Source organism: Labrus mixtus, chromosome 14 (genome assembly GCF_963584025.1).
Source record: "Labrus mixtus chromosome 14, fLabMix1.1, whole genome shotgun sequence".
Classification (NCBI taxonomy): Eukaryota; Metazoa; Chordata; class Actinopteri; order Labriformes; family Labridae; genus Labrus; species Labrus mixtus.
In genome coordinates, this window is record NC_083625.1 from 28781501 (window position 1) to 28915779 (window position 134279).

The 134279-nt window shown below is 38.8% G+C and overlaps 9 protein-coding genes and 2 non-coding genes across 18 annotated transcripts; 3 read left to right on the forward strand and 8 right to left on the reverse strand.

The window, feature by feature from the left end:
* Window positions 1–3801: 3801 nt before the first annotated feature.
* lim2.1 (lens intrinsic membrane protein 2.1) lies at window positions 3802–9977 on the forward strand. The gene is made up of 5 exons (XM_061056351.1): window positions 3802–3958; window positions 4988–5169; window positions 7531–7680; window positions 8248–8382; window positions 9745–9977. Exons 2-5 carry the CDS (start codon window positions 4995–4997, stop codon window positions 9804–9806), a joined length of 522 nt encoding a protein of 173 aa, XP_060912334.1. The 5' UTR covers window positions 3802–3958; window positions 4988–4994; the 3' UTR covers window positions 9807–9977.
* A 2611-nt stretch (window positions 9978–12588) lies between these two features.
* On the forward strand, window positions 12589–15770 carry bsx (brain-specific homeobox). Of its 2 annotated transcripts, none has more exons than XM_061056353.1 (3): window positions 12589–12964; window positions 13439–13647; window positions 14230–15770. In XM_061056353.1, the coding sequence occupies exons 1-3, from the start codon at window positions 12592–12594 to the stop codon at window positions 14485–14487; spliced, it is 840 nt and encodes a 279-aa protein (XP_060912336.1). In that variant the 5' UTR covers window positions 12589–12591; the 3' UTR covers window positions 14488–15770. The 2 variants fall into 2 exon arrangements, with proteins under 2 accessions (XP_060912336.1, XP_060912337.1); XM_061056354.1 differs by having other exon boundaries at window positions 13457–13647.
* A 3968-nt stretch (window positions 15771–19738) lies between these two features.
* jhy (junctional cadherin complex regulator) lies at window positions 19739–45399 on the reverse strand. The gene is made up of 8 exons (XM_061056322.1): window positions 45048–45399; window positions 39923–40640; window positions 35502–35597; window positions 33303–33748; window positions 31773–32067; window positions 23241–23326; window positions 21579–21708; window positions 19739–20377 (listed from the first exon to the last, which is right to left on the reverse strand). The coding sequence occupies exons 1-8, from the start codon at window positions 45377–45379 to the stop codon at window positions 20177–20179; spliced, it is 2304 nt and encodes a 767-aa protein (XP_060912305.1). The 5' UTR covers window positions 45380–45399; the 3' UTR covers window positions 19739–20176.
* A 2637-nt stretch (window positions 45400–48036) lies between these two features.
* hspa8 (heat shock protein 8) lies at window positions 48037–52567 on the reverse strand. Of its 2 annotated transcripts, none has more exons than XM_061056044.1 (9): window positions 52408–52567; window positions 51014–51223; window positions 50507–50712; window positions 50266–50418; window positions 49594–50149; window positions 49272–49474; window positions 48866–49064; window positions 48553–48785; window positions 48037–48475 (listed from the first exon to the last, which is right to left on the reverse strand). In XM_061056044.1, the coding sequence occupies exons 2-9, from the start codon at window positions 51216–51218 to the stop codon at window positions 48275–48277; spliced, it is 1956 nt and encodes a 651-aa protein (XP_060912027.1). In that variant the 5' UTR covers window positions 51219–51223; window positions 52408–52567; the 3' UTR covers window positions 48037–48274. The 2 variants fall into 2 exon arrangements, with proteins under 2 accessions (XP_060912027.1, XP_060912026.1); XM_061056043.1 differs by having other exon boundaries at window positions 49594–50161.
* On the reverse strand, window positions 49133–49225 carry LOC132988911 (small nucleolar RNA SNORD14). Its single transcript, XR_009675881.1, has one exon. It is a non-coding gene; the product is annotated as a small nucleolar RNA SNORD14 (small nucleolar RNA).
* LOC132988925 (small nucleolar RNA SNORD14) lies at window positions 50788–50880 on the reverse strand. Its single transcript, XR_009675895.1, has one exon. It is a non-coding gene; the product is annotated as a small nucleolar RNA SNORD14 (small nucleolar RNA).
* Window positions 52568–53222: 655 nt separating the features above from the next.
* On the reverse strand, window positions 53223–74352 carry LOC132988581 (cytotoxic and regulatory T-cell molecule). 6 transcript variants are annotated; one of them, XM_061056049.1, is made up of 12 exons: window positions 74226–74352; window positions 73506–73635; window positions 59027–59176; window positions 58750–58902; window positions 57676–57795; window positions 57138–57293; window positions 56490–56687; window positions 55206–55277; window positions 54958–55026; window positions 54633–54782; window positions 54300–54401; window positions 53223–53619 (listed from the first exon to the last, which is right to left on the reverse strand). In XM_061056049.1, the coding sequence occupies exons 2-12, from the start codon at window positions 73510–73512 to the stop codon at window positions 53444–53446; spliced, it is 1353 nt and encodes a 450-aa protein (XP_060912032.1). In that variant the 5' UTR covers window positions 73513–73635; window positions 74226–74352; the 3' UTR covers window positions 53223–53443. The 6 variants fall into 6 exon arrangements, with proteins under 6 accessions (XP_060912032.1, XP_060912030.1, XP_060912029.1 ...); XM_061056047.1 differs by lacking the exons at window positions 73506–73635; window positions 74226–74352 and adding an exon at window positions 61477–61567 and having other exon boundaries at window positions 59036–59176; XM_061056046.1 differs by lacking the exons at window positions 73506–73635; window positions 74226–74352 and adding an exon at window positions 61477–61567 and having other exon boundaries at window positions 56490–56684.
* Window positions 67867–68720, reverse strand: LOC132988583 (histone H2A). Its single transcript, XM_061056053.1, has one exon. The coding sequence runs from the start codon at window positions 68607–68609 to the stop codon at window positions 68223–68225; it is 387 nt and encodes a 128-aa protein (XP_060912036.1). The 5' UTR covers window positions 68610–68720; the 3' UTR covers window positions 67867–68222.
* si:ch73-261i21.5 (zona pellucida-like domain-containing protein 1) lies at window positions 73601–83626 on the forward strand. Its single transcript, XM_061056051.1, has 11 exons — window positions 73601–73740; window positions 75705–75808; window positions 77111–77337; window positions 77419–77603; window positions 78423–78495; window positions 78629–78726; window positions 78926–79006; window positions 80037–80202; window positions 80381–80498; window positions 80607–80627; window positions 83176–83626. Exons 2-11 carry the CDS (start codon window positions 75715–75717, stop codon window positions 83325–83327), a joined length of 1215 nt encoding a protein of 404 aa, XP_060912034.1. The 5' UTR covers window positions 73601–73740; window positions 75705–75714; the 3' UTR covers window positions 83328–83626.
* Window positions 83627–84192: 566 nt separating this feature from the next.
* Window positions 84193–114620, reverse strand: hyou1 (hypoxia up-regulated 1). Its single transcript, XM_061056054.1, has 24 exons — window positions 114441–114620; window positions 113383–113458; window positions 112767–112860; window positions 111610–111688; window positions 111295–111449; window positions 110799–110875; window positions 110514–110695; window positions 109321–109436; window positions 101453–101639; window positions 101092–101226; window positions 100154–100236; window positions 95779–95911; window positions 95371–95555; window positions 94134–94272; window positions 93615–93672; window positions 91910–91986; window positions 91058–91231; window positions 90782–90948; window positions 90606–90693; window positions 88806–89062; window positions 88631–88715; window positions 87112–87373; window positions 86904–87008; window positions 84193–85827 (listed from the first exon to the last, which is right to left on the reverse strand). Exons 2-24 carry the CDS (start codon window positions 113450–113452, stop codon window positions 85790–85792), a joined length of 2946 nt encoding a protein of 981 aa, XP_060912037.1. The 5' UTR covers window positions 113453–113458; window positions 114441–114620; the 3' UTR covers window positions 84193–85789.
* A 1176-nt stretch (window positions 114621–115796) lies between these two features.
* On the reverse strand, window positions 115797–133172 carry vps11 (VPS11 core subunit of CORVET and HOPS complexes). The gene is made up of 16 exons (XM_061056055.1): window positions 132971–133172; window positions 130791–130935; window positions 130576–130711; window positions 130298–130461; window positions 128804–129051; window positions 128326–128527; window positions 128090–128241; window positions 120454–120640; window positions 120154–120297; window positions 118651–118848; window positions 118392–118553; window positions 118071–118204; window positions 117378–117580; window positions 117077–117248; window positions 116629–116851; window positions 115797–116391 (listed from the first exon to the last, which is right to left on the reverse strand). Exons 1-16 carry the CDS (start codon window positions 133114–133116, stop codon window positions 116227–116229), a joined length of 2781 nt encoding a protein of 926 aa, XP_060912038.1. The 5' UTR covers window positions 133117–133172; the 3' UTR covers window positions 115797–116226.
* Window positions 133173–134279: the final 1107 nt, after the last annotated feature.

Here is a 134279-nt window from a genome sequence, read left to right on the forward strand (position 1 = left end):
TATTTGCATCTTTTGGGTACTTTAAACATTTTTAGCATCCAAAAGGTTTTTTTTATTTTTTATTTATTTACAGGGTTAAGAAAGAGTTCAGCATCAAACTGTATATTAATATCATACCCTGGATAGTCTCACTCAATGTTCATGCTGTTGGTCTTGTTTGCTTTTTTAACTGAGATCTCAGTGTTTCATAAACAACTAAAACTCCTCACAGGAGCTTTAAACAGCTGCTGATTTGTGTCTATAATGAAAGGTCATCTGATGCTCAGCCAATCGATCACTTGTGTGGATCGAAGCCTCTGATTGGTACTATTGGATCTCTTAATGAAGAGAAACAGTGTAGTTATATTTTAAGCAGGAAAAATTAAATATACACCATTTATATACAACATCCATAATTATATATTTATAGTTAATTATAGAAACGGAAAATCAGGATATCCGATAAATAAAACGTTCCGACTCTGTCGACACTGTTCCTTCATGTTTCCTGCTGTCTGACTGTAAATAAGTGGACACTTTGAGATAGCTTGAGCTGAGTACTTCAGAACACATTTTAAATAAAAAATAAATACTTCCAGTATTCAAACAAAGCCGTGCAGTCCAATGTTTGTATTGCCATGAATGCTGATATTTTTATGTATCTGTTGACAAGAAATAATGCAGCTTACAAGTTTTTGGGTTTTTTTTTTTTTTAAATGAACCTTTGCTATTATACAAAGAAGGTTTAAACAAAGAAAATTACAAATAAAAAATAGCGTGGTGTGGCATAAGCTTGGCCGCACAGCGTTATACAACTTCATCATTTAAGTGTCCTCATGGTGGCGCTGCACAACACCTACCTGAGGAGGAATAATCAAATACTGAAAACAATACCTGAAAACACCTGATTTGCTGCAGGGACACGTCAAGTGTTGTAAACATCATGATATGTTTAGATATGTGGTCATGATGGATAGGCCGGATCTTTGTAACATAACAATAAGTAAGGTCTTTTACCTGCTTCTTGTAAAGTGTCTCGAGATAACACTTGTTATGAGTTGACGCTATACAAATAAAAATTGATTGATTGATTATGGTATTAACATGTGTTAACATGTCAACAAAGGTGCTACATAAATTAAATTTCAAGCAAATCAAAACAAATTGTGAGAGAAATGTCTTATTTATGTTCCAACATGAATTAGAGTTTGGGAACCATGCAGGGTAATACACTTCAAAACCATAATTTTGCTGACCCATCATACAGTAATAATCCTGAATCTGTAAGCATAAAATCAAGTTTTAAACATTTAACAATATGCAGACAAAGTGTGAGATCTGTTTAGCCTTGACAGCAGGTGCTCATGAACGAGCACATGTGCTGCAGGGTTTCTGACGTCCCTAAGCTTATAGTGACTTCACCACAATAATGTGCGGCTGCCAGCCACACACTCTGTGTAATTATTCCTGTCGCATTACCTCCTGAGTGCTGCATGAGCTCCTTACGCACCCATGATACCACATAAATGTAGACTTTCCAAAACAAAATTAATCTCTCAAAAGCTGGATGGATTCGAGAAGAACATGGATTTGCTCTGCTGTCACACAGGCATATTGTCCACTTTGATGGTGCCCTCCTGGCTGCCACACTCCCCATGGAAGAAAATAGGCTGTGGTCTATAAAAATGAAGTTAGATGTAAGTACAGCACTCAAATCTCAGGCAGAAAAAAAATGCTTTTTCTGGGGCATTTTGTTGTTGTCAATTGGTCTGAGCAACTTGCTGTAATGCAGGTAATGGAGCTACTCTTCTCCTTTCATCTTCAGGGTTTGTGCATGTGTGTGTGTGTGTGTGTGTGTGTGTGTGTGTGTGTGTGTGTGTGTGTGTGTGTGTGTGTGTGTGTGTGTGTGTGTGTGTGTCAAAGCAACAGGAGGCTTGGCTGGATGTGGGAAAACAGGAGCAAACACAGTGAGCTGATGGTCAGAAAATAGGAAACATAAAGTGAGAGCAGAGAGAGGCGATCTGTCATGGTGGGAGCTGCTTCTTCAAACATCTGCTGCCTCCATTTACCTTCAGGGCTGCACATTTTCAGTAAAAGTTTTTCACATTTTCAAGTAAAAGTTCAATCAAATATTAAATATTTCAGACTGAAAACATGCTTATTTAGCAATGTTGCAAATTGATCAGCAAGAGTGATCTTTAATTCGCTTGAAAAACTATATCAACCTCCTTTTTCTACAACTATCCATTGGCATTTCTTGCCTTAACCCTTTAACATGCCAATTAGTCATTGTATCATCGTAACATTTATTGTTTATGTCTGTGCTGTGTCTTAGTATCTCTTTGTCATTGTCTTTTATGTCATGTTATATCATCACCAATAAATTAAAACAAAGTTTATTGACTGTTAATAAAAATGTACTTAAGTTTCTTTACCATGTTAGTTCTTTTAAGGCAGGGATGGTCAACTTTGGTGACAGCAAGGGCCACATTCATTTAATTCTGACTGCCAGAGAGCCAAATTGTAGGATACAAAAACAATTACAGTCAATTATGTCTCAAATTTAACTCAACATATACCAGTGATCAAATATCATTCTGAACATATTTCTGGTTTTCATGATTTCATGGCAGATTTAGTCATGTTTTCTTCATGTTTCCAATTAATTGATATGTAAAAATTGACCTGAGGGCCACGTTGAGGGTTGATGGGGGCCGCATGTGGCCCACCCCTGTTTTAAGCCATAAGTGACCATATTTGAATGAACATGTGAACATATATTGTATGCATCAAACATGGTCAGCACTTTTGGATGTAACATGAATCAAACCAATCAGAGTGTCAGCTCTGTTTCCCTGTAAGAGTCAGAGTATATTATTAGAAAGACCTTACTCCAGCTGACTAATTTAACTTCTCTACCCCCGATCACACAAAACATACACAGGGCATTTTGGAATATGTTGATGGAGGAGAATGGTAGGGGGGACCAGGTTTGGATTTGTGCAGTTACCATCTTGGTTTCATTAAACCAGACTTTGTTTGAAATATGAATCAGTAATTTGTTGCCTAAAACTGTAAAACTGTAAAAAGAAAAACCAGGCTCTATAGAACATGTAAACTGATCTGATGAATATTCATCTTTAATTAAAACAGAAAAAGCTTTTAGGTGGCCATGGTTGGGAACAGATATTCAACATAATTGATGCTATGTGTTTATACAAGAAGAAATAACCACTCTCACATAAAGAGAATTCAGGTTGACGTCTCATTGTTAACATGAAAATCAGGCTTAAAAAAGATATGAAGTGGTGCTTTAAAAATGTATGGAGATTTCAATGTGTGTGCTGGATATGGGACTAAAACGAGACTAAAATTAAACAAAATAGTCCCAGGATAAAATAAAACACTGTACCTGGTTTTGTGGTATAAATGAAAACATTTAGTGTACCTATATTAAGATGTGCACACAGTGTAAAGGGTAGTCGATTCATGTAATTTAAATAACAACAAATATACAAATAAAATTAAATGTTTTATTATTAAATGTTAGCAGGTGTATATATATATATATATATATAGTCTTTATAGAGTTTTAAACTCTGCTTTTAGAATTTGACATAGATCCGCCTGGTGTGTGCCTGCTGTGCTCGGCCCTCTCTAAAGCCAGTTCAGCCCTCCACTTTCAATCAAAACCATGCAGTCATCAGTATTACTTCAGCTTGCCAAGCTTTGGACATTTCTGTTTTTTCAGCAGATTCCCAAACCACAGCACCCCTGGGTGCTGATTGGCCACTGGTCAGCCTGGCCTTTTGTAATAGCAGTGTGTTTGTTGTAGCCCCAGCTTCTCCCTATTCACCCGATCAAGCGTTAGTGCTGTTAGCCTGCTGCAACACTGCTGCTCCTGTCATTACAGGATCTTTTTGTATGTTGTCAGGTCGCCCTGTCTGCATTACCGTCTTCATTAAAAGGGTGAATTAAGGTAAGGTAAAACTGCATTGACTGTTTGTGTACATTTAGATATTTGTGATTTAGTTGTTTATTTCTGTGCTTTATTTCTCCCATGAGGCACAGCTCCGACTCTGAGAGATGCTGTCAGAGGAAATCTATAAGACAGACGCAAAGGTTTTGACTCTCTTCATTTGAAAGTCTTAAAATTGAATATTCACATAAGTCCATGGAGATAAACATTTACTCTCTGCAGGTTATGGTTTTGGAGGATTTCTTGACATTTATAGTAATGTTGAGTGATGTGATTGAGAGGAAACAGAGTAAGTCAAGGCCTCTCTCTGAGTGAAAAGAAAATTAACCGCTTGTTTGTGTTTTTGCAAGAAAATAACTCCATCTAAAAAATATTCAATCCAATTGGCCAAAATAAAAAAGATTGTAATTTTCAATGCAGCATAAAACTTCACCACTATTTTCATTTGTTTGATGTGCTGCGGATCAATCAGAATTAAAGGCGCCCGGGTTTTAGATTGACACAGCTGCTGGAACTTAGAAGAGAGGATACTCAGAGGGGAAATGTGATCCAGAGCTCTTCAATGGATACACAAAGCTCTTCAACGAGCATCACGTTCAGCTTTCAGACATAACAAGATATATCATTCTAAAATCCTCTCCCTATGAAAAAAAAATCCACGACAGCTCTCCATGAAAAAGAGACAGTGGGTGCAGGATATTGCATCCAGGTGGAACAATGAGCAATAGATGTATCAAGTATCAAAGCATCACTGGACTCGTGTGTGTGTATGTGTGTCCATGCAGGGGGGGGGGGGGGGGTATGTAAAGCCCATCTTCAAGGACTGATCTCCCAGAGAACAAAGTGGAGCATACACACACCCGCAACCCCAAAGCTCAATCCTGTGGAAATAATATGTTCATTACAACGCAATTACTGACACTTAGAGGCCCTCTCCCTGAAGTGTGTGTGTTTGAGGTGGAGAGGGGGGGGTCGCCACTGACCACTGATGCTAAGTGACCTTATGTCTATGTGTGTGTGTGTCTCCAGGTGCAGGATGTACAGCTTTATGGGTGGAGGGCTGTTCTGTGCAGGCGTGGGGAACATCCTCCTGATCGTTTCCACAGCAACCGATTACTGGATGCAATATCGTCAGTCCAGCAACTACATGCACCAGGGCCTGTGGCGCTACTGCATGCCGGGGAAATGCTTCCCGCACAGTGACAGCATAGGTAAGTGAAGCACAGGGAAACATTTTGAAGGTTGAAGGCGGCAGAAGTTCAGCAGGTCCAGCTGTTCAAATGATGACGCTGTAGGTTCAATCAGTTCAATCTCTGGATGGATAATTTTTTTTAAAAAGCATGGAGCCATGAAACCAGTAAAACCAGGGTTGAATGTTTGAGTAAAAATTGCTGTTTCTACACATGCAATCCTGAAAATTTCAAGAAACATTTCAGGACAGCATGCCCCTGAAATCCCTCACGTGCCGCGTGATGTTACTGGAAAAAAAGAATAAAGCTGCTTTATGGAGTGGACAATGATGTTGTGGTATATAAACATCATCACCACCTCCCGTCACCCGCTGTGAATCTTCCAGAACATTTACTGTAGTGTTCACACATAAGCTCCCTGATAGGACATGAAATGTTACAGGGCTGGTAGGTGCATTCAGGTAAAGTCAGGCTGCATTCACACATGAAGCTCACCCTGAAAATTGAGTGAATTTTTAAAAAATGTTTTTGAAAGTTTTATTCATGAGTGTCCACACCATAATAGACTTCTTGTAAAAGTAAGCTCAAATAATGTAAATCCATTTTGCAACATTATTTTTGTTGCTTATGTAAATTACATAATGATCACACCATATCCAACCATTACTTAACTATTTGTCTAGCTTTAAAGCAAAATACTAAACATTTCTTTACTTAACTGCAGTAATTATTAAAGCTGCATAAACCTGACCCCATCATGTAATTTCACTTAGTCATTGTTTCACTTCCAGAGATAAAATCAAATGTTATTCTACAGTCAACGTGAAATGTAAATTCTTACATGTTTCCTTGTTAACTGTTGCTACCCTGTCTTTGTTGGCTTGACGTTGCATTATTGCTATTGTTGACTTGATCGCTGATCCCTGTACTAGAAAAAAAAGGTTCTTCATACACTACACAAACCTCAAAGGAACAGATGTTGACTAAATGTTTTAATGACAAACATAGTAGGGACAAACTAACAGCACATGGGAGAAACATTTAGAATCAAATCTGTCCTATAATCGCATTTTCCCATACGGGGGGCTGGAGCCAATCCAAGCTGTAAACCCTGGGCTTACATATATACAGACCGATAACCAGCCACACTTACATTCACAGCTACAGGCAATTTAGAGTTACCAATTAACCCTGAAGAGCATGTCTATGATCTGTGGGAGGAAGCCGGAGTACCCAAAGGGAACCACTGCATGCACAGGGAGAACATGCAGACTAAAGGGACCTCCTCACTGTGAGGGGACAGCACTAACCACTGCACCCATAAAACAAGAAAAAAATAAAACTTCAACGGCAAGCACAGGTGCACACTATTTAATGACTCCCCATTATATTATATTTGACATTCTGAGGTTGGAAACAATTTACTAAGTCAGACAGTGACGGAAAACAATCATCATGCTACGAGATAGCTTCTTATGCTACAGCTGTTTGGTTTGAAACGTGACTGCTGCTGTACAACACAGAGAGCACAAACTGAGTTTTTAACATTGAAATTTGGTTCAAAGCAAAGCAATGGGCTCAGCCTGTCCAAAGCCCCTTTTCAACCAATTTCTTCCATTAACCAAGTTACATTGTGTCTGAAAACATTAGACTTTTTATTAAAATGTTGATCATTTGTTCTTTTCTTTTTTTTGCGCTGTTTTGTAACATTGGGTTAAATCTTGCCCACTCAAAGACGATATTTCCATCCATTTTATTTTTCATACAAAAATGATAAAAACAGCGCTTAATGGAGTGAGTAGGTTCAGAGACATCGTAAAGAGAGAAGTTAAAGAAGTGGAAAAGAGAAGACCGCCCCTGTGCAGCTTTGACTACAAACAGAGATGACCAGTGGTTCATGGGAATTCTTGATGGCTGATGGTGGTAACGATGAGCTCACATTCATTCAGTTTGTGATCAAATCCAACTCTGCCCGTCACATCTCTTTTAGTTGGTGTCTTGATGAACTTCACATTTATAGAATAATTTTATCAGCAATATAAATGATCTGAGACAGATGTTAATGTGTGTGTGAATGTTTGACAAATCTTGTTACAAAAGAGATTTGGTCTAAGCATAGATGCTAAATTACATCTGAGAATAATCTGTGAAAAACATTCAAATTGAACCAGTTTGTAATGTCTTGTCATGATGGCTTTAGACGACTTTTCAATGTCTATGAAAAATAAAAATGTCTTCTGGGAACACTGTCATAAAACTGGTTGTTCTTCTTAGAGATGTTTCCTGTTCTTCATCATATTGGCTTGTTAACACCGCCTGACCTCTGTTAACTTACACTCACCCCAGCAGTGACTCCTATTGACCCTTGACCTTTTTTCACAGCCCACCTAGACGCAACCCGTGCCCTCATGATCCTCTCTCTTCTGGCCTGTTTCATCGGCATCATCATCGGCATCATGGCCTTCATCCATTACTCGTCATTCGACAGGTTTGACAAAACCTTTGCTGCAGGCATATTGTTTTTCATCTCATGTAAGTTCGCCTGTATCTTCCTTCTGCTTTGTTTTTATTGGTTCAAAGGGGAATTCTGCTATTTAAACCCGGGCTCTATTTCAACACATATGTGTATAGATGTAAAACAAAATGAATAAAGTCTTGAGACTGTGTTTACATAGAAGTTTTTGAAAGCTTTATTTTGCTTCATTTATTGCGGCCTTAAAGCTCCTGTGAAGAATTAGATTTGTGTTCATTCTGGCGCACCCTGTGGACAAAGAAATACCTCTCATCTCTTTAGTTCTGAACATGTGTGGATAGTGTTTTTAACCAAAAATGTCATCCTGCTTCCTTTTAACAGTCAAATGTATGTTTGCTGTGTGCAATGTAACCAAAAGGGGCTTTTTCTGCAGGGTGCTGTTAATCACTTTGTCTGACACCTACCCCCCTGACTGCAGTTTAGACCTTTAAAATAACTTCTTATAGAAATAATCAATCTTTATACTTAAAGCAATTAAGCATTACTTAATTCTCCATCTGTCAGGGTATATACAAGCTTTATGGACATTTTTCCTGAAAATATTTGTTTATTTTTTTCTCTCTTAGGCTTTTTAGTGTTTCTAGCGATGGCAGTGTACACTGGTGTGACTATTAACTACTACGGGAAACGCTATGGAAACTGGAGGTTCTCCTGGTCCTATATCATTGGCTGGGTGTCAGTGGTTCTCACCTTCTTTTCAGGTAAACATGCAAACCAACAAACTGAGCTGCATCAGGTTTTATCTTATACAAGGTGCTGCAACCTCTATACACTTGGCAATTCATTTTCAGGAGCCAATGTGTGAATGTACAAAGATTTAAGGACATTTTTTTCAACTCAGGAAGAACTAAATTCTACAATTCACTTAGCAGACGCTTTTATCCAAAGCAACGTACATCAGAGAGTAAGTACAACACAAGCAAGGATCTAGAAAAAAGGGAACAATGTCAGTAAGAGCAAACGATCAGCTTTGAGTCTGATTGGACACACAGGTGCTGACAGGAAGTGACCAGAGGCAAAGCACAACATTGAGGGCAGTTCTTGAGAGCTCTAATCAGTATAGAAACCATCTTATGAGTCATCGTTATCAAACAAAAACCATCGTCATTACCATCATCATCATCAATAATATGGAGACCATCATCATTAAGTTAGTAGGTATTCATGAAAGAGCTGGGTCTTTAGCTTTTTCTTAAAGGTGCAGAGGCACTCTGCAGATCAAATGGAGTTTGGAGGTATTTGTTATCTTGAGTTTAACTTTTTGTGCAAATAAAATGTGGACAGCAAAGAACCAAGAAATCAGTTATACAAACAAATGTTTATGTATTTTTTCAGTAGCAGATGTTCCTGTGTGATTGTTTCACTCACTGACATTCGGCTGTTATCTTTTTCTCTGCTAAACTTGATTTCAAGTTCAAACCTTGAGCGAGTTCCTTTCCTCAATAAACAATAATGCACTCAGAGAGGTGAAGATAAAAGGCTTGGAGAAAATATCTTATGAAGTCATTCTGAGCAACAGGCCCTAAAATTCACTTCTATGATTAATTATACATTATATCATGTGTTGAAATAGATTTGTTTACATCACATGTTGCCATGCACAGAACCTGCAGCCCTTATTTTATACTACAAGTATAATAAATGAAATCAAAACTATGTCATTGCACATTATGAGCTGCATAGTCCATGATCAATGATGCTACATCATCAGTCAGAGATGATTGGAGTGACACCTTGCCTCTGAATCGCCCTGCATCCTGCTCCTACAGAATGACATAGAATGAATGTAAAACTCTACATTTTATTTTGTCCATCAAAAAATTATGCAAAAGAGTTTTTCTTTTTGAATAAATAATGTACTCTTGTAGGATTGAACATGGTCTGAAATAAGACTACATGTGGTTCATTTAAAAATGAGAGAAACAATCCACCTGGGAGGTGGAACACAAGCTTCAATTATCCACAAAAAATACCATCTATTGTGAATGTAAATAGTAGCGTTTTTATATGATCTTGTTAAAATCCCCTGATAGCAGACCTCCCCTGTCCTTCTGTCTTTACAGGTATTTTCTATTTTTGTGCCTATCGGATGCATGAATGCCCCAGAAATGCAAACTCTCATTAGAAGACTTGAACCATCATCCAGGACTAACCTGTGAGCTATGACCATGGGAGCTGCATCCTAAACCATCCACCATCAACATGGCTGCACAAAGTACAGCCCCCGTTCATACCTCTGAACCATGCATGGACTGGAAAGTTTAAGTGATTTCAATAAAAGACTGTGGAAATATGACTCTTCTTTTTTAAACCTCACACCCTTTACACATTTTACTTAGCATATTTAACCATTGTTATAGTGTTTAATCATTTTAAACCCATTAGGCCTATATGTCATTAATCTGGCACCATGTGAAAGCACTGGCAAGCTTGAAGGACAATGCCTATATTTAATTTTTAACACAGCTTCTCTGATCTCTTTCTGATGATAAACTACACGGGTAGAGATATTTTATTTTCTATAGACAAACTGAAAGCATCGATTTATAGTCTATTAATTATTGTTTATTTGAAGATCAGAAGTGTAGATGCTCTTTTTCCCCTGAAAAAAAAAATTGTCATTATTGCTTTGCTCTGGTGCTAACCATAAGCTGCACGGCTGCTCTACAAACTGCAGGTATTAAGACTGCAAACCTCTTATCCAAACGTGCCACTTAACGGAGTGACGCACTGCCAGACCCGCTCGAATTTTAACTTAATTAAATGTCCGCAGAAAGCAGCTTAACTGCGCCTCAGGAGCGGCTGCTTAAGACCATTTCGTCGCCATTTGTTTCATTTACTTACTAATTTCCCCCTAAAAGCAACTTGTTATCCCGGTGCGCTGCGTAAAGGGAATGACACAAAGCTGAGACTGCAGGGATACTTCCACCTGCTCCGACCATGTCTGACAGGGTTACTCAGTGTAGTGATGAAAGATAACAACAGTACAAAGTACTTTTTCGATTCTCTGATTTTTTGAAATTTTCAAAATCCAAAACAAAAAACACCAACCAGAATTTACATTTTTAGACACTTCAAATCCGCTGCTATGATTGATATTGCCTTTCACAATAACAATTAAACGATATTATTTAAATTAGGTTTATGTTTTTTCTCAATAACCTGCTGGAAAAATATATTAACATTGCCTCGTGGATTACTTTTCCAACCAGTGCGCGCAACGGAAACAGCCTTTAAATAACATATAACATAATATAACATATATTACATATATATACATGGATTCATGGCTCCGGTTTCCTTTTCTGTTTATCCAATAACATTTATGGATTTTTGGATTTTGAGACTTTTTTTAAGTGCAATTTTTTTAGCAGCTCTGTTAACGGATGAGATTATTTAGAGGTCGTCTCACTGTCCGGTCCTTAAAGTGCCAAAAGATGTTTAATTTACAACCATTCAAGTGTGATGATTTACATGTTGCACGCTCTCCCCTCTCCTCCCAGCGTAACTTATTCCCACTAATTAATTTGTTCTCCGTCCATCTGATCAGATGGAAATCCTGTCCTGCAGCCCCAGGATTACAACTTCCGCTCTAACATCTCCCCTAATTGCCTAATAGCATTGCAGCGTGAATTCTGCCTACATTAAGACACTTTCACATTAAGCGGCCTGATTGGAAATGTGATGACAACACCATATCAACAAATTACAGCGCACTGCTTTCTTTAGCAAATGGGCACAGGAGCGGCACTTGTACTCTTCCAGATTTTAATACCGACAATTACAGCCAATTTGGGCGGAATTACTAGACAGAGCCGCAGCAGAACAATCCTCCAGTGACACAGGCTGCAGCACTTGATTCAGAAATACTATCATGAAGGAAGAGTTCAGAAGTTATCCAAGTGAATTACACAGATAAAACACTGGTGGCGGGTTTGATTTTCAACAAAAGTTCATTTAAAGTTTTGTTCATAAGTCCCTCCCCGGCGTGCACGTCAAAGAAACGAATGAATGGGAAAGTCCCAGAGGTGCATGGATCTAATATTTCACATTAATGTAAAATAATTATACATTATAATGTGCAAACACAGTGCATCAACTAGAAAGACAAAGGACTTAAACATTCACAAATTGTTTTGCGTACCAATATATCCATGGATGAAAAAAACACTTTTTAAAAGAAATAGTGAAACGTCAAAACATGAACATTTTGTTGGATCTCCATTTTTTGTTTGCAATACGCACACAGACTGCATTTGGTTCTTTAGTCGTGTTTTAATTCTAATAAAGAAAATAAAGCTAAAATGACAATAGTCCTAACAATAATAATAAAAAGTTCCCCTTGATTTTACCATTCAGCCTGCATGTTTCACTTTGAACCATCATGCAGATCCATGAAGAACATTAAATGAGAGATTGGAGGGAAGAAACGATTTCGTGATGTTGCAATCACTGTTATAAATATTTTAAATATTTTAGAAAAGTTGTTCCTGAAACGTGCAGGCAAAAATAATGAGGCCTAAATAGGCTAACCTGAATTGAGTTGATAGTCTCTCTCTTTGCTACATGACGACATTGAATTTGAATGCAATATTTAAAATATCGGCTCTGTCATTTAGATCAGCAAAGAATAATTCTTCCACGAGGTCATTTGATGCTCGCGAAACCTACAAAAAACCCAGCATGGTTGCTAAGCGACACCATCAGCACTTCCACGCGCCCTGATTTTCAGTCGCTATAAAACGAATGATGATTCGGGCTAGACACGTGTCGGCCAATCACAACCAAGTACCGCCCAAACACAGCTCCTATTGGCTGATGCGCAAATCAATTGCCCAAATCCGCCCCTCTGTCTGAATATATACTTGTCGTAAGTGTTCCCTCCTGCTGTCATCTAATGCCCGACATATATGCTGTGTGTCACTCCCTGCTCACACACACACACACACACACCGTCACACACACTGATAAAACCGTCAGAGCTGCGCGAGGAGGCACACACTGATGCACGTGGAAACCAACAGACCCAAACAGTCACCATGAGTATCAACTACTCGTCCGCGGCGCCCGTGCAGAGGTCCACGTCGTTTTTTATTGAGGACATCTTGTTGCACAAACCCAAGCCTCTGAGAGAGGTCCTCCCCTCTCCCTTCTGTGGCTCCCTGGCCTCCCGCGTCCCCCTCCTGGAGTACGGATACCCTCTGATGCCCACCCCGATACTTGCCCCGCATCCGCACCACCCGCTCCACAAGCCGGAGCACCACCAGTACTTCTTCACATCAGGTGAGCATGCACGTTGGAGAGGCATGAAGGAACAGGTGCATTCTGACTTTTATTATAGGACCAATTATAATGCTGGAGTCCATCAAATGTAACGCACTTTTCTGATAGCATAAGAGGCCTATTTGACATGATGAGGATATCTGGAGTGAATGATGTGAAATGAATCCCGTTAAGAAACAACATGTGGACATGGTTAAAAGAAAAATAGGCCTTTAAGTAAAAGGCTACAATTTTCACAGAACTGATTCAGTTCTCCTTTAAACTCACTAAAATGTTAACCTTACATTGTTAAAATTGATAATAACTTTAAAATGTATTCATTAAAATCATTCCTTTTAAAAGGTTAGTCTTGATGTCCTGAGAAGTTATTCATGAATATGAGCCTGCCATTTTCATTTGAGTTAAATTCTGATGTTGCATTTGAAGTTTGCACGTGTTGATCCGGGTCTTTTCACGTAGTTACAATTTGTTAAGCGTGTTGTGTGTCTGCAGGGATGCAGATGCCGGCCCTGTTCCAGCACCACTCAGAGTTACCAGGGAAGCACTGCCGGCGCAGGAAGGCCCGGACGGTGTTCTCCGACTCGCAGCTGTCCGGCCTGGAGAAGAGGTTTGAGGTCCAGCGGTACCTGTCCACCCCCGAGAGAGTGGAGCTGGCCACGGCGCTCAGTTTGTCCGAGACACAGGTACACACACACACACACACACACACACACACACACACACACACACACACACACACACACACACACACACACACACACACACACACAGATATACAAACACACACCTGATAGCATCATTTTACTGACATCAGAAGCAGGATGTGTTTGTGTGGTGTTCTAGGTCTTTGCTCATTCTTTTATAGCCAAAAGGAGTTTCAAACAATCAAAACACAGAATCACAAAAATGAAAATGAAAAATAAGAAAATACATTTAAGTAGGCCTATACAGCAGCGCTTCCACTTTGTTATAGGTAAATATATTTAAGAGCAAACGTTGTGTTATTTTATAAGAACCGGCTTAATTTCTTTAGGGTGGCCAATAATTTGACCTTCAGTTCTTTTGGTCTAAATTATTAGCCTGGGTTATAAAATGTCTGTTCCAAGCCTTCTCTTTCTGTGACTATTTGAAAACCCTCAGTTAGATAAATAAAATCCGGTATTCTACTTTTTTTTATTAGGTAAGGCCTACAGGCAGAATTAAAAATATCCAAAATGAAGAATCTTTTTCTATAATCCACCTCTTCTTCCAACCTTCCCCTGCAGGTAAAAACGTGGTTTCAAAACCGGCGGATGAAGCACAAGAAGCAGCTGAGGAAGGCGCAGGACGAGCGGAAGACCCCCGGCGGGGAGCTGGACAGATCCGCGGACAACTCGAGTGAGAGCGAGCTGACCGACAGTAAGAGCGGAGAGGAGCTCACACAACACGGACTGCAGCCGGACGCCTTCATGATGGACGAGAACGACGACGACGACGACGTGGACATCGAGGATGACGTTTGTTCCCCGGATCACCTTCTATAGTAGGCTGCAGAGCTGTTCAATCAGCAGCGTTCACTCTGTAATATCCTGTATATGAACTGTATTTTAAACTTTTAATTACAAAAATGAAATATTACAATATTGTTTTAATATTAATTCAAACACGCATAATGGACCCATTTTTTATATAACTGACTCTTCTCTCAATGTAGCTTATACCAGAATGTTCGTGTAGTGAGGTCTGAAGATTACTGCTCCATTATTATTATTATTATCATTATTATTATTGTTATTAGGCCTATTATTATCATCAATCGAATATCGATATTATCACTTGAACTATAGCCATTTGTTAATCGAAAAATACTTAGGCCTATGTTTTTGTATTAACTATGGAAGCCCTAAGCAGACATATATCCATATATTTTATTTTAGCCTACTTTTTTTCCGTGATAACAATTAGGCTATTTCCGATTGTTTCTCGACATGTCCACTCTTTTTTTTATCTCGAGATAACAGCGCCGGGTTTCCCCGTTATTAGGAGTTAATTTCTGAGAACTTGAAAAAATAATAAATAAATTAACTCCTTATCAAGGGCAAACGGAGTAGCCTAGTCTATAATAAAATGTACAGAGGCATATCTTCTAATGGCTTCCACGAAAAACAGACGGAAAATCTGTAGCTTAAATTTTCCATAAGTTAACCGTGGGCTCTCTTCTTCGTGTAACATGCCCCATCGTTTTGCACTTCAACTATTTCTTGTTTTTATCCTTTATCAGTTTGTTTGGATATTTTATTTTCGGTTTGTCAATATTCCTTAAATCATTTTTTTGTAAAAGGCACTGTTTTTAAATGCCATGCATATATGTCTGTAAATATACATTATGTAAAGAATATAAATAATGAACCTGCCATCGGCTCAGTTTGTTCTTTCAAATCCTTTTATTTAAAAATGTTCTTTTTTTCCGGTTTCCTCTGTCCGTCAGACTTGTTAAAGCTGCATGTTGTTCTCTAACATTAAGAAGCAGTGTGCACAGCCTGGAGCTGCTTGTTCTCTGCTGGGCGGCCTGCACGGAGCCTGCTGTGCTTTAACACAGACTAACAACATAAACAGCTAGAATTACAAATAACATGATCTGTATAAGAGTGATCATTTCTATAATAATAATAATAATAATAATAATAATAAGTGAACGTCAAGTCGCTTTAAGGACAGATAGTTAAATGATCATTACATGAGAATGATAGTCAATGAAATACAACAGCTGTGTCGTTTCAAATTGTCTAAACAAATTATATTAAAAAAGGACAGGAAATTAACTTGCTTTTTTTGTATTGTCAATTTTTGACTGAAAAAGAGGAAAGTGGGAGAGATGACAACATTGATTCGATTTTCCTATTAAAACATTTGACGTATCAACCAGTGCATGTGCAGCAGCAGTTTGTCTCTGGTTGATTGACAGCTGTAGGCCCTTTTTGATGTTCTCAAGTATCTATTAGCATTAAACCACAAGTCAGACAGAAATATTTACAGGTTCTGACTGATAAATCATTTTAGGAAAATTTGAACAAAATGTTTTTTTGCTTGGCAGCTATAAAACAACAGTCCAGTGTCAAGGTTGGAATAATATCTGAAGTCACTATCTGTTTTAATTATTTTTAATATGGGACTTTACTGGTCACCACTGTTAAAGTAATATATACTCACCAGGGGAAAAAATAATTTCAGCCAAGAACAAGAGAAATCCATGAGCCAAAATATACACGTCAGGCACTTGCATTAACCATGTGTTCAGGGTGAAATATGACCCTGAAAATTCAGTGTATTTCATAAAAATCCCATGTTTGATACATTCAAACACATTTAATTTGGGACATTAACCAGACAATATTTTGAGCATGTGTAACTGAGAGTGAGAACAAACAACAAAAAATACATTAAAAAAGTGAAAATGAAAATATTTCAGCACATTTTTTATTTTTAATGTGAGTGAATATTTAAAGAATCAAACCCATGAAAAGGTTCTGTCCTCTTGTCTTAAATAAGGACTCAAGCAGTAAAGGATTATGTTTATCCGTGGTGCAAAAATTAATTTAATTCATTGCAATAGTTTTGCACCTTTTCAGTTTTCGTTAAATTGCTTTTAAAAAGGCCAAAATGCAGAATAAAAAACAACAACTATTATCCATCACAGATGTCCAGCATGATGATTGGCATTTCATCCACTTTGCCACACATGGGATTATGCTTTCACAGTGCATAGACAGGCAGAATGTCAGACTAAAGAAACAGGTTTAGTAAAGAGTCATGACAGGGTTTTAGTGAATCTTTATTTTGTTTATTTATTGCTGTTGCAACAGTAGATGTTGAGGGTGAGTTAAGTATTGTTTTTGATTATAAATTGCATAAACACACATTTCAAACTCTTAAAACAAGCTGCATCTCTCACTGGGCATTAGCTCAATAACATGCTGTTTTCTCTTGTCATTGGCACTAGATTAGCCATCCTTTCCTTCCTGTTGAAAGGCTATTCATGTCATCAAAATGTGATTCTGATTAACAGGCAGAGGGGAGAAACACTATGTGGAGAATAGGCCAAGCAGAAGGTGATCAATTAAAAGATTAAGCGTTTTGCAACACATGGACGCATCTGCATTTGGACCTAATAGCAGGGCCATCAGCTCATTTTCAGGAGGCCTGCCGCCTACTGAAAGCGTGCTTCTCACATCAAAGCAGCTATGTCTGCCTTGGCTTCCCAATGGGCAAAAAGGGATGCTAATTTGCCCTCCTTCATGTATGGCGGTGAAAGACTCCTTCAATTAACTGGATTTCAATGCCAAAAAAACGAGTAGGTGGGACCTAAAAAAGATGCAAAGGACTCAGCCTGGATGGGCAGCGTTTCTCATTAAATGAAAAAGGGCTCAGTCATTTGTTTCCAACGGTGCATCTGAGGACTTAACACTAAAAACACAGAGCTTCAAAGAGTCCATGATGGGTTAAATAGAGACTATAATCTAATTAAAATATTGCACTGAGGTAAATAGTGCTTTGATAATGATCTAAGGGTTCAATTAGTAAAATGAGCTGCTTGAGAGTATTTTGTGTTGGGAGGAGTAACGACTAAAACATGGCTTCAAACATTGGGCGTACATACAAGAACCATTTCAGTCTTTATCACTGCATTCTGAGCCCTGTTTTCACATTTATTTATTATTTTGCAGAGGACAGGCTCAGATTGTTCATAAACTGTCTTACAAGAACATGGAATGAACCCCGATAGAGACAGACCTTTTGTTAAAGAGAATCAGAAATGACTGCTACACTGCCCATAAAGCTACAGGACTCCGTTGACTAAAAACAATAATAAGACCATGCAGAACATGGGAGTAGCTCAACTCCTGGTTAGTTAGTTTGTACTGCTGTGTGACTTTGGTGTTGTAAAAGGTGAGCTTGGACCCAAATGCACTAAACACAACAAGAAATATTCTACAATGTCTCTAAAGGGAAGCACAGTGGCTCTTAAGGTGGCTCTAAGGGAACAGTTGTTTCTAAAAATCTTAAAATACTCTGTTTCTGTAGGAATCATTTCCGTAATGTTGTCAGAGACTTAGAATAACAATCTGAGCCTGTAATAAACAAAACTTTCAGTGGACTTAATTTGATCAGAGCATTTATCCCGACAGATACGTTGCAGCCCTTACAGCCTGTCAGCCTGCAGCTGTGAGATGAAGCAATCTAATGGACCAAACTCCAAAAATATAAAGACAGTGTCCAGGTTAAAAAACACCAGGATTTCTCCTTTAATGCTAGCAGGTTGTCAGAGACACACACACTGAAGAACAGGTACAAACACATGTATATGTTTGATATTGTGATTTATGCAATAATATCATATACAGTGCAACTACTTATTTTGAACCAAACCTGAAGTACAACATTGACAGTCTGACATGCTGCTTCAGACTCATGTCAAACAGGATGTACTGTATGTACACTTCTGTTTATAAAGTTTTCTAAACATGTTTTTTGTACCAGTCATATGCATGTCCAGAAGGTCAGATCAAGATTGTAATGAAATGCTCTATTTTGCATCTTGTTGTATAGCATAGACATCTCAAGTGCAATAGTTCTGATCCAACCTGTGCTCATCAGAAATGAACATTTCTCTAACAGAGTAAAAGCCCAACACTGTCATGTCAGCCATACCTGACACAACAATTAAAGTCAATTGATTCCTCCCCTTTAGAAAAGTAATGAGAGCTTCAGTTATAATGCCAAAACAAAAGTTACGTTAACTGCAGTTTCTCTGGGAGTCAATAAAAGCAGTATCCAAAGATATTATTGTAAATGTAATATTTGTTTCTAATAATTGCTTTGTGAGGGGAACATCGAGGCAGCAGTTGAGCTCAGCAGTTAGAAAGTGAGCCACATGTTCAAAGTTTAAGATCCCAGATTCAAGTCTGAGCCTAGAAGTTTGTTGCATGTCATCCCCCACTTTTCTCCAAAAATGTAGATTTCCTGTCATTCTTCACTATCGACAGGCCAGTGAAAAACAAATAAACATTTGAGAGCCGCCTTTTATTGTGAGCAGCCTGTGCACACCTGTGCAGGAATCATGCTGTTTAATCAGCATCTTGATATGCCACACCTGTCAGGTGGATGGATAAAAGTGCACAGTGTGTATATACATTTACATTTATGTATACATATATATACATACATATATATGCACAGGCGAATTTAAAGGACACATATAATCCTCCTTTGCAAAAAGTTTAAACAAGTCTCAGAGCTCCCCAAAACATGCCTGTGAAGATTCTTGTTAAAATAGACTCTGATCCTGTATATATGTATATATATATATATAAATAGAACAACAAAACACACAACACACAGGCTGCAAGCATTCATCAACACCTGCCTCAGAAGGATATTAAACATCTGGTGGAAAGACAAAGTCAACAATGTGGACCTGTGGAAAAGAACAAGCCAAGACCCCATAGACTTACAAATCCGAAAGAGAAAGTGGAGTTGGATTGGCCACACCCTCAGAAAACCTGCCACAAACATCACCCGACAAGCCCTGAAATGGAACCCCCAGGGGAAAAGGAAAAGAGATCGCCCCAGGAACAGCTGGAGAAGAAGTGTAGAGGCAGAAATGTCAGAGAGTGGACTCAACTGGGGAGAGCTTGAGCGAAAAGCCACAAACAGAGTGAAATGGAGGATATTCGTCAGTGGCCTATGCACCCAAGAGGAGCAAAAGGCTTAAGTCAAGTAAGTCATATATATAAATAAAACAGGTGGATTTAAACTGCATTCCTTGCTATGTAAAATAATGTCTCTGTATGCGCTGACATAATGTAATGGTGACATAAAAGGAAAGCTAATTTAAGTAAAACATTTCAATAAATACAATTATTTTCCATAGGTGGAGAAACTATTTACCATATTTGATGAAAATGGTAGTGTACCTGTTTTAACCTTTAACTTGATGTAACTGTAGTCCAGTACATTGCCTAAAGATGCAGACATTAAATGAACTGTAATGGCTGCAGTGTAATCCTAGTGTCAAATGTTTTTTTTACTAGTCATGGTAACATAAAACACAAACATCTTCTCAGAGGTTAACATCTTGTTGAAATCATTTTGAGAAACAAACATCTTCTTTGTTGAGTCAGCACATTGTGTTTTACACCTTCAGGTACGTGTTGACATGATCAGCAACTTGTCTCAGACGGCATGAACTTTTCTGAAGAGAGCCACCATCTGCTTTTCTTCTTCATGTCTTTTTCGAAGGACGTCCAACGCAGCTGGCTGGAACACGTCCAAGCCCTCCAGGTACTGAGCTCTCTGAGTGAGGCCTTCAGGCTGCTGTTTCTGTCTCTGCTGTGGGTGAGGAGGTTTGGTTATCGTCTTGGCATATTCCAAAGCCTGAGATTAAACAGAGAGAGAGAGAGAGAGAGAGAGAGAGAGAGACAGAGACAGAGACAGAGACAGAGAGAGAGAGAGAAAGAGAGAGAGAGAGAGACAGAGAGAGAGAGAGAGAGAGAGAGAGAGAGCAGTATGTTAATGTATTTATTAACATGTTTTAAACATCTGTCCACTCTGAACATTTAAACTTCTTGTATAACTAATTAATAGTAAATTTAACTTTACTGGTATATGTACAGGTTACGTTTTAAACTATATCCCTGACTTTTTCATTTGATCAAACATAGGGAAAATATGACATGTTTTAAAGAAACAATGGTCCTGCCCAGCAAAGTAATTGATATGTAACCATGGTAACCAAACCAGCAAGAAAAACAAGTTGTCATGTGACCTTACTCTGGGTCAACAATGTCAATGTTTCTAGGGTCCCGTGTTAAACAATACCCTGTTTTTGTCTTCTACCCTTGAAAAGATGAGTAGGATTAGTTTATCTTCCATCATTTCAATTGGGACAGAAGACTGGTTAAATGTCTCACTCCCTCACTACCACTTCACCATCTCCCTGCTCTGGTGATCAGCTGATTTGGGGCGTTAACTCTTTAGATAATAATCCAACCTCTCTCAACCAATCAACCTGCTGCTGTCACATTTTTAAATGTCTTCTTCCTCTTCCGTCGTTTACTTCATCTTTCATTTCTGTCATTTCCGTTCGACCACCGTGACCCTCCACCGCCATTCCAGCTCAGCAAAATTCAGATACAGCCTCAGAAACCCACTCCTCATCACCTCATGCATTCTTCTATCACCTCCATCATTTCCTGCTGTCGGCCACGCTACCCCTCTTAGTGCATGAAGTCATCATGACTGTATAATCTCCAAAGACATTTCATATTTATCTTTTCCTAAACTGTTAAATAAATAATGGTAAACTCTTACTGAAGTGTCTTCTGATTTAATTGATTTTGGAGCTGCCAGCGCAAAAGCAGCGTTAGTGGACCCCTGCCCTGAATCCTGAATATTCACACCTAGACCGGTTCCAAGTAGGTAACATAAACTTCTAATATTCTTTTGTCATCAAGTTGGTCAAACGTTGTCTTTCTAAAACAACCACAGCTACACATGTTTTTAAAGAGACATGTGCTAGGGTTCACACACACACACACACACACACACACACACACACACACACACACACACTCACCTTCATCCTGGGAACTTTCTTGTCCTTGCCTTCCGGGCCCTTGGCTGGTAGAAAGGGAATCCTACTTATCTTTTTGTTCTGCTCGCGGATCACATTTGAATACAGCCTCTGCCGTTTCAATTTCTCAGCATGATGATTGTAAAAGGGCAAGAGAGAAGAGAGGGAGAGAGAGAAACAGAGGCAGATTATAAAAGGGGGTTTAATTAACTGAACCATTTCTCCCTTAAGGCCCTTCTCTTTGTGTGTCCCCTTGGCAGAGACTCTCAACACAGCCAATAAAAAAAAACCTAAACACAGCGAGCCATTCAGCGGGCCGATCAACATTTACACATATCACTCACTAATGGGCTCGGCCCTGGAGATGCACAGGGCTCAATCTGGACTAAATTGGCCAAACATGCTCACTTTTTACAACTGGGGATTAACAACAGATATATCAAAGCACTAAGAGCACTTAACTTCTCAGGGTCATTCTGAAATGAAATGTTATCTGTGGAACAGCATGGGAGCCTTTACATAATGAACTCGGACAATAAGAAGGGGGTCAGCGGAAACAACAATGACGCAAGTGGACATCAGGAGACAGTTTGAAAGACAGATAATCATGTTTGTCCAAACCAATATTAATCACATTTTTGTCTGAGCAGTCAATCCATATATGGTCTGTTCTATGTTCTGTCTGTTTTCATTTTGCTTTTGATAGAAACTGATTAAATGTCAGAAAGGCTGTAGAAGCTTCAGTTTGATATTTTGATTGTTACCAGCTTTTTTTTTTTTTAAACCAGAAGTGAACATATTTGGATTAGAGGGAGATGCTGGGAAGGAATGGGCTTAGCTAGGTTAGTGGCCAAAGCTGCTTTAATTAGCAAACATTTCACAAAAGCTTTTTTATTAATGGGATTATTGTTTTGGCTAGCCAAAAAAAGAAAACGGCTTTACACAAAAGGTACTTATATAAAACTAAAAATGGTGACCCCCTCAGAGTGTCTTTGTGTACAACTAATGGCTGATCAAGACATTTCGCAGATCACCATAGTTTCAGCTGTTGGAGGCCCTAAAATGACCTTACCTACAGTCTATTCTCTTGAAATGGGAGCCCAATTTCTAAAGAGAACATCATGCTAACAACAGAGTACACTGTGGGCCCAAGGCATACCACCAGCCTGGGCCTATTTGTGTCCACTTTAAATGACAGGTGCATGAGAGGGGAACATGTCTGTAAGATATTCCTGCACACTTTATAGCTTGCAAATATTGATTTATTCACAAATTTTTGATTACTTTGGACATACATCTTTTTGAGTCCTTAAAGAATTAAGATTAGATGATTTAAATGTTGCAATTGTGCTATGTTATTTTTTAGAGTGTATAAGTTATATACACAAACATAACATCTGTATAACTCTTTAATGTTAGTTGTTAAAATATATATCATTACTTGAGACAGAAGGGTAAATAAATGCTATTCATTAGCGTGTTTGTGCACACAACCGTCATGCCACCCCTGCAAGTCAGAGCCATAGTTGAGCCATCCCATTCAAACAAGTCTGTACACACTCCTGGGCACGTCATCTATATTTACATTCAAATGCTATGTATCCATATGATACTGACCGGCGGGTCAATGACAATTTCTGATAATGTGACAGTTCAGTACTTACTGTCTTTTCAATGGCTTTGTAGTCAGGACCCAGGCCTTGAAGATTTATATCTGACCTCAGCTGCTTGTAGTCTTTAAGACTGTAAGCCTGAGAGAGAGAGAGAGAGAGAGAGAGAGAGAGAGACAGAGAGAGAGAGAGTGAGACAGAGACAGAGAGAGAGAGAGAGAGAGAGAGAGAGAGAGAGAGAGAGAGAGACAGAGAGAGAGAGAGAGAGAGACAGAGAGAGAGAGATGGAAGTTTTACAAGTTGTCAGTTTCTGGACATTGATTATTTGTATTTTATTCTCTTTGTGTTTGCATAAATCCAGTGACACTTAATTTAAAGCAGCACTTTTTTCAAGCTGAGCTCCATTTGTTTTGATGGCTGTCAAAATGGCACCTTCATATAAACAATAAAGTCCTGACTGCAATTTTGATCCAATTTGATTTCACTCATAAGGTTCAAAGAGGTGCATTGAGAACTGAATCTCTGAAAATACACCAAATGATAGATAGAAAACATGGAAGACAAAGTCTCTGTGTGATTGATACACACAGCAAGAAAAAAAAAAAAGAAAAGAAAAATAATCCAAAAATGATAGAATGTCTCTGGCATTCCATGTTACAAAGTCTGTTGAGACAGGGCTATGGTGACCTTATGTTCATATATTTTGAGGGTTCTTGAGATGATTAAGCCCTCTTTCAAACTGAGCCACACACACAACATACACCCGATGACCTTGTGTGATACAGGGCTCCCGTGATGGCCAGCTCAGATACTCAATGTCCCCACATTGTTGACTAAGTTTACTAACGTGGATGATCCCCTGAAGATGTTGGGGTGACATATTTAGGGAAAGGCTTGTCAGCCATTGGATGAACTGCCAAGAAATCTGGTTCCAATATATGTGACACCCAGAGGACATGTCCTTCTGACCTTCAGTGATCATCTGATTATTCATCAATTTTAACTTAGACTTTCTTTTCTTCAAAACACACAAGAAGGATTGGCATCATATTGTTCTAAAAGTCAAGATACTCAACAGTATGACAAAGTGTGTGGTCTAGACTTGCTTTAGATGTAAAGTGACCTGAGAAAGCTTTGTTTGTGATTTAGAACCGAGACAATGTATGATTTTTATCTTTGGTGATCCCCTCATGTTCTAATCATCAAAGACAAATGCTTTGGCACACCTACATCATCTCATACAGATGCACTTTTACCCAACCAGATTTCAAACAACTCCAATGAAAAAAGATGCTTAAATATTAGAAATGAATGAGACACTCAGAACAACTTCTCTGATAATTGATATACTGTTACAGAAGGAATAACGGCTCCGATTGAGTTTCATGAACACCTTACACCCAATGACCAAGATCACAGGAGAGCCCTGAAAGTTGGGTTTTTAAAATAAATATTAAATAATATTAGATGTCAATCAATCGTTTTTATTTGTACAGCACCCATTCATTACAAATTTAACTCAAGACCCTTTACAAAAAGAGCTGGTTTTGATCATGTCAATTGTTATATCAAAAATACTTTTAAGACCAAATCTTGTTTTCATCAAGACATTTTTTTAATGAAAATTATCATTTAACAACACCTTATTGAATAATACATGATAACACCTATATAATAAAATCCTGTTTTCAATATCTTGGGATTACATTTTCACATTCATTATTCTATCATCTCCAGTAGATGTAGAGTTGTGAACATTTATTGCCATTTAAAAGTCTAGACCCCGAATATACGACAGTCCTGCTTTTTTCTGTTGTATTTAAAGGGAAAAAAAACTATATTTACAGAGACCGGACATTAAAGGCTTTATATGCGATTTTTTGATCCAGTAGATGTCGCCCTTGAGCACCAGCATGAAACCAAAACAACATCGCAGTGCATTGTTGTGTTAGCATGCTAATGCTAGCGATCTTTATTATGCTCGTATCTTCACACTGCATGTAAATTTACCTGAAATGAGCGTGATCTAGAAACACAGTTAAGCAGTGAGTACAGTATGTTATTCTTCTTTTCTCTAGTCCCTCAATTAAACAACTTTTATACACGAGGGGAGGAGTCAGCCGGCCGTCCCGACGATGTAAACAAAGTGAAGATAGGACTCTGAAAACTCTGAAAACATCACAGACAGTGGGACTCGGGTGTTACACTCACTGTAGACAGTTATTACTCACAGAGTTATTTTCAGAGGAGATACTTGATTTCTATTACATTTAAGTGTGAAAAATCACATATAAAGCCTTTAATCAACCAACAGCAAAACACCTGGAAACCATGAGCAAATAAGTGAAAAGGAAAAGCGTCCTTTAAACATGCAGAACAAGCAGAACAAGACGCATGTTGTACAGACATCTGCTGTGACTGGGTTGGGTTGAATAGTGGGACAGAGATACACAAACAGAGCAAAGAAAACAACAGCTGTCTATCTATAAGGCCAATAAATGGTTGAATATTCATACATCAACAACCATTTCGTTCATGGCATGAAAAAACAACTACTTATCAAATAGTTAAGCTTCAGTCTGAGGGCAGCCATCTTTCTTTTGCTCTGATATATTGATGGTGAGCTGAAGTCGACGTGACAGAAGTAAAAGGGCTAACGACACAAAGAGATGTACTATATTCCCCTTCCTGTTACTGGTTGTGGTGTGTGTGTGTGTGTGTGTGTGTGTGTGTGAGTGAGATCATGGGTCCATGCCGTCCGCAAGATGCTCCAGACAAAGGGGAGCTAATCACTCCAGATTGTACTAGCTGCTTTTCAGGAGGATTTCATTTTGCTTGAGCCATCGGACACAACAGGGTACCTTTCTTTTCAAGCGCCCCCCCCCCCCCCCCCCCCCCCTCTCTCTCTCTCTGTCTCTCTCTCTCTCTCTGCGACCCCTCAGTCACGCTCATCTGCTTTCATGCCCAGGCACTGCAGCCAGAATGCTTTACAAATTGAGCCTGTAATCTTGTCAGACATGATGGCTAACATGGTGGGAAAGATGGGATGTCAAGGGGTGGGGATGGTGGGCTCCACAGGAGGACTATGAGTAGGCTCCACTGGGAATTTTTAGCCTGAGCACTTAACCAGGCTTTATAGTTTTTTCTTGGATCAGTCAAAATCACTTGTTAGTAGTTAGTTGGTAATTTGTACTTTTTCAGGATACATAATCCATTTCTGTTAGAGTTCTGTCTTGGATGTTTATGCTCCGTTTCCATATGTTGTTCAGGAGTGTTTGTATCATTTTGAATCTTTTGTTGTGAGGATATTTCTCTAAGGTGAAGAGATCCCGCATACAGCGCGTGTCTCACAACAAGGCAAGCAATACTAAGGTACAAAGTATCTAGATACTGGTGGTACAATCCCACATAAATAATGTGTCAGATTGGTTCTGGTATGGCTGTGGGGTAACTTGCACTCTTCTACATCAACTTTGGCACTGCAAAGAGCTCCACAGATCCTGGATTAAAGTGAAAGTTTTTGTTATTAATAAGAATAATAATAATAATACTTTATTTAAATAGCTTCTTTCAAAACCCAGGTTACAAAGTTCTTTACATCCAAAAAGAAAAAAGATAGACGTAGTAACTTTTTAGAATTACAACATGTGATTGGATCAGCTTTACTATCTTTGGAACAGACAAGACTTATTAATGGGAAGGTGAAGAACCTGATTTGTTTTGAGATAGACAGCTGGCTTAAAGATTACTTGGAATTGGTGTCTAAGGAGTAAGCAGCATCACTTCTTGGAAACCTAGGGGGTATACTATGAAGCAGGACTTCTCAAGTTAACTTTAGGGTTAACTCTGGTGACTCACTTCTTACTGGAGAAAACTGACATGGTAACTTGCCAAACATCTAACCTGCAGGTTCTGTTTGGGATAAGAGACTGCTCACTGACTAGTGGTGCGGATGGAAATGGACAGAAGATTGTCATTGAAAAGAAGGCGGTGCTTAAGTAGTTAAGGTAAATAGATTTGAGCTTGTATAGCGCTTTTTAAATCTGCTGACTACTTCAAGCGCTTTTCAAACCGCAGGTCACACCTTCCCATTCACACCTTCCCATTCACAGCCATTTACACGCTGATGGCAGTCTGCTATGTTAAGTGGCCATCCGTATTAACTAATCCTATTCATACACATATAAACGCCGCTGAAGAAGCAGGGGGAGCAACTTGAGGTTAAGTGTCTGGCCCGAGCACACATCGGACATGTGGCTGCAGGAGCTGGGGATCAAAACCCCGACCTTCTGATTGAGAGACGACCGACTCTACCAACTGAGCCACAGACTAAGTAGTGTGTGTAGGTGCCATGTAGATACACTGCACAAGTAGAAACACATTCAGTCTATAAAAAAAATTACAAATGTTTCTCTCAGACATTCACAAAGAGACAGGTTGATATTTCAGTGTTTGCATAGAAGACTCGCTTAGGGTTTGTTAACCTTAAACTTTGGCTGACATGTTACATCTACCATATATCCCACAAGAAAAACTGGCGCAACAAATGAATTTGAGCTAACTCATGGGTGTTGCACTTACAATGGTAAAGAGATATTAAGATGAACTTTCTTATATTTTTCTTGATATGATAGTTTGCTCAGAGTTATATATGAATATCAGCTGCACACCCATAGGCACTCTGGGTTGACCTATCAGAGTGATAACCAGCGTCATGTGACCATTTAGCTCGGTCTCTTATCAGGGTTATTGAAGCCAAATAACCAAAACACACCCTGTATGTTGAACTCGCTTTGGAGCCACATGTGTAGGAAGCGATGCCATTAACTCTGTTAGTCAGTGTTTTCTAACAGATTCTGGTGACTTTGAAGGATGATGCAATGTCTGTTTTTTGAAAAAAAAAAGAAAAAAAAAAGGATCTTACAGAAACAAAAAATGAATATTTCTGATCTTTCCTACGATGTTTCAAGACATTTTGAATAACAATTTGAAACTGTCTGTGGTAGAAGAAGAACTTCTTCTGGGTAAACTTGGCAGGAACACTTGAAAATAGGGTTTAAAAAATGAAATCTCCACTAACTATAAGTAGTTTTGTGACAGTTAGCTGTATGTTTACAAAACGTTGTACCTGACACAACTTTTACTTGTTAAGTATAAGTATTTCATAAAAGCAAAACCCTACCTATTAGTCTGACTTAAACTGAACTTTTAAAATACATGATAACATGTAAGAATGACTGAAATAACAGAGTCAAATTTCCTACATAATGTGGTCAAGAATCAATTTTCTTTTGCATGTCATCATCATCATCATCATCAACCTTTATTTAAGTTCTCGGAGAGATCATTGAGGGCGACCCTCATTTACAATGAAGCCGAGAAAACATACATAAATGATAAACAATGAGAAATGAGATAAAGCTACTACAGAAAATAAAATCAATAAAAGAGCAATAAGAACAATAAAATATATACACTAAAATAATTTAAAAGCTTGAAATTACTACAGTGATAAGTCAGTAATTAAAATCAAATAAAACAGTTAGAGTCAGGTATTGGGCAGTTAAAAATAATATTTCTAAAGTGTCCATAAGGGATAAAAGTGCTCAAGTTCAGGTCCTGTTGTAAAATATTCCAGGAGTTTGCAGCACTAACACTAAAAGCAGTTTTCCCCAGGTCAGTCCTGGCATGAGGAACCTGGAGAACCAGCCTCTCACTCGAGCGAGTTAAAAATGGAGGAGGGTTCAGATGTAACAAGGCGGTGATATATGATGGAAGCTTCGTCAGGGCTTTATAGATAAAAAGATGCCAGTGGTTATTGTGTCTCTCAGTGAGGGAGGGCCAACCAACTTTATTATGAAGAATGCAGTGGTGAGTCATGTAGCTATCACCGGTAATGAATCTAATCGCAGAATGGTAAACAGCATCTAAGGGCTTTAGCGTAGTGGAAGAGGCATGCCTACATATGTATCGTACCAAAACTGACATACAGTAGGCGTTCTGCACATTCTCCACAGTTCCCACACTGGGTTTCGATCCAGAAGTCTAACAGCGTCAGTGCATAGAAGAAAGCCCAAAAGAAATCAAGACAAGCACATAGATGGAAGGAAAGCAGTTTGCCGTTTGCTAACTTGTCTATTGTTTGGTGTGCGATGTAACATGTCAACCACAACAACGTCCAATCTTAACTAGCAGAAAGGGGATATCACCACTGTAGCGGTCGGACATACAACCATCAATCAATGGATTTTTCTGCAGTTGTTGTATACTGGGAAAAGGACAGTAGTTAAATTAAATGACCTAATTGAGCTGTAACTGCAGCTCGTCTTAACTGTGCATGTAAAAGTACTGAGTTAAACTAGCCTGAAAATAGAGAATGGCTGATTCACTTTGCACTCAGGGCCCACCTGCACAGATCAGCCAGGAGGGGAAAAAAAACAACAGCAGCCAAATCATTAAATGCAAATAGGCATCTTTAGTGGCCCAGCACCTCACAGGCTCTCTTCTAATCACCTTATCCTCTAACACATCTTCAAATGGCTTTTCAGGGCCCACGGCTCTCTGGTTTATATAGTCATCATCTTATAGCAATTAAGTGTATCTTAGTGGAGCTAGACAATTAACCTGATGTTTTGTGCCCTGAGTCACCAGAACACTCCTGCTGGATTAAGACGTCCCAGCATGGAGACAGCTGAGGAGATTATGTGGGACTTCAAAGGGACATTTATTTGTGTAACCTCTCATGTACGTGGGGATTAAAGGCAGAATGCCCCTCAATGGAAGAATTCAGGTGTCACTTTTGTTAGGTGAAACTGCATAATGAGTTCTTATGTTGTCTAATACAACACAATTGTTATGTGTGTGTTGAGTGAGTTTGTTGGCCTTGAGACCCATTTAAACACTGTTTAGATATTCATGGATATCAAACAGGAGCTATACTAGAGTTCTGTAAAATCCCAGATAACGTGGAGAAACACATGCGTCACTAAAGTTTAATCTGAAAAAGATTGTATTGTCAAACTGAAGACAAAAGACCCTCAGGACTCATTGATGAGGCAGATATTTCATCAGATCTCTACTATTATTATTAATACTCATTTTATCAGGTCAAAAGAACATTAATATTAGGCTGTAAAAATGACATTTACATGTATTGTTTGTTGACCAAGAGTGACTAATATTTACCTTGAATTTTTTTTTGTTGCGGTGGTTTAGTAGACTATCATACGAGGATTTCATTATCCATAATTGTGCTGGTAATAAATTCTTCAAATGTACTTGTTGTAACGTGTTTCTTCATTGCAAGTTTATACATGCAGTTTTTCTTGCTTATTCTTTTATAAATATGTCTATCTTTATTTACTGAAAAGTTCTTTAGTGATAATGTAAAGTGAGCGGGTTGTTCCCCTGACATAAAGCAGATTGGTCTTGATTCATCCTGAATGGGTTCATATAAGATAACAACCTGCTCACTATGATCCTGCGTGTTACTACTTTCTTAAAAAATCAGTAATTTGACACAAAATACTGATTTGAAAATCATTTCATTGATCTTAAAGTGATTTATTTCCACCACTAAACAAATTGTCCGCTGGAATCTACAATAAAGGCTGCATCCATTTCAACTGTTTACTCTGTAGCCTGAGTTACACTAGCTGTCATTAATCACATTAAACTGAACATTTCCGCCAGTGTTGAAAGCAGACACGGTGAATGGATCCGCATAAATCAGTGCAGTATAGCTATCGGAGTGTCTAAAGTGTTTCAGATTTCTCTGTCATAGCCTGCAGTTTTTACATCTTTTAACCTCTTTTCGCCATCGTTTTCGTCTCCTATCTCCTTTAACCACAGTAAACACATCAATGTCAAACTAGCTGAACTTCTTTCTGCAGATTGGTATGATTACAGTCTAGTCCTCCAGAGTCTGTGGTTAGAGACGTGTCCCTAGCAACCGTCTGCTCTTCATATCAAATGTTTGTTCTTCTTAAAAGCAGTCCACTTTCTAGGGAAAGCAGGCTATTGCTATGCATTCTTGGTGTATCAGATATTTGACACAGCTGTGTTCAGAAATGTAGTTTTTTCCCCAGATTATTCATATATTTGTACTTATTTTGCATCACTTGTTATCTTGTCTTTATAAAAAAAAGAGCTTAGCCTCTGCTTTAGTACCACCTAAAGGTTATGTACTAGCCCTGAAAATGTCTGCAATAACTACAAAATGATTGGGCATTACTACAGCACATCAGCTGAGATGTAGTGCCTTAGTTTCTCTGTGGTTATCTGCATCACTTAATTACGGTGACCCTGAAGGTCAACTGTCTAAATGTTTCTCCTCCTGCAAATATATTTCACCTGCTGCAAATATATTTCACCTGCTGTGAAAAAAAAGCAGGTGAAATATATTTGCAGCAGGTGAAGTATATTTGCAGCAGGTGAATATATATTTTGCAGTAGGTGAAATATTTAGACAGTTGACCTTCAGGGCCACCGTACTAAATGCACTTTATCAGTGTTTAGCAGCAGAACAGAAATGTGTGAACATGCAGTTTCCCTCTTTCAGACTCCAATGAAGCTCACAGACACAAACCTTGTAAGTGCCTCTGGCCCTCTGCTTCTGCTTCTCCATCTGAACCAGGTAACCATCAGAGCTGCTCCTGTGGATGGGGTCGGCTGGGTTCACACTTTGACTGGGGCTCAGCTCAGATTCGCTTTCTGTCAGTGAGATTCTTATGGGAGGTAGAACAGTGTAAACTCCTGAGCCTGGCGATGATGTGGTGGTGGGTTTCCCAGGGGGAGCTTGTGGAAATTCCTCACTGTGAACCCCATGAGGACTTCTCTTCTCGTTGACACTTTCAAAGGATAATGGCCACTTTAATGCAGATCTGAAACACAAAATGATACATTATGATGGCTAAGGTGATAACAGATTACAAGAAAAAGATCAAGTTTGTCATTGTATCGTTTTAGTATGTTATATATTATTTTGTAATATTCGGTATATGATATGATATATTTATAATTTTCCTCTACCGACTTTCTTTTTAATTCTTCGTCTTATTTGTCTTCAGAAGTAGGAAGAAAAGATGAACACAAGGGTAGATATGCATTGCTAGGACTCCGACCTGGCTGACAATTGAATGCTTTGGTAGCAACCTGTCAATCACAGGTATCCAGGCCCTGCAGCAAGAGAATTAAAACTAGCAACTAAAACCATAATTACATTAGGAAAATGTTAACTCACTTTCTCATCTGCTCCCATAAAATATGAATATTGTTTGCAACCTGTTGAGTCAACCTCTTTTGGCAATTAGAAAGAATGAAAGATGAAGGCTTCCCTTTTAAAAGCAAGGGGCTAAAGCCGCCTTCTATATCTAGTGTATGACTGTGTTTCACAAATAGATTGACTAGTACGTAAGGGGGAGCTTTGGAGAGCAGCAGGGGGCACTTTGGATGTATTTTTCAAAATGCTTATTTAAAAAATGTAAGAAATGCATCATTTTAATTTTTTTCAAGTTTAATACTTTGATTAACCTTTTAAAAAAACACAGTTATATGAAGTCTTATGTCTGTTTTTATTGAATGACAGAAAAAAAGGTGTTCAATTAGCAGTTGCATCAAAATCTGAACATTTCATGAAGTGTTTAAAGTCACAAGGTAATAATCTGATAAATGTCAAACATGGCACAGATTTGTGGTTTCCTGCTTTACATGTATTTTTTTCCTACCAAAATAAATGTATGCATGTCAGGGGGTATACCTGGTTAAAAATATCCCATAGTTTTTTATTTATAATGGGACAGCATTAGAAAAATGAAATCTCTGTCTTTAAGGACATCAGACCTGGTTTACCCTCTAATCTCACTTTGTAGTGCTCCCCTCTGGTCTTTTTGTTATAATTAACTGTTGTGTTAGGATCATTGTAAATAGTTGGTTTATATTTAACAGAATGTTTTTATATTTTCTGAATCCCAGTGATCAGATTTTTTTAAATGGTAAATGGACTTGAGCTTGTATAGCACTTTTCTAGTCTTCTGACTCACCGAAGCCCATTTGAGAATATTAAAGTGTAACATAACTCCATTTTTGGTCAGTAAAAAAAATGGAATAAAGGGTCTACCTTTGCCATGGTACAGGGCCACTCTCCAGGTTTGGTTTGGTAAGTTGTGGATTTGCATCTTTCTGAGACATGTGTGAGAGCATTGCTTGATTTGTTTGTAGATATCGAGGGGGCAGTGCAAGTTCATCCTCAGATGCATTGATCCAAACAGGACACCCCTGAATGGATGCTAGGTTGAGTACTGCATCCTGGCCCCTCTGCTGGGATGGAAGGAGATGGGATGAAGTGTTAAGGTTGATGTTGAGGTGGATGGTTGGAGGCAGAGTCTGTGATGGAGACATCTTCAGATGTTTTGGCTGAGCAACATTTACTGGTTTTGCTGAAGGGGAGCTCAGACTATGTCCCTGTTTTTCTCTGACCCCAAGGTCAGGGGGCTGCTTCTGCTGAGGAGGAGGGATGGGGTTTTCTATTCGCAGGGTTATTTTTCCTTTGCTGCTCTTGGCGACCTGGGGATAGAGCAGGATTAACATTTTGAGGTTGACATTTGTTTCATTGATATAGGATAAGAAATGAAAGGCAGGATTTGTTCAAATGCTCCACTGTGAGTGCAGGAGTTTTAAAAAGGATACTTAGGGTATTTTAAAACCTGTGCAATGCTTTTTTCTAACCACTAGGCATTTAGAACCCCAATACAGTAAAATAAAATATACCACTTTACATGTGTCCTTTCACCAAAAAATATAGCAAAACATAAGAATGTAACATGTTTTTTCTACAAATTATCCACACCACACAAGACACAATGCACCATTGCACCATCTGTACAGTCATTGTCAAACTCTGCTGGGTTATTGTGTTTCAATGTTAGCAAAGAAATTCTGGATATGGATCTCATTTTTCCTGTAACAGAGACTGGTCTTTTCTATTTCTAACTCCTTTCTTTTCTGTCAGATATGCTTAGTTCTAAGGGATTACTTGGTCTATAGATATCAGCCCTAAATCCACCCATTTACACCACAGAAACAACGGCAGTCTGCAGACAAACATAAGCTCTATTATTTCCCAAATGTAAGAAGGGATGGCACTCTTCTTTGCATGATCTCAACAAATTATTTAGCAGGAGGTCTCTGAGCGTGTGTCTCAGCATCTAATCCCACTGATTTAGCAAACACCAGCTTTGCCCATTCCAGTGGGGACAAATTCACACTCTTCTGCTTGGCAGCATTAAGGTGGCTGCTCAAGTGCTCAAAATAATAATGCTTCTCCAATGCTCTCCTTTTTCACTCTGACTCCCATTCTCTCTGGAAAACCTGCCGGCAGTGGTTTTCTGCACGTTCCCTGAAGAAAAATAAAATACTTTATGTTGTTGTTGTGCAGCAGCAAGGTGGCCATTGCAACTAAGGTTAAAAGACACATGACGTGCACTCCAACCAAAAACAAATCATTTTTAGGAAACAAAACAAGAATTGTATATTTATAGTTTTCATATGTAGAAAACACTTTTTTTTTTTTTTTCAATTGTCTTGAAATCAAACTTATGTTAGATCTATAGCTAAATGACTAAAACAGGGGACTAGAATACATCTTATTGTTTGGCTGGAAAGGAGAGAACAAGAAAGAAATATTGTAGTAAACTACTATTCTACTAACACTTCTATAGTATAGTAGTCATGTTGTGTTTTAGAGACGAAATGTACAAATAACATTATAAGAGGCCTACTCACTTTTGAGCTCTTTCCAGTTTCATAAAAAAATCTATTAAAAGAGTATTCTAATGAAAATATTACAAAAGTTAGAAATGGATAATGAATTTCACCAAAAAACAAAGAAACACATGCAATGGATTTCTTAGAGAAAGATTAAATATTGAAGAAAATGATCATGTATGTTTTGTGATTATGAAATTGAAATTTAGAACATTTGTTTTTTGATTGTGAATACACAACACTTTTTTGGGGTTCATTTCAAAATTGTATTTCTGAAAAAAGACTTAAAGTAACCAAAATGACTGTACTGTAAAAACAGGCTTTTTTGAATGGGGATGTGTATGTGACTTCCGAGGCAGGATTTTGCACTTCTGCATCGGTTTCATTTTGCAACTCCCGAGATTGCTGCTTGATCCCAACATAAAGAATGCATGGCAGTATATTGGCAGTGACAGTTTTATAGTTTAAAACGTATGTCTATTTTAGTAAAGCCCTTAAAGATTAGCACCTAATGTTTTGCATTGGATGCTAAAAAAAAAATTGGGGGTCTTACTCTCAGCTGTTGTGTTTTCTGGAGCCACCTCAGCTTGGGGTCTGAACTGTCCTCTTCACATTCTGTGCTGGTCATCTCCTGGAGAATTTCATTAACCTTTAGACAGAAAACAAAGATAAAACAACAAAGAGATACAGAGGACTGCTCAATTTTCTTTGTGATTTTACTTTCCACACACTGGAATTAAAAACCAACAGAGGGATACTGCATCCACTTCTATGCCTGCTTGTCCACGTCAAATTACATCAATTTACTGTTTCAGTGGTTCTTAATGTACCGTTTGTGGCTCGACAATATGTTCTGTTAATGCCCTAATGAAAATCATTTAGTTAACTTCAGGACTCCCCTCAGTGGCGAGGACCATCTGAGTGGATCGATGATATTGACGGGCTGAAGACTTTTTCACTGAATACCACTCTCTGTGCCTGAATAGGTGAAGGTCACCAGGAGTGAGTGGATCCAGTTGTAACACATCCATCAATAAGTGTGTTTGTGATTGCATCTAATGGGCTGCGATGCTGCTGTTATGAAGAGAAACATTCTGGTTGCTGTTGGAAAAAAACAGCTCAACATTATGCTGTCTTAACACGTATATCGATGGTTATTTGTCTCCAGTTTAAGAGCTAATTTAAAAACTTTTGGCGATTAAATAATCCAAACAGAGGAATCTTTATGAGGATATTTAGTCTATGTTACAGACGAGCACTGAGGACAGAGCCGTTGTTTGAAGGCTCAGGTGTCATTGACTACTGGAGGTTCAGCACTCACACACACAAACACTTTGAGCTCACCTTTACCCATTCCCCCTGCCGTTGCCTTTTGTCACCCATTATAAACATGCCAATCAGACGGAGCAAATCATCCAGCCTGTATTGCATTTTGAGCATGGTAAGCTGTGTAATATCTTTTCTACTAAATTGGGTGGCCCGTAATTGCTTCTCAGCGAGCCGATGTCACAACAAAGTCGGACAATTGCAGCTCGCTGTATTACCTCCTGTACCCAGGAAACATCTGCTTTCCCCAATGAAGACTTCAAAGGGGCTGTGGATCTTGAATTGCATTTAGCTGCTATTGTGGCCGGCCCAGGTAATCTTGATTAGGTGTTTAGACTGAGGCAGGGTATACAGTGGCAGAGAGCTCCCCAGAGCTTTGGTCTAAAGCTATTAAAAGATTGTACATTATGTTCCCCTGGCTTTGAAGTGAGGGCCTCCGAGACGAGAAGGGACTCTAAGGGGTGAGTGCAATAGCAGAAGATTGATCTGCTACTTCTGTCTTTATCAAAGGAGGCCCGAGCCCCGATGGAGCCAATCATCGATGCTGCCACTCTGCCACTTGGCCGGGCTAAACATTTGCTGCATCAGGGCATTGTGTACATTTAATAACATGTCTAATTATCACAAGTTGCCCTCAGATGGCTACTCTCTCCAAAAGACCAAACGGGATATTTTAAAAGGGCAAAGTAACAATTGGCTCGTCTGAACTCACACTGATTTGGGAAACTGATGCGATTTGAATGTGGAGTGTTTGCTATCTTTTGCAAGCTGTTTAGACAAGGAATAATGGAGGAAGTAGAACAAGCATTAAGATGTGAGATCATGTCGTTATGATAAGTTGTTTTTGTTTTAAAGATGTCTCTTTCTCTCTGCCTTTAATTCCAAAAATCTAATACTGGCAGGTAGGAGATAAAATTCTTATAAGTTACCTCTGTGGTCTCTAGTATTTCATTTAGTGTGTATATGTGTGAAATGTGAAAGTCATTTTCCAAAATAAGAGTCCAAGAATAAAAAACATAAGATGTTGTCTTAAAAACTAACTTGAAACAATGACTCTGTAGACTCCAACAGAATATTTCAGTTTACATTTAATAGTTGAGCAACATTTACCGTTGCAATTGTTACCGAGTCACAAAAAAGGGAATACTGGTATCCTAATACCTTGGCCCTATTCTCAGACTCATCATCCTGCAGATAATATCAGATATGGTACTTTGCAGAGCATAAGAGCTTCTACAATTCTCCTGCTTTGATAGACTGTTCCTTGTGTTGCTGTGGGTGCTGCATGTAATAGTGTTGTCACAATACTAGAATTCTGAAAATGTCCAAATAATACGAGCTAAAATCAAACAGTTTTAATGCCTACAGCAGTAAAAATAGAAGTTGTAGGCACCTAATATTGGGTAATTTCTTGTTTGAATTATCATAAACTGCTGCACATTGTCTACATTGAAAATTTTTGTGCAATTTAGAAAATGTGCAGGAGTTGTGCAGTAGTTTGCCTGTACAGCAGTTTGCCTGCAAATTTTTAAATTGATTCATTCCTCTCCCACGCACCCGTCTTAAGAAATAGATGTCGTTAAGAAGTATTGCTACTTTTCGATCAATAAAATGTTTTTTGAAACATGTGGTGTCGAAAAAGAATCAAAAATGTATCAAAGTATCTGAAACAGTCAGATGGTTGATTTAAAGAGAGCAATGTAAAAACAGCTGTTTCTGGTTTAAAGAAGGATCTTACTCCTTTTTAAAAGAGGATCCTTTTTGTTAATTTTGTCAGACACTTGGATAATGACTTGAGCCTACCAGGGCCTTAAAGAAGCACTGTTATCGTACGCACTGATCGTACAGATTTACCCTGACATACCATGGGCTATCACAGTCTGTTAGTTGGCTGCCAGCTGATGCAATCTTCCACAGCTTTTTCTAAAATGTCCCATAAAAGCATTATCTTATTCAATTTTATTAATGGATTTGTAATACTTCAGTTTTTTTTGTTTTTGAGAAAGTGAAGAAAGAGAAAATGTTCATGTGAGGGAATCAAGAACAAATGTTATACAATAGATGTCTTGGGATTTGACATTGCTGAAAAGAAGTGGTATACTCAAAGCCATCTAAAAAACAAGGTTATAAAAAACCCTGCTTCAAGCTTCATGAGCTTCCTTGATTTATTATGGTGTTGTCATAAAAAAACCTTATTTATAGATTAATCCATGAAAACGCAAAGAATGGACTGCATGCAAATTGGAGCCCTCTTCTTTTATGCCCTGTGTTCCCCATTAAGTGAGACACGTCTTTGGGGAGCTGGGGCAATGGAAAACTAATAAGCGAATTCAGAGGGAAAATGACAAAACACAAGGGTTCAGGAGAGGGAAAGGCTCTGGCTCTGTTTACCATTGCACAAAGCTAACGGCTCTTGACTATGTAAATGGTGATGATATGAGACATTGTGGAGGGCTGGGGCTCAGATGGGTGAACAAGGTTGGGGGTATTATAGCCAGCAAACAGTGCTGTGGCCCCACAAATGGGGAATGCAGGCCATCCCGACCAATTATGCCACTGTGCCAGGTGCAGGGACGTCTAAGAGCCTATTGGTAACCATGCGTCTCTGATGTTCTTGTTGTACACATCAACTCATAATAAGCACTGCATAGCCAGGCATGGCTCTTTATATGGTGGAGGGGAAGGCTGATAAAAACAGCTCTGCTCCTAGGCCAAATTAATTTTCCAGACTGGGTCAGAGCATACATCATAGAATACTCTCTGAGATGTTGTCCAAGATGATTATAAAAGACATCCAGATGGATATCATAACAAAATGAGTATAAGCTTCCGATCCAAAAGTTTTAGAATAGAAAGTTTAAACAAAAATGACAACACTATTTTCAATTGGGAACCCTGCATCCAATCAACTCTTACGTTATAATAAGCTTCAATGAGTGAATAATCTGCTCTGTAAACTTCATCTTAAGAAATAAAGTGAGCAACAGCATGTGTTTGACCTGATCAGCGGCAATAAAAAAAAGTTGTGTGCTGTCCCGAAAGACTTTCAATACATTTTTTTTGGTTGAGGATTCAGCACCCATGTAAATTACTTCGATTGAGTGCATGTTTTGGATTAACTTCTGGACCAGAACAGGCCATAGAACTGACCTCCGTCTTTAAAACACCTTTATACTATCGGTGATTGTAGCACTTGTATCACTTTGACTCTTGTTGTTTTATTCAACAACTAAGCTGCCTAAATACACCAAACAACAAAACAGCTATTTAGGCCTCATCAGTTATTAATACAACCTCAATCTGCTTTGTTCATTTATAATAGAAAGAGCCAAAATGTAGAAAAAAGATCACTTATTCTTACCAGACAAACAAAAACATGTGGATTTTCAAAGTTTGTGCAAGGATTAATGAATAGATCATTTCTACTTTATTCTAATGTTTTTCTTTGAATGTCCTCAAAGTCATCATTACAAGTGGCTTCACAGCTTTACAGCAAGTGAAACATTATCGATGTTAGAGCGGCTCCTGGTGTCTGTTACTGTAATTGCACCTTTTTGTCAGTGAGGGCATGTCTGACGTTTTACATGTTATTTGAGTGATTTTAAACAAGAGCAGATGGTATCATTAACTCTACATCACTATACACACCTTATTCCCATGATGAGGCATATCCTGCTTCAGTGCATGCACCGTCACATACGAGCTGTTTCCAGGTTTGTTGCGCCCCAGTGTTACTTTATTGCGTTCCACTATGTCCTCTGTGAGTCTTTCCAGCTTTTTCTGTGATAAAACTTTTGGACTGTTGGATTTGAAGGTTTGCAGTGTCTGTGTTTGAGTGTCGCCTGCTCGTCTGGCTCTCACTTCTTGCTGGTTGTAGGCCTTAAATTCTTGGCTGTAAATAGCATGTTTACTCTCAACTACCTCAGGAGACCTTCTCATGTTTTCGCGTTTATCTCTGAATCCTATCTGCAAAGTGTCTCTGTCAGTTTTAGTGGAAGTCCTGTTTGGACTTGAAAAGTGAGTCTCCAGTGACCTAGGCTGTGAATCCTGTTTTTTATAGAGAGAAGTCACCGAGCCAGTCTGAGGGTCCTGTGGGTGCAGACGGTACGGCTGGTGGCACTCCTTGGCAGCCGCTGGAGGAGTCACCACAACAGCTGGATGTGTGTCAGCGATGTATCTGTATCCTCCTTTTATTACAACTCCCTGTCTGTCAGCAAACATCTGACTAGATGTCTCCTCAGGGACTCTGTCAAATTCCTCCACAGACGTCCGTGGACTCTCTTGGAAGAGGTCCGCTGCCTTCAGGTTGCTCCTCCAGTTGGGGTCATAGCGCAGGTCAGAATAGACATCCTCACACAGCAGCTGGCTGTGAGGTGAAATAAAAATGACAGTTAGGTATTAGAAAACAAGTCTGAGAGTAAATCTGCACAAGAGAGTAAAAAGCTTTATTACAAAAATAAATAAAATGACTCCTCTATATGTCCATTAATCATGAGTAATCAGGCATGGCAAAGGTCGGGAAAAGTAGAAACTCTCCCCCCTAAAAGGGAGAAGCTCTTTCAAATGCATTCATTTAAATCTTACAAGCATGTGGAGTTCTTGTGTATCTGCACTTTTGGCCTTCAGAATTCAACAATCTTTATCAGTAGTATGTTTCATAAAGTCATCGGAACAACAACATTCCTGTTTTTAAAAGTTTCACTTGCATTTCTGCTATCCCATCAGGTGAGCATCAACTATCTCAAATACACATCTCTCTCCTTTTTTAGGAAGCCACTGCTCTTTTCCTTGTCTCCCAACAGTCACATCTTTAGACAGGGCCATTTTCCTGCTGCGTTCTCACATCAGCTCAAGCCTGCCTATAAAAGGGCTGGCAGGAATAAAATCTGGGTGAAGTCAGATTGTAAAATTTGGATTTTTGCGTTCACACGTTCAGCTCAATCTGAATATTCAGGAAGTTTAGTGAATTATGTGAATGTGGCTTTTGTTTTCATGTGGATGTACTTTTCATTCCTTCATCTTGTTTGCAGAGTCCTGGGAGTTCGTTTATGTGGTGTGGTATGTTACCAACCATGGGAGCTGAGGCAAGGTGTTCAGAAATGTTGTAAGTGACTGAGTTGATGCCACTGAAAAGCAGTCTAAGTAAAGCTCCTTCCTTGTTTATTTCTGGAAACCAGTGGTCTTTCGATTACAGGAACTGGGCAGCCGAGCTGTTGCCCCTTATAGCTGATCCTGTTGCTTTGGTTAGGTTGACTACAGGTGTTCCTCCGGTGTTACAGCAGAGTTAGGGATTTAGGGACAGCTCCTTAATAAACAGGTTTTTATGATTTATTTCATCACAAGTTCTACCACTAATAAAATATAAAAGAAATAGAAACCAGTAAAGAAACTGATCACTGGATGGTAGAATTGTTATAGAAGTATGAAGATGAATAGCAAAAACAAAAACATAACATTTATTTATTTGTTTTCTTTTGTTTGTCATAGTGTGTAGTGATGTACAACACAGTAAAGTATCGATTTAAGCAGATTCATAAATGACATACATTACGATGTCTAAAGGAAGTTTCACAGACACCTGAATGCCACATAGGAAGAGGTCAAATAAACAAGAGGCATTACACCATTATTAAAATGATGATGTACTCAAACAAAGAGAGCCAGGCCTTATCAGAGACTCGTCAAATTGAAACAGATGAGAGGGATTATGAGCCTGTATTTAAGGATCATTTTCGTATTTTCACCTCCAGGCTCACTAATGAGAGCTCATTCGAGAGCTACTAGCGGGGGAAATGGTTCACAAACGGCAATTTTCAGCTTATGAAATGGCTTGAAAATTGCAGGCTAAAATGCTCTTTCTGATGGTGATGAAAAGATCTCATTAAAATAAAGAGCAGAGAGCCTCTTTGTTATGCCTCCTGGGAGGACGAGGGGAGCCTAATTCTCCTGTCGTCATGTTGTGCGTTGGGAGGGAGGGTTGCCTAGGTGTAGGGCCCTTCACTTCAACGAGGCCAAAAGGGTAAAGGATGTCTCTCTAATGATTCAGACAAGTTGGAGAATGCATTACATAGACATCATGCAGCCGAGCGTGATGCCTCTAACACAGGAGGAACACCACAGTCTATTCTTTCTCTCCCATGATACAGACACCGTAATACAAAAGAATAAAACATTGTCACAACAGTGAATGGCAAAATGAAACAAACCGGTCGTACAGACTATACTCAAATATACTTTGGCAATATCTGCTGTGAGATAGGTATTACATGCAGTGAAGAGGAATGAATAGAGTTGCTTAAATAGGAATCTTTTGCTTGAATGCGGAATCTCCATTGGGTTTGTAAACTATGCAATGGCTCTGTGTGAAAAGGCTTATCTGCTTTGAGTAGAGGGTATGATGAGAACATGATGATGTGAATGGGACTGTGTCTACTCCCTCGGCGCTATGAGATGGAGCCTTTTGTGAGAATATGTCACGGTCATTTTCCTCTGAAACAATGTGTTTTGGAAACAGACGGACACTCAGTGGGCATCAATCTGTGTGGGTTAATGACAGGAGAAGGCAGAGTGGCCCTTTTCTATTTTGGAGGGAGATGACTATCAGGCGGAGTCTGAAGGAAAAAAAAAACAGTAAGAGACGACAAGAGTGCACAAACAGATGTGGTTGTTGTCCTCACTACAGAAGCTGCAGCTCCATCAAAAGAGAGAAAGACGGATCTCCTTTACAGCAACAATGATCCCTGTTAATGGACCACGAGTGACCACTTACTGTGATCCACCCAGACAAAACAAAAATCTAATTCCCCCCCCCCCGAATTAGTCCAGTCTCATCACAATGTAGCATTAGTCCCATGCAGCATTGTGAAGTAATGAATGCAGGCTATTTATCTGTTATTATCGGTGTGCTGTTTAAAGTGAAAGGTTTGATTGCTGCGTTCATCAAGCTTGTTATTTTCTGTCTAAGCACAACTATTATCTGCTTAATTTAATGAATTTGGCACAGACAGTGTGAGTGACAGTCCAGTTCAATGGGCAAACTGAACAAGGCCGTCCACATACCTCATCAAGGTCAACAGCTTATTGCTGCATATATAAAAAACACTGTAATGCACTAAACTACACAGCCAATAATGTGATGACAACAATATGTAAACCCAACCCATCCCACACAACACATCATTCAGTTTTCATCAAACCAACAGAAAGAGTTTCTTTAAACAAATGGAGGTATCTGTTGTTAAAGTCACCAGCTGCTTAAATCTATTACTGCCATCTACTGGCCAAACCGCATAACTCTACAACAGAATTAGTTAATGTCAATGCCATGTTAATTTATGTTTAATTTATTTTTTATATTATTGTAAAAACAAATCACTTGAAAGAAAAAGCTAATGCTAAAAACCACATCTCAGTCCTACAGAGGATTATGAGAGCGAGGCACGAGAAAAAGTGACAACTTTGCAGTGTTGTATGAGAAACGTCAAGATTTAAGTTGTAGTTTTAAAATTAGAATGAGTTGAATGAGTTGAAATATATCAAATTAAGACTCTTTTTGGTCCTCCATGAAGCTCTATTGTTGTCCAAACGATTTCAAAGACAAATCTCTTGCACACACTCTCTTCCTGTGGCCTATTTCTTCACTACTATGATTGCACATACCTTGGTTAAAATCTATCCTACCTACACAATCACAAGGCTGTGAATTAAATAATCAATATTGCACAATATTGTTTTACAAATTCACGATAAATTCAAAATATTTTCTTGAATTCTTTACTTTTGTCACTTCTTTCATAATCTCTTTACAGATATAGACAGGGGTATGCCATAAGGGCTTTGCATATTAACACTTTGTCACCTTTCCCTATCATTCTTTCATTTCATAAAGCACTATTCAACTTTGTTTTTGAAAAGAAAATGATTGGTCTATGAACGAATATGGTTGAATGGCCTAAATTGGTCTGCAGACAGACGGATCCCAGTTTGTTGATTCATTAGTAGGTCATCGGATCAAATAATGCACCACATGAATAAAAAAACAGTAAATAAACCTCAAAATTGAAGATAGAAATAGATACAGCTACAAATTCAACACAACACATACAATAACCTCAAATATAGCAAATCTCAAATATCAAAGATTTCAACCAAAAATATACCTTCAAAGAACACAACCATACAGTATTCAGTGTGTCAATGTGTAATAACTGTGTGCAGATTTGTGTGCAGATATATTCACTGTGAATATACATACATGTATATATATATTATTTAATTTAAATGATCAATACACGCACACTTATTTATGTAAAAACTGTAATTGACATGTTAATTGACTCATCTGTCACATAACTGCATTTTATTTATCATGTTACTTCATCATCTTTTGCACTATTCACCACTGCACTGTTTCATATTTAGTCATGTAAATATTAGTCTTTTTTTATTATGTTTATTGTTGATATTTAATGTTGGACCTGTACATAAGAGAGCACAGTTCACTGAAGTTAAATTCCTTGTGTGTGTAAGCATACCTGGCCAATAAACCTGATTCTGATTCTGATTCAGATTTGTTAAAGTGCAATTACAGCTACAGAGATGTTAATGTTAGTACACTAATCAAGTGATATTTCCTGTGACAGGAGCTGCTGCAACCTGCTGGTCACAGCCGATGTATATGCCCTATAGTGAGAATTAGAATACTGTGATTTAAGTGCAACCTCTTCTTCTAAATCTTCTTCTAAACATAGAATGAGCTGTGTTTGTAACATACCTTGTTCCTTCTCTTTCTTCCATGTCTGTTCTCTGTAACAGGGAAGGACTCCTTTTGGCACGGCTATGTGTTGCTTCTTCTAAACTATCGTGTACATGGAGATATTCAATGTCACCATCATTTGTGCCTCCAGACAGTAAGCTGTCATCATTCTCCTGTTGAAGCACCATGTATTTGTTTTCATCATGGTGACTGATGTTCATCTGGAGCTGCTGTTGGTACGCTCTCTCCTGTGCTAAACTCTCCGTGTCTGACTCCACTGACTCCCACTGTTGCTTCTCTTGCTCTGTCTTCTTCTGGCGCATCTTTTCATGGTTCAGTCCTTTATCCATGATTAAATTGTCCGTTGGCAATCTGTGTTATAAAGAAAAGTTTATTGTTAAAGTAGACAGCATAGTTTAAAAGTAGCTGATGTATAAAGGAACATTTTATCGTTTCTATTCTTTGAGTCACACATTTCTTCCTCTGTTCAGTGCAGATATGAGACATCACAAAGCTCATAATCTGATGTACTTCACCACCATCATCCACCATCTCCACTTAAAGTGAATAAATTCAAATCTGGGCCCTACTCTTTAAAGAGCCAAAACCCAGCCTGGCCCCCCCCCAACAAGCAAATATTACAAGAAGACAGAGAACTAGACAAATAACACAACCAACATGATGCAGCATTTAATCTACAACACAATGAGAAGCTCCAATCACCTCCCCTTGATGAGAGAAAAGAAACACTAAAAAGGCCAAACCACACTGACAAGTGGGTCAGCAGCCCTGAAAGGAATCTTTTTCACTCTCTGTCTACAGTCTCATTTTGTAAAATAAATCATGAGAGAATCATATCATGAACCTAGTATCATGAATCGTATCGTGAGTTGAGTGAATCATTGTAAACAGGTTCAAAAAAGGCCCCAATTCCCCTTAAATCCACACAATCAACATGCCTCAGCACAGTTTAAATAATGAGAATGTTGTCAGTATTTTAATGAATTATTCTAAAGAATGTTTTTCTCAATCTCAGGAGAAGTATTTAGCTGAATGTTGTAAACCAAACCATCTTAACTAAAAGATATGATGAAGTACTGCTTGTATAGAGTTTAAATGTCTAGGTGTATAAATATCATGCAGTAAATTAACACAGACTATGTCACAACAGACACTTTAATTTTAATTATGGAGAAAGCACAGGGGTCATAATGATGCCTCCTTTTTTTAGGTTTTCCAATAGACCTAAGACGTCTTGTGTTCAAACTTCACATTACAGGTCTCTGAAACTAATGTTTTGTGGATTATTAATGTTTTTTTTTTTACTTTGACATGTTGACCTCTGTTAATAATGTTTTGAATTTAAGGAGAAGGGCTTTAATTCATTTTCTGATGATTTGTGCAGTCATGACTCCACCTCATTCATCCTGTCTGTGAGCTGCAAATTATTGTCAGTAGAAAATTTAACAGGACTTTTTTTTGGCTGTAAAATAAAGACAGCTCACAAAATATAAAATTCCATGAAAACTATTCGTTACAGCAGTATAGGATATAACAAAACATATAGGTAATATTTGACTGACATGATTTTAAAATGACATTTTAAATGTCTGTTGCACTGCCTCCCTCTTTGTGTCTCATCATTACCTACATAACCTGCACCTCAGGTGAGAGGCACACAAAGAGAGGAGGCTATTCAAGGTCGCACTGATTGTTGGCAAAACATAAAATTCATCGTGTTTTTTTTTATATAAAAGAAAAAATGTATTGAAAAAAAATTGAAGCCAAAAGGAATGATGGGTCATTAAAGCCATGGTAATGTGAGCCTCATAACTGAAACAGCCACACCTGAGGGAGTTTCACTGAAGCCACCATCCATGTTATAGTGATTAATTACACCTGCGTTTGTAACACTTACTACGCTGTTCATGTGATCTCGCTTATTGACTTCGGCGGAAAAATTTAATGCAGTTACAATACGCATTGAATGATTACATAAACGCCAAATAGAAACATAATGTCTACTATATCACATGTTTGAAAAGTAGTTGGGAATTTAATTCTGGACTCATTTTACATTTATTTTAAATTTAAGTGAAATGAAAGCATGCGTTTAAAATGTAGACTTTTTTGGTACTTTGTCCCTTTTAAGCTCTAAAATATAACAGGAGGCCAGACTAAATCATAAGTGTTTGTGTGGTTTGTGAAACACGAATGTGTGAGCTAGCATTTGGTCTAGCTTTAGCTAATGTCAAGCCTTCAGCTAGCTTTGCAGCTGTCGTGTATTTTGACAAACTCAGACTGAACACATTACTTTTTCACATATTTTATATTATTATATAAGACAATGAAATAACGAATTAGCACACAAATGTAAAACACGGCGAGAGAAGTCGCTCAGACTCACCTGTTATCCTCCGTCAGTGATCTGCAAAACAATGTAACCATGGCAACGCCGACGTACCCATGCTGCCTTGAACTGCTGCTCGTAAAAGCTCCGACAATATATAGGCCTATCGCAGACATTTTTCTAACAGTCAGAAAATAACTAATTAAACACAACGTAAGAGTTTAGTGTCTCTCCTCCACACTGGGTTTAACAAATACACCTCTAGTTTCCGTAATCACGGTAAGGAAGCCTGTCTGGCCAGCAGATGGTGCTGTATAACCGTTAGTGGTTCATCCGAGCCTCACGTTGAATAAGCTGTTCACAGTTAAGCACCTGGTCGTTTCTCCATGTTCCGGGGACAGTAATAAATATTTTCATCAATTCTACATTACAGAATACCTTAAACTTCTGGGACGTTATGTCAAGCGTTTCTTTTATAGAACAATGTCTGCGCCTCTCATATCTACAACACTTTTACATTTTAACAGTGAAAACAATCTTTTTTGAAAGGAAGTAGAGCCATACGAAAAACGTCATTTGTAGCAATTACAGTTCCAGTCACTTTCATGTACAGCTTCTTGCGATAGATGCAAACACAAAAAATAGATAAGACAGGCAGAGGGTTACAAGATTGTTTATTTTTCAGTGACATCTCCGTATATAAAAACTTTACCAGATGTGAATTTGCAGCTTTATTGTGCCCACTTTAAATTGTTCCCAGTTGTGTCACAAACAATGCAATCAATGTGATCCATGAACCCCAGTATTTTATTCACTCAATAGCTTGTTGATGCTTGTGCTATGAGGGTTACTTTCTTAGAAAACATCTTAGGAGTGGATAAAGTGATGGAATGGTTTAGTCGACCTCCTCAATGGTTGGTCCAGATGATCCACCGCCACCAGGTGCGGCACCACCTGCTCCAGGGAAGCCACCAGGCATACCCTCTGGCATACCACCAGGCATGCCACCTGCACTCTGATACAGCTTGGTGATGATGGGGTTGCACACCTTTTCCAGCTCCTTCTGTTGATGCTCGTATTCCTCCCTCTCGGCAGTCTGCAAAACAACAACATTTCAGTATTTTGGCACAAACATGTCATAACAAATAACATGTATTATGTTTATTATTGTACCTGGTTCTTGTCCAGCCAGCTTATGACCTCGTTGCACTTGTCCAAAATCTTCTGCTTGTCATCATCACTGATCTTGCCAGCAAGCTTCTCGTCCTCCACTGTGGACTTCATGTTGAAAGCATACGACTCCAGGCCGTTCTTAGCAGACACCTTGTCACGCTGGACATCATCTTCAGCCTTGTACTGCTCAGCTTCCTGAACCATGCGCTCAATGTCCTCCTTGCTGAGGCGACCTAGGAACAAAAATTTAAACAGTCAGAAAAATAGTGGTGGAGTAGTTTCAGAGTGTTGTCAAATTTAAACTTTAACTCACCCTTGTCATTGGTGATGGTGATCTTGTTCTCCTTTCCAGTGCTCTTGTCGACAGCAGACACATTCATGATGCCGTTGGCATCAATATCAAATGTCACCTCAATCTGGGGAACACCACGAGGAGCAGGAGGGATACCCGTCAGCTCAAACTTGCCCAGCAGGTTGTTGTCCCTGGTCATGGCACGCTCACCCTCGTACACCTGTCGAAAAGATACTGTTAGCACAAATTTGACTATTTTTTAATGTAAACACTTGAGTCATCTTTATTTCGCTCAGACATCCAAGGAAGGTCAGGGCCATCTTTGGTCTTGCGACCTCTGGTGGAAACTACGAATGGCAGGAATAAACGTCATCACTGCGAGTATTAAAAAAAAATAACCAAAATGGACATAAAATGAAGCACTCACCTGGATGAGCACACCGGGCTGGTTGTCTGAGTAGGTGGTGAAGGTCTGGGTCTGCTTGGTAGGAATGGTGGTGTTACGTTTGATCAGGACCGTCATGACACCGCCAGCGGTTTCAATTCCAAGAGACAGAGGGGTGACATCAAGGAGCAGCAGGTCCTGCACATTCTCAGACTTGTCACCAGACAGGATGGCAGCCTGGACAGCTGTAAAATTAAAAGACAAAAGAGCATGAAGGAAAACTCTAGCACACGAAGGCCCAGTACTGGTCTCCTTACCAAGATTCATCTTAAATTATGTGTGCACCCTGGCTGTAGACACATACCTGCGCCATAGGCCACAGCCTCATCTGGATTGATGCTCTTGTTCAGCTCCTTTCCGTTGAAGAAATCCTGGAGGAGCTTCTGAATCTTGGGGATACGGGTGGAGCCACCAACCAACACGATGTCATGAATCTGCCCTTTATCCATCTTGGCATCACGGAGAGATTTCTCCACGGGGTCCAAGGTACCACGGAAGAGATCAGCGTTGAGCTCCTCAAAGCGAGCCCTGGTGATTGAGGTGTAGAAGTCGACTCCCTCATACAGAGAGTCGATTTCAATGCTGGCCTGGGTACTGGAAGACAGGGTGCGCTTTGCTCTCTCACAAGCGGTGCGCAGACGACGAACAGCCCTCTTGTTGTCACTGATGTCCTTTTTGTACTTGCGCTTGAACTCTGCAATGAAGTGGTTGACCATGCGGTTGTCGAAGTCTTCTCCACCAAGATGTGTGTCTCCAGCAGTGGATTTGACCTCAAAGATACCATCCTCAATGGTCAAGATGGAAACATCAAAGGTTCCTCCACCAAGATCAAAGATGAGAACGTTCCTTTCAGCCCCAACCTGAAATGAATTCTGTTTTCAGCTCAGATGTTTAAACAAAGTCAAGGACCAACAAAATCCTTGTGAATGTAGAAAGTCTGCGAAAAAAAAAAAATTATTGGTCAAGCATTTTCTACCTTTTTGTCCAGTCCATAGGCAATGGCTGCTGCAGTTGGTTCATTGATGATACGCAGAACATTGAGGCCAGAGATTGTGCCAGCATCCTTAGTAGCCTGGCGCTGGGAGTCATTGAAGTAGGCTGGCACAGTAATTACAGCATTGTTGACAGTCTGAGGATATAAACGGAAAAAATGAAACATCAGAACAGTTAGAGATCTACACTCAATATTTTATACAGAGATATACCTAATGACGTACTTTTCCGAGGTAGGCTTCAGCAATCTCCTTCATCTTTGTCAGCACCATAGACGAGATCTCCTCTGGGTAGAAGCACTTTGTTTCACCCTTGTACTCAACTTGGACCTTGGGACGAGTGCTGTCATTGACGACATTAAATGGCCAGTGCTTCATGTCAGACTGCACAACTGTGTCGTCAAACCTACGGCCAATTAGTCGCTTGGCATCTGTAAAAACAGAAACAATTCTTTACTATTATGGGAGATACGGTGGAAAAACAAAAAAGTTTTGTTTGTTAATGATCACTCAGACATCCAAGGAAGGATTTGGCCATCTTTGGTCTTTCAACCTCTGGTGGAAACTACGAATGGCAGGAATAATCGTCATCACAGTGATCTATGAGTCACTTGGAACTCTTAATTATGTCTTGTGTAATTCTTGTCTGAAGTTAACAATGTGAAACTGAAGCCATTGACACGAGAGAAAAATCACATTGACAGCACTATTCTTCAATCCCTCAATTCTTACCAAAGACTGTGTTGGTGGGGTTCATGGCAACCTGATTTTTGGCTGCATCGCCAATCAGCCTCTCACTGTCTGTGAAGGCCACATAGCTGGGTGTGGTCCTGTTGCCCTGGTCGTTGGCAATGATTTCAACTTTGCCATGCTGGAACACACCAACACAGGAGTAGGTGGTCCCAAGGTCAATACCTACTGCTGGTCCCTTAGACATGTTTCCTATGGGAAAAAATAAAGAAAATAAGTCACATTCCAATTTAAATCTTGAAATTAAGCCAATAGCCATTAAGCCAAGGACTAATGTCACAACACAAATGTAACAACATTGATAATTTAAAATTTTAATGTTAAACTTTGTATAGGAATATGATAAATCTATGGTATTTTTTCATAAGCCTCAGTCAATATTGTGATTATTATCTTTTCAGTAAACATTAATTTAAATAACACATTGAGTCTATGAACTGACTACAATTGTTACAATAATTGTAATGTTGCACGACACTGGCTGCTATTGCTGTAAAATGTTCAATCACGGATTAAGCAACTACTCTGAAATCTGATCTCTAATCTGAAAAACAGCACTATAAACTAATAATTCAGGGCCAAACGATATGTGTTCATCCATTGCAGACTAAAAACAAATTTACACAGTGACCATATCCATCAACGAAATTAACAAAAATAGGTAAAGCTTGTTATATCGTTCGTCTACATTTAAGTAGCACACAGGCTATTGTTGCTACACTGGGGCTCACGATGCGGTTGAAGATTAGGGATGGTGAAAAAAAAAACATGGCGATCAGCTCCGACCGCGTGACAAGTGAGCCTGCAAGTTACCAACGACAAGCAGTGCTAGTGCCGGAAACGGCCAAAATGCCCATTACAGTAAGAGAAATATATATTTTAAGTACACGTTACAAATATAACCCTGCCATAGGAATACTATACTGACAACCAAATGAAAATGAAACAAAGACAGTTTGGACTTTGTAGTTAATCGATACTAAAGGCTTTTTATCCTGAAAAGAACAACCGGAAGTCTGTTGAAAACCCGTTTGCTTGACGTCGAGTGTTCGAGAACATTCTGGAACGTCTCACTGTATTACTTCACCCTTCCCCCAACACCCCCATCTTTCTGTTAAGAAACGATAGCTTATGCTGCAGTAACCCCGTACATAGAATAAAGTATTAATCTATTTTTAATCACCCATATCGTCTTCATTACGCATCAATCATTTTAACCCAAATTAAATTGAGTTTATCAGTTAAAATCGCCAGTGACTTAACATAATAGCATTACTATGGTGATTAGCCCAACAACATTCTCAATCCACGAATGTGGTAAATCAATATGAAGAAAAATGATGCATTTCTTGCTCATCAAAGAAAGAATTACTCACCGGATTGATGGTAACTTAGGGTGTTGGGTGGGAATGGACAGCGGCGAGGTGATCTTGTCCTTGCCGGTATGTGAAGGGAAAGGAGGATGTTCAGTTAACGGGACCTTATATATGACCGGCAAAGAAGCCAATCAAACGTCGAGTTTATGCGTCTTGTTCCAGCAGCCAACCAATGGCGCTCTGTATATTTGATGACGTGAATTGTCCTTCCTACTTCCTGCATTTCATAATCGCTGTGAAAGACCGCATGGCCTGGGAGATCTTTGTCCGGTGATAGCAAATGTAGATAGAGAACAAACCTTTCATTCATTCATTTTATATACAGTATGTATTCTTTTATTTAGCACTAGAAGGAGATTTAGTTCTTTTAAGGAATCCTTGAGCAGTTGGCTAATTTTAGATATAGTTAAACAGCGAGCTGGATGCAGCAACCTGAATTTTTTAAATGGAGATTGAGCAGAAAATACAATATTCTTTCTTATTTTGTAGTGTGTTCTGTAGTATCTTCAACTACTGCATACTGCTTTGTATTTTTATAGTATAGTTGGTATGCTTTCTTTAATGAAATATGGACTATTAGTCCTTGTTAAGTGACATATCAGCTGAGTGTTGCATGTTAGATTCTTGAAGAAACTTCTTTTAACACAACGCTGTAATGTTAATTACGATGTAAATTAATTTGTGAACACACCTTTAGATGTCATCTAAAATGATGCCATTTACTGGAAACATTCAAAACATATAGATTGCCTGATATGCAAATTCATCCTTGAAATTCTCCTTAGGTATCACCAAATGTTCAAAAGAGAAAAAGATTTTTTTTATAGCAAAACATATTTTATTTATAAATGTCAAAATCAACTTTACAGTATATACACAGCAGGTCACTTTACAAACCATATTTAACATGTATAACACAAGCATTGTTTTAGCACATTATTTTCTTTGTAAACATATACTCTTGTCCCAGTGCAGTACATTAGATAATCAGCAGAAACTTTGAGCAATCCAATGCTGCTTTTGACATTACTGATTGTTAGAGCTCTGTCTCCTTTATTTTACATTTGTCTGAAGTTTGTCCCAGAGTTTGAGGTTGAGAGGTATGCTCTTTATTTTCACACTCCAATGTTGTCATTGCAGCTGTGTTAATCACTGAGGTGATCACTGTTGGTTCCTCTATGACATATGGTGTGAATGCTGTGTTGAAGAGCCCTGTGTGACAGAAAAAATATTTTTCAATCAGAAACAGGTTCATTCTTTCCATGTGTGCCTTGTTCCTGTGGAAAAAAATGTGTAACCAGATAATGATTGCCTACTTTTAAAATCTAGCATGCTCATATTGAAAGTGGGAAATAAAATGAGGTGGGAATGATTTAGGAAGAAGGTTTTCTTTGAAAATGAAAGCAGTGGATAGTAGTCAAATTGTTTGTTTTCAAAATCACAATGTGTTGGGCACTTTGTTCATCAACTCGAATACAATAATCCATTAGACAGGTTGCAAATATATTTACCAATTAAAATGTTACAAATCATAAAATAATGTCGATTTAATTCAATGTTAAAAAATGTGAAATTACTGAAAGTTTGGAATTTATCTTCAAAATACTGTTAAGTTGACTTTAAATCAGATTCCTTAATGTGAGGAAATAATGTTCCTTAGTGAGCATTGAGCACATGCTGTTCACACAGTTGAGGTTTAATATGTCTTCAAAGCTTTAATTATTTAATAACCTCAAGATGAAAAATGACCCCACTTTATCAATATTTTAAACACTGGAGTAGAAGGAACTAGATCTTTGCAGTTATATTACTCAGTTGGCGTGAATGTTATTTTCAGTACATTTCCGTCTTCCTGCAGAAGCCATAAAAGGAGTGCTGAGTCATGTGCATACCTCTGCGCCTTTGTCCTTGGGTGTTCCTCTCTTCCTGGCTTGTTTTCGATTTGCTGCTGTCCTCTGAGGGATCAGAATCTTCATTCTCTGCAACAATAAAAACTGTCATATATATATATATATTTAACACATTAAAAAATAAAGTACTTGTAGCTCTGTTGTATATGTCATACATCATTTTACAGCTTTTCTCAGCCATCACACCAGCACAAAGGTTATGTTTCAGTCATTGTTGTCTTTAAAGTTTAAAACTATCAGCAGCTATAGTCCAGGTTATTGATTAGATGATTCGATAGATGCCCTGAAGAAATCATAATATTCTGCTCTGCTCACCTCTCTTCCATACGATGTGAGCTCTCCTCAGTTTGATGGCGAAAAATATCACAACCACCAGAAGACAGAGTATCAGAAATGTCACAAGAAAGACCAATAACCATGAACTTCCTGCCGTTCCTGCCTGCATCTTTGGGTTGTTAGAGCTCACTGTGAATGGAGAGAATTCTGGTGCTTAGTTTAGGAAAACCTTAATCACTCTTGAATACAATTACTTCGGTTTATGTGCATATTAATAGACTGTGATATCATTTTATCCCCAGAGAATGTTGTCTTAAGTTTCATCTATGCAAACACATGGGACCTTCAAACAGTGTAAATTTACCTGTTCTATTTCCCTCCGTTTGGTTTTGGGATGTGCTCTCCTCTGTTGTCTTGGCAACAGATATCCAGCCTTCAAGAAGAATCAAGGAGAAAGATTCAGTCATTGACACAGGCCTAAAGAAACTGCTGCAGCCTTTATCAACCATCCTTTCCAAATGGAACAGCTCATTGTAGCAATTATTTGTGGCCACTAGATGGCATCACACACACACAGACAGTTTCTGTAATCCTATGCACTGCTCAACATACCTGATGTGCTTGTTGCATTACTGTCAGAGTCGTTCCTCCTCCTGGTTGAGAGAGATGATGTCCCTGAGTCATCTGAAAGAAGCGGGGATCATTTTAAAATAACTTTCATTGAAATATAAAAGTTAAGAAAGGTAAGTCTTTAGAGACTTTAGAGAAAAACTCCTTGTTATCTGCAAAGTGAAACTTTTTGTCTCCAAAGTGATTCTCTGTCTTCTTTACATTAAAATACCTCCGGCGTCAAACATTGCAGTTTTCAACGACCTAAACTCTGAGGGGATGCTTTGTTTATTTCAGAAAAAAACGTTTCACATGCATCAAGCTCTCAATCCTCTGAATTAATGAACTCTGAGTTTCACAACACACCGAGAGACTTCCGTCACAGGAAACAGATCTGGTGGTATCATAAGTACGGTGGTTGTAAAGCACATGATCTAAATACAATCTTAACACAATATACTGTATGTGTAGTTTCCATCTATGGTTATTACAGGTTGTGATCAGAATCATACATTTATAACACAAAGTAATAAATAAAGGCATGTAGTATTGGCATAAGCCTTTCAGAGCTTATCTAAATGTGTTTATATGAACAATATTAAAAGTGCACTATGGAGTTTTTTTTTAGAGAAATTTGAAAGTTGTAGAAGTGTACAGATTCTGTGGTATATGTTCATAACTCTAAACACAAGCTATCCTCAGAGGAACATTTGGTCCCTATAACACTGTTTGAAGATATAATTATACGCGAGAAGTTCTGTTGGGGGGTCCTCAAGAGTGAAAGTGTAACTCTTCCGCTTTTTAATACCAAACAGTGTTCCAGGGAAACATTTTATACATATTCTGACCCCCAACTGTCCGGTTGAGAGACGACTGACTCTACCAAGTGAGTCACAGCCGCCCCTTTAATCATGTACAGTATACCTGTTCTGAGGTTTTCCATGACTTGTTTTCAAGATTCAGTCCCTTGTTTTACATCTCTACTCAAGACATTCTTTTATAAAAATGCTTTTACTCTGTGATTTCGGTAATTGTTCTTATTTTTATTTTATTAGTCTGATGTTTTTTTTTGCCTGCTTGTTTACTCTCTGCCTGTTGCTTTAATTGTCTCTCTGCTTTTATTTTCTGTTGTAAAGCACTTTGTTACTTATATAGAAAAGTGCTATACAAATAAAGTATTATTATTGTTTTTTAGTGTGCTGTATGAATAAAGTCACTTCACTTGACTGAAAGGTTTTGTCAGTTTGACTGTTTCATTAGTATCATTTCAAAAACCGTTCTTCTCACCCGAAGTGCTGAGAGGTGAGCCGGTGGTTGACACAGTGCTTCCTGTCGCTGGAGAAGTTGATAACCTTATAGGGTGGTCAGATGTTGCCCCTGTCACATCCGTTGTTCTGGACCTGCTACTGGTTCTCATCACCTCTGTGGGCTCTGGAGGGCGCTCTGTGGGTGAGCTGGTTGTGGTTGAATAGGGGAATTTTGCTGCTGTGACCGAGAGAGAGAGAGAGTCATATTTTATTCTTAAGGAAGAGGCAGTATTTAGTTAATAATAAATCAGGTTCATGCTGACATTTGATCAATCACACGTCTATTTTTAAAATACAGGCAACATGACTATTTACAGGGAAAAAGGAAATGTAACGGGGCTTTTTTGTTTTATGGTCAAGCTCCACGGTTTCGTCAAGCTGTTGACACAACTCATGAGAAAAAAAACCCTCCCACTGCTTCCCCAGTTTTGTGACAACACAACTACTCTTTCCCAGTTCCTCATATAAGCAGAAGAAAATCTAAGTAAACACATTTTGGTTGTGAAATATTCACTTGTACTTCTCTGTCAGTGAATATATGACTATATATGAATATATTTGACAAAGACGGTCAAATGTGAGAGATACATAGACAGAGTGACCGACAGAAGAACTACATAGCACTCACCGTCTCGTCCGATTTTCACAAAGTTCATCAGAGGCTGTGAGGGCAGAGCTGGATGTCGAACGAGGCATTTCACTGTGACTCTCCTGTTCGGCGGGATAATGGTCATCGTATCCATAGAGACATATGTTTTATCTTCATGAAGAACTTGGGCATGAGCTGTGGAACAGGACATTTGTCATAAGTGACATTTCTTATCTCTAATTATGTTTGTTGTCATTTCAATTTATTACAGCTAAAACATTCATTTTGTCTCTTAATGAGTGAGGATAATTGTTTTTGTAAGTTTGTGTTCTTCACCACATATTCAAACTTCATAACAAAGTGCTATGTGTTCAAAATAATGTGTCCAACCATACACACACATGTCCATACATTCTTTATAGCCTAAATGCACAAAACTTCAGGATAAAATGAAACACAAATAGAATAAAGTGTGAGTATAAATTCAAGTCAAAACCTTTCTGGTTACTTCGCTTCACTACTTAATTACAATGAAGCTTTTGCCATTTATTCTTAACATAAATTATTCCCAGCGTACCCTGAAATTCAGGCCCATTGTTGAATTTCCAGTAGATCTGAGGAGGGTGGTTGTTCCCTTCAGCTGTGCACTTTACCACAGTCCTTCCTTCATGCTTTGCTACATTCATTTTGGGATGACCTTGAAAAGAAAGACAGCACATTTCAAGTTAACCTGTTCTAAATGATCAAGCAGAAAATAGTAGGATGAGTTGAACGATTTCCTTTAATATTTTTGTTTTTGATTTTAGTATCTACAATGGACGTTGGCAAGCAAGGGCAACCAACCCGCAGCAACTTACATTACATTACATGTAGCAAATTCAGAAACACTAGTCTTCAAAAGTCAAAGCAAAAGTCACAAAAAATCCAACGACTGAAATGGGCAGTAAACTCAACCTCCTGATGGTCCAGAGCTCAAATGGCTGGGTTTTTTCTCTCTCTCTCTTTCTTACTATTATATATTTAAATACAGCTTGTTAATTTGAATCTTAAAAAGTATGTATATAAAAAATTAAGACGATGATGAAAATGGCCAACAGTCACTCTGTGAGTGGTTACACAAATGTTGGCATCAAAGTCTTATTCAAGGGGAAACGTGAAGGGGGGATGGTTCGAAAACGGTTAGCCCTGTAGCTAGCTCCAGGTAGATTCCAGGCCAGATTGGCTTTAAATGTCATTGTTCATGTTTTTGCATAGCGTTTTATGTTAATACAATTGTTTTTTTGGCTTTTGCAGCACATTTCCTTCATTTGCAGCATGTTTCAGTTGTACCATTTGTTTTGGACTTTTCCATATTCTTTTTAATTAAAATCATGCTTTTCCCAATGTAAGATGTTTTGGATGTTGCAAAGTTGCAGGTTGACTGCACTTGTCGGCCACTTTAAAAATGTCCCCAGCAGTGCAGAATGAGTTCATCTTTTTATATAAAACTAACAGTACAAAAAATAATCTGCAGTTCTTTTTCATTTCGGAAGACTCTGGTATGGTTTGTTGGAATAAAGGCCTCACTGTCACACCCCCCCAGAGAGTGCATGGTCTCTTGGATATCTTTGTCTATAAGTTGTGACTGAATTAATGACAGAGTTAAACTCACCTATAACAGTGACCTCCACCTTCTTCTCTGTCGGGTGCTGACCGTACTGAGAGCATGTGTAGATACCTCCATCCCTAAAGGTGACACTGGAAATACTGATAGTGAATTCTGACTCAGACAGTTTGGTGATGGTGTAGCGTTTGTCCTTCAAAGCTGGGGAGTGAGGGGAAAAAAGATCAATATTCTTAATAAGAGTATGAGTTAAAAAAACATCTGATCATTTAAGTTACTAGTTGTAGAACATTTGTTACTGTAATTAAGGGGGGAAAAAACCTACTTTCTTCACCTTTATTATGACTGAAGAACATGATGAATCCGTCAGGGTTCTTCCACTCCACGTTTGTCAGGTGAGCGTCAGTGATTGGGCACCTCAGGTGAACTGTTTGACCGTATTTCACAGCCAAACGCTGCCACACGCCAACTGAAACTGTAAACGAATCAATAAGAACATTGATATCTAAATCATTCTCAATCATCAACAACATGGGGTTAAATAAAACATGTAGCATTTCACAGATTGACATCTTTTCCAGACATTAACCCCTCACAAAGAAATGACTGGACGTCTATTTATCTCAAGTCAGGAGCCTTTAAGTCTGTTTTTTTTATTGTCCTGAGGTGTCCGAAGTGGAAGCTCCACTTATCACTCATCTGTTCGCCTCTTTGCCTCCCACCCGCATGTTTTATTTTCTCTGTATGTGTGTGTGTGTATTTCTGTAGGCTAAGTGCAGAGGTGGTGTGAATTGGTAATGGGGTATGCAGCTTTGAAGCATGAGCCCCCTGTCACACATCGGATACATGTCAATGAGACAGGAAGTTGTGTGGTCTGACCAAAAGAGAAAGTAACAACATTTGTAAGAGACATTTTAAACTTCTGTGGGTTGTTGGGAGGACCTTGGGTACTTTTTCTTTCCTATGGGGGTCAGAATGGCGAGCTGTTTGGAAAATGTGAAAAACAAAAATGTGATGGAACACTGACACCAGGGGGGAGGGGGAGGGGGGGTGAGGTCACACATACAGTAGGAAACAGTATCAGACTTACTGAAGGACATGACACTGACATATGGCAGATAGCTCAAAGTTTAGTTCAAACAGATTAAAATAAAGTACTTTATACATAGTTCATCATTTTAAATTCTAAATGAAGTTAACAGTTTATAAAAAGAATAAGTCGGCTACACGTTAAAGCTACTCTCTTTCAGGGTTAGGGTTAGAGCCTCCTACAGCCTATTTTCATTCCTCCATTCATCCTTAATCACTCGCAAGTTTTACCCACATTTAGGACATAAACTACTATAACATGTCTTGTTTTTTATAAATATCACGAGGATCTGTTCTAGGAAAGGGCTACGGTCTTATTAACATTTAATTAATAACATATACAGACATCTACAGAGTCCCTCTGCACCTTTAAGAAAAAGCTAAAGACCCAGCTCTTTCATGAATACCTACTAACTTAATGATGATGGTCTCCATATTATTGATGATGATGATGATGGTAATGACGATGGTTTTTGTTTGATAACGATGACTTATAAGATGGTTTCTATACTGATTAGAGCTCTCAAGAACTGCCCTCAATGTTGTGCTTTGCCTCTGGTCACTTCCTGTCAGCACCTGTGTGTCCAATCAGACTCAAAGCTGATCGTTTGCTCTTACTGACATTGTTCCTTTTTCTAGATCCTTGCTTGTGTTGTACTTACTCTCTGATGTATGTCACTTTGGATAAAAGCGTCTGCTAAGTGAATTGTAGAATTGTAGAATATAGAAGCGCAAGAAAAAACTGTATGCAGAGGGAGGCAGAGAGAGAGAGCCGAGGATTAATGAAGTATTAACATAGAGTACCTACAGTGTATTTGTTATTTTCAAAGAAAGTTAAGCAGGGACACTAAGAAAAAGCTAAACAGATAAACAAGTGACTTCACTTACTAAATAACTGTCCCAGAAAAATAAATCTGAATAAAATCATAGTGAGAAGAAGAGGAAGGTTTCATCACAGACAAAAAAAACGGATCAGGCTTTTACATCGAAAAGCGGACTGGAAGTCATCTTTTTATTTTTAGTGATTCTACAGATGTAGTCATGTTGGCTGCATGTTGTGTGTCACATAATACAATAAAATAAAGTTCTCTCTCTGCAACTCATTGCACCTCAGAATGCGAGCAGTCGGGAACTATACTCATGTTCTCGTTCATCAGAATGTTTAAGTGTCTGACTGTCTAAGCAACATGTCTGCAACCAAAACATCCCCAGAGTCGCTCTGATTGGATAGTTACCTGCAAGTTAACCCTGATAGGTTGTTTGATTCAGACCTGCTAAGTTAATAAAAAGTATATACAAAGCAGGGCTCTCCCAGAAACAGATCAGACATCACTTCAAGTTTATAATGTTTGACATGCAATGATTAAAAGACACATTTTAAATAAAATTATTTTTATTTAGTGTCTCTTTAAATGAGAAGAATAAGAGAATTAAATACAATAAAGTGAGACAAAACATGTGGAAATTGGATGAGAATCCCATTTAAGCTTCAATTCATTAAGGTACTGATAAACACATCAAAAGCTACTCAGATTAACATTACACAATACACAACTTGCAACCATTAAATTGGCCGAGTTTGTTGTTTGAAGGTTAATTTCCACTGTCAGATTTTAAAGCATCAGAACATTCTCAGGTGTAATGATCATCTTCAGTTCATAGTAAAGTAAATCTAAAGGGACTCACCGTGTACGAGCAACATGAAGACATAGAGCTGCAGCTTCTGCTTCATCTTTGACACTAACAATCACACTTCACTCTGGCTCATTTCCTCATCTCTACGTCTACTTGTACTCTGCTGAGGGACCTTCCATGACATCACAGCCCGTGGTTTCCACAGACGTTTTTTATTCATGTGATGCCTACAGTAAAAGTAAAAGGTCTTAAGGTCAGGTTTCATACATATGAGCACCTTTTCTGTGAAACTGAATGATTTAGTAACATTCACACAACAACCTTTAAATAATGTTACAGTATTATTGGATGTTCATACTAAAAGTAATTCTGAGCTACAGACTGCTCTGAATACTGGATTTCTCTTCTTCTTTTTTGTGTTGTGGTTTTACATTTTTAATTAGGTGCAATAGAGTGACAAACTGGTGACATATACACAACAAATGAGGCACACAAAACAATCAGACAAGGTCAGGACAACAACTACAAAATACAGTAAAAAAAAAAATCAATAAAAAAATAAATAAAGAAGGCAAAATACTAAGACATCAATAGACACACATCAGAATGCAGCATACATTTAATGCAGCCTATATTATTATTGTCATGCCCCTCCCTCCTGAGCATCCTCCGCAACAAAAATAGCTCTGTGGTGATTCATTTGGGTGGTATGACAGAGTGTATGTGTGTGTGTGTGTGTGTGTGTGTGTGTGTGTGTGTGTGTATTTGAGAGAGGAAAGAGTGGTATATAAAATAATAAAAAAGGAGGAAACAGGGACAACATATAATACTAATGATGATGACATGTCTTAAGATGGAATGGAAGTAACATGTAGCCGAAAACTTTGGAAGAAGGGAAAAACAATAATTCTTTAATAATTGTGGAATTTCTTTATACTGACACTGCTTCACAAACACACTGGACACCAGCTCAACCAACCCCTGTGTCCTGAAAGACAAAAATGACCGTTTGTGTCAGTGGAGTCTGATGGGTTTAAAAAAAAACCATATGAATAACTGTTTCTGGTTTTTAAAAAGAGATCTCTGTGGGGATCTTTTCTTGTCATTTTGTCAAAAACTTCAACATGTGGGCATGTCAGTGGAAAAAAAACAACAACAAGATGTTTTAGAGGAACAGCCTGAGCTTGCTCCAAGATAATGTTGCAGGTATTAATGTCTGTTTTGCTTCTGCCAACATGATGCAATCAACCAGAGCGATCACAAAATCTACAAGTCGTTTTAAAAGAAAATCTCCAAAAATAGGACCCATATCCTAAACCAATGCAGGTTTTAAGACTAAAGACAGATCTTCAGAAGATTTGATAAAGTAATCTCTCTGTTAATTAAAAAGCAGTGTTTTGTCATCACATCTAATAACTGCTATGGTCTATGTTAGTAATAAATGTAAAAGTCTGTTTGATGTGGTTAAGGTGCAGACGCAGCAGTATGGCTTCAGTTTGTGAAGGAGGGTGAGTCACGTTACCAGGTGGTAGAAGACATGCATAATAAACTCTAATCAACACTTATAAAAGATTTTAAAGTAACTATGAAGATGATCTTTAAGGTAATTATCAATACAAAATAGTTTTATTCATGTGTCCACTCTCTTCTGCTTCTGAAGGACAACTTGAATCCATCATGAGCACAGCTCTAGCAACACTTAGCAAACTGCACCATGTGCCACATTTATCATTTCACACACACAGTGATGACAGAGGCGGCCATGACAGGTGTCAACATGTCTGTGAGGGTCTAAGGCACTAAATTGGCACTAATATACTACTAAATTGTAGTATACAAAAATGAATACAGTCAATTATGTCTCAAATTTAACTCAACATATACCAGTGATCAAAACATTTTATGGACATATTTCTGCTTTTCATGATTTCATGGCAGATTTTGTCATGTTTTCTTCATGTTTCCAATTAATTGATATGTAAAACTTGACTTGAGGGCCACGTTGAGGGTTGATGGGAGCCTCATGTGGCCAACAGGCCGCCAGTTGCCCACAAGGTCACTCAAAACAAGGTTTTTAAAGTATAAAAACATTTGGAAATAATTTCAGGTTCAATATGTTACCTGCACTTTTTATGTGTACATGATAGCACCTTTAAAATAATATACAACAACTACATACGACTTCATATCATATCAAACATTTTGACATATCAATAAGGAGATGGTTCACTCCAACTAAGTTAGGCCTCATTATGGTTTTATTAAAACAACGACCTTTATAGGCAGATTAATTCAACATGTTGAGTATGCTGTTTATTTACAGTTGTTAGCATCACTGCTAATTAAGCAGCCAAGCATGCACCAGTTTGAAAGCAAAAGGTGTTAATAATCTGCCATTCTTACCACTTACATTCAAAAAATTCACCTTTACACTGAGGAGAGCCTGTTGCTATTTCTGTCTCTAATCTTAGTTTTTGGTCAAGGTTTTCTTTTTTCTCTCCAGGTTGAGAAGATGCAGACTTAAAGGGAATTTGAAGTCTGATTTAGAGCTCCCTGTTACTCTGCCAGCTGATTGGCTCATTAAGGATTGTGCAGCAGCTTGAAGCAGATTATGACCAGGTTACGTCATTTCCCTCTTTTATAATCGTGATTTAATCAAATCACAAAGCTTGAACTGAAAAGTTACCATTTCAATTTAAGTGTTTTCAAAATGTGCACAGTCCAGAGCAGAGCAGTTTCTTGTTTTCGGGTTTAAAGCAAACACTCATGATTATGGAAAGTTCAATGATTGTATTGGTAGTTTTTGTTCCATTTTCTCTCCCATTTTCTCCTCTACTCTGATAAAAGAACGCTGCAAGGAGCCGCATTTGTCAAGCTACGTTACATCCTGTCTTTCTGCATCAAATAATTAATAAAAACAAAACTTAATTCTTTATAACTTTTTAGTTTGTTCCATGTTCCATCTGTTAGGAGGAGGCAGGGTTTATGACCTATACTGCAGCCAGTCAGCAGGGGAAGCTGTTGCACCTTCCATCATGTACAGTCTATGGTGCCCTAACAGACTGTTTCATTACGATGCATTGTTTCACTAATGAAACATTAAGATGAGAATACATGTAATGATCTGCTGTGCTGTCCCTGTGTGTCTGTCCAGTGTGAGAACCAAGACACAACAAAACATCCTCATTCAGTGAGATGACTAGTCACACCCATAGACTGTATATAACAGTCAGTGGTCACATCTGAGCTTTTAATCTGAAGTGTTTTTTTTTTTATAAATGACCATTAATCCTCAGAAAGCAAATGGAAAGTAAAGTAAATCTAAATCGAATACCTAATCACACACAAAGTCTTAATACATCAACAAAGTGAACAACTACTCAAGAAACACAAACCTTCTAAAACTCAATGTTTCTGTGGCCACACCAAAACAAGTGTTGGAAACTAAAATGTAAACTTTTAATTGTTGGTAATTTATGACTGTGACAATCAAACTGTGAGATAATAAAATCTAGTTTCCTGTAAACCGCCTCTTAGCAGGTTGGCTTCCTCCAACTGAAATCTAATCTGTGGCAGACACGAGGCTATTCCTTAAACTCACATATTTAATTGTTCATATAGTCTGCATTATTTACAACCACATGATTAACATGTCAATATAAACTGTAACGCTACCTGCATCTGAAAAAAATAAACATCTTTCTCTCTCTTTGTGTTTCATGAGGATCCAAGATGCTAAAAGATTGATTGGAAGACAATTTGATGATCGCACACTTCAGTCTGAAGTAGAGCACTGATCATTCTATATGATCCTTTAAAGTGGACTCCCTGAAGTGAAGCCAGAAAAAAACATGATGTTGGTCAAAGGAGAGAAAATTATCAAAGAAAGTCATTTTCTGCAATCATATCTTATAGTGTTGTTATTATTCAGCGGCTACTCGGCTAAAACCTTTTTTTTTTTTTTATCTCTGTGGTGCAACCAAATATTAGATTTAATATCAAACTGACTAGTTTCAATAATTTGTTAAGTTTGTATATTTAGAGTGAACATTTCATAAATGATGACTAAAATATGTTGTTTGTGATGATTCAGGCTTGATCATAAAACACAGATGTTGTCTCAGTGATGTCACCCGTTGGTTTCTGAAGCGGACTTTTGAAGCCCATCGATGCCAGTAACCCCCTCCCATGACATTAACTGTTCCGACAAATATAGTTTTTGTAGCAGGCTGTAAACTTGTTTATTTCTGCTGTAAAAATGGGCACGTTTGAAAGGTTGTGTATTTGACTTCTGGGTCTTTTCCCGCCAGCCTCAAGTGGACACTGAAGGAACTGCACTCTGCATTGGCTTCATTTTTCAACACCCGAGGTTGGCGCTTGGGTTTTTACTTATGAAGTGAACACACTCACACACACACATGCAAACACACACACACACACACACACACACACACACACACACAATAGGCATAGTAATAGGGGAATATTGGGCTTGAAATTATTATGTCCAGTAGTTTTTGTTTTGATTTGTTTCATAGCTGAAGTTATGACATAACTGTTGTTTTTAATGACCAACAGTTGCAGGCAAACTCCTGTTCACTGTCTAAATTGCACAAATATGTTGCCAAAGTTTAGGTACCATAAACATTTCATGTTTGCAGGAGTTTGGCTGCATTTTTTTTCAAAAGCTTGAGTTCCTTTTAGCATTGATCATTAAAAATAGAGATTTTATCATTCTAAAATGCAGATATGGATGCAGATGTGATCCTGATTCAAAGCTTGTAATGGGTCTTCTGTTTACTGGAGGTGAGGTTCTTGTCACAGGGTTGGGAATGTGCTGGAGGTTGTCCTTCATGGCGCCCAGAAATCCTGCTGACACCCCTGACACTCACACTTAAGTTTCATATAAACAGCCTAGAATTAGCAAGATGAATTTAGAGGTGAAAGATGTTGGGAGTTTTCAAACCATGATATGAAGTATTTTATACTTACAGTACTGAGCCTTTACATAATGTACAAGATGAAAGGTAGAATAATGTGTTTGAGATTAATTCCCTCAAAGCAGCACATCATACTATCTAAAGCAGTGCTTCATGATACATGACTCGTGCAGATTTAAAGGCTTTATATGTGATTTTTTGATCCAGCAGATGTCGCCCTTGAGCACCAGCATGAAACCAAAACAACTCTCGCTGCATTGTTGTGTTGTTAATCAGTGAGTACAGTATGTTCTTCTTCTTTTCTCTAGTCCCTCAATTAAACAACTTTTATACACGAGGGGAGGAGTCAGCCGGCCGTCCGGGCGATGTAAACAAAGTGAAGATAGGACTCTGAAAACTCTGAAAACATCACAGACAGTGGGACTCGGGTGTTACACCCATTGTAGACAGTCATGTTCTCCTTTCACAAATGATCACTATGACATAATGGGATTACTTCACCGTGACTGAGACTAGAGTAAATTCAGACTGATAAGTATGCTCAGCTTCTGTGAAAGCAGATCATCTGTTCTCACAGAAACATGAAGCAGGGATGATCGGCAAAGGACAAAAGCAGCAAAATAACTTCTTTACAAGTAAAAGATTTTAATCAGTGCCTTTGACGTTAATAACTGGCTGCTGATAAAAAATTACAAGAATGAAATGGATACCCATTTCACTGTAAGGACCTCATGCTTTAGGAATGACCATCGTAAAAGATGTAAGAATCATAAATAAAGTGACAACCAACCAGGATCATAGGCAGTCGCAAATCTCACTGACAAAGGTTATTTTTTAGTTACGTTAAGTTATGCAGATTAACATTTCAAGACTGAATATCAAATTCCAGTAAACGTTTGGAAGTATCACATCCCTGGTGACGTTTGTTTTGAATTAAATATGTGAGATCCTTCATCAAATGATCATGCTGCATTAATATATTTACATGATTGATTTGAATGTTCATGAAGTCCCTGTGTGTTATTATTTTATGGTGAGCATCATAATGTGGCCTGGAAGTCATTGAGACTTATTCATTTGTTAATGATGATCAAAAGGAATTCATAATAAACCCTGCATTCATTCATGCACCAATCGAAGCTCTGCCTTTCTGTAAAACGTTACTAAAAATAGACTTTTTAGACCAACATCAGTCAACTATTTAGCATAGTATTTGCTCTAACATATTTCAGTAATCTATCAGCTGAAGCAGAGAATAAAGATGATCACTTTGTTGACAAACGACCATCATGACCCAAAACGAGACAAGTATTGATCAAGAGATAAAATCATCAGTTTCTTTTGAACACAGTGAATGTAGCTGAAAGTGAACCATGGAGGATCACTGCTTCTCTAAATGTTAAAGCTGCAGCCTGTCATGAGCCTCCATGCCATTTGTTCACCCACAAAGTCCCCGGATGTCAACATCAGAAAGAGAGAGTGAATGTTACTGTGCCAAAAAGAGGGCTACAGGACATTTATTGAACAACATGACAGAAAACAACACAACAATGGAACATTTTGCACGTTTTGTAGCAGCACTGTGAAAACTAATACAACCTCTTCGATTGAAAAATTGGTCCATACTGAGAACATGTTTTATCCACGGCCTTCACCATCCCAGCCTTCAGAAAGCGCCTCCATTTTCCAGAGCCAACAACATCACAGTGCAGTCTATGAATAGTTCCGATGAGAGGCCAGTGTCTGTTTTCATTGTAGGAACAACAACAGCAAACACCGTCCTCCTATGTGAGAGGTTATTTATCCAAAAATCACACACTGATATGGAAGTGGCCCCGGGGACCGTTGGGGAGTCTTTTACTTGCTCTTGGTCGGTTTCTCCGTCTTCTTTGGGAGGAGGACAGCCTGGATGTTGGGTAGCACGCCTCCCTGAGCGATCGTCACTCCGCCCAGCAGCTTGTTGAGCTCCTCGTCGTTGCGCACAGCCAGCTGGAGGTGGCGGGGGATGATCCGGGTCTTCTTGTTGTCCCTGGCTGCGTTGCCTGCCAACTCCAGGATCTCAGCAGTCAGATACTCCAGCACGGCCGCCAGATACACAGGTGCCCCCGCGCCGACGCGCTCCGCATAGTTCCCCTTGCGCAGTAGTCTGTGGACACGGCCCACCGGGAACTGGAGGCCGGCACGGGAGGACCGGGATTTGGCCTTTGCTCGGGCTTTACCTCCGGTTTTTCCTCTGCCAGACATGATTGTTAAAAAAAAGGAGTAGGTCGAGATTGTTGTCTGATACACACTAGGAGAAAACGCTTTACCCTTTACGTAATACTAAACGCATATAAACCGCACAGTCTCTCCGGATTGGTGGGGTGAAACTGAAACGGACGAGCCAATGGCGCAACGCGTCTTCTTGTAATGACTGTCCGCCGGTGCACTATGCTCCAATCACAAAGAGGGAACGGCACAGGCTCATTTGCACAGTCATGTTATAAATACAGGACAGAAGAGGAGGTGGTATCCAGCGCTGTGTCCCTTCCTATCACTCACAATAGACTGTAAATATATTATATATTCACAGACAGTTAAGAGAAAGAGAAAATGCCTGACCCTGCAGAGTCTGCCCCTGTGCCCAAGAAGGGCTCCAATAAAGGCTGTGATCAAAACACAAAAGAAAGGGGAAAGAAAGCTGTGCTATTTATGTGTATAAAGTGCAGAAGCAGGTGCATCCAGACACGGGAATCTCCTCCAAGGCCATGGGGTATCATGAATTCTTTTGCCAACGATATATTTGAGAGAAGCGTCCCGTCTGGCTCACTACAACAAGCGCTCCACCATCACGTCCAGGGAGGTCCAGACCGCCTGCTGGGCCCGGGAAGCTGGCCAAGCACGCCGTGTCCGAGGGCACCAAGTCCGTGACCAAGTACACCAGTTCTAAATAGAGGCGGACACAGGCTCGACACCAGAAAGTCTGTCACCAAAATCACCGCCAACATGATTCACTGTGTCGGCTGTTTACTCGTTTGTGATTGTGCACCTTTGCCACTGTGGGAGAGAATGAACCCGGGCCTTAATCGTTCAATGTATTGACATTCATCAAAACTGTAGCCTGCTAGTTTGTTTTAAGACGTTGTTTCTGTTTTGTCTAAGCTATAAAACGTTTATAAAATCATTAAATAAAGTGAACGAATGTAAGTCTAACTGCTCTTAAACTGAGCACACCTCATTCGCTTTGCGCCATAGAGTTTTATGCACCTTGGAAAATGACCAGCAGGTATTGTCACAGTTGAATCATGATGAGATTAAAGCTGTAATTAAATATCAGTGTTAACAGTGTAGTCCATTTGATGTTTGTCCTTAAACTTATGGGACTGTCAGGGAATGCATTGTGGCATAAAATCTGAAATTTGGAGTGAACATGCATGGGGGAAAGGGTGCATGTTCGTACACACCAATAATAACTTTTAAAATCACTCATTAACTTCACTCACTGGGCCTCTGCTTAGTATGAAGGAATATCTGGTGTTTCTGTAAATGTCTTTGAAACCCCACTAATAGACATGATTTCAATCTGATGAGATGTGAAAAGCAATATTGTCAAAGTATAATAAGTGTAATAAAATAAAGATTTTGACTGTATGTGAATATAAGCCTATACTTCAAGTTTATGTGCAAATGTTATAAACTGCTGTTGAATTGAGTATTTTAACATATTTGGTTAATAAACACATGTGTAAATAAAGAAGTATTGTGTAAATAAATGCATGTATTACTTTAAAAATATATATGTTGGTGATGATTGCAACTTTTTGTGACCATGGCTACTGGAGATGAACCGACTGTGAAAATCAAGTAAGATTGCCAGTATCAATGTTTAAAATAACTTACTCTCTGTCATTTAAGTGAGCTAAAGTTAACTGTAAGTCAGTTTCTTTAATTTGGACTATTTATAATAAAGTTTGGGGCAGTATGTTAATAAAATAAAAAGTGTTTAAAAAATAACTTCCGGTACAAGTTGTTTTTTTTCAATACTTGAATATCTAGATGGGAGAGGGTGTTACTGAGCATGTGCAGAATGAGTACATGGAAGCCTTTTTGTAAAGTGTTATATCCTGGTGTTGTCATGCAGATCATGTTACCTTCAATGAAAGGAGCAGCTTCAATCAGGAATTAAATGGAATCAAGGTTGTGCCCTGAAGTGATGGTAACAGAAACCAGAGAAAGGGGGGGGGGGGGGGGAGAGAGATAGAGAGAGAGATTTATAAATATATAGAGAGAGAGAGATAGAGAGAGATAGAGAGAGAGAGAGATTTATAAATATATATATAGAGAGAGATAGAGAGAGATAGAGAGATTTATAAATATATATAGAGAGAGAGATAGAGAGAGAGATTTATAAATATATATAGAGAGAGATAGAGAGAGATAGAGAGAGAGAGAGAGAGAGGGGGAGAGAGGGAGAGAAAGAGAGAGAGAGAGAGAGAGAGAGAGAGAGATAGACATAGAGAGAGATATATACATAGAGAGAGAGAGAAAAAGAGAGAGGGAGAGAGACAGAGAGAAAGAGAGATAGAAAGAGAAAGAGAGAGCGAGAAAAAGAGAGATATATGTATTTCTGCACTGATCATCTACAGCCTTACATTCTATGTTTTTTTTTTCTATTTTCATCTTAAGTTATCATCGATCTATCTGCATATATATTTACTGTAAAGAGGAACATTGTGTGTGTGTGTGTGTGTGTGTGTGTGTGTGTGTGTGTGTGTGTGTGCATTTACTGTATGAACCAGCAATCCTGCACAGCTGTTTTTTAGATTCTGTTATTGTACTTGTAAATAGAAATCAACATTTCAAGTGGCTGTGTAAGTGTCTTTTGAGACGTTTGCAGCCAGTGGCAACCTCCTGTTTTAGTGTGTGAATGTGTATGAATGGATGAGTTAATACTGATGGACTCTTTACACAGCAGCCTCTACCATCAGTGTGTGAATGTGTATGAATGGATGAGTTAATACTGATGGACTCTTTACTCAGCAGCCTCTACCATCAGTGTGTGAATGTGTATGAATGGATGAGTTAATACTGATGGACTCTTTACTCAGCAGCCTCTACCATCAGTGTGTGAATGTGTATGAATGGATGAGTTAATACTGATGGACTCTTTACTCAGCAGCCTCTACCATCAGTGTGTGAATGTGGAGTGAATAAGTAAGTGAAACCTGTATGTAGTTAGAGGACGAGAAAAGCGCTAAACATTACAAGCTTGAGTCCATTTTCCATTAACCATTTACTTAAGGCTGCCTTGAAATCCCATACACCCCCCATATTAAAAAATCAATTTTGAACAGCAGAAATAAACATGTTTTCAGCCGGGTTCAAAAGATTGATTTGGTCTGAAAAGTTAATTTCTTTAACATCACATATTGTCAGCATTTATAATACGACGACTGCCATGCATGTGCCTTCAAAAGTCCGCCTCAGAAACCATTGGGTGAGTCGCTTTAGACCACATCCAGGTTTTACATAGTCAAGAGCCTTAAGAGTCCACTTCAGCATTGGTCTCATTTTTCTACACCAGAGCTTGCTGCTGCTTGAGGTGATGTGAAACAATTGCATTGAAACTCATGCATTTAGTAGAAAACAGCTAACACAGTTAGTGACCACTAGGGGGAAAGGGTTTGTTTTGTGTTTAATTGTCATTCTTCCCATGGCATTGGCATGTTTCCCATGCAAATAAAACATATTTGAAATGAATTGAGACACACTGGAGAAAGTTCAAGCTCAAATCCTTTGTGAGCGTGTCAATGCAGTCATATAATCTGCGAGGAACTAATGCAACTGTCTGTAAATGGATAAACTATTGCACAAACACACAGATCTGTCAATGAGTTTTTAGCAGTTAAATCCCCATGATGGCTCCAGATCTGAATGAAAACGTTTTTGAAGGATGATTTTACATGATATGAATATATCAAATATATTTTACGCTCAAGTTTTCACATGCAGGATTAAGATATAGTAGATCCCATATCTTACCCACTCAGGTGCACTCAGGGCTGCTGAATGGGAAAATGACAGACAGGACACCTCCTTAATGCTAAGCTGTGTGTAAGCTCATCTCAGACCCATTGTTAGAACGAGGTCTCAGGGTTTTTTGGAGGGCATGTGGGGGGATTCGAGGTCAGGTGACAGTTGTCCAGGTTTTGTTTGACAGGGTGTGCCTTTCGTTGGAGACCTAATTTCTTAACAAAGAGGGATAGCCCCTGGCACAAGTGGGGGGATGTGACCAAAAAGACGGCTCGTCAGTGAATCCTAACTTTCCCCTTTTTTGATGCTCTTACATAAAAATGTCTAATAAAGCCGGTCTTTATGTTATTGTTATGTAATGATTCAGGGGAGGTTGGCTTAAGGGATTTAAAAGGTTTCTGTGGATTTGATCTGTTTGTTGTACTTGCAATACATTTTTGGGAAAAAATATTTTTTATTGTATTTTTGGTGTTTAGAAAAAACAACAACTTTAGTTTTTAACTTTTTAACTTTTAGTCCAAGCAATAATCAACAGAAAAAATAAATTAAATAAGAGCAGCATTGCCCCTTTGTAAAGAGGTATTTTTTTCCTATATTTTCTTACCAAAAATAACTCAAATCTAAGCCAGTGTTTTGGTCTTTGCACTTATTTTAAACCACATTCACCTGACAACAAGTCCATATAAAACTCTTGTTTCCAGATATAAAAATCAAAACCTCAGGCCTGTATTGGTCAGAATATGTAAAAAGATCTGCCAGTGGGTTCATTTAAAATGTACCTGAAATGAGATGTACTAACTAATTTAGATAGTAAATTTATTTTTTCTCTCTCTCAAAATGTTTGATTGCCCCATTGTCAGATTATTTTATTGATTATTGGTAATGCAGGCCATAGTTCTTGTGTTTTTTTATCCTGAAATTATATTTTTATCTGGACATGTCAGTGTCACATGTGGGTTAAAAATGAGTGTAATGAGATATTTTAATCAAGAAATTAGACCAATACAGTTTCTTGGATTTGAGTTTTTTGCAGTGCTGTTCTATAACGAATCCATGTGTAGTGAGGTTACATTAAAATGTCAGGCAGCTGAAGTCATCGCTCATATGACAAGTTAGATTTATACCTACTGGACATATTGTTCCTGCAGACGGAGCACACCACATAAAGGTTCAGCCATTGTTCTGCCTCTGTCAGATGATCCAGCCGGCTGGTGTGGCTCTATACTCTTCTTCTTCTTTCAGGGGGGCTTCCTGTTGGCTGGAAAGGAGGTCACTATAAAGGACTGAGGGTGATGAAGGTGAGAGCAGACGTAGTAAAGACATACTAAGGCAAAGAGGTGTGGCAACTTGTCATCCACACAAGGTAAGATACAACCCTAATAAGATGTTTTTAATCTTTTATCTGCAACTTCTCATTTCAGTTTAATTATTTAAGCTTTTGTATTAATCCCATTAGGAGCTTCTGGTTTGGAGCAGTTTGTTAACTTTGATTGGAATTTTACTTTTTACACAACTAGCCAACAAAAGTGTTCATTGTTGACAGTTATTGCCACTTGAAAACGGTTTTAATTCTTTGATGATCTGTCGTTCATCAAATTCAAATCTCCTGTGAGGGGTTTTTAACTGGTTAGAAAACAGACTGAATTGAATGCTGAAGCCTCTATATGACCTACAAAAGCAAACCATCAGTGACTAAATTGATCATTTCTATAAAGTTAATTCTAAAGTCAGAAATCGGTCTCCCAACAAAATATACAAGTTCTGTTCAGTTGAATTATTGTTTTAAGACCATTAGAACGTTTTCATCACAGTTACATTCAGGATATTCTCGATAATGCACTGGGGTACCTCGATTTGTATTCATATTACTCAATAACAGGGGTGCCTTGTGGTTAGTCCCATGCACAGAGGCCTGAGTCCTAGAAGGCGGGCGGCCTTGGTTCAAACCTGACCTTTGGTTCTTCTCTACTCTCCCTCCCCCGATCTCTGACTCGATCCACTGTCCTGTTTCTGAATAAAGGCATAAAAAGACAGAAAATGTACCTTTAAAAAAATACTCAATAATAGGCTAACATTACAAATTGCTAAGCTAACTTGCATAAATGTGGTTGGTTAGACCCTCAGGTTCTGATTCTGGCTCTGATGGCTCAAACATGTAGAGCTGGACAGGTCCAATAATGCAGCCAAATGAACAATCCATTGTCAGGTCTCAGCAGTTTTTCCCACAGCATCCCAGAGCAGAGATTACTGCTTCATTAGTCATGAGTTTGAAAACTTAACTTTATATACTGAGCAGTTTTTCCATTACTGAAAGTTGGCCTGGTGGCTAATAACACAATCTTCTGTTGGATAACATACCTAAAAAAAGATTATTGCTTTAAAGACTCTAATGCCTGAAAGGGGACTTCCACAGGGGGCGCCAAAATCAAGACAAACTGAAAAATCCTCACAGCTCTTTAAATGAGATATTAAATGTTTGGTAATGATGCTTTTTGGTGAAAATGTGTGATGAAGAACTATAATTTTATGTTTTACAACCCTCATTTGCATATTATCTACTTTGTCACTGAAGCAAAAGAACATCTTAGTGCAAAATATATTTCAAAAAATGACTTCAAAATGTACATTGTAAAAATGTTGAAGTCAAGGTTTCCCTGTCTTCCAATCTGAATCCATCCCTCTTCAGGGATAAGGAGGATGATCCAGACTTTTTAGATCAAAACAAACCTAATCTTACTCACAGCTTTGAGACTACTATTTTTAAATGATTTTCATAGTTATTAAACAATGCTGATAAGACAGATATGAAATCTTCATAGCTCTTGGTACTGATTTAAGATGACTTTAAATTGATTCATTACGTGTTTGTAAAAGGGTGTTTTTACATTTCTTCACTGTTTAAAAGTTTACTACTAAAGTATTACTTTCATGAATATTTGTAAATATCAATCTCATTCCAGTTAATACTCATAAGTCAGCACATTTGAGAAGGAACTGGGCCCTTTCCTGCAGGTGGAGTCTTGAGTTTACATTTCATATTTTAGATTAAGGTTATAAATAGTTAAAGGATACAGTAACATGTATTATTACAATTAAAAAATAAGTCTTGACTTCTCTAATAGTTTTATTGAAAAAGTCATCTTAGACCTGATAAAGTAAATAAACCTACAATTCACAAAATAAATCAATAAATGTATCTTATTGATGGAGTATGTTTACGTTGTTGTGTCAGTATTTGTGACAGAATCAGAATGGTTGTTTTGAGTTCTTTAACCTGATCTGCTGGAGTGGTGATCCTGAGCTCCTCTGATGTTTTTTTTTCCGCAGTAAGAGGACAATGTGGCTGGTGCTTCTGACATATCAACTTGCTACTCTACTTATCGCCCAGGGTCAAAATGCCTGCATTGGACACTCTACATTCAGAAGTCCAGGTCAGACAACTTTTGCACAGAAAATATTCACATAAGACGTTTACACATAAAAGCTGTTTTCACATCTGCACTCCTGAACACATAATAAAGCAGTTTCATTAGATCTCACCGACACAGGCATGAAGTCAGTTTGCGCCGGCTGCAGGACATAAAATGATGGCAATATTTTTTATGATTTAGCATTAGTTTGTGTTTTTTGGTGATGCTGAGTGTGTGTTCATGTGAGACAGCCAGAGCGTTTTTGGCAGTGTTTGTAGACTGAAATACACAGCTGACTTCAACTTTGCCTGTTCGGGGTTCTCAAAGGAACTAAACTTAATTGTCAATGCTTCTTCAAAATTTAAGTTGTACAGTGTGGGTGCTCAGGTCATATTTGACAATTGGTCTGTACAGTAGGAGCATATAAATCATGAGCTTTTGTTATGCGTCTTCAAAAATTCAATCGTACAGTGAGAGATGACATTCCACTACGACATTTATACAATCGTGCAGTGTATACCCAGCCTAAAGCATCACATGGGGACAAAGTGAAAAATGTAAACACAAATATTAATGATAAAAAAAAAAAAATGAAATACAGTTCTAAACAAAGATTCAAAAATGACTGATGGTCCCATTTCCTGAGTTGAAAAGTCCTTCTTACAACTTATGTAAATGGTACATGGACTTGAGCTGGAAAAGCATTTTCTAGTCTTCTGACTACTCAAAGTGCTTTTACACAGTAGGTCACACCTACACATTCACACACTGATGGTAGAGGCTGTTATGTAAAGTGACCATCAGAAGTAAATAATCTCATTCATACACATTCATATGTCACCGACAAAGCAGAAGAAGCAACTTGTGGTTTAGTGTCTTGCCCAAGGACACATCGGACATGTGGCTGCAGGAGCTGGAGATCGAACCCCCGACCTTCCAAATGAAAGATGACTCAACTGAGCATGTGTCTTCATTATTTGTTAAATTGTACCGTAGTAACTACATGGATGCTACAAAGACAATAAGATGTACAGATTCATTGAGTCCATCATTTTTCATGATCAGTAGCTAACAGTTAAAACTGCATCAAAACTTTCTTTGTCTTTTGATGATAACCATAAATTTAAGGCTAATGACAACTTTTCTCTGAAGATTTTAACTTTCGAGCAACATTAAAAACACTGTACAATTGTTTTCACAGGCTTCAAAGTCATGACAATATAACTTGTGTTTAAATGGTGGCCTGTCCCTTTAAGAAGTCAGGGTTAGAGTAATCTGTCAACATGTTCAACATCCTAACCTGATTGTGATGTGATTACTCAGCTAACTCAGACATGGAGGTCCTCTGTGGCTCTCAGACGGTGGACCTCCAGATCCTCCTGTGTCCCGTCTATTTCAACGGATACAACGAGTCTCTGCTGTCCCTCAACTCCGAGCACTCTAAACACCAGTGTAAAGGGAACGCTGACTGGACTGCAGACCCTCCTGTGGTCAAATTCAACTTCTCCATCACAGAGGAGGGCATCACAGCCTGCTCCAGCAAGCTCACAGTACGTTAAACCTCAGAACACTCAGCAGCAGCAGATCCATTCACACCACACATTCTTGATTAACTAACCCTTTCCTCACAGGTCACTCAGGAGGCGGGAACTGGAGTTTTTGCCGACTTCTCCAACGTCCAATACATCAATATCTCTGGTATGGTGTGCTCTAAGGACCCCAGCACAGGGGCCATCACCTACCACCAGGAGGTGATGTACCAGTTCTCCTGCCACTACCCGCTGCAGTACCTGGTCAACAACACTCAGATGAGCGTGTAAGACACATTCACTGTTAAGAAAATAATCATGTGTGCTATTCCAAGATTGATTAGACTGATTATCTTAAGATAAACGTAAAGAGCACATACTGTAGTATAGTATATCCTCTGAAAATAACTCTGTGAGTCATGACTGTCTACAATGGGTGTAACACCCGAGTCCCACTGTCTGTGATGTTTTCAGAGTTTTCAGAGTCCTATCTTCAGTTTGTTTACATCGCCCGGACGGCCGGCTGACTCCTCCCCTCGTGTATAAAAGTTGTTTAATTGAGGGACTAGAGAAAAGAAGAAGAACATACTGTACTCACTGCTTAACTGTGTTTCTAGATCACGCTCATTTCAGGTAAATTTACATGCAGTGTGAAGATACGAGCAGAATAAAGATCACTAGCATTAGCATGCTAACACAACAATGCAGCGCAAGTTGTTTTGGTTTCATGCTGGAGGGCGACATCTGCTGGATCAAAAAATCACATATTAAGCCTTTAAAGGAAACTTTGAGTTTTGTCTTTCCAGTTTGTATTAAGAAGAAGGCCAACAGACTGGTAAACCCAAACAGTTCAAAGCAGACCTAATCCTGTAGCCGAACCATCATTTCTGTTGTCACCTAGTTTTGTTATTTCTCAGAAGGTGACTTGAACATGCTGCTTCACATATTTATCTGGGTTAGTCAGGTCATGAGTGTTGCCGAAGGAGGTGTGTAATACTCACCTGTGTATCATGTATTAGATGGATGATGACCTGGTTGTTGTTGACTTGGGGTTTTTCCCTGAATGAATTACAGCTGCTTAAAGAACAGTTTTTTCTGTCCAACAGGTCTGCAGTCAACCTGGCAGTCAAAGACAATAACGGGAGTTTCATCAGCACACTGAGCATGCGACTGTACTCGGTAAGTTTAGTGAGGTATCCCACCCCCTGCAGCCCCTCGGGACGAGTATGTTTAAAGTGATACATAACGCATTATGTCAGAAAGATCTGCCCCAATCAGTCTAAACAAAATCCTTTCCTGACTTGGCCTTCAGGATGAAAAGTACTCCAGGACACTGCAGGTCCCTCAAGGAGGCCTGGAGCTGAAGACCAGGATCTTTGTGGAAGTGAAGGCATCAAACCTCACTAATAGGTACTTCACACTTCACATGGGTCTGAGCAACGCTGCTTACAATTCTTTCAGTTACTTGAAATGTTACAAGTATTTTTTAGTAAGAACATACTGACATTTTGTTGACCAGTACCTGGTGTTTCTAATCCAATGAGGTATTTTTTAAGAAGACCCTTACCAACTGTACTGATCTGTGCTGTTACCAAAACTCCTCTTACAGATTTAATGTGCTCCTGGACCGATGTTATGCCACAGCCTCACCTTTCCCTGTCAACACCACATTTCACGATCTCTTTGTTGGGTGAGTCAGCAGCCCTCAGAGAGGACTCAGCATTAAGCTATATATCACTGTCTTCCTTATTTAACATAATAGAGCAAGCCCAAGTGTTGATCTATTTTCATCCACAAGAAATTAAACAGAGCCCTGAGAACACTTCATTTTATCCCAATAAAGTTCCACGTAGTCTCCTACAGTCTTTTGTATTGTTAGCTATTATTAGCTACCAGAGCAAATACAACAAACACACGACTTCAAACCATGAGATTAATGTTTTTGTACCAACTGAAACCAACTGGCAACAATTTAATATCTGAACCTAATATTTGAAATATTCTAACCTATGAAATTGTCCTGCCTCTAACTAAGCTGTTTAAGAGCCTAAACCTATCCAGGTGTGTGGTTAACATTAGTATAGTTGGTAAGGATAAGGCACCAACAGTCCAACACAAGTGACAACCTACAGTGGAAAACGCAAAAGTGTGAAAAACCTGCAGTTGTTTTTTTCCCCTCTGGTTGATTTGGCAGGGACAGATGCAGTATACATGGAGAACTGAAGAACAATTAATGCACTGCACCACAGTAACACTAATTGTCAATGCCTGTGAAATTGAATATAAAATACGTAGCATATACAGTATGATAAAAATGTATGGTGAGCATGCTTACAGAAAGAGCTAATCTGTGTTACATTTTGTTGACAGTTATAAAAAGTTTCATGGTTTGTCAGCATGCACTTAAACAGTTACAAACCCCACCCCAATGCCTATATATGATACCCACACAAACACACCCCCATACTAACAGTACACACATATATATGGCTCCAGTGTCCACTTGAGGATACAAAAACCAAGGAATCCATATTAGCTCCCATATTAAATGCCAATTTTTATAGCAGATATGAACATGCTCTCAATGCAATCACAATCACAGCACTATAGGGTTGGATGAGCTATACTATTTGAAAAAAAGGGGTCAAAAATTCATGTTTTTCTGTCTGCCAATCAGAATGTTTGTACAACTGATGGCTAAAAGAAAACTGTCCCCCAAGCTGTAACCAGGATACCCAGACAGTGATGGGAATCAACGGGGCGCAGCAGGAAGCACGTTTCTCCTTCGAGGCTTTCCGCTTCACTCAAAGCGAGGCAATCTTCTCCACCTACTATGTCCACTGTGCCACCAGGCTGTGTGTGAATGACATCTGCCCAAGCCTCAAGGTCAGTCTGCCTCCCGCTTGTTACACCACAAAGGCTAAACTTTAGTATTTTTAGATTTTATAATTCCTGCTTTCTTTAATTTTCTTAATAAAGCATTGTTATTGGTTAACTCCTTGCCTTTACTTTTGCCTGGAAAAATTGTGCAAACCAAAATGGTGATTAAACATTTCCCCTGCAGAACTGCTCGTCCAGCACCAACTCAAGGAGACGCCGGGGTGCCAGCAACAACCAGGGCACCACTGTGAGCGACATGGCCACCATCAGCTCAGGCCCCATCACCATCCGCACGGACCAAGGTGAGAACGTGAACGGTCTATTTAGGCATCTAAGAATTCAGAGATACTGCTGTGATCACAACACAGTTACACTTTTGCTGAATCATATCTGTCTCTGTTTCTCCACAGGGAATCTGGTGGCTCCTGGAGGTATGTTTCACTGCCAGCATGACTTCATTCCTGTATTCAATAAAAGACAAGATTGGAGAACAATATCAAATGATAAAACTGGTTGTATGTACACAGGACTGGACTGTGGCATTATTGGCTCAAATCGGCCCCACGCGACCAATTGAGTACAACACACCTATAAACAATCCTTGTGACCTCTTTAATACAACTACTATGTTATTCCCCTTACCATTACCATTACCTGACATAGACACATGAACTGGTGTATTCACTCTCTCATTACTAACTCTTTAGTGGTTAAATATCCAATATCCAACTGGAAGTTTGTAAAAAAAAAAAAAGAAGAAAAAAAAAGTATAAAAATCCTGCTATAGGCCAGAATTTATTATATTTCATTATTTATATAGGCCTACTTGAAATACATTATATGTATAAAATCAAGTTAATCTTGAGAAGTATCTTAATAGTGTAGCGGCTGTAGAGTCCTTTGTCTCTCAACCAAAAGGTCTGGGATTCGATCCCCAGTTGCTGATGTGTCCAGTCAAGACACTTCACCCCAAATTGCTCCCGCTGCTTCAGTAATACTGATGGATGATTGATCAGTGTGTGGATGTGTAGCTGTGACCTGCGTTGTAAGAGCTTTTGAGTAGTCAGAACAGAAGACTAGAAAGTGCTAAACAAGCTCATGTCCATTTACCATTTGTATTATATTACACATTTTCATTTAAAAACTTAACTTGAGTAGCCTAAGTACATTTGAATGGATGGAGCTTTATGTTTAATACTCCACTACACTTCAGCAGCCAGTGTACTGTACATTTTGTAGGACTTTAAGGTTAAAGCAAGCGAGGCTAAAATGAATCTACACCAGACATCACATTAGAGTCTCACCTTGAATTGATTTCTCCAAATAAGTGGGTGGTCTTTGTTTTCAGTTTGTCGTCACACACAAAGGCTAGGCTATTCTTTAGTTTGCAGCCAATGTTTGAGATAAATTCTGAGTATAGAATAGGTATAGGAATTTGTAAGCAAAGAGCGTGACTGACAGAGTGTATGTTAATATTTGATGAGGTGTAGCCTATGTTAAGGGTTGGTGGGCTTGAAAATAAGAATTTATTTTAAATTTGATAAACCGCTAGGCGACACATAAACATACAGTATATGCAGCTGTAAAAATCAATAAACTAGTAAAAAGTACTTTCTCAGTGTGGTATTATAAGCCTACTTTACAACCTTCCCTACATTATATTTATATTGTAACGCACAAGAGCTACAGCTTTAACCTATGAAACAGTTTTTTCAAACACCTTTATAAAGAAAACCCTTAGCCTTGTAATGTAACTGCCTTGTATGCATGCTAACATGCTACCATACAGACCTGAGTCACTCCCTGCTTAGCTAGGCTATCGTTAGCTTATTGATTCAGCGTCAGGCCATGACTACGACAGTCTGGACTTTCTTTGGACTTTATTCCCTACTTTTCTTTATCCTCACTCTTTCATGATATTGAGCAGGAGAGGTCAAAGGGTGGAAGGGAGGAGACAGGATTTTGCCAGACAACTGTAGCTAGACATAGGCCGATGGCACTGCTCTGTGGGCCACTTAGCATTTTGTTTTTTAAATTATTATTATTTATGCCCCAAAAGACATTGAAACAGCTTTCAATACAGCCATAAAGATTAGCTACCAGAGCAAATACAACAAACACAGCACTTCAAACCATGAGATTAATGTTTGTGTACCAATAACTGGCAACAATTTAATATTTCAACCCAACCTATGGAGTTGTCCCACCTCTAGCTAAGCTGTTTAAGGGCCTAAACCTATCTAAGTATTAGGTAAGGATAAGGCACTGGCAACCTCCAGTGGCAAATGCAAAAACCAAGGATCCCTATTAGGTCCACTATTAGGCTAAATGCCATTTTGGTTCAACAAAAATAGTCACACGTGTGTATCAGTAAATATGAAGTCACAGAGAAAAATGCTGCTGCCTTGTTTGTTTGCGTCACTATTTGTTTGAGTTGCTGTACTGTGGCTCCTCTGTGTTAAGTTGTCAAAAACATGTATTTTGGTGGACATCAAGCATAAACTGCACCTATAAGAAATACATTGTAGTAATGTCAACCTTTTAGTGCCTAGAAATCCTTAAAATCCCCAAATATGTGAAAGTAGAAAAAAGTGGATGGACATACAGTAAGCTTAGACAAGATTTTCTCCGTCTCGAACAACAAAGCCTTGTATTCACAAACACTCTGAGAATACTCTTCTTGAGGAAATTCTGTCGATGATTCTTATAAATTTTTAAGAATTTTGTCACTTAAGAGCAACTCTTTGTACTCGGATGCTTTGTGAATATGGCCCCAGAACTTGATAATCTGCCAAACACAAATAGAGAGAAGGATCTCTTGGTACTGTAAGACGAATAAAATAATGTAGGGAAACCAATTGGCTTGACAGTTAAAGACATAAATATGTTGTACAGCTTCCATTATGCTCATCAGGATATAAACTGTACATTTATCTAAACTATAATGGGCTTACTATGGTGTCTTCTTCCTCCCTACAGGTGCTCAGCAGGCTCACCTGAACAGTACGATGGTGGCTGTTTCTGTGGTTGCGGGCATTGTTGGAGCCATCTGTCTTACATTGGTGGCTTTCATTGGATACCAAATGTACAACTCCAACTTCAGTTTCAACAAGAGCATCCTGCAAGGGTGAAAAAAGCTGGGGGAAAAACTTAAAAAATATAATGTAAGGATTACTCACTCATAAGAAAAGTAGGCTTTAATGTTCAGTGATGTAACACCAGACATGAAGAGCATCTCCTGGGTAAAAGAGCTCTCTGGCATGAGGCCTGAGGGCTGGCATGTAATTCATGCTAGTTCCTGTCAACCTGCAGCAACCAAACACTTGAACTCAGAACTATCCATGCTCCAGGCTGAGTTACTTTATTAAGCTTTTTTATTTAAACTTTAATGTTTTATATCAAGTTTTCTATGGCCAATAAAGGTGTTTGAAAAAAATGCTAAGTTGTTATTGGTGGTAATTTTTAAGGTTGTTGCTTATTCCTTCCAATAAAGCAAACATTGTCACATTTTTTAGACCTCTGAGTTGTTGAAGCATAATGAGATTAGGGGTTGTGGTTCAGTTGGTATCTTTGGTCGTCTCTTAACCAGAAGGTTGGGGGTTCGAGCCCCAGCTCCTGCAGCCACACGTCCAACGTGTCCTTGGGTAAGACACTTAACCCCAATTTGGTGGATTATGAATTTGTATGAATGTGATTAGTAACTTCTGATGCTCACTTTACATAGCATCCTCTGTAATCAGTGTGTGAATGACTTTAAGTTTTCAGAAGACTACAAAAATGCAATAAAAGCTCAAATACATTTACCATTTAAAAAAATGGAAGACTTCACTACTTGAATGTTTAACTTTAAAAAAGGCCTGTGTGATACTTGTAGTGGTAATCACTGCAGTAGTCTACTTTAGTACATATGACTATTACCTGACTCCTTCATGAGATAAAGCTTTCAAGAGTGTCAGGCCATGACATGGATAACCAGAGAACATGATTTCAATCCAATTTAAAAAAAGGTTTTTTTTTTTATTAACAGCTTTAACACACATTATTTTCATCCCCCACTCATGAATTTTGTTTTCCTCAGTCAGCCCTTCAAATAACAGAGTGCAACAAACAGAAGCACACATCAGAACTTAAATCCCCCCAACACACACACAGTCATGGTGAGAGCACTGACAACTTGAACACATCACCTCCTCTACAGTTTAGCAGCTTATGAGACTAAAAGATGGACTTTGACTGCCAAAACATATTCAGTGTTGTTTAGGCATCAGCAGAAGAAAAAATAAATCATGACTCATTCAATTCAGTCAGCTGGATGAGAGATATGATGGGAACCAGAAATATGGAGACACTGTTTATATATTAAGTTTTACTTATTTGGCAGCTCTCCTGTCAATCTGCACTTAAGTGCTACACTATAGACACATGTTGGTTTATGTTTATACTCATCATCAACAGGGGTTATTGTTCTATTCAGTCAAGATTTCAAACATACAAAAACACTGAATGAGTTTCAGTGGGTGAGTAATGATGGGAGAAACAAGTTCAATCGAGTGCATGTACTAAAAAATGTAAGTGACTTGTCATGGAACACACACTCAGTATGTCGCTCGTTCTGCATACTAATCCTTAATCCACATTTATACCCAAATTATGTAATTATGTTCAAAATAATCAGCCATCATTCCTAATTATAGACATGTTTCAGAAGAACTTCTAATTTCTCAGTTTCCTCTGATTTACTTCTTCTTAAAGTCCAATCAACATATGTTGGGGCATATTTATAGTTCACGTTGTGACTGGATGAATGCTTTGTTTCATTACAAATAAAATTAAAAAAAAACTGTACTTCCAATATAGTTTTAGATTGAATCTATAAGGCTTACTACAATTTTTTCCCTACAAATACAGCTGCTGTTTTAAAGCTGAGAGGCACAGGAAAGAGTGGAGTTTTTAAACGAATTAACCGTACAAATGTCATTTGTACGGTTCCATTTAATCTATTCCATTTATATCTCTGACTGTTTTTTTTATTTTATTTAGTTGAACACTTGAACAAGATGAGCGAAATAACAAACCCCCCCACACCACTGTGGCTGACGGTACAGGCGGTGTTACAAACATTGTCCTCCCCTCTACAGACAAATACAGTGCAGACAAAGCAGGAAATGAAAAGTTATTAAATGATGAAAAAGTATACCAGCACCCAACCTCATCAGAAGTCTGTGTAGTTACTTTAATAAGTCTGAACACTGCTCACACCTCCCTCTGTGGGATGTCATCATCTGGTGGGCTTGACCCGTATCCATCACGGCACAGACGGAGTCCCAGACTTTACTTTTGTTGAACTGCTTCTTTGTTGTGTTTCAGTGTCGAGTCGATGACAGACAGAAGAGATGAGCAGCAAATAAAGAAGAGGGGTGGGGGAGGTAGGGGTAAGATGAGCAGCCTCTGTTGCATATCCAATCAGATTCAAGCGGTTCGGTCACCATGGACAAAAAAAACCAAAGAAAAACAAGAAAAACTGAAGAGAGAAAGAGAACTTGAACATTTATACACTGTCAATAAATAGTGATTTCTTTCCCAGTTCCAGCTGTTATAATTCATCCTCTATGTGGGCCTTCTCTGTTGCTCCTGAAAATAATGAAGAGAAAGAAAGAAAAGATTACTGTGTGTACGGGCATTCCTCCTGAGCTACATGTGCTGAGTAACTGTGATGTTTACGGCCTCAACATTACACACACACGCTGACATACAATGCTGTTGCCATGGTGATTACCTATTACCTTTAGCATTCAGAAGGCCCAGGCCAAAGACAATGCAGCCTTATGTCATCCCTGCCAGTGTTTGTTAACAAAAAAATGACGACAAATGTTTTATAAATGACTGTTTCTCCATCATGAAGACGAGACATTTACGAGCTGAAGAAGAAAAACACAAAACATAGACTGAACTGAAATGTTAGTGGTGGGCTGACAGACATTAAAAAACACTACGATATTTTCCCGTGTGTAATCAGTCTATCAAAACACAAGCAGGAGAGAGGAGAAGTGTGTATGCCAGAGAGGCTGAGAGCAGTGGGAGTGAGTGTGTGTGTTAGGAACAGAGCAACAGACAGAGCTGATGCAAATAATTTAGAGTTATTTTTCTGAGTTAAACAAATATTTTATTTTGATATATAAATTAATAATCTTTATGCAAGTTGCAGTTGCTGTACGGATCAACTTGCATGCATTTAAGTTAGTTAGCAGCACTTCCTCAGGTTTGCTCAAGAGATGAGCTTAGAGTTGACGCGATGAGGTCTGAAGCTTTTAAAACTCTCTGTAGTAGCAACAGATTATAATAAAATAATAAACACACAAACAAGTTGAGATTTGAGAGGATGAATGTGCCTCTAGCATATTTAGTTGATGACAGAATGATGGTGTATCCATCACAGTCTGTTTCAGATATGCCAGCTAAAACATTGTGTACCCGTTATTTGTTTTGACCCTGAAATATAACCAGCAATAAGGCCAAACATTTAAAAAAGTATCTTGCCTCTGTAACAGATTTAGAGACAAGCTAACAAATCAAATAATCCAGCAGTCATGTGATGCTCCAGTCAGAGAGGAGGTCATTCAGTTCAAGGGTGGTGTTTTTTAAATTTTTAAAAATTGTTTCCACCCCCTAGAGTTCTCCGTCATCAGCGACAGGTGTGGAAGACCGACCTGTAGTTGTTTCTTCTGTGGGCTGTGATTGGCTGTCTGAGTCTGTGTGTACAGTGCTCTCCTCTGTGGGCGGGACTTCCCCCGGCTGTGGCTCCTCTGGTCCTCCTGTAGGTGAATAAAAACATACATGGAGTTAAGTCTTATAGCTGGTGTGATTTTCATATTCACAAGGGAACAGTAACATTTGAGGAGTAGTGTTTGAACCCACCACTTGTTGTCTCAGTGCTCTCCTCTGTGGGGGGGATGACCTTCTCCTCTGCTGTGTCGTTTGTCTTACTGCTTTTATCCGAGCTGGTGCTGTTCTTGGCTTTGGCTTTGGACTTCGGCTTAGCAAATTTAGCTTTGTTGAGCAAGTAGTTGACCTCTCGATCCAGCAGAGCCAGTTTGGACTCGATGTCTTTAGAGAGTAGGATAGGTCGCTCCTTTGCAGAGCGTTTCTCCTGCACTGCTACCGTATCATTCTTCCACGTCTGGAGAAAGATAGTACAACACATGAGGTTTAACTTTAAACCAAGAGCCTGTGTGACAACTTATCAAATGTACTAAAGAAGGCTTCAGATGAACATTTTTAAAGTCTGAAAAAAAAAAAAGAACTATCTGGATGATGTCATAGTGATTTAGATTATGACGGTATATTTGTGTTGTATGAAAGATGTCATCTGCCATAATACTGAACTCAAGGCTTCAAAAAGGCAATTGCCCCAGTACAAGTTTGCTCAAACTTAATTAATATTAAACCAAACTTCTTGATGTAGAGGAAAAAAACACAATCTAAATTTCATTTACTATAAAATTTGACAAAGATCTTGTCAGACAGTAGTAAGCAAAGTTACTACCGTCTACTGATCAAAACAACACACCTAACAACTCTGAGAAGGCATTGTTCCTGAGAAAAAAGGACGGTGGAGCTGACATAGAAAAGGAAACACTCATATCAGTAAAGATGACATTTAGCAAACTAGCAACCATTTTATAAAATGAGTCTTAAGCATATTCCACATATTAACACCTGAAAATGGCAAATTTCAGACAGGCTGCCCCCTGTTGTTGAAACAAACACCTCACACTGAAATACTATCTCTGTCAGACGGGAGGGGGAGGAGGATCTCAGGGGGGCAAGACAACATAAAAAGAACGACGCAGAAGTGGCAGAGTCCGAGGCCTTGATGACAATTTCTGCCCTCTAAACAGTTTGACACATTCACAGTATCAACAAAAGAGCAGAGAAGAACATACTGGTGGACATAAAAGAAAATAAAGCATTTTCATGATGTGCATGGAGATCCCACAAGATGTGTGTTTACAGCCTATGGTTGTGCGCCGGTCACAGGATGGAAACAAAACCATTTTTTCTGAATATTTCCTGCTGCGTTCTCACACATGGCAACTTTACTAAGGGGCCTGCAGGAACATTTGTCAGTTGTTAGTAAGTTTTATGAAGTATCTGCCTTCAGATTTGGCCAAAGAACCCAAACATGTAGTAAATGTATTTTGCTCTGCCGTTGCCTTTAAAATAATTGAAGGCTAAGCAAAGACAGAGTGTGGTAACAAGATGTCTGAGGCTGGAGTTCTGTTAAGACGCACTGTTACAGTTAAGAGCACCCCCGGCATAGATGTATTCTTAACACTAACTTAGGCTTCAAGATAACTAAAAATCCAGGAGAACACTTCTAAGCAGTCCTAAGAAATGTGATCGCACAAACATTCACAACACATTCTCCACCTACCGTTGTTTCGTTGATCACTTTTTCTAACAAATTCAGCTCAACTTCGGTGAAGATTTGGTCGTCTGCTGGAATCAGCTTGGCACTCCTTTTAAAAGAAACAAGATAAGTCATTACAAAACTACCTGGCACAGAGTCCTCATCTTTACCTTCTTTTCTCCTCTCTTTGAATACTCACCTCAAGAAGAAGCTGGAGGTGTTCAGCATGCTCTCCAGGGCAGCTAGGCGGTCAGGCCACTTGCGGCGCTCCTCCACCCTGAAGAACATGTCCTTGCACAGGCTCTTGAGCTGAGACAGCTTCTCTCTCAGCTGCTTGGTGCTGGCTGTGTAGCCTTCCTCATCCATCCACTCTGACGCCTCGCTCAGCTTCCCAGAGATCTGCTCTTTCTCCTCCTCTGACACCACCAGCAGGTAATCGTCCTGGTACATCTTATCCTGTAGGAGGAACACAGGAGTACTGTGATTTCTGAAAGAGGATGTATTGTAACATCACTGGAACATTACATCCTATTTTCTTTGTTGTGATGTCATTTCTGAATAAACTGGTCGTTTATATTTTCATTAATGGTTTAACATCAAATGATTCATGCTCATCTACCTTCTAAACAACGGCTGGTCAATAAACAGATCTTGAAATAGGCTATTAAAAATTAATGATGATGGGGCCCCGGTAGCCTAGTGGTTAGTGCGTGCGCCCCATGTACGGAGGCTGTGGTCCTCCAAGCAGGTCGCTCGAGTTCCAACCCAACTTGTGGCTCCTTTCCCGCATGTCACCCGTCACTCTCTGATTTCTGACTCTATCTACTATCCTCCCTCTAAATAAAGGCATAAAAAGCCCAAAAATAAACCCTCAAATAAAAGTATGATGATGGGGATGATAAAACATCACCAATATAGATCGATCTAACAGCCTATCACACAGCAGAAACAAACCTTAAAAAGCAAGACTGAACCTTTAAGTCTGAATGACCGGCTTTCAAAACCTTCTCAGTCAGGTCTCCTTATAGATCATGGTTCATTTTAACTTTGTTAATTAGCTGAATGAAAAAGTCTAGGCTCTCTATATGCCTGGATGTTATCAGAGGAAAAAGCTAAGCTAATGTTAGCAACAGCTCAGCTTGCAGGTCCTGAAGCTTGGCAGAAAAAGAGCAGTAACTGTTAATGTCAAACTGCTTTATCCTGTGTTTTATTTCTTAAAATCACTTGGTATGTCGGTTTGCAGCTGCAGATTCCTCTGCACATAGTTTGGCTCTAGAAACCACCTAGAAACCAGATCAGCTAATGTCTACCAACAACAAAACACAGATTCAAGTTCATCTGATGGTTCAGTGTTTTTACACGTCTTCATTATCTTTACTTAGTAAACAGACCACCTTAAAGCAAGTTAAGAAACTAAACTCTGCAGTAAACCACCTGCTTTTTTGAGACGTCATCATAAGGATATTCTTTCCTTTAAATATCAGCATTATTTTGATTTTGAAATACTTTATTAATCTCTGAGGGGAAATTCTGGTTTTACACTGTGTTATTTATATGGACATGCTACTCACACACATAAGTCTGAATCACACACATGCACAAACAGGTCCTGTGGACATGCATTAGTGGAGGGATGTCAGAGTGGGGCTGCTACAAACTGCTACACAGGAGGCGCACCACAGCGGTTGGGGGTTCGACGCCTTGCTAAAGGACACCCCGGCAGTGCTCGGGAAGTGCCCAGGTACCTCTCCAGCTACCAGAACAACTTCTGTATTTTCGTCTGCACCGGGACTTGAACCTGCGACCTGTCAACTGAGCTACTGCCCCCCCCCCCCCCCCATTATCAAATGACATGAATCACTATTATAAAAACTGATGAATCAGAAAAGAGAAGAGTCACCACATTCTGTTTTAAATTTAGCTGAGCTCTTCTCTAAACTGCAAAGACAACTTCAAAACAAGTTCACACAAAAAGACAAAAGAAGCTTGTGCTGCCTACCTGAGTCTCAAAGATAAAGGCTTCCAGACTGTTCAGGGTCTTTTCTCTTTCATGTTTGGCGAGGTCTCTGTTCGTTAAATCCTGCAACCTGAAAAGACACACGGACACCTTTTTAGTAAATGAAACTGAGATCAGAACAACAAGAGTGGGAACAATACCGATCTGCTTCGCTTTACTTCTTTTTAGAGGAGCTGACGTCCTCTGCTGTGGGGTTCAGGATGTCTTTGATGACCAGCTCCACTGTGATGTCTTCAGAGATTTTACTCTTCTTCTGTGGTTTTGCTGTCTTTTCCGGATTCTTCTCTTCCTCTGCATTTCCAGTCTTCTCTTCATCCTTCTCCTCCTTCACCAGAAATACATATTGTAACTTTTTAATAACAAGTCTGTATCTTGAATTCAACTTCAAGCTGTTAAACAGCACATTTCACTGAAAGATGAGTGACTGATCCTACCTTAGTTTCAGCCTTGCTTCCTTCTTCCTCCGTCTTCTCCTCACTTTTCTCTTCACCTGCACCTTTCTCTGTATCAGCCGGCTTCTCCTTGGGAGCCTCTTCCTTCTGGGCTTCATCCTTACTGTCCTCATCCTTGCCTTCCTTTCCTGATTCTGGAGGCACTTCCTCCTCATCCTGGTTACAAAGAAACAGGCTATGGTTACCACTAATAATCCACTAATAACCTTATCTAAGAGAAAATACATTTAATTCTGATCAAAAGGGGTTTGCATTGTTTGTTCCTCAGATCAATATATATATATATATAAAGACTTGACTTGATCATGTCTGCCCAATATGACGAGACATGTTTATGCTTTTTGGCAGGTAGAATGGATAGAAACATGGCTGGACCAAGCAAAGCTGGTCTGTAGCCAACACATATTTAGGAGATTTTTATTGTTTGTTGAACGTCTTGATGGTCAAAAGACTAGAACATCGAGCTGTTCACATAACTTTATGAAAACATGATTGATGACAGGGTCTCTGAACCCTGATAAAATGAAGACATCCAAAGAAGCAGGAGGGAAAGAGGAGAGCGACTGGGCGAGCATAGGAACAACATGTGGAGATGTGCAGTGACAGTAGTATTTTTTAACAACACAGGCAGAAGGAACAGAAAGTAGGAGTCTCTAAAAATTGGAATGATTTTATAAGGTTGAAGAAATACTGCACAATGCAAACAAGCTAATGTTATGTCTATCACTGAAGAATGGAGGTACAGCAGTTTGTATAAAGTCTAGATCTCTCACTTTTTTTAAATTAGTTTTTTCTTGACTAACTGATGTGTGTGGTGTGTGGAGCCGTGAATACCTGGACAGGTTCAGTCATATTTGGAGCTGGTTCTGATGATCCTCCTCCAAACAAAGTGGAAATTGTGTTACCCAGTTCTGAAAGACAGTAGAGTGACAGTTCAGTGATGATCAATGGACTTGAGCTTGTTTCGCACTTTTCTAGTCATCTGACTACTCAAATCTCTTTTACACCACATGTCACACCTACACATTCACACACTGATGGTAGTGATCGCTATGTAGTGTCATCAGAAGTTACTAATCCCATTCATACACCACCACTGAAGCAGAGGGAGCAATTCGGGGTTAAGTGTCTTGCCCAAGGACACATCGGACATGTTGCCCAGCTGGGGTTCGAACCCTCGACCTTCCGGTTCAGAGGTGCGACTCTACCAACTGAGCCACAGCCACCCCAGACAACACGAGTCTTACACACTAAAATGGGTAATTGAGGTCAGGTAGCAGACAATTGACATTACATGTTAAATGGAAGTCAGAACTTTCAAAGCATTGCACCGAGTCTTCTTCCTTAAAATGATTTCAGCGTGGTGATGAGAGCAGGACGATGTGGCATCCAGCCTGTCCTTCAAACTGCGCTCCCTATTATTCTGTTTTGTTAAATTGTATTGTTAACGCATGTATGACCTATGACAGAAACACAAATGGTGACATTGGTAGAAGGAAGTGCAGTCACTGGCTTTAGCTCTGCAGGTTGGATCATTTTCCATCTGTTGAATATTTTGCCAAACCTGCCTGAAGAGGCATCATTGTGGACTGCGCGACCGGGAGGAGAGGATAATGTCAACAAATACGACCAATTGGCAGCTTCCAGAGTGAAAAATTAAGCGAAAAACTGCAGTTCCTCAAGTGTCCACATAGGGCTGGCTGCAAAAGCCAAGGAAGTCCCATTGACACCGTTGTTAAAATGTAAATTTTTGAAGCAGAAATAAAGATGTTTACAGACAGGTTCAAAAAGGGGCTTGAGGCTCGCCTCATCTCCGCCTCTTTATCTGTTTTTAGATTAACTGAAAGTGAGTTTAAGACAGCATTTCTTATCGTTTGACTTAAAAAAATCCACTTCAGAAACCAAGAAAACCATGATGTCACTGAGACCACGTCCATGTTTTATACACTCTATGGTTTAGACTTGCCTGCTAAACTACCCAGAAATAGAAAACTAGAGACTTCTGGTTCATCACAACACCCCTGACCAAAGCAGACCGGTCATCATGTAGACCATGTTCAACACCGACAGAACCAAACAATGCAGCCCAAAGTAGAGATGGACTCTGTGTGTACATCAGAGGGGACGCTCGGTCCTACCGGTAAGTCAAAGCTGAATTACGATGTATCCAGGTTAAGATGCCAATCATACCATCTACACTACCTTATTGGTAGTTTTTATATTCCCAATGACATAACTACAATTATTGTGAACTAAAGTTATACCTGTTGACTCCCTCCACCCCTCAGTACAGCTGCAGTTTACATTCACTCAGTGATTCCCACAAGACAACAGTGAAGTGTTAAAGGTGCAGGTGATGTATACTGAGATCATGTGAAGGAATTCATTACTCTTAAATCAAAACAAGAGGATGAGTGGGCCGACACTAAACAGGTTACAGCACATTCACACACATGAATGAGGATGTGGTTGTTGTTGGACACTTCAGAGTCAGTGATCATGATTTTGGATGTCATGGTTTCAGACATGTCAAACCTACTAGTTAATGTTGACTCCTCCTCTTTCTCCTCCACGATAGTTTCAAAGACGGACTCCACCTGTGGATCACACATGGACAACTTGAATAAAGGTACAAATAGACAAGTTACAAGTAAATCAAAGAGGTTTCCTTCCTTTATATCCGAGTATACTGACACAGCCTGCCTACTTTTAAGTGCAACAAACTATTAAGATTTTGATATTTAAGTGAATTACAGGAGGTATGACCTAAAAAAAAAACTATTTGAAATATGTATATACAGTTGTGGAAAATGTAAAGACCACTGCATAGAATTTACTCCAGTTCTACTATTTATAGGTTTGTTGAGGAAAGTAAAGATTTGTTTGTGTTTAACATTTCTCCCATCTTCCAAATACATTTTTCTCATTTAGGTCTTTTATTTTACAGAAAATGAAAACTGTTTTTTTCTTTAAAGATACAGTGTTTTTCAAACCACAAATAATGCAATGAAGTGTCAAATCCTCAATACCAGTAAGAAAGCTGATAAGTGTGACTGACCCGATCCAGCAGCAGCACGCCGCTCTCATCCATGTTGAAATGAGCTTTGATGCCTTTTGACTCTGCGTCTGTGTGCTTCTGGAAGCTGCTGCCTACTCCAGACAGTTTGACTGTGGTAAGGTTCAGAGAGCCAAACACACTGCAGAGAGAAGAGAACAGGCTTTAATCCAGAGGACAGCTGATATACAGTACAAAACCTTATGGAATCATATTTCTGCCAAAAAAAAATTAAACAGTAAAAAGACTTCCTGGAATATCCGGGGCATTGAGCTGTCACTCAAAAACTCATGGGGACGCATTCCTCATAAAATCAGCCCACTCGAGAGGCTTGTGCCAGAATCACAAACAAAAAGACAGGCAGCGCAAACGAGAAAGCTGACAGTCAGAGCAAAAGTCTGATCAGTGAGAAAGAAAAAGAGGGAACTGTAAACAAAAGGACCGATGATAAGAAAAGAAAAATGCTGATTATTTACACAATTACACAAATATTTTAATTGCAAGTAATTTTTTTTGCTTGAGTGAGATTATATCTCTCTCAAAGTCTTATTTTTGTTTGCAATTTAAGAAGTTTTGTTTGATTTTTTTGGCACAAATATGATTCCATAAAACTTCAGCATCATGGAGAGACTCTCAGTGAAGATCATACCATCAACATCACATCTTTCACCACAATTTAGAACATTACTGATCAAGTCCTGTATACATTTCAAATTCTACAAGGGGGATTTATAATAAAACTAACCACACATACTGTGTACATCTGTTTGTGTGTCTCCAGCTTCCACTCACACATATAAACCATGAGTGTGTACAAAGTGATCAAAGCAATAACTATGGAGGATTCACACACCTCAACTACATGTGGAAGATAAATGGATGTTAAACTAAATTGTGTTAAATAACAATCATTCAATACTTTAAGAATACAAACAACAATATGAAAATGCTGCTTCCCTGAGCTCCCATACTTCATATTGCCATGAGATTTCTACAGACAAAGGGGAAAATGTCTTATAATATTGAGAAAATGCTTCTTAGTTGTCATGACAACATTGGGTCTTGCAGCTTCCTGCTCTGAAGTTAGCATCATCATATCCCCTACTATCTTTAATCAGGGACCCTCTAACCCGGCCCTAAGACGTTAACATCAAAGTAACATTAATATATGTTTTCTATCAGCCTTTGCCTTTCATTGCTAACAGTCCAATACAACATTGTAAAGCATGAGCTGTCTCACCTGATCTCTTCCTGGCTCAGGAAGCTGAGGTCACCGTAGTTGATGTCGAAGGCAAAGTCGTCACTGTAGCGGTTGAAAGTGATGACCTTGCGCTGGGGGTAAGGAGCCATCCTCTGGAAGAGGATACGTTTGTTGTGTTTCAGGGTTTTAACCCCCTCCTCCTCTGACTCACGCGTAAACTCCACCTAATGTTGTTAGGTTAGGGTTAAGATCGAAATTAGCAGCCGTGAACAATGCACAGAATCATATTTTAATCTCAGATCAGAATTTCTCCACACAGTGAACAAACAAGGTATATCATTCAATATCACCTCCCCAGCTGTGTGTTGATAAAACAAAAGCAAACAGCAGCTTTATAAATGATCCATGTATCAGAAAGTCTCCCCAGAGTGAGAGATATCCACTGACCTGAATGGGGAACACAGCTGCTTCTCTGACCAGGAAGGGTTTGACCTTGAAGGCCTTGCTGAGGGCAGCAGCCTGGTACACGGCGCCCATGGCTGCTGCCTCGTCTGCATTGATGTTCTTACCCAGCTCCTCTCTGCAGAGAAAAAGAGAATATAATCAAACTAAAATGTTGATCTGAAACTAAAACTTCTTTATCTCGTCAGTTACAAAACAACGTGGATCAAAGTATAAATTCTTTGTGAAAAAGAAGGGACTAACATCTCAGTGCAGGGTTGTGATTGGCAAAGAGCTTGCACAGTAATAAGTAACATCATCATGATCATACTGTTTAAAGATTTAGATTATTTAAATCGAGGTCCAGTCTCGATAACATCATCGCCTCCCATTTTTCAACATGAGCTGCAGGGCTTGCCACGCCTCTCTCTCGGCCTTAATGTGTCTCCTCCTTTGACAACCTTCATCAGCAGAAGATTTCTTGAACTCACCAAAACAACAAAACTTCTGTTTTTAGAAGTTCCACTCATGATTTAATTCAAATCAGGTGAGGTCTGTGTGGAGTCTTTTTTTTTTTTTTTTTTTAAAGGTCCCATATTATGCTTGTTCTGGTTTTATATGCCCTTTAGTGTGTTTTTTTAAGTGTCCTGTCCATGTTTAGTCACATCTATGTGCAAAAATTCAAAGTCCGCGGAAACGTGGCTTCTCCTACGTCCTCCTGTTAGCTGTAGCATTAGCTGCATGTAACGCTCGGTTCTAGCCCCCCTCGATAAAAATGTGTCAGTGCGACGTCATTGTCAGTGTGAGATCACTGATCTAAGCCCATTGGCTCGTTGTGGCAAGCCCAGCAGCTCATGTTGAAATTTCCGAGACGCGTGCTGAGCAACTGACCAATAACAACAGAGCGGATCAGCAGACCAATCAGAGCAGACTTGGCCCACGTGGGGTCTAACAGTGGGGGCTCAGCAGAGGGTAGCTGATGGACTCAGAGCGTAGAGGGAGAAAGGAGGAGCAGTACATGAAAACACACTTTTTTCGGATTTAGCTATTGTGACCGTACAAAAGTAGGTACATAGATTAAATATAGGAACCCCAAAAAGGGCAGAATATGATCTCTTTAATGACATAAGAAAACTAAGAGAGCGCAGAATAAGATCTGTAGCGACATTGCATCACAATCATGGCATTAAAGGAGAGATGGTGGACATGTCTCTCTTTCTGATAACCTGCAGAACCGGAGCTTCTCCAAACTTATTCACTAGAGTGAGGGGAGATGGTCCTAATTCATTAATTTTCAATGGGGATCTTTAAAAATAAAAAAATAAAAAAATAAAAAAAATAAAAAATGCTCTGCATATATATACATAATCTTACTGCCCACATGGATAACTAATGTCTAATAGGTCAAAGAAAATCTGGAACTGCAGATAAATCTATAAGAAGCAGAGGATTGTCTGGCACAACTTCACCAACAAACAAGCTGCATGAAGAGTGAAAGGCTTGAAGAGGTCAAAATGCTCCAGCAACATTTGTAGTAAGAAGATCAGCGTCAAACGTGTTGGTTTCATTTGTTAATAAAGTTGATCTTTGTACTACATAAATGTGGAAGGATCACATCCCTGTCCATTGTGTCTAAAATCCTCGAGGATTATTTTTAATTGATGTTGAGATCACGGTTATTAAACATGGTTACTCATTGATTTTACAACATCTGGATCACATGAATGTTTGAACTTAAACACTCATCATTTTTACATTCTGAGCACTTGGGGAAAAAAAGCAATAATTGAAATAAGTTACAAAAATATTAATATATCAAAATAATATATCATAATAAATACAAATTAAAACGGCAAGCGGTGATGAAGGGCCCTCGCACCCCTCTGCATGTCGGGGTGTGTTGCGACCGCGGGAGTGCAGCAGCAGCGGAACGTGGCTAAGCAGCAGGCCGTGTAGTTTGATTTGTGTAAAAGTCGTAGTACTGGCATGTTGAAATAGGCAACGTAATGAAGGTCAAGTAAAATTTTGACGCAGAGCAGTTCAGGCTGGCACTGTCATGATAGCTATGAAATTGGAGCAAATTGAGCATTGTATATAGGATGTAGTACTTACTCTTTGCTGTAGGGAGCGCTATTGTTGAAGTTGACTAATGTTATGTCAATGTGTTCAGAGGCCAACCCTGATCATACATGTGAAATTTCAATCAGATCAGACAAAGTATATAGGATGTAGTACTTAGTCCTTGCAGTAGGGGGAACTATGGTTGAAGTTGACTATTGTTATGTTAAAGTGTTCAGAGGCCAACCCTGATCATACCTGTGAAATTTGAAGCAGATCAGACAAAGTATCTGAGATGCAGTACCGCCTCTTTCCAGTAGGGAGCGCTATGTTAATGGCATAATTGTATTAGGTTAGATGTGATCATGCCAGTACAGACATTGTCAGATTTCCTCAAAATTTAACGTGAACATTGTATATGGGAGGTAGTACTTATTCTTTGCACTAGGGGGAGCTATGGTTAAAATGTATTATTGTTTTGGGATGGTGTTCAGAAGCCAACCCTGATTATACATGTGAAAATTGGAGCAGATCAGACAAAGTATATGAGATGTAGTACAGTGTCTTTCCAGTATGGGGCGCTATGTCAGTGGCCCAATTGTATTAGGTTAGATGTGAGCAGGCCAGTACTGAGATGATTCAAGTGAAAATTGAATAAAATGAGAGATTTTATATGGGAGGTAGTACTTAGTCCTTGCAGTAGGGGGCGCTATGGTTAAAGTTGACTATTGTTATGTCAATGTGTTCAGAGGCCAACCCTGATCATACCTGGGAAATTTTAAGCAGATTGGAAAAAGTATGTATGATGTAGTACTTAGTCCTTGCATTAGGGGGCGCTATAGTTAAACTTTATTATTGTTTTGTGTCACCGTGTTCAGAGGCCAACCCTGATCTTACCTATGTAATTTCAAGAAGATCAGAGAAAGTATATAAGAGTTACAGCCACTTCCTGTTTGATGACGATGTGATTTGTGGACTTCCTGTTGAGTTTTGGGCGTGGGTTGAAGAGGCTTTTTTGTAGGTTTTGAAATGTTGGAAATGCATAGTAAAATTCAGAATTGTAGGTTGAACGTGCTGCCGGGGCTGAATGTTTGAAATATTGTAGGGGGCGCCACTGAGCCATTAAGCCACGCCCACTCACTTAAACGGTATAACATGTTTGACTTTACTACCAGGATTATATGTATGAAGTTTCGGGACAGTACGACTATGTTAAGCCCGTGAAAAAACGACTTCCTGTTTGATGGCGAGCAACACGTCCGTATGGCGACAGCGTTGGACGTAGCCGTTTGACCTTGAAAGTGTTGTATGGCCAAGGTGTTAGCATGGTCCACACCAATTTTGAGGGGAAAATGAGCTACCGTGTAGCAATGGCTAATGCTAATTGAGAAGCAGTAACTTCCTGTTGTCAACAGGTGGCGCTGTGACTAATCAAAAAATGTCGATCATGGATGTGTTCAGGTCAGATCCCGTATCATGCATGAGAAATGTTAATATGATTGAACACTAGATGGCAGAGATAGAAGCATTTACTTTTTTGGCAACTTGCCAAAACACTCAAAAAACTTAAAACGCACGCCACGGCCACGCCCTTTGACGAAATAACGTGCAGCGCACAACGAGATATGTTGAGCCTGTCTAGAACGCACTGACACTGAGTTTGCATCGATCGGATGAGCGCCCTCGGACAAGTGCGTTGAAATAGGAAGGCTGAAATCGGCGATTTTGGGCCATTATCGTGAAATTCAACTTTAATTTGTGGACTTCCTGTCGGGTTTTTTGAAACGCTGCAAGAGGATTTTTAGTCCGTCCTGACAAGCTGAACATGTGTACCAATTTTCGTGAGTGTACGTGAAAAAACCCTTTATGGGGAGGCCATTTTGAAAATTTCAAGGGGGCGCCACTGAGCCATTTTGCGAACTCCGTTTACGAAACCACCAAAATATCACATTTTTCACGAGACCTGATGACCGTGGAAAGTTTGGAGAGTTTTCGGGCACGTTCAGGTCCTCAAAAGTGGCCGCGAAGTGGCGGAAGAAAAAGGAGAATACATTTTTTTAAAACATTTTTTTTTAAAGAATCGTTAGGGTTTCAAAAGGGTCCTCGCACGGTTCGTGCTCGGGCCCTAACTATGTTTTTGAGGTAGTGGTGATGCCCTCTTGTGGCCAAATATATAACAGCACACATTTTGAAACATTAACCACACGTGACAGAACACGGCATGCGGCACAGTAATCTCCATTATCTTATTTTCATGATCGTGAGAAACAAAAACTGTCATTGAAATTGAAACCTGATTAGCTCTACTGTCGCTGATACTTACTTTCCCACAGCTTTGAGCAGGACTTCCTGCACCTTCGGGACACGAGTTGAGCCACCGACTAAAATCACCTGCTCGATTTCATCCTGTAGACAAATGGAAGAAGAAATCATTATCAGAATCTGAATCTGGGTTTATTGTCGAGTACATTTACACATACAAGGAATTTGACTTGGTGTATTGGTGCTAAACAATTAACAAGGAAATAAAGCAGAACTAGCAACAACTTAAATAATACAGAATATGAAGATATTACAATATATAAAATAGAATTTAAAAATGTAAAATATAAAATATAAAAAATAAAGATAAAAAAACACAAAATGTACAAAAGGTGTAATGTAGGAGCTGTGTAGTGGACTATGAGAAAAAATCTTTGTGTGTGTAACTACTCACAGAGTGCATGTAAGGAAAATACATTTAAAGTCAAGTGGGCGTTAATGTAACTTTTAAAATTAGATTACCGTTACATATTCATTTATAAATGCTGCACATTATTTCTAAAACAAAACAGCTGTATGCATCCCCTTGTGTTCCTCTCACAGTTAGTTTAAGTTGCAGTTCACATCCATCTGCATTTAGAATGATAATGTAACTAAGGCCGGGACTGGAAATTATATTTGTCTCTTGAAAAATAATAATTATCTTACCATATGCAGTTTTTTGGTAATTACAGTTAGAATTTGTACTATTGTATTTAATCTAAAAATGTGAACCTTTAATTGAATTGAACAGGTAAATTTACTCTTTACATATTTGTACATAAAGATGTAATGACTTGCTTTACACTGAACAAATACTACTTTTATATAGGCGACTATCTTCAATCAATGTGAATCTTCTTTTTCTTATTCTGCCTTTTTGTGTCCCGCCTTCAGACAAACTCCCCATGAAGAGATCATGGAAGTTTTCTCTCATCATGTGTGAGAGAGAATACTGACCAGCTTCATTTCTGCAGCAGAGAGGGCTTCCTGCACAGGGCCGGGCACTCTTTCAAAAAGATCAGTGCACATCTCTTCAAAATCTGCCCGGGTCACCTTCGATTTGAAGTCAATGTCGTCCATCAAACCTTCCACCTGAAAAACAGTTTTCTTTTACTGAAATGTGAAAGTTACATTATTGGTGCCTGGGACTGGGATCTTTGTTGCTAACGAAACAGGTAGCAATATTGTTTGATTTCTTTCTAGTGGTGTACCAAAGTTTAAACTCGTGGTATCATGACAACCCTAAAACATTTCTACCATGTGCTAAAACCAGCGGCACAGACTGAAGGCTGCAGGCTCAGGACGCAGCAGCACTCACCTGGGCCATGAACTCCATGTTTGCACTGAGCACAGTCTTCAGTCTCTGAGCCTCTTTGAGGAGCTTGGCCATGGCCCGGTGGTTTTCTCTCACATCTTTCTTGCTCTTCTTCTGCTCGTTGAACAGTTTAGCCAGGTGGTCCCGGAGTCGTAAGTCCATCTCAAATCCCCCCAACCCGCGGTCGAACCTAAAGTCAACAACAAGATAAGAACAGGGAATTCACACACACAGTTCATAGAACAGCCTGCAGGGGGCGTATGAGAGGTCAATATTATGATAAATGCATTAATCAAATATAAACCTTAAAAGTATGAATATGATTCAGGTCACGTGATGATCCTGGTGGAGTAGGACGCTTCTCGAACGAGCTCTCCAGTTTTCGCTAAAAATATATAACAAAGCCCTTTCAACGAGCTACAGAAAAACTGTTCTATAAACTCTTACTTGATTGAACTGAGATTGGAAACATGGCAAACAACGAACGCGCATCAAGAAGAGGAACAAAACCGAGCCAAACTTTCAACAAGTTAGCTAGCAAGTCGCCAAGCAAAGATGGCGACGGACATTCTCTGGAAGACAAGGTGAACGAACAAGCTGAAGAAGAACCTTGCCCCCCGTGGGCCGAAAAGATCATACAAGAGATCACCTCAGTCCAAGAAAATATAAACATCCATCTACCAACAATACAGGCGACAACTGCAAGAATCGAGTCTGAACTAGCTTCTCTTACCAACCGCATCACTACCGCACAACAGCGAATTTCAGATGTAGAAGACAGGCTTTCTCCAATCTCAGAAAGCCATAAGAAGCTGGAATCGCAGGTTGATCAGCTGAGCCAAAAAGTGGATTACTTGGAGAATTACTCACGAAGAAACAATCTTCGGATTGTGAACATCGCAGAAAACATGGAGGGGAGCGATATCAAAGTGTTCGCCACTAACCTGCTAAAAACTGCGCTAGACATCCCCGCTGATCAACCCTGAGCTGGAGCGGGCGCACAGAGTGGGACCACCGAGGGATAGTAACGGGAAACCTCGCCCCATTATCATCCGCCTGCTCCGCTTCCAGGATAAAGAGAACATCCTCCATGCCTCCAGAAGGAAGGGGGAATTGTCATACAAGTCGCGGCGTTTCTTCATCTTCCAAGATTACTCTGTAACCGTATCCCAGATGAGGGCAGAATACAATCCCATTAAAACGGCTCTACACCGTGTCGATCTTCCGTTCCGGCTGCTATTTCCTGCAAAGCTTGTGGTCAGCATGGATAAAAAGAAGTACAGCTACGACGATGCAAAAGAAGCTAAGTCCGGCCTCTCAAGTTTGCTTCCCGATATCCGCTTTGAATGAACAGCGGTAGCCATGAGAGTACAACTCCGAGGTCAACAGTGGCCCCGGAGCCTGAATAGATGCTCTCACCTGGGCTGACGTCATATAATAACTGCACTTTAACATTAAAATCATATTTGCAGTTGAACTTTACATAGCGACACTTGATCTATTCTTGAGAAAATTGTTTACTTTATTAATAGCAGGTTCCTTGGTATGCAAAACCCAGCCATGATAGCTGTTGCTTTTTCTTTCTCTCTTTCTTCTTAATTTTCAACCAACTGAATCCCAAAGGGTTTAATATCTGTTCCACTTTAACTGGAGACAAGTTCAGGTCGCCTTGACTTATCAGTGGCATTTACGGACCTACATAGGTTTATTTTTTATTTTTACAACCAGTTGGTTATGTTTGCAGCTTGCTGGTCCTTTCATGTTTACATGTCCTTTCCTCTTCTAACGGTGAACATTGTGTTGTTAGTTTTGTATTTTTATGTCTTAAATGTGAGGTCAAACTTTGTATTTTTGGGGGTTAAGATTGAGGGAAATATTACAAAATGTTTTCAACTGACTACTCATGTCACGAATAACAAACACATCAGTATTAAATAATATCACAGTCACTGGATGGAATGTAGGTGGGCTGAATAATCCAACTAAACGTACAAGGATTTTATGTCATCTAGCCAAATTGAAATCAGAAATAGCTATACTACAAGAGACCCACCTAACACAAACAGAAGCTAGTAAACTGAAACAAAAATGGGTTGGACAGGTGTATCACTCATCGTTTAACAGTAAAAGCAGAGGCGTGACTATCTTAATTCATAAAAGAACTTCATTTGTAATTCAAAGTTCTAATATTGACACTGAAGGTAGATATGTTATCATTGAAGGATTACTATATAATGAACCCATTGTCATTGCAAGTGTATATGGTCCAAATGGAGATTCTGTAGGCTTCTTTAGTAAACTCAGTACTATATTTACAGAATATTCAGGGAAACCTATCATAGTAGGAGGGTCTTTAATTCGGTTTTTAAACCTGAAATGGACAGAAGTGAGAAACCGCTACCATCTGACCGAGCATCCTCGGCAGCACTCAATGATTTTTGTAAAAACATGGGTCTATTCGATGCTTGGAGATGAATAAATCCAGAAAACAGGGATTATACTTTTTACTCGAATCGGCACAAATCCTATTAAAGAATTGATGCATTTCTGGTTACGCAGAATGTTCTCTCCAATGTATGGTCTACTGACATACTGAACATGGTTTACAGCGATCACTGCCCAAAAACTCTGTCATTTTCCCCCTCCACATATTTCCCTCCACATACAAGAAGCTTGTCGAATTTATTAACACTGAAACACAGCTATTTTTTGAGGCTAATGAGAAAAGTGTAAACTGCTTCTCGACAGTGTGGGAAGCCTACAAAGTTACTTGTAGGGGCTGGTTAATTAGCTTTGCCTCCAAACAAAAGAGAGAGAGGGCATCAAGAATGCAAAAATGAACAGAGGAGTTATCCAGATTAGAATCAGCTCATGAAGCCAAACCAAAAGATGACCAGATATATACAGAATTGATGAAGGTTAAACTGGAAGTCATCTATTAAACAAAAAAACTGAATTTGACTTGTACCGATTGAAGGCTAAATACTTTGAAAATGGTGATAAGGCTGGAAAACTTTTAGCCTATAGACTGCAGAAAGCTCAAGCCTCTCGGATCATCCCTGCAATTAAATCTAAAAATGCAGCGGTGCTGAAGTCACCTCAGGAAATAAATAATAGATTTCAGGAATTTTATAAGAACTTGTATTCGCCCAAAATTACAACTTCCCCAGATAAATTAGGTAAGTTCTTTAGTAAAATAAATATGCCTAAACTATCGGAAGAGGAAAGAGAACAATTAGAAGAGGAAATTTCCCAAGGTGAAATCAGAGATGCAATCAAATGTCTGAGTAGTGGCAAGACCCCAGGAGATGATGGATATAGTATTAACTTTTACAAAATGTTTGTGGACCAGCTTGTTGGCAAGATTCAAAAGCTTTTCAACGAAGCCAAGGATGGAGGCCGCCTGCCAGAAACAACTCAATCATCACTTATAACACTTTTACCCAAACCTAACAAAGACCCTTTACAGTGTGGCAGTTACAGACCAATTTCTCTGATTAATTCTGAAGGAAAGATATATGCTAAAATACTTGCTATGAGAATGGACCAAATTATACCTAAGCTTGTTCACGTAGATCAAATAGGGTTTGTTAAATCAAGACAAATAGGGGATAACATGAGGAAATTATTCCACATAATGCATTATGCCAAATTAATAAGTGAATCAGCCATTGCTGTATCCCTCGACGCCGAAAAGGCGTTTGACCGCATAGAGTGAGAATACCTTTTTGGGACTCTTAGGGAATACGGTTTTGGACCCAACTTTCTGAAACCTGTCTCAATGATATACACCGCGCCTAAAGCCAGAATCACTACCAATGGCTTACTATCTGACCCATTTGAAATCAAAAGAGGTACCCGACAAGGGTGCCCACTGAGCCCCTTGCTTTTTGTTTTATCCCTGGAACCCTTGGCAGAGATGATCAGGACCCACCCAAATATTAGAGGTATTACAGCCCCCTTAACAGAACTGAAGATTAGCCTATTTGCTGATGATATTCTTCTCACGTTAATTGACCCACCACATTCCCTTAAGTACACTTTAGACACTGTAAAGGAATTTGGAACTCTGTCAGGTTACAAGATTAATTGGGAAAAGTCCGAAGCCCTACCGCTGAACATTCATTGCCATAAGATACACATTAACAACTTACCTTTTAAATGGTCCCCTGAAGGAATGAAATACTTAAGAGTAACTCTGAAATCTGATATAAGTGAGAATGTGTCTTTTAACTTTAGAAATGACTTAGAGAGATGGAAGTCTCTGCCACTGACTATATGGGGAAGGATAGACACATTAAGGATGAATGTGTTACCTAGAATAACTTACCTCATTGCTGCACTACCACTCTCTGTAGATAGGGGACTCTTTAAAGAAATAAATAAGCTCTTTCATAATTTTATCTGGAGAGATAAGACCCCACGGGTAAGCAGAAAGAAGTTGTATATTGACAGGAAGTCAGGTGGCCTTGGATTACCAGATGTATACAATTATTACCTTGCACTCAACTCACGCTATCCTCTTAGCTGGGGTTATGGCTCAGATTTAAGAAAAACAAGATGGGAAAATATAGAACAAGAAATCATACACCAATTAAAGGTAAAAATATCTATGCAGGGCCTTTGGTATAGCCCCTCCTGTAGAATTATAGACAATCCATTAATCCAGTTTTCCTGTGATATCGCTAAAGTTTTACAGAAGTCTTTGAGCTTTACAGCAAAAACATCCCCAAATGCTCCCATTTGGAACAACTACAGGTTTACTCTGGGTGGTAGGCCTATGAGGAATGACAACTGGGAGGCTAAAGGAATTGCTATACTAGATGACTTGAGAACTTTGCATAGCAGAAAACTGAAAACGTTCAACGAGATGAAAACCACATATGGCATAGAGAATAAAGACTTTCTGTTATACATGCAAATAAGGTCTCAGCTGTCTAGGCACTTAAGAGAGGCAGTAACCATACCCAAAATGAACGAAACAGAAATAACTAAAGAAAACAATAAGTGAAGGAGAGAAAATTGCTTCCAAGGTGTACAAACTTTTAAATAGATCACTAGATGATTGTTGGAGAGCAACACAACGGAACTGGGAGTTAGATATAGGTAAATCCCTGGATCCTCAGACATGGGAACATATTTGGAAAACACTCCACTCAGTTTCCAAATCAGTTAAAAACAAGATGATTAATTATCATTGTATACATTGACTATACTTTACGCCGGTTCGACTCAATAAGATGGACTCATCTAAGTCTCATCTGTGTTGGCATTGTAATCGATTTAAGGGAACCTTTTTCCACATGTTATGGTCCTGTGATTATATAAAAATGTTCTGGGACGGGGTTACTGCTTCTCTTGGTAAAATTATTGGCAAAAGTGTGACTTGTGAGCCTGTGATGTGTCTTTTTAACTATGCACCTCAAGGAACTTGGTCAAAACAAAATAAGCAAATAATAACAACCAGATGTATGACGGCCAAGAGACTGATTGCTAGCCACTGGAAAGAAACAGGAAAACTGAATCATAATCTATGGCTACATACATTTATGGAGACTGTTTCAATGGAAGGTGCAGCCTCTAACCTGGTTGACGAATACAAGGAAGACCAACATATATGGAAAGACATTTTGGACATTATAAAGACTGTGCCGATATTCCCCACACTCCAAAGACAGACAGTGCAAGCTATGTAACCAGAAAAGAATACCTCCCTAAGTACACCCTCTCTTTGCCCCTCTATAGCTATATGATATATACTACCTCTGTGACCTCGTTTGTGTTTTGTTGTTGTTCTCTGTCTGTTTTTATTTATTTATATATTTTTCCTGTCTTTTTTTTTTCTTCATTATTTTATTTTTTGTCGGATGTTGCAAATGTCTGAACAAAAAGAAAAAATGTTAATGCATACTGTAAGCTGTCTTTAAAGTTGAACTTAAATCAAAAACTTTAAAGTATGAATATGATTGAACTCCAAGAAAATGTATGACTGATGAAATAACTTTATTAATGAATAGTTGGATTTAAAATGATTATTTACATGTTTAGCTGATTAAGTATATACTTTGCATTATTTACTCATGATTTTGAATATCTTCATCGTATCTATTTCCTATTCAACATTCTGTGACTTACACAACACAAAGACTCATTTAGATTACGTTGAAGAAATGTGGCAGCTGCCCCGATGCTCTATCTGCTGTCTATAAGTTGTTACTGACTTATCTTCATGGTTCAGCATACACAACTTGCGACATCAAGCAGTCAGACACACCTGAACTCCTCCTTTAGTGAGAAGGGGCTCAAAAACAATCTACAGTCTGTAAATGAAACACTTTACCGTTTCAAAAACCAAGTTCATCAACATTACACACAGAAATAAAAATCATTTTCTGACTTCCACCAAGTGTTATTATATTTTATCTCATGAGGTTTGAACTTGTTGAACATGCACACAGATCGTTGAGGAGATGTGTTTGTGCGATGGCTGTTTCTGCTGGCATGATGTGTGAGACAGACAAAACAACAAATGAGGAGCGTGCATTAGTGAACTATATCTTCAGTGGCCTGACCCTGAAACACGGGGCGTTGTAACACAGTTTGTATGGTTATTTGAACAGCTACAAACCGCAGCAGGCTGAGTGTTACTAACATTACTGATTGTTGTTACTCTGTCATTTGATACCTGCAGGATGAATGTGGTGATAGTTAACAGAGAGAAGTTGAAGCATTGTTTGATAACCACACACATAATAACATCAACACTAGAGGAGTGTTTTCTGTCATTATCTGCAATATTTAAGAGAAGGTACGCCCTACGTCTATAATCATTAGTATAAATATCAATGTGAATCTGATCGCTGCTCAACTTCAACTGCTATGATCATCATAATCAGTCCTTCCCATTTCATTTGCTGCTGTTTATATCAGACTAAACCGTCTGTTATCATATCTTCTTTTTTAAACATTGCTGTACATATATAAACAACACAACTTCACAAGGTCAACACTTTTTTATATTCAGGTCTAATTACAGATGTTTTTCCTCAACTGTTTATAGGTTCTTGCTTTAAATGTCACATATATTTTTATCCCTGCACGGGTTATGTACATTTCTTGTATAAGTCTATTTTTAATTGCACAGTTTAAGTTTGATTCATCTAGGGGTATTCTTTAAATCTTTTTTTCAGGTTAATATATATGTATGGGAGGGAGGGCGTCGGTTTTGTGGTTAATTTGTAACAAATGTTTCATGTCATGTACGTCTTGTAACCTGCTACTGGATGCTTTGAATTTCCTTCGGGATCAATAAAGTATCTATCTATCTATCTGTTCCTGCTTTTACTACACGTCCTCTACCATTATTACTGCCACTGTATCTATGAATCTGTTTGATTCATTGTTGTTGTTTATCTCTATCAGTCTCTCTCTTACTGGATCTCCTGCTATCCCACTTATCGGGCACATGAGTCTGGTTCTGTTTGAGGTCTCTGCCTGCTAACAGGAAGTTCTTCCTCTCCGCTGTAACTTTGCTTAACGCTGCTTAGTGCTGTACTCACGCTGGATTAGTGGTAGGTCTTTGTAAATAATATAACAAAGAGTAAGGTCTAGACCGGCTCTGTTTGTGTCTTCACATAACATTTGATATGAATTGATTGATTGACTTTTCTTTTCACCAAGACTCTGCACAGGGATTTATTTGCAGTGAATTTAGTTTACACCATGATGATGTATTCTTCCATCTATCCGCGAACCAATCAGGGGGGATCAGTACGGATTACAAATCAACTGTGATTTGTTTCACAGCTAGTTGTTGCAGATTCCTAAACCCCTCAAACAGAAACTGACTTTGTTATTGTCAGAGAACTCACCCGACTCCTCTGATCTGCAGCTGCGGCTGGGTGCCGGCCTCTTTGGTTTTGACGGTCTGATAAGAGACGATGGTGGCGGTGGTGCTGCCTGAGCCCATATCATAAAACATCACGTTCTGAAAGGAAACAGAGTTTACTTTACAGTCTACAATCAGTACCATATCAAATAAGAATCACATCCTAGCACTCCTCGAGCACATGGTGAATACATTCAGAGAGTAAAGCTGTTGATACTCAGTGTTTTGTTGATGTGGACACATTTAAGAACCAACCTGAACAAGGTGCTAGTCCTGCTTGAAGCACTTTGAAACCCCTGTTCTAGTCTAGTCAAGTCTCACTAAACATTATGACTGTTTTCTTCCTACAAACAGTCTGTGGATATGTGCATCTGTTGGGTAATATTTTTCAGTGGAATAAACCACATCCTGCACTCTATAGTCAGTTTTTCTAACAGCTGGACTTTGTGACTAATAAACATTGTATCTTATTTTAATGGTAATGAAACAAGTGCCACAGTGTGTCTCTTTATTTCATGTAGAGCTCTATGGCACACAGGATTTCTGTATACATACTTTCATTTCTTTTGAAAAGCCCTTTTAACACATGCACATAACACCTGGACACTTCCTGAAAAATATCAGGGTGAGCTGCATGTGTGAACACAAACAGAAAATACATTCACACCAGACTTTACACAGAATTATTCATGCCAGGCCCCTAGAACATTTTCCATGTGACCGGAGCAGTCTTAGCTCACTTAATGAAACTGCTTCATTATGTTTTCTGTTCACTAGGATATTCTTTTCTGCTATTCTGTGGCTACCTTGAATATGTCCGACTACACATAGCACTGATATAAACACAATAACTGTCACCATAGCATCAGACTGTATTGCTTTGTCTGCCATATCCACATTGTTCTTTTTACATCATGTCCTGCCTCATGAGACCACCCCCTCCCCCCTCCCCCCTCCCGTCCTGACTGGGATAGCTTCCCGCTGTGAGGGACATGTGTAAACAAGCAAAACAAGGAAGATTTCAGAAGCAGCCTGCCGGAGATGTTCAGGTGTGCGTCGGTGAAAATGTCTAGAAATGCATTTATTGTTAAGAAGAGTCCATATAAATGATTTGTTGACATTAGATAAATAACATCAGCCACATTCTTCAACATGGAAGTCATCCTGGCTTTGTACCTTAGCCGTGTTGTCGATATCTTTCCTCCTGAAGACCCCATAGTTCAAAGCCACGGCCGTGTTGTCGTTGATGAGTTGAAGGACCTTTAGCCCCGCCATCTGTGCCGCCTGCAGGACCGCCCTGCGCTCTGCCTGGTTGAAGAAGGCTGGGACGGTGATCACTGCATCTTTGATTGGTTGTTCTAGAAGTAGAAGAGTAAAGATTGAAGCAGAAACCAACAAATGACATTTTTGTTTTACATATGTAAACACTTGTAATAGTTGCAGTTATATGAGCCAACAGACCTGCAAAGTCCTGAGCCAGTCCGCAGGAGTAATTGAGCACCATGCCGATGAGCTCCTCAGGTGTGTACTGTATCTCTCTGGAAGAAAAACAACAAAAGAAAAGAAATCAGAAGGTCAAGTTGGATTCCCACGTCTTAAACAATGCTGCGTTTCTTCCAATAATCTATTGATAGCTGACATTTCCATGACAACTGCTTCCTAGTTACAGTGACTGTAATGTGTGTTTTTCTGTCTTGATCAGCTTTGAAACCTGTTTTCAGAGGTTAAAAACAAACATTTACACTCTAGAGATGAACAGCCTGACACAGCACATTATCATGTACAGGTCCTTAATAATAATAAAAAGCACCATTGTGAAATATAAGGTCATGAAAATCACATGGAAACTGTTTTAAGCACCCACTGTTGCTAACAAGTAAACAATCTATGGATTAATTTCATGATGGTGGATTAAAAAAAAATAAAATGAAACAAAAGAAAAATGAAACAGACTCACTCTGAGCTTTTAAAATAAACTGTTCCTCTGACCGGGTCCTCCTGCAGCTCATGCTCAGTAAAACGCTTCTGGTAGAGTGCCACCTGGACATTGTCGTGTTTCTTACCCAGGAGGCTTTGGAGGTGTCTGTATACTGTTTGGGGGTTCTTCACAGACTGAAATGAACAAACAATGAACTCATTAAAGGCTTAAAGAAAAGATCAGTCATATGTTGAATTGACTTGAACATTTTGTGTTAACTGTGAAAACAATATCCATCAGATTATGCTGATATTATTGAAAACTCCTTTTAGGACATTTGAGAAGAAATCCTACCACTCCTAGAGCGCTGTCTCCAAAAAGTCTTTCATTTTCCTTCAGACATACAGCAATGGGTGTTTTCCTCCTTGACTCCCTGAAGACAAATACAACAGACATGGTGTTCAGATGTTATTTCCTGCTTCACTTTTCTGTTATTTATACATGTTTTTTTAAAGTATTCCAGTTGTATTGAAGCTAGGGCAATGGATCCAGTGGATTGCTTCAGCTGGCAGATATTGACAAATCAGTATTTTAACCCTGCAGAACACAGGAGTTGCTGGTCTACTGTTCCTCAATCAGGAAGTTTGGCTGCATTTTTGTGACTTTTGTGTTTAAAATGATGATTTGTGTAACACACAATCTAAAAACAAACAGCAAGTGGTCCAGACAATACTTTGTTCTGCATGGTAAAAAAAAAAGCTTATAGAAGTGTGGTTAGTGGAATCTAGTGGCTTTAAAAGGGTGCAAAAACCAATGGGTCATTATTACAGAGAAACAGTGTTGAACCGGTGGTCCGGTACATCCCTCTGAAAGATATTTAGTACCACATGAAGCCAAGACAAATTGACAAAACTTTTAAAGATTTAGCTTCCTTGTGAGGTCCTAAGAGCAAGCCAACTAGCTTCCTAGTAGCTTACAACAAATGTTTCAGTGTTCCTACCTCAAAAAAAAACCAACTAAAAACAACAAGAAGAAATCTGCTCATTAACATGTGTCCTTCACAATAGGATTGAAAAAGTGGATGACTGTACATAATTGACAGCATGATCGCTGTATTAACACTGACCACTATTACTCATTGGCTTCAAAGCCAGTTATACTTCCTGGTAGGCTTGTAGTGATGACTATGTCTGGTTCTTAATAATAATAAATAAACAGTCCTATCTCTGTATGGATCATTTCTATATTAGAAATGTAGACACAAAGAATAACAACAGGAGTCAGTCAGTGGTGGAAACAGGCACTTTAGGACACATCTGTACTGTCATCAGGCAGATCTGTCCCCGAGGTTTACATTGCTGCACATACAGAGCATTTCAGGCTGCTGAAGCAATTCCAAAATGTTTTACAAATATACTAAATTTGGTTAGAGCGTTTCCCTTATTTACATTTAGTCAAAGGTCAAAGACACAGAATCACTGTACCCAGGTGAAGACAGCAGGGAAACTCACTTGTTAAGAACAATCTCCATCGGCACACCAGGTTTCACTATCGCCATCTTCATCCACTCACTGCCAAGGTCAACAGACATGACAGCTACACTCACTGCAAACACAAAAAAACACAGTTACATAAATTTGGTAATGCAGACAGGAACATACTGTATACTGAGGGAGAACTGAGGCTCATTATTGATCAAGCGTATCTGTTTCCAAACTGCAATCATTCATTCTGTATGTATTCATGAGTGTTGTAAATCTAGGCTGTAGCTTCATGTTAGAAGGCAAGGCAAGTTTATTTGTATAGCACATTTCAACAACAAGGCAATTCAAAGTGCTTCACACAAGACATTAAAAGCATCATGACAGAGGAAAGAAAAGAAACATTAAAATAGAACATTTAAAAAAAAAAAAAAAAATCACTGGAATTATTAAATCTGAACATATGTTCAAATAAAAATAATTCAAATGAAATGAATTGAAATAAATAAAGTAAAACTATAAAAAGAGTTAAAAGTTACAGTGCAGAGTTAAAGTTTAAAATCTTATTAAAACTGTTTAATGAAAGGCAGCTGTAAACAGGTGTGTCTAGAAGAATACATCTGCGTATGATGATGGATATTATTACCTGTGTGAGAAGGCAACACTGCCAGAACAAGGCAGAACAGAGCAAACAGCCCCAGCTTCCTCCTCCCCATGATGAGCTGTAAAGACAAACACATTATGCATTCATATGAAAACAATATCTGTGTGCTTAATCAAACACTCAGCTTTGACATGTTTTTCTGAGGACTCAATCAAGCAGCAACATTTATACTAAACACACTTGATCTCCTGCTCATCTTTCTCCACCAGCTGTTAAGGGATGCTTTTTGTAGCAGGTGCATATCTTACAAAGGAAATGATCATTATCATATTCTGTTTGGACTCCTTGTTATTCAGTGATGATTTATCAGTGAACCACTATAAGTGTGTGACAGTTCAGTGTGACACTTGCAGGCTGTGCCATGGCCTTTGCCCAAGGATATGCAAATCAAACATACACCTGATCCCACCCTCAAAGGTGTACACAGTTTATAAACACGTGGCATTAATATAGTTGTCAAGTTCTGATGTTGGCTAAAGCTTTAATATTAACAGTAAAAAAATTTTTTTTTTAAAGAAGCCGAATGCAGAATAAAGTATGTGATTTAATTTTTAAAGGTGATCATGTATACAGAGCTTAAAATAACGATTAGGTACATGTATTATCAGATGATTGTTTGTGTTTGAGGAGATCTGCACAGACACTTCTAGTCCCCAGGTGAGGCAGGGACACATTAATGCAAGATGGATGCAAAGATATAACTCTTGTTTTTTTATGATTTACCTAAAAAAAATCCCTACACCTTCAAGAAATCATCAGCAGGCTGAATTGGTTAGTCAAAGTATAACTAACAGATGTGTGCTAGCTTAATAGTGCTAATACACATCTGTTCTTCTAGATACAGCAACATTTAGTAACGTTACACCATCATCCATTGACCGATGAATTCAGACACATTTGGACAGAGTAGCTCATCCTTTGACCTTAGAAAACACAATAAAGCAGAAAGAAACATCTAGTTGACAGTGTCTGTAAGCTAGCTCACTCTCTGTGTACCAATGTGAAAGCATGATGGACACTGTGCAGGGACACACGCTTACCTTAAACTCAGAGGTTTCCAAACTGTGCTCCTCTGGGTGGGCTTTAATACTTGAAGTTTCCTGACTTCGGCCTGTTTCAGAGCCTCTTTGTTGTCACACGGTAGTTTTAAGTTCCCTTATCACCGGCTTGCTCTCACTTGTCGGGCCCGAACGCGGCGTCACCTCATTGGATCCACTGACTGGAGCCGCTGCCGGGTGGAAGTGTTGTCAATTTTACAAAATCACAAGGTAGAATATCCGGTCTGGTTTTCAGTTCTAAAAGCCGTGTGGGCAAACATACTTAGATACAACTTGTATATAGTTATGTTGGTCAAATGTAAAAGTGTAAAGTAGAAAAACGCCACAGAGAAAAGTGCTATTGTCTTATTCAGACCACGAGTTAAACATCTGGGAGTTATGGAACAATGCACGCTACGGATGAGACAAACTTATTTTGAAAGGGAGTCCACTGCATCCGGTATAAACTGCAGCCATCTTGACGCTTTGTTCAACCACCACACTCCAGTCGAAGGCCCGCCTACCTGGCTCCACGCACTGAAACGTGATTGGTCCACGTGAATAGTGATGACGAAATACAATTTTTGGCTAAATCCAATTGGTCCACGTTCAGACAGTGGGCGTAGACTAAGTGACGAAGTTTCCAGGTAATGTCAAAGCAAACCACATGCTTCCTGATGTTAATTCATTCAAATTAAATTGTCTAGTTGTTCACTTTATTATAAGTGGGCTCAAGGAGACATTATAAATGATATATGTTGTAATCTTTTTAATTAAAGCTGCTGTTTCAAATATAATAACAATTTTACTGCATTACATTGGTTAAAATGTATACAGTAATTACCCCCGCCCCCCTCCCCCACAATGCTTTTTGTCCTAATGTTTTTATAAAATACGCTTTGACAAACCTGAAGGAATTATACCAATTAAACTCTTGATTTAAATAAAATTAACTTCTAAAATTACAGCTAAAATAGCTTTGGCTTTCAGGATGAAGGACATTGGAAACCAAAACATTTTGAGTGACATGTGGGAAATAGTTTTATAATTAAAAAAAAGAAATAGAAATAGTTTTATTAAGTCATCAAATGTTTAATTAATTGGTTAAGAAAAGGCTCATTAAATGTATAAAGAAAGGAGGTGTGGATGGAGGTGTTACAGGGTCCACTAGGGCCACTTGAAACTTAAGGTTTGTTGACCAGTGCACATTGGAGCATGTCATATTTGAAATTTATGTCATGTAATTTAATGAAATATGATTGTATATGAATATCTTGGTATTCCAGAAAATTACTAGTTGTGTTAATATTCTAAAGGGTTAAACTGGCAGATCATGGAAACAGCAAAACCACAAAAGGCCAGAGTTTGTGCTACATGTCCCAAATGCACCTAATGACTTTATTGACAATTCTCATCATCCAGTTTAAGTAACATACATCAAATTATTGCATCAATGCCAGGCAATTGAACTATTTTTAATATGTGCAAGAGTACATAATAAGTAAGACTAAACACACCAAAGCACAATCCTCCAAGCTGAATATCTGTTAGGTTTAACAGCACTACATGTTTAAAACTTAAGTACATTTTTTACAGATTTCAGTGAATTGGACTAAGACTGGGAGCATTACAACACAAATAGGTCCATCATAGGTACTGAAGGCAGACAACTGCATGCGCTGCTGAAAACATGATGCATCCTGTGCAGTAAATCGTGTTGCAGAGAGCTTGCGGTGATATAAAGCTGGACACATCGGTGCCTTCTCAGGTGGAGAGAACAAACAGGTTTCTAAGAGTTTCGCTTGGTGTGGATGAGAAGATCTCTCTGCAGGTTGACTTCAAGACTCCCAACGGTTTTGCTCCCAGGCGGGTCAGTGACCAGAGTCAGTTTGTTAAACACTCCTCGACCAAAGTAGTCCGCCACAACAGAGAAGCCATCATTAGAGCTGCGTAACTGAAAAACATAGAAAGGACACAGAATAAGCACTGACTTGAATTTTCTGTAGCATTGAAACTGCAAAATGACAACAGTCAACTTAGAACAAAAAGGAAATGTGCTACTATTACAAAAGATAAAAAAAACAAGATGATGGAAAGCTTTAATAAATAAAACGGGAGTAATGTTTGAATACTGTTACTGATATAGTGATTTTGGTAAACTTCCTTTCAGTCAGAGCTTAAGTACTTTTACCTGTCTGTTGAAGTGGTCATGCAGGTCTCGTTTCTGGTCCTGAGCTCGCAGCATGTCCATGACTTTGCGGTTCTCTGGAGTGCAGGTCGGGCACTCAGCCTCACTCTCTGCGTAGCTCTCAAAGCAGTGTTGGTGAAAGGAGTGGCTGCACAGGAAATGAACAGATGGCAGCTCCAGGGGGCTGTTGCACATGTTGCACTTGGTCTTCTGGAATATCTTGGCACTGTGAAAAAAATTGAGGGAGAAAAGTTGTTTACTAATCCTCATCTGCCAGACTTCTATCCCTCTGAGTTTCACCAGCTGTAACAAACGGTAACAACTCAAATAAAGTCACATGCATGTGAACGACGAGATTACAGTCAGTAACTGATAGAAACTGGAAACGATCAAAGTGCCTAACTCTCTAAGAACAAAGTTGAAAGAGAATGCAACGGCTCATGTGATGCACCTTGTTTTGAGCTCCTGAATCTCCGAGCGAAGGTGAGCCGTTTCCTCGCGGTACTGGTGGATTTTGCGTTCATCGTCTTCTATCTGCTGGCTCTCCCTATGCAACTTGTTGATGAGGTAGTCTTTGATGACTGAGAGAGTGGCAGTGGAGTTGTGTGCCAGCGTCTGCACCACTGTGGCAGATCATGAAGAAAGAGATGATGTAATGATGTGCTCGTTAACAGCAGTCTTCCCCCTCACCTTCTGATGTAAAGGTGGCTCAATATCTAAACAAGTAAATCTATTATTGTCCAAAAGCTCACCTAGTAAAGGAGGCATCAGGTTGTTCTGGTCAATGTGATGAAGGACCTCACTGATGTAGGCCTTGCAGTCTTCTTCTTTTCTGGCAAAATAACCAAGTGCCTGCTCCCAAAGGCAGCCCTCTTGGTCCCCGTAGCGCTTGCAGGCCTCTACCACTTTACCATACTCTTCATTCTGCATGTGGTAGTGCATGATCTGCTGATATCTGCACACAGACGCAGATCAACAACAAGCTATTAGATTGAAATGTATAGTTGGATCAAACACTACATTTCTGGTTTACAAATACGTGTTATACCTACAGAGTTCATTAGAGACTGCTGCACCTTTTAAACAGTTCCATAAAGAAATAATATTCAAGCAGACTTAATCTGTCAAAACAGCATCATCAGAGTTATTACCTACAAAGTTTCCATCTACGTGATTCTTTATTATTAACAATTATAATACATCATTATTATTGTGTATTATTATCAACAGGTGAGTTTCCCCAGGACAAAGCCAAAGAGCTTATCTCTAATTATTCAACAGTCTAACCTGGTCTGTGCTTGGTGCACTCTCAGGCCTTTCATTTAGTTTCACATGCTGCATAGAAGTAGTTAGGGTAGTTATTAGATGTTTTGTCGTCCTGTGTTTCTTCATAAGGTGAGTTGACTTCATTGATATTGAAACACAGGTCTGCGCTCCTCACTTACAGTTTGCCCTTCTCATAAAGGTAGAGGACGCCTTCTTTGAAGTTGTGCATCTGGCAGAGGACCAAAGCTTTATCAAACACTGTGTTGTCACTCCTCAGCAGCGATACAGCCTCCCCCTGCAGGACCTTTTTACGCTGGAAAAACATACGCATCAGAAGAGAAAAAAAAGAAGCTTTCAACTATTTTGTTATTGGTGAACCACGTCTAATTTCAAGTCTGATTTTCTAAGTAACATAATCACACAACAGAGTGGTCTACTGCTAAAAGTGTTGTCAATGTACTGTGCGAGAATCATGGCTCGCCTGTGTGATTTGGACTTACCTCAGGGTCTTGTTCATGGGCCCAGTCTTGTAAGCGAAGTTCCAGCAGTGTGTCATACACACCCTGAGGAGAGCGAGGGTCCACCTCAATCATGTGCTCCAGGAAGGCTTTCAGCTCCCGAGGATTGTTGGCAAAAATTGGAATGAATTCCTCCGAGTTTGCCTTCAACAGGTGTGAACAAGAGATGCATATAAAATCTAAAAGACGTTTCTTGTGGATATGAAAAAGAGGTTAAAGAAGAAAAGCAGTGCAGGCTGACCTTGTCATACCGACCAGTCTCCGTCCCGTCTCTCTCAGCAGTGTCTCCGCTGGGTTGGTAGTTGGTGCATAAGCCCTTTAAGAGCAGCGTGGTACCTTCAGGAACATGATGCATCAACGTCTTGCCATAACGCTTCATGTTGCTCTCAGCTTGTTCAAAAGGAAGACGTCCAATGTAACGCAAGCCTTCCTGATAGTTCTGTGTTTTGTGGTGAGAAACATTTTCAAACATTTTTCTTACATGAAGGTGAAATCATGCTGCCTTCATCTGTTTGTTAACATCTTCTTAATATCAATGTTACTCACAGCCTTAATTCAACAAGACATTTATGAATAACCCAGACTCTCATCAGCCCCACAGTCAGAAAAACATCAGAGTAATGTGAATGCTGAATCTGCTTTTAACCATTACATTAACACCCACTGGACTTTAAATGTATTTTCCTTACATGCACTCTGTGAGTAGTTACACACACTAAGATTTTTTTCTCATAGTCCACTACACAGCTCCTACATTACACCTTTCTTACATTTTGTGTATTTTATTTTTATATTTAACATTTTTAAATTCTATTTTATATATTGTAATATCTTCTTATACTGTATTATTTAAGTTGTTGCTAGTTCTGCTTTATTTCCTTGTTAATTGTTTAGCACCAATACACCAAGTCAAATTCCTTGTATGTGTAAATGTACTTGGCAATAAACCCTGATTCTTATTCTGAAGAAAAGATGGTTCTGATAAGAGTGCAGGGAGAAAGGGAGCTGATGAGAGTGATAAATGTTACTGTGTTGAGTGAGAGGCTGCATCATCTGCGTGTTCACACCTGGTCTTATGACCTTAGTGAGTGATCCATTCACAAGCAGACAGCTCTGACTACAGGTGTCAACACATGAAGGATGCATTTTGATCACTCAGGCAACATTAGGAGTTGGCTTTAGATAAAATTAACCCACATGTTTTAAACATTGTGATGTCACTGGGTGCATTGGTAACGAGCAGCTTTGCATACTCCACATGGTGATATCAGATGGTACTATAAAGAGCTACACAACTGCACAAAAACTGCACTTTGTTAACTTTCTTCTGAGGTGAAAATGTGAAAAGACATAATCAGGCTGACTGACTCATAAATGACCTTTACATTGACTGCAGTATAGAGAATATATGTTGCTAAGAAAAAAATCCTGCTGACTTGAATGATCAATAATATCGCTCACTATGAATCGTGGAAGTTGCTATCAAATGCACTTTTGGTCTGTGAATCATACAATCTTGACAAGCATTCAAATAAAAATAAAGAAATAATGAATAGCTTTAAAATGTCACTTAGAGGCATCAGTATTCATTTCAGTCTATTTCTTGACTAGATAAAAAGTTATCACAGTTAGTTTTAGCTTCGAGAAAAAAAAACTTAAAATATCTCCCTATGGGAAGAATTCGGGGGGGAGGGGGGAATCCCCACCACTTCAAAGAATGAATTTCAGGTTTGATGGTTTTTACCTTGAGGTCTTCCAGCTGTATCTTAAGGTACCATTCATGGTGCATATGTTTCTCAGCCAAGAACACAGCGTGGCTGTGGTAACCAGCCTGCCGAAGAACCTTGATGGCAATCTCAACGTCAAAGTGAACCTCACTTTCACTGCTCTGTTAAAACAAAGAGGAACACAATGCTGTTATAAAATGACATCAGTTAGTGACACGTTTATAAAAAAAGCAGGCTTAAAATGTATTTTAAGTTGTACTTCTACTGAGACCAATCTGCATCCATTGGATACTAAATCTACAACAGCAGTGGGTCACCTTTATGAACTCCTCCAGCTTGGAGCTGTCCTTTAGCTTGGTGTAACAGTTCAGCAGCAGTGTGGTGTGGTCTGCGTTGGCCAGTGACTGTCTGTGCAGGGCTTGCAGATATGCTGTAAGATTGTGGATCCTCTGTGCATCTAGGAATTTCCTGATGACATATGATGGCTCCAGTTTTCCAATGGTGCTGCAGGAACATCGATGTTTTAAATGAGACTGAACAAAAGAGAAATTGTTCAAGAGCATATTTACAAACTATACTGAAAAAGCGCAAAGACCAAAATAATCTTGACCTTTTTGGAACGCTTTTATTATGAAATAGTCATAAGGAAATGTGCTGTTTTCAACAGAAACTTAAAGGGAGAATGTGCGATATGTTACACATCAATATAGCAGAAATCCAGTTCATCCTCTGTAAACATCTGTCTGGGTCATGACTGTTTACAATGAGTGTGACGTGCGAGTCCTGCCGTTTCTGATGTTGTCTGAGCCATGTTTACATGGACAGGACGCCCGGCCGGCTCCTCCCCTTGTGTATAAAAGCTGTTTGAGTGAGGGACTAGAGAAAAGAAGAATAACATACTGTACTCACTGCTTATTTGAATGTCACATAAGAGTTTTTAGATCACAGTCATGCTACGTCAAGTTGCATGCAGTGTGAAGCTACGAGCTAACTAAAGAGCGCTAGCATTAGCAGTACACACATACTACAGTATACACATACTACAGTATACAAATACTGCACATACTACACATACTACAGTATACACATACTACAGTACACACATACTACACATACTACAGTACACACATACTACAGTACACACATACTACACATACTACAGTATACACATACTACAGTACACACATACTACACATACTACAGTACACATACTACAGTACACACATACTACACATACTACAGTATACACATACTACAGTACACACATACTACACATACTACAGTACACACATACTACAGTACACACATACTACAGTACACACATACTACATATACTACAGTATACACATACTACAGTACACACATACTACAGTACACACATACTACACATACTACAGTACACACATACTACACATACTACAGTATACACATACTACAGTACACACATACTGCACATACTACAGTACACACATACTACAGTACACACATACTACAGTATACACATACTACAGTATACACATACTACACATACTACAGTACACACATACTACAGTACACACATACTACACATACTACAGTACATACATACTACACATACTACAGTACACACATACTACACATACTACAGTACACACATACTACACATACTACAGTATACACATACTACAGTACACACATACTACACATACTACAGTACACACAGTATACACATACGACAGTATACACATACTACAGTACACACATACTACAGTATACACATACTACAGTATACACATACTACACATACTACAGTACACACATACTACAGTACACACATACTACAGTATACACATACTACACATACTACAGTACACACATACTACAGTACACACATACTACAGTACACACATACTACACATACTACAGTACACACATACTACAGTACACACATACTACACATACTACAGTACACACATACTACAGTACACACATACTACACATACTACAGTACACACATACTACAGTACACACATACTACAGTACACACATACTACAGTATACACATACTAGAGTATACACATACTACACATACTACAGTACACACATACTACAGTATACACATACTACAGTACACACATACTACACATTCTACAGTATACACATACTAGAGTATACACATACTACACATACTACAGTACACACATACTACAGTATACACATACTACACATACTACAGTACACACATACTACACATACTACAGTACACACATACTACAGTACACACATACTACAGTATACACATACTACACATACTACAGTACACACATACTACAGTACACACATACTACACATACTACAGTACACACATACTACAGTATACACATACTACAGTACACACATACTACAGTACACACATACTACAGTACACACATACTACACATACTACAGTACACACATACTACAGTATACACATACTACAGTACACACATACTACAGTACACACATACTACACATACTACAGTACACACATACTACACATACTACAGTACACACATACTACAGTATACACATACTACAGTATACACATACTACACATACTACAGTATACACATACTAGAGTATACACATACTACACATACTACAGTATACACATACTAGAGTATACACATACTACACATACTACAGTACACACATACTACAGTACACACATACTACAGTATACACATACTACAGTACACACATACTACACATACTACAGTACACACATACTACACATACTACAGTACACACATACTACAGTATACACATACTACACATACTACAGTACACACATACTACACATACTACAGTACACACATACTACAGTATACACATACTACACATACTACAGTACACACATACTACAGTACACACATACTACACATACTACAGTACACACATACTAGAGTACACACATACTACACATACTACAGTACACACATACTAGAGTACACACATACTACACATACTACAGTACACACATACTACAGTACACACATACTACACATACTACAGTACACACATACTACAGTATACACATACTACAGTACACACATACTACAGTACACACATACTACAGTACACACATACTACACATACTACAGTACACACATACTACAGTATACACATACTACAGTACACACATACTACAGTACACACATACTACACATACTACAGTACACACATACTACACATACTACAGTACACACATACTACACATACTACAGTACACACATACTACAGTATAAACATACTACAGTATACACATACTAGAGTATACACATACTACACATACTACAGTACACACATACTACAGTACACACATACTACAGTATACACATACTAGAGTACACACATACTACACATACTACAGTACACACATACTACAGTACACACATACTACACATACTACAGTACACACATACTACAGTACACACATACTACAGTATACACATACTACAGTATACACATACTACACATACTACAGTACACACATACTACAGTATACACATACTACAGTACACACATACTACAGTACACACATACTACAGTACACACATACTACAGTATACAAATACTACACATACTACACATACTACACATACTACAGTACACACATACTACACATACTACAGTACACACATACTACACATACTACAGTACACACATACTACACATACTACACATACTACAGTATACACATACTGCACATACTACACATACTACACATACTACACATACTACAGTACACACATACTACACATACTACAGTACACACATACTACACATACTACAGTACACACATACTACACATACTACACATACTACAGTACACACATACTACACATACTACACATACTACAGTACACACATACTACACATACTACTCATACTACAGTACACACATACTACAGTACACACATACTACACATACTACAGTACACACATACTGCACATACTACAGTACACACATACTACACATACTACAGTACACACATACTACAGTACACACATACTACACATACTACACATACTACACATACTACAGTACACACATACTACACATACTACAGTACACATACTGTAGTATGTGTGTACTGTAGTATGTGTAGTATGTGTGTACTGTAGTATGTGTATACTGTAGTATCTGTATATGTGTATACTGTAGTATGTGTATACTGTAGTATGTGTATACTGTAGTATGTGTACACACATACTACACATACTACAGTACACACATACTACACATACTACAGTACACACATACTACACATACTACACATACTACAGTACACACATACTACACATACTACAGTGCACATACTGTAGTATGTGTGTACTGTAGTATGTGTATACTGTAGTATCTGTATATGTGTATACTGTAGTATGTGTATACTGTAGTATGTGTATACTGTAGTATGTGTACACACATACTACACATACTACAGTACACACATACTACACATACTACAGTACACACATACTACACATACTACACATACTACAGTACACACATACTACACATACTACAGTGCACATACTGTAGTATGTGTGTACTGTAGTATGTGTATACTGTAGTATCTGTATATGTGTACTGTAGTATGTGTATACTGTAGTATGTGTATACTGTAGTATGTGTACACACATACTACACATACTACACATACTACAGTACACACATACTACACATACTACACATACTACAGTACACACATACTACAGTATACACATACTACAGTACACACATACTACACATACTACAGTACACACATACTACACATACTACAGTATACACATACTACAGTACACACATACTACACATACTACAGTACACACATACTACACATACTACAGTACACACATACTACAGTACACACATACTACAGTATACACATACTAGAGTATACACATACTACACATACTACAGTACACACATACTACAGTACACACATACTACAGTACACACATACTACACATACTACAGTATACACATACTACAGTATACACATACTACAGTACACACATACTACATACTACACATACTACAGTATACACATACTACAGTACACACATACTACAGTACACACATACTACAGTATACACATACTACAGTACACACATACTACAGTACACACATACTACAGTACACACATACTACACATACTACAGTACACACATACTACAGTACACACATACTACACATACTACAGTATACACATACTACAGTACACACATACTACAGTATACACATACTACAGTACACACATACTACAGTACACACATACTACAGTACACACATACTACAGTATACACATATACTACAGTATACACATACTACAGTATACACATACTACAGTACACACATACTACAGTACACACATACTACACATACTACAGTATACACATAATACAGTACACACATACTACAGTACACACATACTACAGTATACACATACTACACATACTACAGTACACACATACTACACATACTACAGTACACACATACTACACATACTACAGTACACACATACTACAGTGCACACATACTACAGTACACACATACTACAGTACACACATACTACAGTATACACATACTACACATACTACAGTACACACATACTACACATACTACAGTACACACATACTACAGTATACACATACTACAGTACACACATACTACACATACTACAGTACACACATACTACAGTACACACATACTACACATACTACAGTACACACATACTACAGTATACACATACTACAGTATACACATACTACAGTACACACATACTACAGTATACACATACTACAGTACACACATACTACACATACTACAGTACACACATACTACAGTACACACATACTACACATACTACAGTACACACATACTACACATACTACAGTACACACATACTACACATACTACAGTACACACATACTACAGTGCACACATACTACAGTACACACATACTACAGTATACACATACTACACATACTACAGTACACACATACTACACATACTACAGTATACACATACTACAGTACACACATACTACAGTACACACATACTACAGTACACACATACTACACATACTACAGTACACACACACTACAGTACACACATACTACAGTACACACATACTACAGTACACACATACTACAGTACACACATACTACACATACTACAGTATACACATACTACAGTACACACATACTACACATACTACAGTACACACATACTACAGTATACACATACTACAGTACACACATACTACACATACTACAGTACACACATACTACAGTATACACATACTACACATACTACAGTACACACATACTACACATACTACAGTACACATACTACAGTATACACATACTACAGTACACACATACTACACATACTACAGTACACACATACTACACATACTACAGTACACACATACTACAGTATACACATACTACACATACTACAGTATACACATACTACAGTATACACATACTACAGTACACATATACAGATACTACAGTATACACATACTACAGTACACACATACTACACATACTACAGTACACACATACTACAGTACACACAGTATACACATACTACAGTACACACATACTACACATACTACAGTATACACATACTACAGTACACACAGTATACACATACTACAGTACACACATACTACACATACTACAGTATACACATACTACAGTACACACATACTACACATACTACAGTACACACATACTACAGTATACACATACTACACATACTACAGTACACACATACTACACATACTACAGTACACACATACTACACATACTACAGTACACACATACTACACATACTACAGTACACACATACTACACATACTACAGTACACACATACTACAGTATACACATACTACACATACTACAGTATACACATACTACACATACTACAGTATACACATACTACACATACTACAGTACACACATACTACAGTACACACATACTACAGTATACACATACTACACATACTACAGTACACACATACTACAGTACACACATACTACAGTATACACATACTACAGTACACACATACTACAGTACACACATACTACAGTATACACATACTACACATACTACAGTACACACATACTACAGTACACACAGTATACACATACTACAGTACACACATACTACAGTATACACATACTACACATACAACAGTACACACATACTACAGTACACACATACTACAGTACACACAGTATACACATACTACAGTACACACATACTACAGTACACACAGTATACACATACTACAGTACACACATACTACAGTATACACATACTACAGTACAGACAGTATACACATACTACAGTACACACATACTACACATACTACAGTACAGACAGTATACACATACTACAGTATACACATACTACACATACTACAGTACACACATACTACACATACTACAGTACACACATACTACAGTATACACATACTACAGTACACACAGTATACACATACTACAGTACACACATACTACACATACTACAGTACACACATACTACAGTATACACATACTACAGTACACACAGTATACACATACTACAGTATACACATACTACAGTACACACATACTACACATACTACAGTACACACATACTACAGTACACACAGTATACACATACTAAATATCAGGTGTTATTACTGTTTCGTCATGAGCCGGGGATCCGGCCGAAGATTTCTGCCTTTTAATAAGACAGTTTTTTCTTACCACTGTAACTTTTACTGCTTTGCTAAAGTGCTCATGATGGATAGGCCGGATCTTTGTAACATGGAGTAAGGTATTTTACCTGCTTTTTGTAAAGTGTCTCGAGATAACACTTGTTATGAGTTGACGCTATACAAATAAAAATGTATTGATTGATTGATTACCGTATGTACTGCTGTATGGCTCCATCATGGTCCCCCTTCAGGTAAAGGTGATCCCCATACTGTCTGAAGATCTCCGACAGTCCGTCGTTGTCCAGATGCTGGCTCTTAGCCAGGTTGATGGCCATCACAAACAGGTTCTTCTTAAAAAGCATCTTAAAAAACACACAAGGAGGTTACAGCACTGCTCTGTGGTTCACCATGTAATTCAGCACTGAGTCCATCTGTAATGCACTCACTTCCAGTTTGGTCTGTGTGTCTTTTTCCTGCAGAACAAACATGTTTCCATCTCTGGTCAGGATGTAGAAGGAGCCCCACTCTGCCACCACATCAATGACATCATCAAAAGCGGCACTGTAGGCGATGAACTTGTTGTCCAGGTCATATATGGTCAGAAGCTGTTTGTCTGATGGAGAGCTCCCTCTGCTGCCAAACTCTGGCCTGAGTAAAACAAAATGATGATTTCAACAGTCTTTAAAGGTACACAGGTAAAAACTTAATATACTTCAACTTATAAAGCATTTTGTGGAAAAAAGGTGGGAAAAAATCATTGTTGCGTCGGGGGTAAATTAGGGCCCAAAAAGTTGTTGCTACTTAATATTTGTAGGACAAAAAAGAACCTGATCTGAACGGTTCAGGACCTAAATGACTGAAAATATTAGGATTATATATTTTCTTTTTATTTATTTATTCTGTTAAACGTTTTTCGATCCTTACTTGTTGGGTGACTTTGTATCCCTGATGAGTAAAAACAGATATCCGCGGTGCCAGTGGGCCAACAGCTTGTGTCCATCGAAAGCAAAACAAGGCCCTCTTTCATCGGGCTGGTACAGGTACACACAATCATCTCCAGCCACGATGAACTGGGAATCCTGGGAGGGATCAGCCAGGGAGGAGCAGCGCAGAGCACAGCCGTGTGTGTCCAGCTCTACTTTAGGATACTCCTTGATGGACAGGGTGTAGCACTGGGCAGAGGAAGACAGGAAGACAGGGAGACAGGGAGACAGGGAGACAGGGAGACAGGAGTTCAAAATCTCATAACTTCATTTAAAACAATTTACAGCATCATCTTTGACTTGAAACAATGATACCATCATCAGGTGTCTCTGAACAGCTGCTGAAGGAATTTACAAATGATGGGTCAAGGGTAATTCTTCTTCTGGGCACTGTTTGACATGTTTTGGTATGTAAATAGTAGATTGAGACCATTTAGTACTTAGTCTTGTAGAACCCTCTCAAAGTGCTTGTTCTTGCCACTAACAGCCTCTGTTAATAATTTAGTATTTAACAGTAATATGGAAAGAGTCAGATACTTATTCTGAAACCAGACACAGCCTTAAGATAGCTCTCTGCAATCCAACAAACTTCATTGGTAAACACATTAATTTTACAGACCATTACTGTGCAATCATAACCAGACATATTGCAGCTGCCAGTTTAGGTGTTTGTTTGTTTTTTTGTCACATTTTAAAACATTTGTCCTTACATGTCATGAATAGGGTTGAGTGCGATTAGCCGACGAAACGATTAATCATCCTCACACAGATAATTGGCAATTACTAGTCTGTTAGTCTCTTTGTTAAAGGCTTTATATGTGATTTTTTGATCCAGCAGATGTCGCCCTTGAGCACCAGCATGAAACCAAAACAACTCACGCTGCATTGTTGTGTTAGCATGCTAATGCTATCGATCTTTATTATGCGCGTATCTTCACACTGCATGTAAATTTACCTGAAATGAGCGTGATCTAGAAACACAGTTAAGCAGTGAGTACAGTATGTTATTCTTCTTTTCTCTAGTCCCTCAATTAAACAACTTTTATACGTGAGGGGAGGAGTCAGCCGCCGTCTGGGCGATGTAAACAAAGTGAAGATAGGACTCTGAAAACTCTGAAAACATCACAGACAGTGGGACTCGGGTGTTACACCCATTGTAGACAGTCATGACTCACAGAGTTATTTTCAGAGGATATACTTGATTTACATTTAAGTGTGAAAAATCACATATAAAGCCTTTAAGGTTTAGACTACTTAACCAGTCTGAATTTGAATTTGCCCTTAATCCACAGAAAAACTATTGTAAGCAACATCCTAAATCATAACACACCAAAACATCTGAAAAACAAAAGAAGGGCCCAGCTTCAAAATACCTGTACAGTCTCTTAAGATAGATTTAGTATCCAGATAAGTTACAGGGAATGATCAGACTTACATGCACTTTCTCCAGAGTGGCAACAAACAGATTTGTGACCTTTGCCATCTGGCGGAAAGCGAGGCCAGTGACGGGACTGGTTCCCTCGTGCAGAGTCAGAGTTTTACTGTGACGATCTCGAGTGATGTCTCCTTTGGTCAAAACCACACTGCCATCTGTGAAGCCTGTCAAGAGACATAACACCCATCACAACCTGAGAAGACAAAGCTCTTTCTGCTCCAGCCTGACAGATACTAGATCAATAATCAGAAAAAAAAGACACTTTCTTAATGTCTTACCAATGGCCATGAAGTTGAGGTTTTCATGTACACTGAGGCAGGACACTTCTGTTGGTTTGTTGCCAGGGATTGCAGGGAAAATCCTGGTGCAGAGAGGGTTTCCACTGTCTCGCTTGTCAAGGTTCCAGACCTTTACCTGAGAAATGCAAAACTTTCTGAGGCAGTGTTTTTACAAAAGAAATGTTCCAAAAATGAAATGAGAGTTGGTCACTTACTAGAGGGTTTATTCCTTGTTCATCCTGCCCAACAGATACCAGGATGCTGTGCTGCTTCAGCTGGTACAGGTGTGTTACTCGCAACTTGTAGGCCTGAAAAGATGTCAACAGCAGGGAGCGTGTCAGAGTCCAGATTCCGCCGTCCATATGTAACATCATGGAAGTTAAGGACAGTTATGCACAGCTGTACAGAGAGCGAGTGAGTAGGGTATGGACATGATTTCTGCTTGTAGAGTCGTCAGCAACATACATGCACATTACCAAACACAACCAAGTACCAAATAATATAAAACAACAATATACTACCATAAGCCTTATTGTTTTAAATGCCCCATTTTATAATAATTGGCAGGCTTATAACACAGAAACACGTGGCGAGCAGATTTTTTCAAGATGATCTGAATCATAGAATTGTAATGTTAGAAAAAGTGACAAAAAACATTTAGTTTTTGTGCATTTTGCAAACCCACTAACAGACAGCCAGCTACAATATCTTCACTGAATAAAAACCATGGCAACAACAACATACATGAGTATACCAGCTGTGTCCATCCCTTTGGTCCTCTAGAAACACTTGTGTATGTCTGTGTATGTGGTTGTGTTGTGTATTTTGCACTCAGGGTTTCTGCTTCAGACTGTGTAACTCACATTAAAGGGAGTGTTAAACACGTCATTTGACACTATTTCCACACAGCATAGTACGGTTATGTACTATAATACTCGTTTGGTTATAGACTCATTATATAGCCTTACTGCTAGTTTAATGTTGGTTGATAGGTAATGACATAGCAACAAGAAGGGTATCTTTGAAATATTGCCAAGAAAAGAAGCAGGTAAATCAGCAATTAAAACCTAAAAAGACATTATTATTTAAATATGAAATAGGACATTTTGACCCTAGTTTAGCGCTCAGTTATTGAATCCATTCTCACCTTTAACATTTCATCCTGATTGAACTCCCCCAGCATCAAGCAGAAAACTAAACTCTGATAGTTCATCAGGTCAGATAAATAACCGGCTCATCCCAACCTCCTCTCCCTGAACCATACACGGCTCTGTTGAGAAGGAAGACCACCCTGTTAAAGAGAGGACCCTTCTTCATGTGTTCTGGTCATGTGACCATATCCAAACATTTTGGAGAGGGGTTCATTCTGTGATCCCGGAGATAACTGGTAAACTGTTCCCATTATCCCCTTCCTTTAATCTGTTGAAACACTCTACTAAGGGTCTTTTTCATTCAGATGTAAAAGTTCTGTTAGTTAATCTTTTGTATCTTGCTACGTTGGTCTGCTCCACAGATCCCAACTGTTGATATGTGGATTTCTCAAATCGCAGCCTTACTCCCTTTAGAGAAATTGACTCATGACTTCAGTCATAAAACTGAAGAATGCTGGAGACTGTGGAAGTCTTTGGATTCTTTCCTTCAGAGATTCTGAAGCAGACGCCCTGCAAGACACTGTGCAACTTAAACTGCAAACCTGTCTGTGCTACTCATTTATTTTCTGCTTCATTTACACTGTTACTATTTTTGTGTGAATACTTGTCTATATTGTTTTTCTCTGTGATATTTCTGATGTCTTTGTATACATTATTTGCAGCATCTGTTAGTTTGGGGTGGGTTTTTTGTTTAGTTTATTTTCAGTATTGTTCTTATTGTTTGCTTCCTCTCAAAATTGATAAACTCAATAAATAAATAAATAAAAAGAGGACCCCTCTTACTCTCTCCTTCCAGTTACTGCCACCAGACAGTCCTAGGTCTATTAGTGGTTTCTGTTTTAAAGTCCCTTTTATCTTGTGCCTGCTCCTTGTGTTTTAGATGTAAGTTGTGTTTACTGACTCTGTCTATCTATCTATCTATCTATCGTAACATTGTTGTTAATCTATGGAAGTCTTGTTTCCAATGTGATTGAGTGTGATGAGTGTAGATCGAAGTAGATCTGTATTATTTATCAAACCTTCAGTCCAAACTTATCTTGTCATCTTTTCTAACTAAGTTTGGTGTGATGTTCTCTGTACCAGAAGACAGAGCTAACGTACATTGCTACGATTGAGCTAGTCCTTATTTAAAGTAAGACATAATAACAAAAGGTACCGTATCTGAATGAGTCGGGGCTAACGTCAGCTGTCAGTACCCTGGTTAGCATGACGTTAGCCTGCATGCTAACTGGTTCTGTGAAAGGATATCTCCCAGGACGATGTGTCCTCTGCCGGAGTCACACGCAGATATTCCGCTCGGAAGAGCAAAGTTTTTCCCATTATCCACAGGATCCTTCACACTATCTTTATCAAAGAATACAAATTTCCTCCACTGTAAAAACGCTGCCATTTTATCAGCGTTAGCACAGTAGCTAACTTATCGCTGTGTTGTCATGTGATACGCAGATCACGTGACCCGGATTCTTCTTCTACTGTTGGTTTATTCTCGGTTTGTATCCCTAATAGTCTCGTTAAAGCCACCTACTGTGTTGTAATAAGTTTACATTGACCTACACATTTAGATAGTCGAGCCATAGAACCATTTTAAACATTGTACTTTTTGTCCATGCAGATATTTTCATCACCTCCCCTCCCCCCTTCCTTTTGCACTGTCACAACTTCTTCATTCTTCTCATGGCCTCAGCATTCAACAATAAACATTCAACACTTATCATCCCACCTCTTGTTACCCTGACAGATCACATTTTCACCAGTTTTTCCCAAACAAACTTTAATTCAAAGTAAAAAGCCTAATTTAAGTAATATTTTACCAGTTTCTCTCAAGACAAAATTATTCAGTTCCTTCTGACACTACCAAGGCATTTTTAATTAAGAAAAAGAACCTTAAATATTTCATAAAGTCGCCTTTATCAAAGCTATGGCGCTGGTAGTGTAGTGGTTAGTGCTCGCACCCCATGTACAGAGGCTGTAGTCCCCCAAGTGGGCTACCAGGGTTCAAATCCAACCTGTTGCTCCCTTCCCGCATTTCATTCCTCACTCTCTCTCCCGATTCCTGACTCTATCCACTGTCCTATCTAAAAATAAAATCATAAAAAGCCCATAATAAATCATTAAAAAAGCTACAGCATGTAACATTATTTAATTACAATCTGGCCATAATAAGACATTTTCATCATTGCACTGACACTATTAGGTTGAAATGTTCCTTTAAATAAATGCCACCCTGCTTTGAAATTATTATAATTATTATTTTTTACGCATGTCTGAATCAAACAACCAATCAGGGTCATCTTACCAATCAAAGCAACTCAGTGAGGATAATTTGTGTTGCTTGGTACCAGTCTAGGTTCAAACCATAACCTGCATGGACAGAGAGTCTCAGCCTCCTCCCAGGACAAAAGGATGACTTGAACACAAAATGACATGATAATAACTAACAATCATGACAAAAACCAGTATCTGATGTGCATTTTGATTTAATAGTTTGACCCATGTCCCAGTGAAGTAATGAAGTGGGGTTTATTCATGTTGAGGCCAACCTGTAGGGAAGGC

Coding starts and splice junctions, on each gene's coding strand:
- lim2.1 (XM_061056351.1), top strand. CDS start 4,995: ATGTACAGCTTTATGGGTGGAGGGCTGTTCTGTGCAGGCGTGGGGAAC. Junction 7,681..8,247: donor CATATTGTTTTTCATCTCAT/GTAAGTTCGCCT, acceptor TTTCTCTCTTAG/GCTTTTTAGTGTTTCTAGCG. Junction 8,383..9,744: donor GGTTCTCACCTTCTTTTCAG/GTAAACATGCAA, acceptor CTGTCTTTACAG/GTATTTTCTATTTTTGTGCC.
- bsx (XM_061056353.1), top strand. CDS start 12,592: ATGCTGTGTGTCACTCCCTGCTCACACACACACACACACACACCGTCA. Junction 12,965..13,438: donor CCAGTACTTCTTCACATCAG/GTGAGCATGCAC, acceptor CAATTTGTTAAG/CGTGTTGTGTGTCTGCAGGG. Junction 13,648..14,229: donor TCAGTTTGTCCGAGACACAG/GTACACACACAC, acceptor CTTCCCCTGCAG/GTAAAAACGTGGTTTCAAAA.
- jhy (XM_061056322.1), bottom strand. CDS start 45,379: ATGGATAAAGGACTGAACCATGAAAAGATGCGCCAGAAGAAGACAGAG. Junction 32,068..33,302: donor GGCCCTGTACCATGGCAAAG/GTAGACCCTTTA, acceptor TTTGTGTTTCAG/ATCTGCATTAAAGTGGCCAT. Junction 20,378..21,578: donor AGAAAGTTCCCAGGATGAAG/GTGAGTGTGTGT, acceptor GTTTAATCTCAG/GCTTTGGAATATGCCAAGAC.
- hspa8 (XM_061056043.1), bottom strand. CDS start 51,218: ATGTCTAAGGGACCAGCAGTAGGTATTGACCTTGGGACCACCTACTCC. Junction 50,713..51,013: donor CCCCACCAACACAGTCTTTG/GTAAGAATTGAG, acceptor CTGTTTTTACAG/ATGCCAAGCGACTAATTGGC. Junction 48,476..48,552: donor GCTGGCTGGACAAGAACCAG/GTACAATAATAA, acceptor GTTGTTTTGCAG/ACTGCCGAGAGGGAGGAATA.
- LOC132988581 (XM_061056045.1), bottom strand. CDS start 61,522: ATGAAGCAGAAGCTGCAGCTCTATGTCTTCATGTTGCTCGTACACG. Junction 59,177..61,476: donor CTTCATGTTGCTCGTACACG/GTGAGTCCCTTT, acceptor ATTCGTTTACAG/TTTCAGTTGGCGTGTGGCAG. Junction 57,796..58,749: donor GGTGGAGGTCACTGTTATAG/GTGAGTTTAACT, acceptor TTTCTTTTCAAG/GTCATCCCAAAATGAATGTA.
- LOC132988583 (XM_061056053.1), bottom strand. CDS start 68,609: ATGTCTGGCAGAGGAAAAACCGGAGGTAAAGCCCGAGCAAAGGCCAAA.
- si:ch73-261i21.5 (XM_061056051.1), top strand. CDS start 75,715: ATGTGGCTGGTGCTTCTGACATATCAACTTGCTACTCTACTTATCGCC. Junction 79,007..80,036: donor TTTCACGATCTCTTTGTTGG/GTGAGTCAGCAG, acceptor CTGTCCCCCAAG/CTGTAACCAGGATACCCAGA. Junction 80,628..83,175: donor GAATCTGGTGGCTCCTGGAG/GTATGTTTCACT, acceptor TCCTCCCTACAG/GTGCTCAGCAGGCTCACCTG.
- hyou1 (XM_061056054.1), bottom strand. CDS start 113,452: ATGGGGAGGAGGAAGCTGGGGCTGTTTGCTCTGTTCTGCCTTGTTCTG. Junction 91,232..91,909: donor ATATGACTGAACCTGTCCAG/GTATTCACGGCT, acceptor CTTTGTAACCAG/GATGAGGAGGAAGTGCCTCC. Junction 87,009..87,111: donor GAGCACTGAGACAACAAGTG/GTGGGTTCAAAC, acceptor ATTCACCTACAG/GAGGACCAGAGGAGCCACAG.
- vps11 (XM_061056055.1), bottom strand. CDS start 133,116: ATGGCAGCGTTTTTACAGTGGAGGAAATTTGTATTCTTTGATAAAGAT. Junction 130,462..130,575: donor CCTCAACTTCATGGCCATTG/GTAAGACATTAA, acceptor GTCTCTTGACAG/GCTTCACAGATGGCAGTGTG. Junction 120,298..120,453: donor AGCTGGAGGAGTTCATAAAG/GTGACCCACTGC, acceptor TTGTTTTAACAG/AGCAGTGAAAGTGAGGTTCA.